This window comes from Eschrichtius robustus, chromosome 14, assembly GCF_028021215.1.
Source record: "Eschrichtius robustus isolate mEscRob2 chromosome 14, mEscRob2.pri, whole genome shotgun sequence".
NCBI classification, from domain to species: Eukaryota; Metazoa; Chordata; class Mammalia; order Artiodactyla; family Eschrichtiidae; genus Eschrichtius; species Eschrichtius robustus.
Genome location: NC_090837.1, coordinates 25,328,352 through 25,472,530, shown reverse-complemented (window position 1 = coordinate 25,472,530; position 144,179 = coordinate 25,328,352). Strand labels below are relative to the sequence as shown.

Sequence of the window (144,179 nt, the reverse complement as noted above, 5' to 3'; positions counted from 1 at the left end):
ATATATGTATACATATAGCTGATTCACTTTGTTATACAACAGAAACTAACACAACACTGTAAAGCAATTATACTCCAATAAAGATGCTAAAAAAAAAAAACAACCTAAAAGTAGAGCTACCTTATGATCCAGCAATCCCACTCTTGGGCATATATCCAGTGAAAAACATGGTTCTAAAGGATACATGCACCCTAATGTTTATTGCAGTGCTGTTTACAATAGCCAAGACATGGAAACAACTTAAATGTCCATCAACAGAGAAGTGGATAAAGAAGATGTAGTACATATAGGCAATGGAATATTACTCGGCCATTAAAAAAAATAAAATAATGCCATTTGCAGCAACATGGATGGACCTGGAGATTATCATACTAAGTGAAATAAGTCAGACAGAGAAAGACAAATATCATATGATATCGCTTATATGCAGAATCTAAAAATAAAAAGATACAAATGCACTTATTTACAAAACAGAAAGAGACTCACAGACTTGGAGAACGAGCTTATGGTTACCGGGAGGGGGGAAGGATTGGGGGGAGGGATAGATTGGGAGTTTGGAATTGACATGTACACACTGCAGTATTTAAAAGAAAATGTCTTTCCATGAAAAAAAAATCTGTACTATAGTATATCATATTGTAATAATTAGATATAATAATAATATATACACACCTTCTCATAACTTTTTTATAAAATTAATTAATTAATTTTTGGCTTCATTGGGCCTTCGTTGCTGCATGCAGGATTTCTCTAGTTGCAGCTACCCTTCAATGCAGTGCGCAGGCTTCTCATTGTGGTGGCTTCTCTTGTTGTGGAGCACGGGCTCTAGGCATGCGGGCTTCAGTAGCTGTGGCACGCGGGCTTAGTACTTGTGGCTTGTGGGCTCTAGAGCGCAGACTCAGTAGTTGTGGCGCGGCATGTGGGATCTTCCCAGACCAGGGATCGAACCGGTGTCCCCTGCATTGGTAGGTGGATTCTTAACCAATATGCCACCAGGGAAGTCCCATAACTTTGATTAAATGGAATAAAAGACATAGAGCTCCAGGACCAGGGCCTGGCTCATCGTCAGTGCTAAATAAACATTAATTGCTGTTATTGGTATTATTATTCCCAACAATATCTCCCGCTTCCGGTGAGGTTTTCAGTGACTCAGTCGTTTTTCAGGGTAAAGATAGGACCTAGTGGCATTTTAAGCCACCATTGGAAAAGGCTTGGATCTTTTCTAGTAGAAACATACAACCAGAAAACACAGATATGTCCAAAGAGTACTCTCTGACATTTATCTGTAAGTTGCTTCGACCTTTGAATTTGGGGCGCCCATGCCTTTGTGTTCACGAGGCATCTCATGCCTCCCTTTGTGGTCCTTCCCTCACATCCTCCACAGAAGATGCATTCTTGTTTGCTTCTGATCATTTGAAATCAAATGACAATAATCATCCAACTCCCTGATGGATTTCTCCCCATCCAAGTTAAAATCACTCAGTAAAATTATGTTAATAAAACACAACTTAATTTTGCGGAGTATGCAAATAATATACACCATTTACATAAAAGCAGGGGAAGAGGGGTGTGTGCTTGTGGATGAGGAAAACATGCAAGGAAGGACACTTGAGAAATTCTCACCAACAGTTTATTTTGGGAACAGAGAGAGATACCTGTGGTCTGGGGCAGGAGTGAGACTTGCTGTACAGTGGGTGAATGCTCTTTTGTGTGGTCAGATTTTATTGTTAACTCTGCATAAGTATGATTTTTAATTGAAAAGTAGTTTCTGAGAATTCCCTGGTGGCCCAGTGGTTAGGACTTTGCGCTTCCACTGCAGGGGACAGGGGTTCAATCCCTGGTTGGGGAACTAAGATCCTTCAAGCCACAGAGCTCGGCCAAAAAAAAAAGGAGTTTCTAAGGGACAATACATTATCCCTGGATCCATTGTCTAACTGTGCTTTTATGCCACTAATATCCCCGCAGGTTTTATTTTGTTTTGTTTTTAAATTAATAAAAACTTGTACATGATTTTTATTCAAAGGCTGACCAAAATCTATTCTCAATTGTCAAAAAAAAAAAAAAAAGAGTCACATCTGATTTCAGGATTTCAGTGTTAGATGTAACTTGACATTTTCTCCTTGGCATGATTCATCTGTAATTTGGAGTTTTTACCTTAATCCATGTGGTAAAGACAGAATTTCCCCTGAATCCTGGTTCTCTGCCAACCTGGCAGAGCTAAGGTTTTAACTAATTCCCCTTGCCCATCAGAGCACTTTTCTGTGACCAAGTCCCCTTCCTTAGGTGTACCCCTTAGAGTTGGGGGCTCCCACTAGACCCTTTTTGTGGCTAGCATGGGCCACCGAAATTTTCATCTAAGAATGCCCTGGAAATTAACATCACCTTGCTTTGGGTAAGCAGGTGGTATAAGTCATCACTGATTCAATTTTTTAATGTGTCCCGGTCCCTTGCCTTTTGGTCTCTCTCTGCCACCCCCTGACATTTAACTCAGAGCTGAGAGCTGAGAGCAGAAACAGCAGGAAGCCGGAGGCTCTGCCACTGACTATGAAAGCCCTAATCTCTTGAGATAAAGCTCTCCCAGGGAGTGTGGAAGAGGAAAAAGCTTGGAGAGCAATGGTAGAGCCAAGCTCTCCCCTGGAGGCGGAGGAAGGGGTAGAGGCTGGCCATCTGGAACAGGAACAGGTGTGCTTCCTGGGCCACATCGTAAAGTAGAGTCCACTTTTCACACAGCCCTGGTCTGCATGTCAGGAGGCACAGCCTGTGGTCCTGAGGGCCTGATCTCTTCCTGGGTACAAAGTTCTAAGATGGTGTGAGATGCCCAGCCCTGTTGGTAGATAATCAGGCTGACCACATATCACTCCACTATCATGACCACAAGTCCCAGGGAGCTGTCTCCACAGCACTGGGCCTGGGCTGGACTTGGCCATGGGGCTGTCCATGGAAGGAAAGGTTAGAACAGGTCATTTCCTTTTTTTTTTTTTTTTCTGCCCCTCCGTGCGGCATGTGGGATCTTAGTTCCCGGACCAGGGATCGAACCCACGTCCCCTGCTGTGGAAGCGCGGAGTCTTAAACACTGGACCGCCAGGGACGTCCCAGAGTATTCTGTTATACAGCTGTGGTTTGTTTTTCTTCCTTTTCTTGGCCAAAACAGATACTTCCCCTCACATTCAGGATGGTATGAGAATGGGACTCGCTCTGTCCTCAAGGTTCTGTCCATCACAGTCTAGAGAGAGAAGTAAAAGAGTTGGGGCCAGAAAGAGAATTGAGTGCGGCCCCTAGCAGCAGTGGTCTTCAGGAAGTAATCCACAAGAGGAGCAGGTTGCTTCCTGGAAAATCAGGGTGGTTGGGCATTTGTTGATGGCCGGCAGTCACCTGGGAGCTGAGCTATCACCTGCATACCTCCTACCTATACCTGAGGTGAGCCCTCTCCATGGGCTCCTGATCTAAAGAGTGTATAAAAGTGCTAGGGCGGCCACAACAAATACCACAGACTGGGGGTCGGGGAGAGCTTAAACAACAGGAAATTATTTTCTCCCAGTTCTGGAGGCTAGAAGTCCAAGATCAAAGTGTTGGCAGGGTGGTTTCTCCTGAGGCCTCTCTCCTTGGCGTGCAGATGGAGAGAGTGTTCTTGCTGTGTCCCTGTGTTCCTCTATGTCCAAGCATCCCTGATGTCTTGTGTGTCCCAATTCCCTTTTTGCCACGTTGCGCGGCTTCTGGGATCTTAGTTCCCCAACCAGGGATTGAACCCAGGCCCTCGGCAGTGAAAGCATGGAGCCCCAACCACTGGACCGCCAGGGAATTCGCCTCTCTCTTTTTATACAGAGACCCATCAGATCGGATTAGGGGCCACCCTAATAACCTCGTTTTAACTTAATCACCTCTTTAAAGGTGTTATCTCCAAATACGGTTACATTCTGAAGTGCTGGGGGTTAGGAATTCAACATATGAATTTTGCAGGACACAATGAAGCCCAAAACAGGGGGTGAAGGTAGGGGTGATTCACCTGGTGAATGCTGCACAGGTGCTGTCATCATCTGAAGCAGGGGATTTGTACTCCACCTGCTCCTTAGAAAGACCTGGGACCTCTAATAATACAGACTCACTGGTCCCATTTCTGAAGATACTGATTCTGTTGGTTTGGAGTAAGATGGGCAGAATCAACCAGGACATAAGTACTTTTCAATAGCTCCCTTGTATTTACTGTTTAATATTTGGTCCTTGGCCAAGTGGCCTGGGCATCACATGGAGCTTGTGAGAAACTCAGACTCTTAGGCTCTACCCAGAACTGCTGGACCAGAATGTGCATTTTCACAAGACCACGTAGGTGACTCCTTAGATTCACTGAGGGTTAAGAAGCACAGTCCAGGTGATTCAAAATGCAGCCTGAACTGAATCCTGATCTCTGGGCTTTGCTTACATATCCCAGGTGGGGGTCCTAGAATCTCTGAGGGAAAGGGGCAGGCACCCAGCTCAAGCTCCAGCCTCTGATTGGTTTATTATTATTTTTTTTAAAATATTCATTCATTCACTCATTCATTCATTCATTTACTTGGCTGTGCCGGGTCTTAGTTGCAGCATGAGGGATGTTTCTTTTTTGTTATTTTTTAGTTTCGGCATGCGGGATCTAGTTGCCTGACCAGGGATCGAACCCGGGCCCCCTGCATTGGGAGTGCGGAGTCTTAACCACTGGACCACCAGGGAAGTCCCTGATTGGTTTGTTGAGTCACCAATAACATGCTCATCCCAAGGCAGGTGCTCAGTGTGTCAAATGAAAGAGAAATGAATTCCTGACCCTCAACCCATCCTCAGGCTCCCTTGAAGGAGTGGACTCGTGGGTATTTTAATCATAAGAGAGATCAATGTTTCCCAAAGTATTGGAGGATTTTACACCTTGGGCCACCCTTCACTTCAGAATCAAATGGGGCAAACATTGAACATTCAGATTCCCAGGCCCCTGCCCTGGTAATTTGAGTTTCCCAGGTGTGAGATCCAGTCCTGGAATCTGTACGTTTCACAATGTCCCAGGTGATTCTGAGATTTGAGCAATCTTTATAAACGTATTAAGCAGTCAAAGTTTTCCTTCTTTTCCCCTAAGTTTTTGCAAACATTTTTAAGTTGACATCAAAAATGTTTTCATCATAAGTGTAAACACTGCAATGGATGTAGCTTCTGGCATACAAGAAAAATAGGCCCTTTAAGTAAATAAAACTGGTGGCGCTTTTACTGCCAAGGGCCAGGGTTCAATCCCTGGTCAGGGAACTAAGATCTTGCAGGAAGCCGTGCAGCATGGCCAAAAAAAAAAAAAAAAAAAAGGAAATAAAACTGTTACTATCATGCTTTTAAACATATCCAAAAGAATGTAAATAGCATAGGGTTTTGATACTCACCACCATCCATTTAAAAAAGTATAAAATGAGTTCTTTCTAATGGTCAGATCATTTATACTTATTTTTCCAGCTTCAGAGAGATATAATCAACATACATGGTGTAAATTTAAGGTGTACAGCATGTTGATTTGATAAGAAAGGTTTTTGTTTGTTTGTTTTGCTGCGCTGCGTGATGTGTGGGACCTTAGTTCCCCAACCAGGGATCAAACACGCACCCCCTGAAGTGGAAGCGAGAGGTCTTAACCACTGGACCACCAGGGAAGTCCCAGAAAGGTATTTTTGATGTTATATCAGGTTATGGCACTTTAGTATGCTTTCATTAGTGAACTTCATTTTTGTTCTAATTCAGTGACTCTGTTGCATTAGAATGAGTGGAAATACAAATAATTCTTGCCAGTGAGGAGTTGTTAGAAGCCCTCCCTATCCCCAAGAATCTGTATGCAGAGGGCTGTAAAGGCAGTGGGAGGGAAATTTTCCGATATAATCTAGGTGGTGAGGAGGGAAGGGAGAGTGAAGGAGGAGGAGGGAGGGAGGAGGGGAGAGGGAGGGAGACCAGGGTATGAGCTGTCACCCCTGGAACTGGTTTAAGAAAGAATGAGCCCCTGCTTAGAAAAAGCTCCTGGGCTTCAGCCTGAAAACCTACAATGAGGACCCCGGGAGTCCCATGGGTGCTGAGTCTTCAAGTGCAGACCACTTGGGAGTGAGCCCTGCCCCCTGGATCCCCCAGGGACAGGAGGAGAGCAGGGTTTTGCTCTCTGCATATGGAGAATTTTCTGGCATTGGAAAAGGACCTCTGTCCTTTCAGGTTCCTGACCTCAGCCTGGGTTCTGTTGGAATATCTGTGTGGACCACATTCCCCTGCCCCTGCTGACCCCCAATAGCTTAAAATGCAGGTAAATTAGAGATGAGGTGGTGAGGCTGTGGACGCCAGAGAGAGGAGTGGGGACTCCTGCCATGGGGACCAGGAAGGCAGCTTCTGGGCCTGGCCCTGAAGCCCCACCCACATTCTTTCCTTTCCCTGGCAATTTGGATGAAAGGTTTCTAGCTGAATATCCAATCAGGATAAACTGGTTCAGGAACATGATTGGAGCCCTGTTTGGATGCTAGGGATTGGATTATAATGGGCTTTAAAAGGCATGGAATCTTCTGATTCAGCGTCACTGAGGAGAGCCAGGTAGGAGTTCCACTGACACAGGACTCAGGAAGTAGCGCTGCTGAACTTGAGAGAAGTCTCTCCTGGATATGGAGACCAGGACGTTCCAGCTTCACCCTTCGTTGGGGCTCAGAGTGCACTGAATCATCTGGACTTCAGGAGCTGGTGAGCTACGGAGTTTGGTATGCTCCATTTTGTTCTCTGAAGCCATGAGTCTGCAAACTTTCTCTGAAAAGGGCTAGATAGTAACTAGGCATTAAGGGCCATGTGGTCTCTTGCAGTGGCTTGACTCTGCCCTAGTAGTGCAAAACAGCCTCCAGCAACAGCAAGTGATCGTGGCTGTGTTCCAGTAAACTTTATTTGTGGACACTGAAATTTGAATATCATATAATTTTCACATGTCACAAAATATTCCTTTGTTTTTATCCCCCAAATTAAAAAAAAAGTAAAAAAATTAAATATATTCTTAAAAGTTAAAAAAAAAATCTTAAAAAATATAAAAACCATTCTTAGCTTGGTGGCTGGCAAAAAAAAAAAGCACAACAGGGGGCAAGCCAATTTGCCAATCCCTGTTTAAACCATTTGCTTATAGAATGCAGCTAGCATCCCATTCGTGGCTTGTGAAGTAAATTTGGCAGGCTGGATTCAGCTTATGAAAAGAAATAGAATTTTTCATTGAATCTAAGATGCCATCAACTGTAAGATACATTATTTCTGATACCACTATAAAAAATATATATATATATATACAGCCAAACAAACTTATGAAATGCTACTGATGAAATGCAAGATAACAGAAATGGTCAAATGTCAACATTAGAATGTCCCTTAGTGTCAATGAACGTGTTAATGGCATGGAAGCTATCAGCAAATCTATTGTAGGGAGAGAACTACATTACAAAACTTTTATTTCAATAACCACCCCTCCCCACACCCAACTACATACAGGCTGACTTTCTCCCTTGTATGATGGTGTTAAATGATTAGGATTTGGATTTAATTAAATGCTTGGAAAATCACTTCTCAGTCTTTTGGCTAAGATCAAGTGTAAGTGCTTGGGGAGCCTGGAATTAGTGGGTTCTGGCCTATTGCACAGGTAAATGATCATATTAGTTTAACAGTTACTTTATATTTATGTAGCAAACATGTAGCATTGACAGTATGCCAGATGTTGCTCTAGAAACAAAGAATACAGCAGTGAACAAAACACAACTCCCTGCCCTCATGTATGTAGCTCATAGTCTAGTGGGTGGAGACAGAAAAGAAGCAAGATGTATTTTATACTTGTGTGTTATGCAGGTGATAAACGCTGTTGAAAAATAGCTTCGGAGGTGAATATGGCATGTGAGTTGGGGGAGGTTGTGATTTTTGAAAGTGTGGTCAGGGAAGCCTTGAAGAGAAACTGTGGACCTGAAGCAGGTCAGGAGCTGGGATGTGGGTACCTGAGAAAGCATCCAAGGCAGAGGGAGCAACAGAAGTCCTGAGAAAGTACCGTCCTTCCTCGGTATCCATGGGAGATTGGATCCAGAACTCCCCACCCCGAAGATACCAAAAGTCATGGATGCCCGAGTCCCTTATATAAAATGGTGTAGTATTTGCATATAAACTAAGTAGATCCTCCCATATGCTTTAAATCATCTCTGGATTCATTATAATACCTAATACAATGTTGATGCTGTGTAAATAGTTCTAAGTACAGTGTAATGCTATATATATAGTTGCCAGCACGAGGCAACTTCAAGTTTTACTTTTAAGATCTTTCTGGAATTAAAAAAATTTTTTTGATCCGGGGCCTTCCCTGACGGTCCAATGGTTAAGAATTCCACTGCAGGAGACGAGGGTTCCATTCCTGGTCGGTGAACTAAGATCCGGCATGCCACCCAGTGCAACGAAAAAAAAATTTTTTTTTGATCGGTGTACAGGGTCTGGTGCCTTCCAGACTCACAGAGTGGAGGGAGGGAGGGGCACCCCGGGCGATAGCCTAGGGCTCTTTTAGACATTTCATGTTGGTTGGCATTTCTGAGTGAGATTGGAGATCTATAAGCAAAAGGGTGCATGCCAGCTCTCCTGCAGAGTTTAATGGGAGCATTGGGGCCGCCCTGGGGAGATAAGGCAAAAGTGGGGCCTGGGGGCTGGAGAGGTAAGTTTAAAATTATCATGTCACTTAACTGGGTTTGAGCCTATTTCCTCACATATAAAATAAGGGTGTTAATAGTTATCTCAATGTTTCAGCTGATGATTAAATAAGGCACCAATTTTGTCTTTTGAAATAAATACAATAGTCCCCCCTTATCCACGATGGGGGGGCGGTGCGTTCCACGACCCTCAGTGGATGTCTGCTACCATGGATAGTATCAAACCCTATATACACAATGTTTTTTCCTATGCAAACATACCTACGATGCAGTTTAATTTATAAAAGCACAGTAAGAGATTGACAACAGTAACTAAGAATAAAATAGAACAATTATAACAATACACTGTTATAAAAGTTTTGTGAATGTGGTCTCTGTGTCAAAAATATTATTGTACTAATTTAATGTTTCTTCCATCTCAGCTAAGCACTTACCATGCACTGAGGCCATAACTTTTTATTTATTTATTTATTTATTTAATGGCTGTGTTGGGTCTTCGTTTCTGTGCGAGGGCTTTCTCTAGTTGCGGCAAGCGGGGGCCACTCTTCATCGCGGTGCGCAGGCCTCTCACTATCGCGGCCTCTCTTGTTGCAGAGCACAGGCTCCAGACACACAGGCTCAGCAATTGCGGCTCACGGGCCTAGTCGCTCCGTGGCATGTGGGATCTTCCCAGACCAGGGCTCGAACCCGTGTCCCCTGCATTGGCAGGCAGATTCTCAACCACTGCGCCACCAGGGAAGCCCGAGACCATAACTTTTGCAGTTTGAAATGTGACAGCAATACGAGCATGGACTTGTTTCCTTCTTCACAATTTCACAGATAGAAGATTCATTCTTACCATAGACCTTAGCAACATCAGCGTACAATTTTTTTTCTTTTTTTTTTAATCAAACTGAGAACTTTTGCCTTTTTACCTAAAGGTAGCATTTTATGGATTCTCTCTGGCATATCTGAATTGCCAGCATCACTCTGCTTGTGCTTTGGGGTCATTATTAAGTAAAATAAGGATGACTTGGACACAAGCACTGTGATACCTTGACAATCTGATAACCGAGTGTCCCAGGTGGGAGGAAGCAGGACGGTGTGAGACTCCCACCACACTCCTCAGAATGGTGTGCAATTTAAAACTTATGAGTTATTTATTTCTGGAATTTTCCATTTAATATTTTCAGTTAGCAACCGAGAGTTAACTGAAACCCCAGAGAGCGAAAACTCGGATCTGGGGGGACAACTGTACTGACCATATCATGTGGTTGCCTTTAGGTGGGAGTTTGCCAAAAGAAAGCAGTAGAAGAAGGGACCACTTCAAGCAAAAAGCGATTGTAAAATGGCACACGTCTTTCTGTGTGAGGAAGCACAAGCCCCAGAACGACCAGAGAAGAAGATGGGAGGGTCCAAACCCAGAGACGAGGACGAGGACAGTGCTGAGGTGATCTTCGTTGGAGTGGAGCATGTTAATGAAGATGCTGAAACCCTCTTTGTCAGAGTGATTTCAAATTCAAAGCCGGTCATTTCTAACATTTTGAACAGAGTGACCAGGGACTCATCCTCAACAAGAAAGAAGGGTCACGTGAGTCAAGATACCACTTGCACATTGCAGCCTGCAAATTGCAGGACCCCGATGTCAAAGCCAGCAGCCATTTCACCGGCTTTTCAATCTGAATGGGGAGATGTAGATAGTCCTATTATTTTTGAGCCTTCGTCTAAACCTGATTATAAAATGAGCTCTCTGCAAGTTGTGCTTCACAATTCCTCAGATTTGCTCTCTCCGTGGCCTCATTGTCTACCTGGAGCTGCATTCTCAGTAAGAGGCAAGGATAAAAGTCCTCGTGATTCAAAGCGATGTCCCACTTCAGATATGAATATATACAGTGGGAATCCCAAAAGACTTAAAGTCAGCCATGGAATCCCAGGGGGACAGGCCTCAGCTATGGCCTCTCCAGGTATCCTTCCTACAAAGAACATGAGTATGACCCCGGAAGGTGTCCCAACCTCATCAAGCCATGTTCACAGTGGGGCATCATTTCCATGGGCTCATGCATATAACCAGGCACGTTACCATGTTATGGATCCAGATGGAGCATGTAGCTTGGAAAGGCTGGCAAAAACAGACTTTTCGAGTCTAGCAAGTCAAAACAAGACTGTTGATCCCAAGAAAGGAAATCTGATCATGTTACTTGATGATTTTTACTATGGACGGCATCCAGGAGCCAGGCAGCCAGAATGGAAGACCCACACAACCTTCAAATGCCTCAGCTGCTTGAAAGTTCTAAAAAATGTCAAGTTTATGACCCATGTGAAGAACCACTTGGAATTTGAGAAGCAGAGGGATGACGGCTGGGAAATCCACACCACCTGCCGGCACTGCCACCGCCAGTTTCCCACCCCCTTCCAGCTGCAGTGTCACATTGAAAGTGTCCACACTTCCCAGGAGCCCTCTTCGGTCTGTAAAATCTGTGAATTGTCCTTTGAAACAGATCAGGTTCTCTTACAGCACATGAAGGTCAATCATAAACCTGGCGAAATGCCCTATGTGTGCCAGGTTTGCAATTACAGATCGTCAGCCTTTGCTGACGTGGAAGCACATTTCAGAACATGGCATGAAAACACGAACAGTTTGCTTTGTCTGTTTTGCCTCAGAATTTTCAAAGTGGTGACATCCTACGTAAATCATGCTTGGAGGCACTGGAACAAGAGGGTCTTTCAATGTTCCAAGTGCTGGCTACAGTTTTTGACTTTGAAGGAGAAAATGGAGCACCAAACCAAGAATCATCAACCATTTAAAAAGCCAGAGCAACTGGAAGGGTTGCCTCCTGAAACAGAGGTCAAGATCCGAACTTCAGTTCAACCAGGACCAAGAGAGGCAGCATCCACGATTGTGACCAACACTGAATCCCAAGTGTCACCTGAAAAAACTACCAAGAGGATGGCTATGAACTCGAGATATTCCAGACGTATTGCAGCAGGGGTTCTGGCTAAAAATTATGTTCTACCCACCTGCAGAAATCCCAAAAAGCTGAATTGAGGCTAGGTCAGCTGTACGTAGTGGCTCATAGATGCCAGCAAACAGTGTCAGCGCCTGTCTGGCTTTACAGTGACTGAGATTGTATCTGCTTCATCTCTCCACTGTCAAGTAACTCCGAAGTCTCCATGCTCCTTCCCAGCCACCCTCTCCTCCCCAAAGTAACCACTTTTCTGACTTCAACCACCAGGGATTCGTTTTTCCTGTTTCTAAATTTTAAGTAAATAGAATAACACAATAGATTTTTTTTGGTCTGGTCTTTGTTTTCTTTTAAATAAGTGAGATACGTTCTTGTTGTGTGTCGCTGTGGCACATTCTTTTTCATTGCTGAGTAGAATTCCCTTGAATGAATATGGCACAGTTTTATGTATCCATTTTATTGTTCCTGAACTTTGAGGCTCATAATTTTGCTATTTTGCATAAAGCTGCTATGAGTGTGTGTCTGTCTTTCATAGTAATTTCTTTAAGATATCTATATCTATATGTCTAAATATAGATATGAGAAGTTCTGAAACTGCATAGATTTAGCTTTCTAGTGTGTAGATACGGCCAGACACTTTTTCAAAGTGATTGAAACAATGTGTATTCCCACCAACAATACTGTGAATTCCATTTCTACAGCTCCAACACTTGGTACTGTCAGTCCTTTTCAATATATAACTGAGCAGGACCCTGCAGGGCCTTCCCAGGGACAGACCCCCCACCCCCATGTCCCTGTCTCTTATTTGTAGAAAAGCTTTAGGTCCTAAGCTTTCCCCATGTTCCTAAGAGCGAATTTAATTAGAGAACTGAGAAAATGCAGAAAAAAAATAAAACAATCAAGCAAGCAAGACAAAACAATAATAGTTTAGCCATAAAACAAAGTCAAGGATCTTTAATTTCTCCTCAGGGGCTACAGATAATATCCTGAATCATATCCTTGAGTTGTTTTGCAGAAACTAAAACCCCCAGAAGACAGAAGAAGTTAACTGTATGCTGCCCACCAGCATGCAGACCCCCAGACCAGCTGGAACCAGAAGGTTGATGATGTTGACTACTGAAATACAACCTGGTTACCTCACCACCAACCAATGGTCATAAGAATTGTGCATGAGCCGATCACACACCCTGCCACCCTCCCTCACGTTGTCTTTAAAAACCCTTTCCTGAAAGCCATCCCAGAGTTTGGGTCTTTTGAGCATGAGCTGCCTGTTCTTGCTTGGTCCCGTTTTGGACGCCTTGCAATAAACGCAGTACTTTCCTTCATCACAACATGGTGTCAGTAGATTTGCTTTACTGAGCTCGGGCTAGCAGACTCAAGTTTTGTTCAGTAACAATTAGTGCTATTCTCTTGACGTTGTAGTGGTATCGCACTGTAGTTTCATCTGCATTTCCCTGATGAGTAATGATTTTGAGAATTTTTTTTTCACATGCTTATTGGCCACTTGAATATTACCCTCTTTTATTAAGTGCCTATTCAAGTCTTGCTCCTCCTCTTAAAAAACAAAACAAAACTATAGACTGTCAAATGGGAAGGGCATTAGGGAACTTCTGGGACCCTGAAAACGTCCCTTATCTTGGCCTCGATGGTGATTTCATGGGTGTACATATGTACAAAGAGTGGTGCTTCATGGAATGTTCTGTTTAAGAAATTGTCTGCCAAGAACATATTCCTCTCATGTCTTCTGGAAATTTTACGATGTAGCTTTTCACAGTTAGGTCTGATCTAGCTCAAATGTATTTTTCTTAATTTATGGTGTGATAAATCAAGGTATCAATGTTAATTTTTTCATATGTGTATTCAAATCAACCACCATTTACTAAAAAGACCACGCCACTGTATTGCAGTGGAAGCTCTGTGTAAATCAGGTAGATGGCTGTATATGTATTTCTGGACTCCATTCCATTTGTCCAGTGCTCTAGTCTTGTGCTAATGCCACAATTATTATAGCTCTTAATTACTGGGGCTCTGCCTAAGTTTGTGTGATGGTTAATTTCTTTTATCGACTTGATTGGGCTTAGGGATGCTCAGATAGCTAGGTAAACATTATTCCTGGGTATGTCTGTGAGGGTGTTTTCAGAAGAGATTAGCATTTGAATCAGTAGACTGAGTAAAAATATAAATCCTCAGCAATGTGGGTGGGCATCATCCAAGAGAATGTGGATGGTCCCTAAGATGGGATGTGGGTTCATTCCTAAGAGAACAAAGGAGAAGGAAGGGACATCCATCTCTCCTTTGGACATCAAAGCTCCTGGTTCTTGGGCTTTCAGATTTGGACTGAGTTATATCACTGGCTTTCCTGGTTCTCCAGTTTGCAGGCAGCATATGGTGGAACTTAACATAAGCCAATTCCCATAACATACCTCCTCATGTATCCCTCTATATCCTATTGGTTGCGTTTCTCTGGAGAACCCTAATACAGATATCTGGGAGTTTAAGTTCTCCAGCTTTGGTGTTGAAAATTATCTTGGCTGGGGAGATTAACCAAGATGGCGGAGTAGAAGGACGTGCTCTCACTCCCTCTTGTGAGAGCACCAGAATCACAACTGGCTGCTGGACAATCATTGACAGGAAGACCCTGACTTCACCAAGGAGGATACCCCACGTCCAAGGACAGAGGAGAAGCCACAGCAAGACGGTAGGAGGGGCGCAATCAGAGTAAAATCAAATCCCATAACTACTGGGTGGGTGGCTCACAGACTGGCGAACACTTATACCACAGAATTCCACCCACTGGAGTGAAGGTTCTGAGCCCCACGTCAGGCTTCCCAACCTGGGGGTGCGGCTACGGGAGGAGGAATTCCTAGAGAATCAGACTTTGAAGCCTAGTGGGAATTGATTGCAGGACTTTGACAGGACTGGGGGAAACAGAGACCCCACCCTTGGAGGGCACACACAAAGTAGTGTGCGCATCGGGACCCAGGGGAAGGAGCAGTGACCCTGGGGGAGACTGAACCAGACCTACCCGCTGGTGTTGGGGGGTCTCCTGCAGAGGCGAGTGGTGGCTCTGTTTCACCGTGGGGATAAGGACACTGGCAGCAGAGGTTCTGGGAAGTTCTCCTTGGCGTGAGCCCTCCCAGAGTCTGCCATTAACCCCACCAAAGAGCACGGGTAGGCTCCAGTGTTGGGTTGCCTCAGGCAAAACAACCAACAGGGAGGGAACCCAGCCCCACCCATCAACAGCCAAGTGGATTAAGGTTTTACTGAGCTCTGACCGCCACAGCAACAGTCAGTTCTACCCACCACCAGAGCCTCCCATCAAGCCTCTTAGATAGCCTCAACCACCAGAGGGCAGACAACAGAAGCAAGAAAAACTACAATCCTGCAGCCTGTGGACCAAAAACCACAGCTACAGAAAGATAGAGAAGATGAAAAGGCAGAGAGCTATGTACCAGATGAAGGAACAAGAAAAAACCCCAGAAAAACAACTAAATGAAGTGGAGATAGGCAACCTTCCAGAAAAAGAATTTCAGAATAATGATAGTGAAGATGATCCAGGACCTCGGAATAAGAATGGAGGCAAAATGCAGGGGACACGGGTTCGAGCCCTGGTCCCGGAAGATCCCACATGCCGCGGAGCAGCTGGGCCCGTGAGCCACGATTACTGAGACTGTGTGTCTGGAGCCTGTGCTCCGCAACAAGAGAGGCCGCGATAGTGAGAGGCCCGCACACTGCGATGAAGAGTGGCCCCCGCTTGCCACAACTGGAGAAAGCCCTCACACAGAAACGAAGACCCAACACAGCCATAAATAAATAAATAAATAAATAAATAAATAAATAAAAATTAAAAAAAAAAAAAAGAATGGAGGCAAAGATTGAGAAGATGCAAGAAATGATTAACAAAGACCTAGAAGAATTAAAGAACAAACAAACAGAGATGACCAATACAATAACTGAAATGAAAACTACACTAGAAGGAATCAATAGCAGAATAACTGAGGCAGAAGAACGGATAAGTGACCTGGAAGACAGAATGGTGGAATTCACTGCTGCGGAACAGACTAAAGAAAAAAGAATGAAAAGAAATGAAGACAGCCTAAGAGACCTCTGGGACAACATTAAACGCAACAACATTTGCATTATAGGGGTCCCAGAAGGAGAAGAGAGAGAGAAAGGACCAGAGAAAATATTTGAAGAGATTATAGTCGAAAACTTCCCTAACATGGGAAAGGAAATAGCCACCCAAGTCCAGGAAGCGCAGAGAGTCCCATACGGAATAAACCCAAGGAGAAACACGCCGAGACACATAGTAATCAAAGTGGCAAAAATTAAAGACAAAGAAAAATTATTGAAAGCAGCAAGGGAAAAACGACAAATAACATACAAGGGAACTCCCATAAGGTTAACAGCTGATTTCTCAGCAGAAACTCTACAAGCCAGAAGGGAGTGGCATGATATACTTAAAGTGATGAAAGGGAAGAACCTACAACCAAGATTACTCTACCCGGCAAGGATCTCATTTAGATTTGATGGAGAAATCAAAAGCTTTAGAGACAAGCAAAAGCTAAGAGAATTCAGCACCACCAAACCAGCTCTACAACAAATGCTAAAGGAACTTCTCTAAGTGTTCCCACAAGAGAAGAAAAGGACCTACAAAAACAAACCCAAAACAATTAAGAAAATGGTCATAGGAACATACATATCGATAATTACCTTAAACGTGAATGGATTAAATGCCCCAACCAAAAGACACAGACTGGCTGAATGGATACAAAAACAAGACCCATATATATGCTGTCTACAACAGACCCACTTTAGACCTAGGGACACATACAGACTGAAAGTGAGGGGATGAAAAAAGATATTCCATGCAAATGGAAATCAAAAGAAAGCTGGAGTAGCTATACTCATATCAGATAAAATAGACTTTAAAATAAAGAATGTTATAAGAGGCAAGGAAGGACACTACATAATGATCCAGGGATCAATCCAAGAAGAAGATATAACAATTATAAATATATATGCACCCAACATAGGAGCACCTCAATACATAAGGCAACTGCTAACAGCTATAAAAGAGGAAATCGACAGTAACACAATAATAGTGGGGGACTTTAACACTTCACTTACACCAATGGACAGATCATCCAAAATGAAAATAGATAAGGAAACAGAAGCTTTAAATGACACAATAGACCAGATAGATTTAATTGATATATATAGGACATTCCATCCAAAAACAGCAGATTACACGTTCTTCTCAAGTGCGCACGGAACATTCTCCAGGATAGATCACATCTTGGGTCACAAATCAAGCCTCAGTAAATTTAAGAAAATTGAAATCATATCAAGCATCTTTTCTGACCACAACGCTATGAGATTAGAAATGAATTACAGGGAAAAAAACGTAAAAAGGACAAACACATGGAGGCTAAACAATACGTTACTAAATAACCAAGAGATCACTGAAGAAATCAAAGAGGAAATAAAAAACTACCTAGAGACAAATGACAATGAAAACACGACGACCCAAAACCTATGGGATGCAGCAAAAGCGGTTCTAAGAGGGAAGTTTATAGCTATACAAGCCTACCTAAAGAAACAAGAAAAATCTCAAGTAAACAATCTAACCTCACACCTAAAGAAACTAGAGAAAGAAGAACAAACAAAACACAAAGTTAGCAGAAGGAAAGAAATCATAAAGATCAGAGCAGAAATAAATGAAATAGAAACAAAGAAAACAATAGCAAAGCTCAATAAAACTAAAAGTTGGTTCTTTGAGAAGATAAACAAAATTGATAAGCCATTAGCCAGACTCATCAAGAAAAAGAGGGAGAGGACTCAAATCAATAAAATCAGAAATGAAAAAGGAGAAGTTACAACAGACACCGCAGAAATACAAAGCATCCTAAGAGACTACTACAAGCAACTTTATGCCAATAAAATGGACAACCTGGAAGAAATGGACAAATTCTTAGAAAGGTATAACCTTCCAAGACTGAATCAGGAAGAAATAGAAAATATGAACAGACCAATCACAAGTAATGAAATTGAAACTGTGATTAAAAATCTTCCAACAAACAAAAGTCCAGGACCAGATGGCTTCACAGGTGAATTCTATCAAACATTTAGAGAAGAGCTAACACCCATCCTTCTCAAACTCTTCCAAAAAATTGCAGAGGAAGGAACACTCCCAAACTCATTCTGTGAGGCCACCATCACCCTGATACCAAAACCAGACAAAGACACTACAAAAAAAGAAAATTACAGACCAATATCACTGATGAATATAGATGCAAAAATCCTCAACAAAATACTAGCAAACAGAATCCAACAACACATTAAAAGGATCATACACCACGATCAAGTGGGATTTATCCCAGGGATGCAAGGATTCTTCAATATACGCAAATCAATCAATGTGATACACCATATTAACAAATTGAAGAATAAAAACCATATGATCATCTCAATAGATGCAGAAAAAGCTTTTGACAAAATTCAACACCTATTTCTGATAAAAACTCTCCAGAAAGTGGGCATAGAGGGAACCTACCTCAACATAATAAAGGCCATATATGACAAACCCACAGCAAACATCATTCTCAATGGTGAAAAACTGAAAGCATTTCCTCTAAGATCAGGAACGAGACAAGGATGTCCACTCTCACCACTATTATTCAACATAGTTCTGGAAGTCCTAGCCACGGCAATCAGAGAAGAAAAAGAAATAAAAGGAATACAAATTGGAAAAGAAGAAGTAAAACTGTCACTGTTTGCGGATGACATGATACTATACATAGAGAATCCTAAAACTGCCACCAGAAAACTGCTAGAGCTAATTAATGAATATGGTAAAGTTGCAGGATACAAAATTAATGCACAGAAATCTCTTGCATTCCTATACACTAATGATGAAAAATCTGAAAGAGAAATTATGGAAACACTCCCATTTACCATTGCAACAAAAAGAATAAAATACTTAGGAATAAACCTACCTAGGGAGACAAAAGACCTGTATGCAGAAAACTATAAGACACTGATGAAAGAAATTAAAGATGATACCAACAGATGGAGAGATATACCGTGTTCTTGGATTGGAAGAATCAACATTGTGAAAATGAGTATACTACCCAAAGCAATCTACAGATTCAATGCAATCCCTATCAAATTACCAATGGCATTTTTTACGGAGCTAGAACAAATCATCTTAAAATTTGTATGGAGACACAAAAGACCCCGAATAGCCACAGCAGTCTTGAGGCAAAAAAATGGAGCTGGAGGAATCAGACTCCCTGACTTCAGACTCTACTACAAAGCTACAGTAATCAAGACAATATGGTACTGGCACAAAAACAGAAACATAGATCAATGGAACAAGATAGAAAGCCCAGAGATTAACCCACGCACCTATGGTCAACTAATCTATGACAAAGGAGGCAAAGATATACAATGGAGAAAAGACAGTCTCTTCAATAAGTGGTGCTGGGAAAACTGGACAGCTACATGTAAAAGAATGAAATTAGAATACTCCCTAACACCATACACAAAAATAAACTCAAAATGGATTAGAGACCTAAATATAAGACTGGACACTATAAAACTCTTAGAGGAAAACATAGGAAGAACACTCTTTGACATAAATCACAGCAAGATCTTTTTTGATCCACCTCCTAGAGTAATGGAAATAAAAACAAAAATAAACAAGTGGGACCTAATGAAACTTCAAAGCTTTTGCACAGCAAAGGAAACCATAAACAAGACGAAAAGACAACCCTCAGAATGGGAGAAAATATTTGCAAATGAATCAACGGACAAAGGATTAATCTCCAAAATATATAAACAGCTCATTCAGCTCAATATTAAAGAAACAAACACCCCAATCCAAAAATGGGCAGAAGACCTAAATAGACATTTCTCCAAAGAAGACATACAGACGGCCACGAAGCACATGAAAAGATGCTCAACATCACTAATTATTAGAGAAATGCAAATCAAAACTACAATGAGGTATCACCTCACTCCTGTTAGAATGGGCATCATCAGAAAATCTACAAACAACAAATGCTGGAGAGGGTGTGGAGAAAAGGGAACCCTCTTGCACTGTTGGTGGGAATGTAAATTGATACAGCCACTATGGAGAACAATATGGAGGTTCCTTAAAAAACTAAAAATAGAATTACCATATGACCCAGCAATCCCACTACTGGGCATATACCCAGAGAAAACCGTAATTCCAAAAGACACATGCACCCGAATGTTCATTGCAGCACTATTTACAATAGGCAGGTCATGGAAGCAACCTAAATGCCCATCAGCAGACGAATGGATAAAGAAGTTGTGGTACATATATACAATGGAATATTACTCAGCCATAAAAAGGAACGAAATTGAGTCATTTGTTGAGACGTGGATGGATCTAGAGACTGTCATACAGAGTGAAGTAAGTCAGAAAGAGAAAAACAAATATCGTATATTAATGCATGTATGTGGAACCTAGAAAAATGGTACAGATGAGCCAGTTTGCAGGGCAGAAGTTGAGACACAGATGTAGAGAATGGACATATGGACACCAAGGGGGGAAAACTGCGGTGAGGTGGGGATGGTGGTGTGATGAATTGGGAGATTGGGATTGACATGTATACACTGATGTGTATAAAATTGATGCCTAATAAGAACCTGCAGTATAAAAAAACAAACAAAACAACTAATACTAAACTTTCATTGGGTTATTTGTATGGAAATATGTTAATATAAATGTTTCAGACATTACATGAAATTTCTAAAAATCTTATATTTGTATTTGTATGGAAATATGTATGGAAATATGTTAATATAAATGTTTCAGACATTACATGAAATTTCTAAAAATCTTATATTTGTATTTGTATGGAAATATGTTAATATAAATGTTTCAGACATTACATGAAATTTCTAAAAAAAAAAAAAAAAAGAAAATTATCTTGGCTATTCCAGGTGTTTTGTTGTACTGCAGTGGTTATAGTGAACATTCTTATCTTGTTCTCAAGCTCATGTACTATAGTTCATCGATTGTGACATGAGTTATAGGGCTTTTTGTAACTACCCACTGATTGCAGGAAAATTGAGCTGCAAATCAATAACAGAAAGATACGGGAATTCCTGGCGGTCCAGTGGTTAGGACTTGGCGCTTTCACTGCTGAGGGCTAGGGTTCAATCCCTGGTCAGGGAACTAAGATCCCACAAGTCTTGAGGCATGGCCAAAAACAAAACAAACAACAAGCAAACAAAAAAAACAAACAGAAAGATAATTAAGGAAAAAAAACCCAAAGTTTTGAAATGAAGCAATATAATGAAGCAAACAGGGCTAGGGCCAGAGTAAGGGTTGCCAGGAGCCCAAAGCGCAAACGTGCCATGCCTGTGTTTCACAATCCTCTTTAATGTTGTGGTCTAGGCTCACCCTAGTCCTGGTTCTGATTCTAAACAACTTGTAGCTCCTATGAGAAATCACTATGGAAAAAATGAAAATATGTGAACTGAATGATATTGAAAACAGCAAAATTTATGGGACAGAGCTAAAGCAGTTCTTAGAAGAAATTCATATGTTTAAGTGCATTATGTTTTAAAAGAAGAATGATCTAAGTCAGTGCTGTCCACAGAAGTTTCTGCAGTGATGGAATTTTTTTTTTAATGTTATTGTTACATTTATTTCCTAAAATGTAATGTAACATTTATTTCCTAATAAGGATGATCAGCTTTTCACATGTATAAATGTGTATTTTTCTCTTCTGTGAGGTGGCCTGTTCATATCATTTGCCCATTTTTTGGTTGGAGTATTCATCTTGTAGAATTTTCTTTTTGGCCATGCTGCGAGGCTTGCGGGATCTTAGCTCCCTGACCAGGGATCGAATCCGTACTTCCTGCAGTGGAAGTGTGGAGTCCTAACCACTGGAAATTTCAGATGGAAATGTTCTATATCTGCTCTGTCCAATATGCCACATGTGACTATGGAGCTGGTGAAATGTAGCTAGTGTGACTGAGATATTAAATTTTTAATTTTACTCAATTTGATTAATTTAAAATTAAAAGGTAAAGCTAGAAGAAACAGATCTTCCTTACAAATGAGTTCCAATTAATTTGTGTACTCGATAATTTGTGTATCTCATAGATGTTTCCCCTCAATGAGATTCCTTGCCCCTCCCTAAGTGTAGTTTGGATTTAGTGACTTGTTTCCAAAGAATAGAATATGGCTGGGGGAGAAAAGTAACTTTACAGTGGAGAAACTAGTGGTAAGTCATATTGATAGTATGTATCCCTGATGGGAAGTGATGAGAAGGATACGTCACCTCTGCGGTATAGTTCTAAAAACCTATAAACCCCAGTGTAACCGGGAGAAACACATCAAACTCAAACTGAGAGTCATTTGGCAAAATACCCGACACTTAAGGATTCCTGAAAATTGTCAAAAGTCATGAAAAGCAAGGAACGTTTAAGAAACTGCCATAGACCAGAGTAAGCTAAGGAGGTCTTATAATTAAATGTGATTTGGTATCCTATATGGGAATCTGGAACAGAAAAAGGACATTTGTGGAAAAACTAGTGAAATTTGAATAAAGCCTGGAGCTTAGTTGATGGTAACTTACTGAAAGGTATTGGAGTAATTGTGAGGCCTAAAGGAGGTCATTTCACATATACACATTTTAGACATTGCAAATATTTTCTCTACATTACTTCCTCTTCATTTTGACTATGGTATACTTCACTGAATGGAAATCAAAGGATCAATAATATTTAGACTGTGTGATCTGACCATAATGCAACAAAATGAGAAATTGATAAAGAAACAGCTTTTAAAATCCCGTAGATTTAGAAAATAAATATATTAGTATATAATACATAACCCTTGTTTTAAGAAGAGAGTATTAGGATATTAGGATATACATGGAAATTAGGATATACTTGGAAGTGAATGATAATGAACATATCATTAAGCAAAAATTGTGGGACACAGTTAAATTGGTACTTTAGTAAATTAAGGTAAATTTATAGCATTACATACAAGAGAAATCAGTTACAAATAAATGAGTTAGGCATTTATCTCAAAAAGTTGTAAAGAAGAGCAACAGAACAAACCTATAGCGATAAGAAGGAAGGAAATAATAAAGAATGGAAAATGAATATAATAGAGAAGAAAATAGCATTATAGAGTAAACCAAAAACTTTTTTTTTTTCAAACGATCACTAGGAGATTCCAGCAGAACAGGGCACTTAAAAAAGATTCTGTAAAGGACCAAATAATAAATACTTTAGGCTTGCGAATATGATCTCTGGCAATTAATTGACTTTGCAGCCATAGACGATAACTAAAGGAACAAGCAAGTCCCTGTTCCAGCTTTAAGGACTCTGATAATTGAATTTCATATAATTTTCACTTGTCACAAAATAATATTCTCTTTGTGGTTTTCCCCAGCCATTAAAAAATGCAAAGCTCTAAAATAAAAACAATTATTTTTTAATTGTAAAGTTCTTTTTTAAGCTCGCTGCAGGCTGTACAAAAACAGGTGGCAGGTTGCACTGGATTGGCCCCAAATGCAAGTCCAAGAGGATGGGCTTCAACACCCAGTTGCGTGGTCAAGTTCCTTAAGCAAGGGGCAGGCAGATAGTGCTTTTATGGGAGAGGGATCACACCTGAGGATTGCAAGAGCTGGACTACCCTGATGCACTGGGAGCCCGCTCTTTACCCTGAGCCCTGGCGAATTCTGGCGTCTTGACAGCCCAAGACCTTGGAGACACAGGTTCAGCCTGACCCCGCCCCCAGCGGTTGCCACCGGGGGGGCGCTAGAGAGCGCGCATGCGCCCACCCGGCCTCGCTGCCAATCAGACCGCAGCGCCCGACCTCGCTCCGGCACCTGGCAGCCAATCACAGGTGACAGCGGGCGCGCCAGCGGGGGTGCGGGCGGTGGCGGCGTCTGCGGCGCCGGGGGCCTGAGGAGGCGTAGTCGCCTCAGGCTTCGCCCCGGGAGCGCCTCAGGGCTGGGGAGCGCCTCAGGGCCGGTGAGCTGCCGGCCGTTCTGGGTCCGCCGCCGACGGGGACCGTGGCGCTGCCGGAGCGGTCCCTGAGGGCCGAGGGGAGGGTTTCTCGGGTCCTCACGAGCGGCGGGCCTGGCACGGCTCCGGCGGCCTGTGTGGGGCCGCGGGCCCTCAGGAGGGAGGGTGAGGCCCAGGCCCTGAGATCCCTTTCACCCTCTCCCTTCCCCAATCTGGGCGGGCGCCGCTCTCCGTCAGCCTCCCTCCCGCAGGGGTGGGCCGAGCCGGCCTCCGGGGAAGGGCCTGTCAGGCCTCCGGCCCCGCCGAGGTGTCCTAATACATTACAACACAAAACAATGTCAGGGCAGTTCTGTGACCCGGGCCCGGCGGGGTTCTGGAGATCCGTGGGCCCAGGCGCTGTCAGGAGGGCGCAACTAAAAAAACAAAAAACAAATCGATCTAGTGGCTTCTCCCCTGCCGCTGCGCCTGGGCTATTTTCTTGTTGACTGGGCCTCGGCCCGCCCCCGCCCCCTGTGGGAGCTCCCCTGGGCGCCCGAGGTCCAGGCTTTTGGTTTGGGCAGGTGGCAGATGAGGTGTTTTTTACTGAGAGAGGGGAGGTTGGAGGAAGAGGCTTGTTCGAGATTCTGTTCTCTGGTTGAGTGTGAGACGCCTGGTAAACATGCTCAGGGCAGGACCAGCTAGGGCCTGGGGGATAGAATGTTCCCGTAACACGTGACTCACCCTGACCCTTCTCTCTGCTGGTCTCTAGGATGCGACCTGCTCCTTCCTGGAAAATCTCAAGCCCCCAGGTTTTCAGTGCGCGCCTGAGGTAAGGTGACAGACGTCTTTCTAATGAGGACCGGAGTGGTATCTATCTATCTATCTATCTATCTATCTATCTATCTATCTATCTATCTATCTATCTATCTATCTATCTATGGCTGTGTTGGGTCTTTGTTGCTGCACATGGGCTCTCTCGTTGTGGTGAGCGGAGGCTTCTCTTCGTTGTGGTGCGCGGGCTTCTCATTAACGGTGGCTTCTCTTGTTGTGGAGCACGGGCTCTAGGGCGCACGGGCTTCAGTAGTTGCAGCACATGGGCTCAATAGCTGTGGTTCTCAGGCTCTAGAGCACAGACTCAGTAGCTGTGGCACACGGGCTTAGTTGCTCCGTGGCATGTGGGATCTTCCTGGACCAGGGCTCGAACCCGTGTCTCCTGAATTGGCAGGCGGATTCTTAACCACTGCGCCACCAGAGAAGCCCCCAGAGTGGTATCTTTTTTACCCTCAGCGTTTTTCCTGTTCTCTCCCGGGCTAACACGTTGCTGCCCAGAGAACGTTCTCCTGCGTGGGTGGGAGCCGACCCAGAATGTGTGTGATGACTTCAGGGCACTCACTGGTTCAGCTCATTCTGGAGCCCTCTTAAGTTGCGGCCTTAAAAAGGGGCAGGGGGCTGGGAGCCGGCTTTCACCTGCTGTTATGAAAGGGAAAAAAGTAAGAGCACCATGGATTTTTAAGCTGACTTCTACCATGCAGTGAGGCTAACATGGGCTGATGCACGTGGCCTAAGGTTTCAACTAATGTATTAAAATAATAAAGTGATGGGAGTCCCCTGGTGGCCTCCGGGTTAGGATTCTGGGCTTTCACTGCAGTAGCCCGGGTTCAGTCCCTGGTCGAGGAACTGGGATCCCACTAGCCACGTGGCAAGGCCAAATAAATAAATAAATAAAGTGGTTCATTCAGAGTAAATGTGTTGTGATTTAACATGATTCCATGGGATTAGTTTGTTCATTTCTGTACCCTTTTCCTTAAGGGTTTTATTTCATGAAGTAATTGAATGTGACTGGATGGGCGGGGTATCTGAGTTCACTTAATGCCAGTAAACAAGACTATAGGTAGCTTTATGCCCAGCAACTTGTGCATACAGCTCCCTTGTATAGTTACTTATCTATCACTGTACAACTTTGAGTCCTTGGCTTGACTATACAAGTTTGATTTGACTATACATGCTTCATGGCATGTCAATTTTGCCGTGTTTTGTTTTGTTTTGGCTGCGCTGCGTGGCTTATGGGATTTTAGTTCCCCAGCCAGGGATTGAACCTGAGGCACCAGCAGTCAGAGTGCTAAGTCCTAACCACTGGACTGCCAGGGAATTCCCGTTTTGTTTTTTTCGTTTGCTTGTTTTTTAAATTTTGGCTGTATTTATAGGAGAGCTATTCTGTGTATGACAGTTCAGAGTTGCAAGTACATATGAATGATATGGTAACTTGAAATGTCTGTGTTGTACACATTATCTCATAACTTAATAGCCTGAAAAAACATATTATCTCACTGGTCTAGAATCCAGGAGTGGCTTAGCTGGGTGGTTTTGCCTCAGGGTCTCTCCTTGACTTTTGTTGAATCTAACTTCAGTCACTTGGCTGTTAGCAAGGGGCCTCAGTTCCTCACTCTCTGGGCCTCTCCATGGGGCTGCTCATGTCATGGCTGCTGGCTTCCCCCAGAGCGAGTGATTCAGGAAAGAATTTGCACCCAAGATGAAGTGCAGAGTCTTTTTCAGAAGTTACACACCTTCACTTCTGTCTTTGCTTAGTCTCACAGGTCAACCCTGTGAGAGTGTGAGGGAGAGCTACACAGGATTGAGAATACCAGGAGGCGGGATTCATTTGGGGCCATCTTGGAGGCTGGCTACCATACCCATTAATCCACCATGCCAGCCTTTCTTCATATGGTCTCAGGTCTGTTACTATGAGTGAATTCTTTGGCTTGTGTACACTTCTTGTGTACTAGATCCAATCAATTCTTGTTTGTTCAAGGATATTCTAGCAAGTCTCTTCTTCGGATTAAGTTTTCTGTTTCTCTGGATGGTTCCCATCAGCAAACAGGCTGATTATAATGTCATCTCGCATTAAAAAATCCATCTTTTGATGGCACATCCCCCTTCTGCTTGTTTTATTTCATATTTGCTAGTTATAGGAAAACTTCTACAGAGTTGGCCATATTTGTTATCTCCAAGTCTCTTGTTTTCCTTTAAATCCACTCTTGTCAAGGTCACTAATGAATTCCACAGTGTTTAACTCATATTTTATTTGATTTATTGGCAGCATTTATCAAAGTAGTTCATTTCCTCCTCCCTGAAAATAATTTTTCATTTAGATTACAGGATGCCTCTCTTTCCTGATTCTCCTCTACATACAATTCTCTCACATACAATATGTGACCTTTGGTGTCTGGCTTTATTCAGTTAGCATGTTTTCAGGTTCATCCATGTCATAGATATACAGCAGTGCTTTGTTTGTTTTTATGGCTGAATAGTATTCCATTGTAAGCATATACCACAGTTTTGTTTATCCATTCATCAGTTAATGGACATTTGGATTGTGTGCTCTTTGTGGCTATCGTGAGGAATGCTGCTGTTAACATTGTTTTTGCGTGGACTTAACGTTTTCAATTTTTATGGGTATATACCTAAGAGTGAAGTTGCTGGATCATATGATAACTCTATATTTAATTTTTGAGGTATTGCCAAACTGTTTTCCAAAGTGGTTGTACCACTTTATAGCAATTGCACCAGCAATATATGAGGATTCCAATTTCTCCACATCCTCTGCAGCACTTGTTATTGTTTCTCTTTTTGATTATAGCCAACCTAGTGGGTGTGAAGGAGTATCTCATTGTGATTGATTTACATTTTCCTAATCATGTTAAGCAGTATTTCCTGTGCTTATTGGCCATTTGTATAGCATCTTCTTTGGTGAAATGTCTCTTCGAATCCTTTGCCTGTTTAAAAAAAATTTTTTTATTGTTGTAAAAAACATAACAAATTTTACCATCTTAACCATTTTTTAAAAATTTATTTATTTTATTTAATTTTTGGCCGCGTTGGGTCTTTGTTGCTGGGCACGTGCTTTCTCTAGTTGCGGCAAATGGGGCTACGCTTTGTTGTGGTGTGTGGGCTTCTCATTGCGGTGGCTTCTCGTGTTGCGGAGCACAGGCTCTAGGCACGCGGGCTTCAGTAGTTGTGGCTCACGGGCTCCACAGTGCAGGCTCAGTAATTGTGGCACACGGGCTTAGTTGCTCCACGGCATGTGGGATCTTCCCGGATCAGGGCTCAAACCCATGTTTTCTGCATTGGCAGGCAGATTCTTAACCACTGCGCCACCAGGGAAGCCCCATCTTAACCATTTTAAAGTGTTAAGTATATTCACATTGTTTTTTTCTTTTTTGTTTTCTTGTTTTTGCCACGCTGCACGGCTTGCAGGATAGTTCCCAACCAGGGATCGAACCCAGGCTCCCTGCAGTGAAAGCGCCTAACAACTGGACCGCCAGGGAATTCCCCATTTACATTGTTTTGAAACAGATCTCTAGATCTTTTCATCTTGTAAAATTGAAACTACCCATCCCATTAAAAAACAGACTTTTCCCTCTCCTGCTAGACCATAGTATCCACCATTCTACTTTCTGTTTCTTTTCTATTGCTTTGACTACTTTGGATACTTCACATAAGTGGAAGCATACAGTATTTGTTTTTATGACTGGCTTATTTCATTTAGCATGATGTATGATGTCTTCAAGGATCATGCATATTGTAGCATGTGGCAGAATTTCTTTTTTATGGCTAAATAATGTTCCGTTGTATGTATATATCACATTTTAAAAATTCATTCATCAGCTGATGGACATTTAGGTTGCTTCCACCTCTTAGTTATTGTGAATAGTGCTGCTGTGAGCATGGATGTGCAAATATCTCTTAGAGACCCCACTTTCATTTCTTTTGGATCTATATCCAAAAGTGGAATTGCTGGATCATATGGTAGTTATATTTTTAACTTTTTGAGGAGACTTTATACTGTTTTCCACAGCATTTGCACTATTTACAATCCATCCATAGCACACAAGGATACAGTTTCTGTACATGCTTGCCAACAGTTTCCCTCCACTCCCCTTCCTTTCTCCTGCCTTCCTTCCCTCCCTCCCTCCCTCCCTCCCTCCCTTCCTTCCTTCCTTCCTTCCTTCCTTCCTTCCTTCCTTCCTTCCTTCCTTCCTTATAGTAGCCATCCTGATGGGTGTTAGGTGATCTTTCACTGTGGTTTACATTCACATTTTTCTGATGATTAGTATGTTGAGCATCTTTTCATATACTTGCTAGCCATTTTATATCATCTTTGGAGAAATATCTATTCAGGTCCTCTGCCAATTTTTTAATTGAGTTGTTTTTTTATTCTTCTGTTATAAAAGATCTTTATATATTCTTTTATCACATATGTTAATATCTATATGTGTCCCTTATAACATATCAATGTATATGTATCACATATATATGTGTTCCTAGTCACATATATGATTTACAGATATTTTTCTCCCATTCTGTGGGTTATCTTTTTACTTTCATGACAGTGTCCTTTGAAGTCCAAAAGTTGTCAATTTGATGAAGTCCTGTTATTTTTTCCTTTGTCATTTATTCTTTCGGTGTCTTCTCTAAGAAACCATTTACTCCAATTTTCTTTAAAGAGTTTTTTTAGTTTTAGCTCTACTTTTAGTTTCACAATCCATTTTGAGTTACTTTTTATATATATGGTGTGAGCGGGGGCCAAACTTCATTCATTCTTTCACATATGGATGTCCAGTTGTTCCATCAACATTTGTTGAAAAGATTTATCTGTTCCCCACTGATTATTTTGGTAATCTTACTGAAAATCAGTTCACCATTAATGCATGGGTTTTTTTCTGGACTCTGAATTCTATTCCATTGATCTATTCCGTTGATCTGTTTCTATCCTTATGCCAGTGCTACATTTCTTGATTACTATAGCTTTGTAGTAAGTTTTGAAATCAGAAAGTCTGAATCTTTCAGTTTTTTCTTTTTCAAGATTGTTTTGGTTATTCTGAGTTCCTTGAATTTCCATATGAGTTTCAATTCTGTGAGAAGGCTAGCCAAGATTTTGATAGATCAGTTGTGGGAGTCTTGCCATTTTAACAATATTAAATCTTCTGATCCATGAATGTGGGATGTCTTTACATTTATTTAGGTCTTTAATTGCCTCAACAATGTATTTAGTATAATTCAGTGTTTTCAGAATAAAAAAGCGCTGCATTTCCATTAAATTTATTCCTAAGTATTCTTTTTTCGAAAATTTATTTTATTGAAGTATAGTTGATCTACAGTGTTGTGTTAGTTTCTGCTGTACAGCAGAGTGATTCAGTTGTACATATACATTCTTTTTCAGATTCTTTTCCATTATGGTTTATCACAAGATATTGAATATAGTTCCCTGTGCTATACAGTAGGATCTTGTTGTTTATCCGTTCTATATGTAATAGTTTGCATCTGCTAATCCCAAATTCCCAATCCATCCCTCCCCACAATCCTTGGCAACCACAAGTCTGTTCTCTGTGTCTGTGAGTCTGTTTCTGTTTCATAGATAAGTTCAATTGTGTCTTATTTTAGATTCCACATATAAGTGATATCATAATGATGTTTGTCTTTCTCTTTCTGATAAGTATTCTTTGTAACAGTGTAAATGGAAGTGTTTATTTACTTTCATTTTCAGAACATTTATTGCTACTGTATAGAAACATAATTGATTTTTTTATATTGATCTTGTATTCTGCAGCCTTTTAATTCTAATACTTGTTTTGTGGATTCCTCAGGATTTTGTATGTACAAAATCATGTCATCTCCAATATAGTTTTACTTTTTCCTTTTCCATTCTGAATGCTGCTACTTCTTTTTTTTTTTTAAAGCTGAAATCTTGAGTGTTACATCTTTTTTTTTTTAAACTTTGGGTTTATTTATTTATTTATTTATGGCTGTGTTGGGTCTTCGTTTCTGTGCGAGGGCTTTCTTTAGTTGCGGCAAGTGGGGGCCACTCTTCATCGCGGCGCACGGGCCTCTCATTATCGTGGCCTCTCTTGTTGCGGAGCACAGGCTCCAGACACGCAGGCTCAGTAATTGTGGCTCACGGGCCTAGTTGCTCCGCGGCATGTGGGATCTTCCCAGACCAGGGCTCGAACCCGTGTCCCCTGCATTGGCAGGCAGATTCTCAACCACTGTGCCACCAGGGAAGTCCCTTTTTTTTTTTTTAAACTCCTTTTTCTTGCCTGATTGTCCTGGTTATAGAACTTCCAGTATAATATTGAGTCAAAGTGCGGTAGTAGACATCCTTGTCTTATTCCCAATCTTAGAGGGAAAGCTTTCAGTCTTTCACGACTAAGTATGATGCTAGCTGTGGGTGTTTTACAGGTACCCTTTGATTGAGAAAGTTCCCTTCTGTTCCTAATTGTTGAGGGTTTTTTGTTTGTTTGTTTGTTTGTTTGTTTTTCATCATGAAAAGGTGCTAGATTTAGTCAAATGCTTTTTCTGCAGGCAGGTGTCTTTTTTTGTCCTTTATTCTATTAAAATGGTATAATGTTGATTGATTTTCCTATAATAAACCAACTTTGCATACCTCCATAAATCCCATGTGGTCATGGTATATAATCTTTTTTACGTGTGGTTAGATTTTGTTTGCTAGTATTTTGTTGAGGACTCTTCTGTATTCATAAGGGATATTGGTCGTGTGTGTGTGTGTGCGTGTGTGTGTGTGTGATGTCTTTGTCTGATTTTGGTATCAGAGTAATATTGGCCTCACAGAATGAGCTGGAAAGTTTTCTCTCCTCTCTTAGTTTCTGAAAGAGTTGATAAAGGACTGGTGTTAATTTTTCTGTAGTCACTTTGATAGAATTAACCAGGGTAGTCATCTGATCTTAGGTTTCTCTTTTGGAAAATTTTCTGATTACTAATTCAATGTGTTTGCTTGTTTTAGATCTATTCATATTGATTTTTTTTTTTTACTGAGTCAGTGTGGTAGTTTTTGTCTTTCTAGAATTTGTCCATTTCATCTAGGTCATCTAATTTGTTAGAATAGAATTGTTCATAGTATTCCCTTGTTTTTTGATTAAATTTCTGTGTGGTTGGTAGTAATATCCCCTCTTTATTTTAAAAAATAATATATTGAGGTGAAATTTACATAAGATCAGTGATTTTGAAGTGAACAATTCAGTGGTATTTAGAGTATTCATGATGTTGGACATCTGCTGCCTCTGTCTAGTTCCAAAACATTTCCGTCATTTCAAGGTAAAACTCTTTATCCAGTAAGCAATTTCTCTCCATTTCCCCTCCCCCATATGCTGGCAACCACCAGTCTGTGTTTAGATTCTATGGATTTATCTATTCTGGATATTTCCTATAGATGAAATCATACAATATGTGACCTTTTATGTCTTTCTTCTTTCATTTTGCTTGTTTTCAGGGTTTATCCAGGTTGTAGCATGTATTAATATTTCTCTTTTTTTTTACTTAAAATTAAATTAAAATATTTTTATTGAGGTATAATTGACATATAACATTATACTAGTTTCAGGTGTACAACACAATGATTTAATATTTGTTTATATTGTGAAATCCCTACAATGAGTATAGTTAACATCTATCACCATACATAGTTAAAATTTTGTGTGTGTGTGTGTGTGATGAGAACTTTTAAGATATGCTCTCTTGATGACTCTCAAATATTCAATACAGTATTATTAACTATAGTCACCATGTTGTACATTACATCCCCAATATAACTGGAAGTTTGTACCTTTTGACCCCCTTCACCAGTTTTGCCCACTTCCCCAACCCCCTGCCTTTGGCAACCACCAGTCTGTTCTATGAGCTTGTTTTTTGTTTGTTTTTGCTTAGGTTCCATATATAAGTGAGATCATACAGTATTTGTCTCTCTTTGTCTGACTGATTTCATTTAGTGTAATGCCCTCAGGGTCCATTCATGTTGTTGCAAATGGAAAGATATCATTCTTTTCTCTGGCTGAATAATATTCCATTGTATATATATGCTGCATTTTCTTTACCCATTCATCCATCAGTGGTCACTTAGGTTGTTTCTATATCTTAGCTGTTGTAAATAATCCTGCAGTGCTTCAGTGAACATGGGGGTGCCTTCATTCCTTTTATGGTTGAATAATAGTCTGTTGTATGTATAGAACGTGGTTTATCATTCATCCATTGATGAGCATTTGTGTTATTTCCACCTTGAGGTTATTGTGAATAGCGCTGCTATAAACTTGCACGTACATTAGATATACTTGTTTGAGTACCCGTTTTCAATTCTTTTGGGTATATATCTAGAAATGGACTTGTGGGGTCATATGATAATTCTGTGTTTAACTTTTTGAGGACTTACCAAACTGTTTTCCACAAAAATCCTGATTTTTGCAAGCCTTTGGTTAATTTCCAGGATCTAGAAAGCTTGCTTTTGACAGTTTTTGCTGGTGTTTTCTTTGCTTTTATGTAGTTTCCTTATTCCATCATTCCCTCTGACATCACCATAACATTTAACAAATTGACATTGTCATTTTTTTTTTAAGGTGTCTTTTTTGTGGTCCTCCACAACCCCTCTCTTTAAATCATTCTCCACTCACCTGATACTTCCAGACCCTCTCCAAATTCTTAGTCTTAGTGAAAGGAATTGCCTCAGAACTAACAGGCCACTTTTAGGTTGAACTCCTACCTTGCTCATATCTCCTTTGTGGATTCTTCTAAGATGCTGCTCTTGGGAGGAAAGGAAGGAAAAGCGAAAGTGGCTGAATTTCTCTCCTGCCTGCCTGGGTGAAATGTAGTACTCTAACCATACTGTTCTAAGAAAAGGCTTCCCCAAACTGTTGGTCCTCATAATGACATCTGGCCATAGTCATCCTCCTGAATCCCAGGATTGCAGGGCTCTCACATTTGGTATAACAGTACACCTCAGTGGCTCCCAGACTTGAAGAAAATTGGTTATATCCCAAGTTTGAACATTTCCTACCTTTTCCCTCACCCTACCTTCTTCTGTTGAATTATTTTTATCCCCTTCTAGATAATTATTTTCTTTTAATGAATATTTGAGTGCTTATTGTATGCCAGGACTGCTCTTGGCCCTTGGGAGAAATCAGTGAACAAAACAGACAAAAACAAACTAAAAAACAAAACAGAATTTCTCCTGTGGAAGGAACTGACAGTTCAGTGGAGGAAGAAAGATAGTCAATATAATAAATATGTACATTCTCTTGTGAAGTAAAAGGTGATGTTATGAAACTAGGAAAAATATAATAAGAGTAGGGTCATAGGATTGAATGTTGGGTAGGTAGGAGTGTTGTGATTTTAGATAAGGTGGTCAGAGTAAGTCTCTTGGAATAGGTAGGTTTGGACATGGACTTGAAGGAGATAGAAGTGTTAGCCATGGGGATATCTGGAAGACAAGAATTTCAGGTGGAGACTTTGAAGGGAGCAGCAAGGAAGCCACTGTAGCTGGATTGGAGTGAATGAATGTTAGAGTAGAGAGAGGAGAGGTCAGAGAGGTAGCAATAGTGGAAATGGTGGGACTTTCCTCGTGGCACAATGGTTAAGAATCCACCTGCCGATGCAGGGGACATGGGTTCGAACCCTGGTTCGGGAAGATCCCACATGCCGCGGAGCAACTAAGCCCGTGCGCCACAACTACTGAGCCTGCGCTCTAGAGCCCGTGAGCCGCAACTACTGAGCCCGCGTGCCACAACTAGTGAAGCCCGCGCGCCTAGAGCCCATGCTCCGCAACAAGAGAAGGCACCGCAATGAAAAGCACGTGCACTGCAAGGAAGAGTAGCCCCTGCTCACGGCAACTAGAGAAAGCCTGTGCGCAGCAATGAAGACCCAACACAGCCATAAATAAATAAATTTTTTAAAAGAGAGAAGCCCTCAGGTGATGGAAGGGGGTTTACGTCAGGGCGACCTCAAAAATAAAATAAAAAAAGAAGAGTGGAAATGGTGGTGAGGGTCTGTAAATCCTTACTTTTTCTCTCAGTCCATTCTATAAAAGTAGTCATGTTTTTTGACAATGAACAACCTTGGCTTAATAGTTGTTCTCCTCCTAGACTCCCAGGCTAGATTAGACTCTATTTTTGCGTTCCTTTATCATCCTGAGCTTATTTGTGAAAAAATATTTGTTAAAAAATATTTATGAAAAAATTACTTTTGTTTTGCTCAGTTGCCCTAGGATAGAATCCAAATGTTTATGGCAGTTTTAAGGATCCCGTGAAACTCCCATTTCCCCCAAGGGTCTGTGTTTAATGGATGTTGAATTCTAAGGCAGCAACTGTATGGGGTTAATGGAGTAGAGGGAAGAAGGAGTGGTGGAGAAGGGACTTGAGTGCTGTGGTGGGGAGAGAGTGATGGGGTTGGGACAAGAATCTGGAGGAGCAGTAATGGGTCAAAAGAGTCAGGGGCAAGGGAAGATGGTGAGGGTAGGTACCAGAGGAGTCCTAGTGGCGTAATCTCAGGAAGTTACTTAAGAGGGACTGATGCCTGAAAAAATCTGGTGTGTGGCTATAACAAAACCCATTTAAAGGGCCATTGTTGAAATGCAGAGGAATAACCTGGGAGGTGGGTCATCACCCACTGTTCTCTCAGCTATTTTTGGAGTGAAACCTCTCATTGGCTCCTTCCACAGCCCTTGGCAACTTTCTTGGTGAGGGAAATGAAGTGATTTTTGAGGACTCATCCCTTAGATCTAGCAGGTCTTGGCATGTCCAACCTCCCTACCCCGAATTCTCAAGATTCTGGTAATTGTAGAAAATAAGGACACTAGAGGAGAAGTGATAAGAAAATTCCCATGGTTTGTTGTTACTCTTGTCCTAAATGAACGCATTCATTAACTTATTTGTTTTATGTATCATTCTTTCTCCACTCTTAATTAATTTTTCATCTCGGATGATTGGTTGGATGAAAAGTTAATCAGTATGGTCAACAGCTAAAAATTCTACTAAGATCAGTTAGGTGAAAGTTCAGCAATGTTATTGGAACCCAGTTTATTTTTATTTTTTAAAAACAACAGAATTTATTCCCACAGTTTTGAAGGCTGGAAAGTCCAAGATCAAGGTGCTGGATGATTTGGTTCCCCACTGAGGGCTCTCTTTCACCTTCTTCCTGTGTCTTCACATTTGGGGGGGTGTTGGGGGAGATAGAGAGGAAGCAAGCTCTGTGATGTCTCTTCTTGGCACTAATCCAATCATGAGGGCCCTCATGACCTTATCTAAACCTAATTATCCCCCAAAGACCCCATCTTCAAATACCATCACATTGGGGGTTAGGGCTTCAACATGTGAATTTCTGATGCGGACAAGGTTCTCAGAGTAAATTGATAGAAAACATGGAATTAATGGAGCACACTCTGCTCTACAAATAAAGGTTCATATTGATGAGAGTTACTATTTATTAATTCATTTAACAAATTTTGTATTTGTTGAGCTCCCATGCTATGCTAGGCAATGGTCTTTGTGCTGGTGATCCAGCAGTCAACAAAAGACAATTCCTGCCCTTTGGAGTTTACATTTTACTGGATAGACAATAGAAAATAATCAAGATAAATAATGTTTATAATATATTAGGTGGTGATAAAGGCTTATAGGTGGAAGAGAAGGGAAGAGAAATTGGGAATGTGAATTAGAGGTTGGTTGGAGTATTTGAGAACCTCTCTGAGAAGAAGGCTTGGAACAGAGCCCTGAAGGTGGTGAGGGGCCAGCCATGTAGGTATCTGGATGATGAGCATTCATATTAGAGGGACAACAAATATAAGCACTCTAAGTAAGGTAAAGTGTTTAGTTTGTTGAAGAAATAGCAAGGAGGTTAGTGTGGTTAGAGTGAAGTGGATGGGGGAGAGGAGTATGAGATAATTGCAGGGGACAGTATGTAGGGTTGGAAGTGTGGTCTTATAGGCATTGGAAGGACTTGGCCTTTTACTGAGTGAACCAGAAAGGCATTGGAAGGTTTTGAGCTGAGCAGTGATGCAGTCTAATTTGTTTGAACAGCATTACTTTGCCTACTATGTGAAGAGACAGGTGGAGTGAGGGACAAAGCACTGTTGGGTTTAAGTTTAGTGGGGAAGTCAGGATTAGAGAGAAGTTTAGGAGACATCAGTGTTGAGTTGGGGTGAGATTATCAAGAGAGTTCATTCCCAATTTGCTAGCCTGTGCTAAGCGCTTGACATTGAATTATGCTATTTGTTGACCATATGTAGGTACTCTTACTCTGTTCTTTGAAGTTGACACTTCTTTTCTATATTAACATATATGAAATCAGTATGTGTGACTCAATTTAGATATGTGCATTTAATATAAATTTTCTTCCAATTCTACTACAAAACAAGATGCCATTGAATATTTGATGCTTTTTCTTTTTTTCAAATAAATTTATTTATTTATTTATTTTTGGCTACGTTGGGTCTTTGTTGTTGCGCGGCTTTCTCTAGTTGCGTCGAGGGGGGGTTTACTCTTTGTTGCGGTGCACAGGCTTCTCAATGCGGTAACTTAGCTTGTTGCGGAGCATGGGCTCTAGGCACACGGGCTTCAATAGTTGTGGCTTGCGGGCTTAGTTGCTCCGCAGCCTGTGGGATCTTTCCGGACCAGGGCTTGAACCCGTGTCCCCTGCGTTGGCAAGCGGATTCTTAACCACAGCGCCACCAGGGAAGTCCCGATGCTTTTTAAAAAGAGCTGTTACTTTAAGTCTAAGAAATAAGGATTTTTGCCTTTAAGATACAGAAACACATTTAAAAGTTATAAATTTTCCAAAACAGATGTAGCTGGTTAGAATTCCAGCTTAATCTTCTTTGACTCCGGACCCCATGTTTCTAAACACTGCGCAATGGTGCCTTTTTTTTTTTTTTAATGTCTGAAACATTTATATTAACATATTTCCCTACATATTTCCATACAAATACAAATATAAGATTTTTAGAAATTTCATGTAATGTCTGAAACATTTATATTAACATATTTCCATACAAATAACCCAATGAAAGTTTAGTATTAGTTGTTTTGTTTGTTTGTTTTTTTATACTGCAGGTTCTTACTAGGCATCAATTTTATACACATCAGTGTATACATGTCAATCCCAATCGCCCAATTCAGCACACCACCATCCCCACCCCACCGCAGTTTTCCCCCCTTGGTGTCCATATGTCCATTCTCTACATCTGTGTCTCAACTTCTGCCCTGCAAACCGGCTCATCTGTACCATTTTTCTAGGTTCCGCATACATGCATTAATATACGATATTTGTTTTTCTCTTTCTGACTTACTTCACTCTGTATGACAGTCTCTAGATCCATCCACTTCTCAACAAATGACTCAATTTCGTTCCTTTTTATGGCTGAGTAATATTCCATTGTATATATATACCACAACTTCTTTATCCATTCGTCTGTTGATGGGCATTTAGGTTGCTTCCATGACCTGGCTATTGTAAATAGTGCTGCAATGAACATTTGGGTGCATGTGTCTTTTTGAATTACGGTTTTCTCTGGGTATATGCCCAGTAGTGGGATTGCTGGGTCATATGGTAATTCTATTTTTAGTTTTTTAAGGAACCTCCATATTGTTCTCCATAGTGGCTGTATCAATTTACATTCCCACCAACAGTGCAAGAGGGTTCCCTTTTCTCCACACCCTCTCCAGCATTTGTTGTTTGTAGATTTTCTGATGATGCCCATTCTAACAGGAGTGAGGTGATACCTCATTGTAGTTTTGATTTGCATTTCTCTAATAATTAGTGATGTTGAGCATCTTTTCATGTGCTTCGTGGCCGTCTGTATGTCTTCTTTGGAGAAATGTCTATTTAGGTCTTCTGCCCATTTTTGGATTGGGGTGTTTGTTTCTTTGATATTGAGCTGAATGAGCTGTTTATATATTTTGGAGATTAATCCTTTGTCCGTTGATTCATTTGCAAATATTTTCTCCCATTCTGAGGGTTGTCTTTTCGTCTTGTTTATGGTTTCCTTTGCTGTGCAAAAGCTTTGAAGTTTCATTAGGTCCCACTTGTTTATTTTTGTTTTTATTTCCATTACTCTAGGAGGTGGATCAAAAAAGATCTTGCTGTGATTTATGTCAAAGAGTGTTCTTCCTATGTTTTCCTCTAAGAGTTTTATAGTGTCCAGTCTTATATTTAGGTCTCTAATCCATTTTGAGTTTATTTTTGTGTATGGTGTTAGGGAGTATTCTAATTTCATTCTTTTACATGTAGCTGTCCAGTTTTCCCAGCACCACTTATTGAAGAGACTGTCTTTTCTCCATTGTATATCTTTGCCTCCTTTGTCATAGATTAGTTGACCATAGGTGCGTGGGTTAATCTCTGGGCTTTCTATCTTGTTCCATTGATCTATGTTTCTGTTTTTGTGCCAGTACCATATTGTCTTGATTACTGTAGCTTTGTAGTAGAGTCTGAAGTCAGGGAGTCTGATTCCTCCAGCTCCATTTTTTTGCCTCAAGACTGCTGTGGCTATTCGGGGTCTTTTGTGTCTCCATACAAATTTTAAGATGATTTGTTCTAGCTCCGTAAAAAATGCCATTGGTAATTTGATAGGGATTGCATTGAATCTGTAGATTGCTTTGGGTAGTATACTCATTTTCACAATGTTGATTCTTCCAATCCAAGAACACGGTATATCTCTCCATCTGTTGGTATCATCTTTAATTTCTTTCATCAGTGTCTTATAGTTTTCTGCATACAGGTCTTTTGTCTCCCTAGGTAGGTTTATTCCTAGGTATTTTATTCTTTTTGTTGCAATGGTAAATGGGAGTGTTTCCATAATTTCTCTTTCAGATTTTTCATCATTAGTGTATAGGAATGCAAGAGATTTCTGTGCATTAATTTTGTATCCTGCAACTTTACCATATTCATTAATTAGCTCTAGCAGTTTTCTGGTGGCAGTTTTAGGATTCCCTGTGTATAGTATCATGTCATCCGCAAACAGTGACAGTTTTACTTCTTCTTTTCCAATTTGTATTCCTTTTATTTCTTTTTCTTCTCTGATTGCCGTGGCTAGGACTTCCAGAACTATGTTGAATAATAGTGGTGAGAGTGGACATCCTTGTCTCGTTCCTGATCTTAGAGGAAATGCTTTCAGTTTTTCACCATTGAGAATGATGTTTGCTGTGGGTTTGTCATATATGGCCTTTATTATGTTGAGGTAGGTTCCCTCTATGCCCACTTTCTGGAGAGTTTTTATCAGAAATGGGTGTTGAATTTTGTCAAAAGCTTTTTCTGCATCTATTGAGATGATCATATGGTTTTTATTCTTCAATTTGTTAATATGGTGTATCACATTGATTGATTTGCGTATATTGAAGAATCCTTGCATCCCTGGGATAAATCCCACTTGATCGTGGTGTATGATCCTTTTAATGTGTTGTTGGATTCTGTTTGCTAGTATTTTGTTGAGGATTTTTGCATCTATATTCATCAGTGATATTGGTCTGTAATTTTCTTTTTTTGTAGTGTCTTTGTCTGGTTTTGGTATCAGGGTGATGGTGGCCTCACAGAATGAGTTTGGGAGTGTTCCTTCCTCTGCAATTTTTTGGAAGAGTTTGAGAAGGATGGGTGTTAGCTCTTCTCTAAATGTTTGATAGAATTCACCTGTGAAGCCATCTGGTCCTGGACTTTTGTTTGTTGGAAGATTTTTAATCACAGTTTCAATTTCATTACTTGTGATTGGTCTGTTCATATTTTCTATTTCTTCCTGATTCAGTCTTGGAAGGTTATACCTTTCTAAGAATTTGTCCATTTCTTCCAGGTTGTCCATTTTATTGGCATAAAGTTGCTTGTAGTAGTCTCTTAGGATGCTTTGTATTTCTGCGGTGTCTGTTGTAACTTCTCCTTTTTCATTTCTGATTTTATTGATTTGAGTCCTCTCCCTCTTTTTCTTGATGAGTCTGGCTAATGGCTTATCAATTTTGTTTATCTTCTCAAAGAACCAACTTTTAGTTTTATTGATCTTTGCTATTGTTTTCTTTGCTTCTATTTCATTTATTTCTGCTCTGATCTTTATGATTTCTTTCCTTCTGCTAACTTTGGGTTTTGTTTGTTCTTCTTTCTCTAGTTTCTTTAGGTGTAAGGTTAGATTGTTTACTTGAGATTTTTCTTGTTTCTTTAGTTAGGCTTGTATAGCTATAACCTTCCCTCTTAGAACCGCTTTTGCTGCATCCCATAGGTTTTGGGTCGTCGTGTTTTCATTGTCATTTGTCTCTAGGTAGTTTTTTATTTCCTCTTTGATTTCTTCAGTGATCTCTTGGTTATTTAGTAACGTATTGTTTAGCCTCCATGTGTTTGTCCTTTTTACGTTTTTTTCCCTGTAATTCATTTCTAATCTCATAGCGTTGTGGTCAGAAAAGATGCTTGATATGATTTCAATTTTCTTAAATTTACTGAGGCTTGATTTGTGACCCAAGATGTGATCTATCCTGGAGAATGTTCCGTGCGCACTTGAGAAGAACGTGTAATCTGCTGTTTTTGGATGGAATGTCCTATATATATCAATTAAATCTATCTGGTCTATTGTGTCATTTAAAGCTTCTGTTTCCTTATTTATTTTCGTTTTGGATGATCTGTCCATTGGTGTAAGTGAGGTGTTAAAGTCCCCCACTATTATTGTGTTACTGTCGATTTTCTCTTTTATAGCTGTTAGCAGTTGCCTTATGTATTGAGGTGCTCCTATGTTGGGTGCATATATATTTATAATTGTTATATCTTCTTCTTGGATTGATCCCTGGATCATTATGTAGTGTCCTTCCTTGTCTCTTGTAACATTCTTTATTTTAAAGTCTATTTTATCTGATATGAGTATAGCTACTCCAGCTTTCTTTTGATTTCCATTTGCATGGAATATCTTTTTCCATCCCCTCACTTTCAGTCTGTATGTGTCCCTAGGTCTAAAGTGGGTCTCTTGTAGACAGCATATATATGGGTCTTGTTTTTGTATCCATTCAGCCAGTCTGTGTCTTTTGGTTGGGGCATTTAATCCATTCACGTTTAAGGTAATTATCGATATGTATGTTCCTATGACCATTTTCTTAATTGTTTTGGGTTTGTTTTTGTAGGTCCTTTTCTTCTCTTGTGGGAACACTTAGAGAAGTTCCTTTAGCATTTGTTGTAGAGCTGGTTTGGTGGTGCTGAATTCTCTTAGCTTTTGCTTGTCTCTAAAGCTTTTGATTTCTCCATCAAATCTAAATGAGATCCTTGCCGGGTAGAGTAATCTTGGTTGTAGGTTCTTCCCTTTCATCACTTTAAGTATATCATGCCACTCCCTTCTGGCTTGCAGAGTTTCTGCTGAGAAATCAGCTGTTAACCTTATGGGAGTTCCCTTGTATGTTATTTGTCGTTTTTCCCTTGCTGCTTTCAATAATTTTTCTTTGTCTTTAATTTTTGCCACTTTGATTACTATGTGTCTCGGCGTGTTTCTCCTTGGGTTTATTCCGTATGGGACTCTCTGCGCTTCCTGGACTTGGGTGGCTATTTCCTTTCCCATGTTAGGGAAGTTTTCGACTATAATCTCTTCAAATATTTTCTCTGGTCCTTTCTCTCTCTCTTCTCCTTCTGGGACCCCTATAATGCGAATGTTGTTGCGTTTAATGTTGTCCCAGAGGTCTCTTAGGCTGTCTTCATTTCTTTTCATTCTTTTTTCTTTAGTCTGTTCCGCAGCAGTGAATTCCACCATTCTGTCTTCCAGGTCACTTATCCGTTCTTCTGCCTCAGTTATTCTGCTATTGATTCCTTCTAGTGTAGTTTTCATTTCAGTTATTGTATTGGTCATCTCTGTTTGTTTGTTCTTTAATTCTTCTAGGTCTTTGTTAATCATTTCTTGCATCTTCTCAATCTTTGCCTCCATTCTTATTCCGAGGTCCTGGATCATCTTCACTATCAGTATTCTGAATTCTTTTTCTGGAAGGTTGCCTATCTCCACTTCATTTAGTTGTTTTTCTTGTTCCTTCATCTGGTACATAGCCCTCTGCCTTTTCATCTTGTCTCTCTTTCTGTAACTGTGGTTTTTGGTCCACAGGCTGCAGGATTGTAGTTTTTCTTGCTTCTGCTCCACAATGGTGCTTTTGTAAAAATACTCATCCTTTACATGTGATTTCACCTAGTGATTAGTTGTTGGAGTTTTGGGGTTTTTTTCTTTTTTTAATAGAAGAGATCAAAATCAGCATAGGGCAAAGCTATGATTCTAGAGTTGTATAGACTTGTAATCATAGGTTTTTAAGCTGTCATTTATCCTCTTTGACTCTCAGTGTCCTTATCTGTAAAATAAGGATGTTTATAAATACCCTAGAGTTTTGGAGAGAATTAAATAACGTATTTTTCTGTACTTAACTGTACTTTTTTTTTCTGTACTTAACTATGTTTATACTTAGGTGGCAGTTTATATAAAGGAAGCACTGGGACCTGTGGCCTCACCCTTCAAGAATAAAAAAATTTAGAAAATGGAACCACCATGTATGTTATGTGAAGAACAAGAGCCAGAACCACAGAAAAGCATAGAAGAAACCAAACAAGTAGACGATGAAGATGATGAACTGATCTTTGTTGGGGTGGAACATGTAAATGAAGATGCTGAGCTGATCTTTGTTGGGATGACCTCAAATTCAAAACCAGTTGTTTCAAACATATTGAACAGAGTTACCCCAGGTTCGTGTTCAAGGAGAAAACAGTCTGGTCACTTCAGAAAAGATAATGCTCACAAATTGCAGCCTATAAGTCATGTGATGCCTACATCAGAAGCAATGACTGTCTTACCAGTTTCTGACTCTGAATCAAGATCAACAGATAGTCCTATTATTATTGAACCTTTGTCTAAACCTGATTATAAAAATAATTCACCACAAGTCGTGCCTATTAGCTCTTCAGAGTTATGTTCTCCTCCTTTGATTACCTTCACAAGTTCATTGCAGCATCCAGTAGGAGCAGCACTTTCTACGGGAGGTATGAATAAAAGTCCTCGTGTAACAAAGCGACTTTCCACTTCTGAAACAAATAGCACAAATCCCAAAAGGCCTAAACTCAATAATGGAATCATAGGGGGACACTCTTTAGCTCTGGCCCCTTCAGGTATCTTTCATACAATGACAGCTCAGCAAAGCACACCCTCAGACAGTGTTCATACCTCATTAAGCCATGTTCAGAATGGAGAACCTTGTCCAACAGCTTTTCCAAAGGACAGTGTTCATTGCAAGCCTATAAGTCCTTTTGGGGAAAATGGACTGGCAAAAACAGACTTTTCAAGTCTAGCAAGTCAAAACAAGACTGTTGATCCCACGAAAGGAAATCTGATTGTGTTACTTCGTGACTTTTACTATGGACAGCATACAGGAGATGGGCAGCCAGAACAGAAGACTCACACAGCCTTTAAATGCCTCAGCTGCTTGAAAGTTCTAAAAAATGTCAAGTTTATGAATCACATGAAGCACCATTTGGAACTTGAAAAGCAGAGGGGTGACAGCTGGAAAAACCACACTACCTGCCAGCACTGCCACCGCCAGTTTCCCACTCCCTTCCAGCTGCAATGTCACATTGAAAGTGTCCATACTTTCCAGGAGCCCTCTGCAGTCTGTAAAATCTGTGAGTTGTCTTTTGAAACAGATCAGATTCTCTTACAGCACATGAAGGACAATCATAAGCCTGGCGAAATGCCCTATGTGTGCCAGGTCTGCAATTACAGATCGTCAGCCTTTGCTGATGTAGAAACACATTTCAGAACATACCATGAAAACACTAAGAATTTGCTTTGCCCATTTTGTCTCAAAATTTTCAAAACTGCAACACCATACATGTGTCATTATAGAGGACACTGGGAAAAGAGTGTTCACCAGTGTTCCAAATGCCGGCTACAGTTTTTAACTTTCAAGGAGAAAATGGAGCACAAGACCCAGTGTCATCAAATGTTTAAGAAGCCTAAGCAACTAGAGGGATTGCCTCCTGAAACAAAAGTTGTTATACAAGTGTCACTGGGACCTCTTGAACCAGGATCAGTGGAATTAGCATCCATTACTGTGAACACATCTGATTCTGAACCTTCACCCCCCAGGTCTAAAAGTAGAATTTCAAAAAAACCCCATTAATTCTACTTTCAGTAAATCTGAAGCAAATACTTCAATCAAAGTTAAAAACCCCACTAAAAACAAAAAATCCAAATCATAACATTATTCAATAGCATCAAATATAGTGAAACCAATGGATCATTTATGAGGTTTTTCTAAAAATTCATGAAGTACAATATTGTTTGATCTGAATTTTGAGATATTATTTTAAAACATATTACCTGATTTTCATATAACTATCTGGCTTAACACATGAAAGGTGTGTGTGTGTGTGTGTGTGAATGGGGGGGGAAGAGAGAGAAAGAGAAAAGTGAAAACCTATTTATTATTTTGGTATTTCGTGTTATTTGTAAGTTTGAAAGCTCTGCTATACATATAATCTGTAGAATTTTTTAACAACTTAATTTTATTTTCAAATTTTTCCATGCCTTGAAGATTTCAATATTAACTATAGCCTATAGTTAGGCTATAGTTAGGCTAACTATAGAAATGGTTTTGTTATGGTGTGGTCCCGTTTGCTGCTGAACTCTCAGAAGTGCCTCTGTTGTGCTGATCTAAAATAACCTGACTCTGAAAGCCTTGGTGTGGAGAAGTTGATGGAGACCCTATGGTGTGAATAGGGACCAGAAACAGGGAATTCAGTAAGTGGAGAGCAGTGGCTCCTTGTCCCAGTTGAGGAAGGGGCACACTTTCACTCCAGGCTTGGAGCCAAGGCAGAAGGAACACTGTCTCAGACTGTCTTTACCTAGCCCAAGGACATCCAAGGAAGCCAAACCATTAAAATAAAATGCCTATGTTTGGTGAGGGGCCCCTGCAGGCATCAAGCAGGTACTGTGTATCATTGGCTTCAGATGGGGAAGCAGAGATAATTAATAGAATGGGACCTGGTGCCAGGGGACCTCCTTTTGAGTGATCAAAAGGGGAATTTGATTTGTTCTCTCACCTCTCCCATCTGGCTGGCCTTTAGTCAGAATGAACTAGCCATATCTCTCTCAGTCAGCAGTAAAGCAAGTTAAGGTTCCCAAGGAAAAAAATCCCTGACATCCATAGTTTGATCTGTATTGGACCCATAGTTTTAACTGAAAAGGGCCAAACACATGGAATCTGTCCAGTTTATGAATAGGGCTAAGTTTAGTTCTCTTACCCTTAAGCTGGAATGGGGTTGTCCAAGAAAAGTAGGAATAGTGGATAAAAATAGTTAAGAGTGATTAAACCCATTATAGGACTTTTCCTAACACATTTCCAATTATATGTATCTTACCCTAATGGAACATGTGAAGTTTGCAATTTTGTATCTTGCCTTGGACATGAATGTATTACAGTTAACAGTTAATTCTTTGTGTGTATAATTTCCCATTTTATCAGACTAATACTGAGTTTGGGTCTTACTTGACACACTCCAATGTGCCAGAAGTGTCTCATTTATTTCAGTAATTATCAGGTCATAGGGTTATTATCCTTTATTTGATCTATCAACTGTCTAATCTGTGATTATACTTGCCGGAACCTTTTTCCTTGCCATCTCCAAGGGCTCTTTCACAGAACTGGGGTACCCTCTAAGTATTGGTTCCTGAACATCAGCAGCCTTGGTTGCCTCTGTGGGTTCCTGGAGTTGAGTCTCCCTAGGCATGTTTTAGTGCCATCCCTTCTCACTCCACCTCCAGCCCAGGTACCTAGCAGCCTCTGTGCACCACTCAAGGAATCTGGGATCCTGGCTGTAGACCTGTGCCAGGAGAAATCTCTCCCTTTTGCTGTTGCTTTCTCCTCCTCTTTAAAGGTACTTTATCTCTCCCCACTCCTTTTTCCCCCTCCTCAATCTAGTTAAATTTTCTAAGCTTTCACAAAATGCTGGAAAGCTATAATCATCAAGGGGTTAGCATCCCTCATAGAATTGAGGAGGAAGGACTACAGATAACAAAGTTGTTGTGAGTATATCGTCCATATTTTAGATAATTTCCTGAGTGTAGATTCCGTTATATTTATTTGCTCAATGCTTGATTGATTGATTTGCACTTTGAATATTTTACTAGGCCTTTCCAGTTAGTTTGCTTGGGCCAAAAGCACTTTGGTAAAATTTCAGCTTGAACCCCTTTAGGTGTAGAAAGAGTGTGTGTGTGTGTGTGTGTGTGTGTGTGTGTGTGTGTGTGTGTTCTGGTCTCAGGTGGAAACTTCTATATATAAATAGATGTGCAGACTTTTGCATACTTATCTCCCTTATTCTGTTTCTATGGTAAAAATATGAAATGTTTTAGTTCTTTGTGTTTGTGGTTGCTTAGTATTATCAACCCTGTTACTGTTGTTTGCTCTAAAGTATGCTCCTAAGGAGTACAAGTTGTTATTTATTGCCAACTAAGGTTCCAGTGATATGGCCCCTGACTACCTCCTCTCTTCCATTCTCTGTCGTGCTACTTACTCTGCCATTTTCCCCACTGGTGCACTATTTTTGACACACTGGCCTTGCTTTTCCTCAAGCAAATTCCATTTCTTCCCGATCCAAAGACTTTGTAACTGCTGTTCTCCTTCTTGGAATGCTCTTCCCCTAGGCCTGCATGGCTTGCTACCTCGCTTAATTGTTTGACACTTCCTTCGGTATATTGAGCTTCACCAGTGTTGTTAAAATCACACAGTGAAATCTCCAACCCACCCCCCTTTTTTTCCTCCTCTTAAACGCACTTTAAGTCTCCACACTCTTCTTCCCTATCAGTCTAAATTTCCTAGGTTTTCACAAAAAGCTGGGAAAATTATCAAGGGCTTTGCTTTTCTCTTCGAATTGAGTTTGCTTGAGTCAGTTTCTGTGCCTGCAAATAGAAGACAATAGTGAGTTGAGTTCTTTCGAGAGCTTTCTCTGTTTTTCTATTGATACCTCTATATTTTTTTAAGGCAATGTCACTTTGTTTTGTTTACAAATATATTGAATATCTGTCAAGATTACTATTTTGTTACTGCCCTTTGTGAATTTCCTTGTCTATTTTGCTTGTTCTTTCAGATAAAATTTATTTTATTAATGTTGCCAAAAATTGCAAGTAAAATTAGCAATTATAGAAATAAAATGTTTTTTTGAAAAAGTGTTTTCACTATGTTGTCTTTTCACCAATAACATGGCATATTTTTAGTTTTATTTGTAATCTTATTGCATTGGCCAGGACTTCTAAACAATGATGTGTAAATGGGCTTTCTTATTCTTGGTTTAATTAGAAATGCTTTACCATCAGAGGTAATGAGTATATGGCTTAATGAATTTCTATTTCTATCTTTAAAATTTAAAGAGAATTGTTTTATTGGATAGTTTACAACATCCGTTGAGACAGTCATTTTCCTTCCTTCCTTCCTTCCCTCCCCTCCCTTCCCTTCCCCTTCCCTTCCCTTCCTTTCTTTCCTTTCTTTCACTAACCCAAGGTTTTGCTTGGCTGGATTCACAACTTTTCTATTAGAAACCTTCCTTTCGTGAAACAAAAATAATTCCACTTGGGGTTGAATATTATCCTCTCAGAATCTCATTTCATTTCTCATTTCTAGTATTGGAATTAATTTCCTCTTCCCCTTACTAGATTTGCCACAGTTTTATCAATGTTTCTGATTTACTTTTTCCAAGAAGCAACCCTTGCTTTATTATCCCAACAAGTTTTATCTGTTACCTGTTTTTGTCTCAATTCATTATATACCTTCTACTTTCTTTATGATTGTTCTTTTTTATAACCTTGTATTTTAAAAGCTTTCTTTTTTTCTTTTTAAAAATTTTTATGAAAACAGAGTTGATTTACAATGTTGCATTAGTTTCAGGTGTGTATCAAAGTGATTTCAGTTATGCATATATATCCTTTTTTAGTTTTCCATTATAGGTTATTACAAGATATTGAGTATTTTTTTATTTAATAAAGGATTAGGACTTTACCTACCTTTATTTAAATAACAGTTTTGTCTGAATCCCAAATATTTTGATGCATATATATATATTTTTTTTAATTAAAATTTTCATTCTCTGTACTTTTTTTGTAAGTTAATTCCAAAGATTTCAGAATTTGCAGGCTGAATGTTTTAGTCTTAATTTATAGTTTACTGAGAATTAAGTTTTCCTTGGAGCTCTGAGGGTATGTGTGTATGTACACTGACATGTCTATATATACATCCTTTTCAGATTACTACATGGGTTATTTTTTAAAAAGATATTTTCTGTTTGTATGGTAAAAACGTGAAATGTTTTAATTCTAGAAATCTATTCCCCCTAAATGAATATAGTATAAAAGGTAAAGGTATGAAAATATTCATTTGAGAGTAATTCCTAGTAACAAAACTTGGAAATGTTAAAAATTATTCATAACACCTATTAAAGGTGGTAAGAAAACCTTTATTCAAGGGAAGACTACTACAATGGGGTTTTGTAATAGGGGAGAGAGATTGAGCTTAACTCTGACTCCAGCAAGGACAAAGTTGGGATTTATAGCCAAGGATCAGGGTGGGTGTCAGTGCATGGAAACTTACTGAGAGGAAGCATCAGGGGTAAGGGTGGATTCTAGCTAAACCCACTGATGGGATCATTGCTGAGGCCAGGCCAGGGTGATGAGATATTGAGGTGAGGGGAGAGGAATTTGATCTGATATCAATGGTGGTCAGATCAAGGGTGGGGGATTTTTCCTGAACTAACTCAGCAGGATTCTTGCTAAAATTGGACTAAATGGGCAGAGCCCCTGGATGAAGACATAGCCCAAAGTTGGCAGTGTGTTAATTAACTGTTGGTGCATAACAGATTACCACAGAACTAACAGCTTAAAAAATATTATCTCACACTGGTTCTGAGAGTTGGGAATCCAGGAGCAATTCAGCTGGGTGGTTCTGGCTCAGGGTTTCATGAGGTTGCAGTCATCTGAAGGCTTGACAGGGGCTGGTGGATTTCTCCCCAAGATGGCTTACTTACATAGCTGTTGAAACTCCAGTTTCCTTGCTGGCGGTTGGGAGAAAGCCCCCATAATTTCATGTGGGCCTCTCTACTGGGCTACCTGAGTGTTCTCAAGATATGAGTAAGCTGGCTTCTAGAGAGAGTGAGCAAGGAGGCTGCAATGCCTTTTATGACCTAGTCTCAGACATTTCACTGTCATTTCTACAATATTCTATTCATTAGAAGTGAGCCACTAAATCCAGCCCACCCTTGAAGGAAAGAATTTGTGGACATAATTTAAAACCACCAGGGTACACACTTGGCCACAAATTGTTTACATACCTCCTATGTGCAAAATGCATTTTCCCCCCAAAGCCTCCAACAGTTTTATCCGTTACAGCATTAACTTGAAGTCCAAAATCTTATCATCTAAATCAGGTCCAGATATGGATCAAGGTCCAGTTGTGCAGCATCTCAAGTATAGTTCCTCTAGATCTGAAGACCTGTGAACAAAAGAGATGAGTTAATCTGTCCACTTCCACAGCCAACATACAGTGGTGGGATGGCATAGATAACCTTCATAGACACTCCTGTTCCAAAAGGGGAGGGGAGATGGGAGTCAATAGTCAGTAGCAATTCTGAAATCCCACCAGGTACATGTTGGCAGTTCATTGACTAGGATTCAAGACCTGGAAACTTTCTGGGCTTCAATCTCTGGATTCTTGATTCTGCCCTCTGACATACTTCCATTTTATGAAAGGTAGGTAGTACATGGTTACAGTGAAATAGTCTTTGCCTAGCCTGGTTCCTGCTTGTAGAAGGCAGAAGTCCAAAGCTCTCTATTTTGTACTATTTCTGGTCCTTTCAGTCCAAGCTAGAGGCATTTCTTAAATATATTCTCTTAAAAACTTGGTGTTTCTCCTGTTAATCTTATTGGTGTTCATGCCAAAGAACTCCACTCCAAAGCCACAACCACACATCTCTTCAAGATAAGGCCTACTCTATCTTAGTTTTCTGCTGAGATAGCTGAGGGATAACACCCTTAAGCTTTGTAGAAGTCCTATTGTGTGATTGAGATGACTGCTGAGTCGCACCCCTAACTCTTTGGAGGGCCTTGGCCTGACTAAATGATGCTGTGAAACATCACCTTCAATCTTTCTGAGGCTTAACAAAGAATTTTAGAATCCACCTTCTCCCTTGAACCTCTGTTCCAGCCATCTGCTTCTCTTTCCATTCCTCCAAGAAGGCCAGGCTCCCTTCCCTCTGGTTAAAAGCTATTTTCGGGCTTCCCTGGTGGCGCAGTGGTTAAGAAACCTCCTGCCAATGCAGGGGACATGGGTTCAATCCCTGGTCCTGGAAGATCCCACATGCTGCTGAGCAACTAAGCCCATGCGCCACAACTACTGAGCCTGCGCTCTAGAGCCCTTGCGCCGCAACTACTGAAGCCCACGTGCCGCAACTACCGAAGCCCACGCACCTAGAGCCCGTGCTCTGCAACAAGAGAAGCCACCGCAATGAGAAGCCCACGCGCCGCAACGAAGAGTAGCCCCCGCTCACCACAACTAGAGAAAGCCCGCGTGCAGCAACGAAGACCTAAAACAACCCAAATGTGGGCAGTGGGAAGTGAAGCCAGTGGGAGCCTGGATACCCAGGTTCCAAGTCTGCCTCTAGCTCAGGGCAGGTCAGTCCCTTCTCTGAGCATCAGTTTCTCCATCTGCCAAGTAGAAGCCAAATAAATAAAATAAATTTTTAAAAAAAAAGAAGAATTTTACAGTCACACTCATCTTTAGGCCACCTTTTTTTTTTTTTTTTTTTTAATGGAAGCATTAGTTGTTAAGGTGGTTCTTTTTTATTTTATTTAATTTATTTAATTTATTTATTTATTTTTGGCTGTGTTGGGTCTTTGTTTCTGTGCGAGGGCTTTCTCTAGTTGTGGCAAGCAGGGGCCACTCTTCATCGCGGTGCGCGGGCCTCTCACTATCGCGGCCTCTCTTGTTGCGGAGCACAGGTTCCAGACGCGCCGGCTCAGTAGTTGTGGCTCACGGGCCTAGTTGCTCCGCGGCATGTGGGATCTTCCCAGACCAGGGCTCGAACCCGTGTCCCCTGCATTGGCAGGTAGATTCTCAACCACTGCGCCCCCAGGGAAGCCCTTAATTTTTAAATTTAAAAAATTTGAAGTACAGTTGATGTACAATGTTATATTTAGACCACCTTTCTTCAGTGCCCTGGATATGATCTTTGCTTGGTAGCCATTAATTTTAGCATCTTTTGCCATCTTAAAAGACTGGAACATTTCAAAATCAGCAAGTTCTGTCTCCTTTTTTGTTTAATAGTCTTTCCCTTAGCTTTTTTATTTCCCTTCATATTATACTATAGTCAGCAAGAAGAAACCAGGCAGCACTTTCAGCCGTTTGGCTGGAAATCTCCTTAGCTAGATGACTCAGTTAATTAGGTACAATTTCTCCTTTCAGCTCAGTAGGTACATTTTCTACTTGTCATAGAACTGCGTGTGTAGTGTTACTAAACTTTCTGCTGCTACATACCCCCTTTCTCAGTTTTCTAATAACATGTGCCTCACTTCCTTTTAACCCATGCCTTCTCAAAGTCCAGGGGTTTTTGTTTGGTTTTTGTTTTATTGTTTTTTTTTTACTAAGGCTTGCACTAACACTCTCCTCAAAGTCCTTCCAGCTTTTGTCCACTGCCCAGTTTCAAAGCCACTCTCATACTTTAGGTATTTGTTACAGCAGTGCTCCCCTTCCAAGTGTAAGTAACCTATTGCTGTATAAAATTTTACCCCAAACTTATCAGTTTAAAACAACAAACATTTATTATCTTATGGTTTCCAAGAGTCAGGAATTTGGAATTAACTTAGTTGAGTGGTTCTGGCTCAGCTTCTTTCATAAGGTCACAATTAAGATGTTAAGATGGAGCTCCAGTCATCTGAAGGCTTGACTGGGGCTGAGGATCAGTGCTGTGGTCTGAGTGTTTTGTCCCCCCAGATTTATGTTGAAATCCTATCTCCCGGAAGTGATAGTATTGAGTAGGTGGGGGCTTTGAGAGGTGATTAGGTTGTGAGGGGGGAGCCCTCATGAGAGGGATTAATGCTCTTATAAAAGAGTTCCTACAGAGTTCCCTAGCTCCTTCCACCATATAAGGATACAACAAGAAGTCTGTGACCTGGGAGAAGGCCCTCACCTGACCATGCTGGCACCCTGATCTTGGACTTCCAACCTCCAGAGCAATAAATTTCTGTTGTTTACAAGCTACCAAGTCTGTGGTGTTTTGTTATAATAGCTTGAACAGAATAGGATGATCAGCTTCTAAATTTACATGGCTGTTGGCAGGAGGCCTCAGTTCCTTGTCACATGCTCCTCATGACATGTCAGCTGGCTGTGGCAGAGTGACTAATCCAAGAGAGAGCATGGGAGAAGCTGTAATCTCACCTTAGAGGTGAAATACCACCACTTCTGTTGTTTACTGTCGGTGACACACACCAACCTTGATATAATATGGAAGTTGACCATATATGGGCAGGAATGCCAGAGGGTGGGGAATCCTTGCAGGCCATCTTGAGGCTACTACAGGGAGAATGGAACAGAGAAATATATATGACATGGAATCTACAAGGAATGCAGATAAAAATGAGTTAATGGTCATGCTGTTACTTTCCCACTCTCCACTTTGTCATTGTGGCTGACACTGGTCAATCTGAGATGAGATTTTTTTTTTGGAAGTAAGTACATTATTTTTAAAACTTGGAATACATAATATATTCACATTGTTCAAACATCAAAAACTATAACAACCATTCTCAGGTTCTTTTTTAGCCTTCTATATAATTTCTAGTGTTTTTCTCTCTCTTTTTAATATAACTGATTTCTATTACAAGTTTTCTGCACCTTCATTCTGTCCCATCTCCGTACCCTTCAGTGTTCCTGCTGGGGTGGCTGATTAAGTCAGTGATAACCAACTTTATCAAATGTTTGCTCAGCCACACCCTTAGTGTTCTCTGGAGTATGCTTTCTCATTTTCTGCAACATAGATAGACTGGGAATTCTCCAAATCTTTAAGTTCTTGTTCCTTTTTGCTTAACAATTCTTTGTTCAATTATTTCTCTTTTCAGGGCTTCCCTGGTGGTCCAGTGGTTAAGACACTGCAGGGTGTGCGGGTTTGATCCCTGGTCACAGAACTAAGATCCCGCATGCTGCATGGTGTGGCCAAAACAAAAAAAATTATTTCTCTTTTCTCTCATTTTACTTTAAGTAGTCAGGAGGAACCAAGCCACTCCTTCAATACTGTGCTTGGAAATCTCCTCAGCTAAATATCCAATTTCATCACTTGAAAGTTTTATCTTCCACAAAATACTAGAACACAAACACAATTCAGCCAAGTTCTTTGTCACTTGATAACAAGGATCGTCTTTTCTCCATTGTCCACTAACATGTTCCTCATTTCCCCCTGAGACCTCATCAGAATGACCTTTACTGTCATGTTTCTACCAACATTCTGTATATGGTTATTTATGCATTTTCTAAGAAGATGGAAGCCTCCTCTATAGCTGCTCTATTTTTTTTTTTCTGAGCCCTCACTAAAATCACTTTTAACAGTCCCTTCATGTCAATATTTGTTTCATCTAGCATGCATTTAAAAGCTCTTCCAGCCTCTACTCATAACCTAGTTCCAAAGCCACTTACACATTTTTAGGTCTTTGTTAGAGCAGCACCCACTTCTTGGTGCCAATTTCTGTCTTAACTTGGGCTGCTTATAACAGATTACCATAGAATGAGTGATTTAAACAACAGACATTTATTTCTCACAGTTCTGGTGGTTAGGAATTCCAAGATCAAGGTGCCAGCAGATTTGGTTCTTGGTGAGGGCACTCCTCCTTGCTTATAGATGGCTGCCTGCCTCACATGGCTTGATCCTCTCACGGCAGAGGGAGCGAGAGAGAGCACTTGCTCTTGTCACTTTCTCTTCTTATAAGGACACTAATCCCATCATAGGGGTTCTACCCTCATCTAAACCTAATTATTTCCCGAAGGCCCCATCTCCAAATACCACCACATTAGGGGTTAGGGTTCAACATAGGAATTTTTGGAGAGATACATTCTATGACCATCACACAGTCCCTCTGCTGGAGGTTCCCTTACTCTCTCGACATTCACTTACCCCTCCTCTTTTAAGACCCTGCGTACATGTCTTACCTAAGTGGACTCTTCCTTGATTTGTCCAGAAAAAGGGTAGTTGCTTTATCAGTTGAGTTTCAAAGATCCTAGCTAATTCTCTGTAATAGTAATTAGCATATGAGTTTATAATTTATTTCTAATATCTTTGAGGGTGATCTTCTTGACAGAAGGAAACCTGTCTTATTTGTCTTTGTATTTACACCCTCCCAGACCAACCTAATACATTGGTTTAGCCCTTATAAGGATTAGCCCTTAATAAATGGTTGAGTAAATGAATTGATGCATGGGCAGATGGATAGATGGATGAAAGTTTGAGCCCAAGACATATATTTGTAAAATGAGGGTTTTAGATTAAACAATTATTAATTTTCCCCTACTACTTTGAGGTTAAAATATTTAAAGATAGGGGCTTCATGTGATAATGAGATCTAGAACTTGAAAGCAAAAGGAAATGAGATAAGAAAGCAAATAAATAGGAGGCATCTTTAAAATTTGGCAAAATAGCAGAATAAGAGTAGAGAAAACATATGCAATGTTTGTGAATTATTCATTTATTTCTTTTGCTCTTAAAGTTTTCCTTTTTATAACAGTTCAACTCTCACCTATAATTTTCTTCAATCTTCTTTGACTGATAGAACTTTGGAGAATAATATACATTTTTAGTCTTTAAAATTTAAATTGTATTCAATATTTTAGTTATACTATACATATGGTATTTCCATACCTGTCTATTGGAAGAGTTTATACTGATACCTCCTGTTTAATTCCAGCACTCCTAGATTCAGTCTAGGCTACTTTCCATATTATATCTCCCTTCTGTTTTAGTGAGAACACTAGCTCCTATTAACTACAGTATATTTTCTTATTTGCTCAGTTCTGGAAAGCACATTACATAGATTCAGAATTGTTAACTCATACTACTTATAGTAAAAAACCTACTAACTAGTACAGCCATCAGTAGTACTCAACCTCATCCATAGGCTGGGCCCCCGAGAGGGTGAGAGCAGCTTTGCCCCCATGGAGGGAGCCTGAGAACCGGGTGGGAATCTATGTTTGTTGTTTGTGTCCTAAATCAGTGTTCTGGGAACTTGGCCAGGTTTCTGCTGGAACCAGGATGGATAGTGACCACCGGGGACCACTCCAGTGCTGGAGGCACAGGCGAGAGTGACTGTCCAGAGTGAGGGCTCCTGAGTCACCAGAGGCTGAGAACTAGCCCCTGAAACCAAAAACAGACCCATTTTAGGAATGAGGAACAAAAGCAGAGGAATCACTCCAAAGACCAGTCTCTGAAATCTCCATGAACCTGGGTAGCGAGTGAGTAGTGGGAGGAGAGGAGCCCAGGCCATGGTGCAGGTGCTCCAAGGATCCGCTGGCTCCACAGCTGATGCTGAGCTCTCTGTTGGCTCTTTAGTTCCTGTGTGTGGTGCATTGTGCAAATCTGCTCCCTTTACTCTCCTCCCAACCGTGTCCTCAGCTCTCAAAGCAGCTCCCTTGCTAGGAGACAAGTTTGTCTGGTGAAGCCAGTGGGTCCAGAGCCCCTTAAATTTGAAGTGTTGAGCTTGTTTCGGGCTGTGCTCACCTCTGAGGGAATGCATAGTGCCTCGTGGGGGCTTCTTCAAGAGAATGTGAATGGTAATGGGAGATAGTGAGAATGAGTGGTCATCCATTCATTCATTCAACTAACAAATATTGTTTTAATTCCTTTGATTTTTTTCTGCAACTTGTAGCTTGCCTTTCACATTCTTACTGGTATCTTTTGATGAGTAGAAGCTTTTACATTTTATGAAGTCCAATTCATCAATTTTTTTCTTGTATTCTTGGTATCTTTGTGCCTTTTCTATGCAAATATTATAAAAATATTCTATTATTAATTTTTATTCTCATTGCTATTTTTTTCTAGAAGCTTTATTGTTTTGGTTTCACTGATTCTATAACCATCTTGAATTAATTTTGTGTGTGGTGTGAGGTAGGGAGTCAGAGGCCCCCCCCCATATAAATATTCAGTTGTCCTAGTACCATTTATCAAAAGCACTTTTTCCTCTATTGATTTTCATTGGTACCTTTGCTGAAAATCAAATGACTATAAATGTGTTTGGTTTTTTTCCAGCTTTATTGAGGTACAATTGACAAATAAAATTGTATATATTTAAAACGTACAAAAACAAAAAAAACAAAAAAATAAAGAAAATAAACTGTACAGCATTCATGATGACTTGCTGTATGTATACACTGTGAAATGATTACCAGAATTAAGTTCATTAACACATCCATCATCTCACATAGTGTCCTTTGTGTGTGTGTGTGTGTGTGTGGTGAAAATACTTATCTACTCTCTTAGAAAATTTAAAATATACAGTATAAAATGTTGGTTTATTTTTGAACTCTTTATTATATTCCACTGATTTATTTTTCTATCCTTACACCAGTACCACATGGTCTTAATTACTGTGGCTTTGTAGAAAGTTTCAAGATTACTAGGGCTATTCTAGGTGCATTACATTTCTAAGTAACTTTAAATCATTTAGTAATTTCTGCCAACCCACTGGAATTTTGATTGGGATTGGTTTGAATATCTATACCAATTTGGAGATATTTAATATCTTAAAAGTATTGAGACAGTTTTTATTTCTTCCTTTCCAATTTTTTATGCTCCCTCCCCCTATTTTTTAGAACCAAAATTAAATCTCTGATTTAATTCAGGATTTAACTTGAAGAATATTAGGTGAAATTAGTCCCTTACATAAAAATATTTCATAGATTTTCCTTGGTAACATGTTAATGGTTTTTCAAGATGGAAATTTCTAGTAACATAAATTATACTTTTTATGTAGCAATAAGCCATTAAACTGTGACAACAGAAGCTGGCACTTTCTGGGAGAGCATATATAAATACATTTCTGTGTGAATAGTAGGTATATGTTAGGGCATAAGTCTTTGACATGTACAAGCTCTGAAAATGAAAACTATTCTTTATGTTTCAGTAAATACTTCATGAATTTTTTATGTTCAGGGAAACATAAAGGATCCTGAAAGTATGCTTGTCATGTTGTTCCTTGACATAGAGCCTATTCCAGTGGTTCTTCATGAGTTGAGCGCATTTCAGTGGTACCTCCAAGTACTGTGAAAGCATAATTCCCATATTATTGAAAACTAATTATCATATAAATAGTGGCACATGCCAAATTTAAGTATCCCATTAAACCAGGTTCCTGAGAAACCAGGTTGGCAAAGCTGATTCAATAAGGATGTAAAGAAGTAGGATTTATGTAGTCAGCTATCTTATGTTGAAATAAGATAGGTAAGGTAGATTGCTAAATTAAGTACAAAGCTGGTTAAAAATTCTAAAATTATAATCCTTGGTCTTATCTTTTCTACTTACTTCTAATCTGTTGTCTACATGTTAACCTAAATTCACCCATTATAAAATATCTGGACCCTAATCAATTCTTAGACAAATAAAGTCACAAATTCTGATAAGGTCAGATGGGACTATTTAAAAAAATCTCTAGTGTGATGTTCCAGGATCATCCAATTATATTTTGTTGCATTTCCAAATTTTGGATTATATTTTCCTGAAAAATACTTATTTAAAAATTATTTTAAAACAATCAGACTCACAGGAATTTGCAAAAATAGTACATAGAGTCCTGTGTACCCTTCATCCAGCTTCCCACAATGGTGACCTCTTATATCTATAGAACAATATCAAAATTGATATTGGTACAGTATTGTTAACTAGACTACAGACCTTATCCAGTTTTCACTCTATTTTACATGCATTCATTTGTGTGTGTGTGTGTGTATGCATGTGTATAGTTCTATGCAATTTTATCCCATGTCTACATTTGTGTAACCATCCCCACTGTCAAGATACTGTTCCAGCATAACAAGGGAATCACCTCATGCTACCCCTTTATATTTGCACACCCTTCCCATCTTTGTCCCCTGGCAACCCTAATGTGCTCTCCATCTCTGTTTTGACAAAAAGTTTTGTCAAAAAATTTTTATCATGAAAGAAATTGCTGACACTGTTATTGCTGGCAGTGACAGAAATACAGAAAGATTAAAGGAATGAAATAAACACTTGGAACTACTCATGGGCCCTGACTACTGTCACGTCTGATAAGGCCTTTTTAAGACTTGGGTGGTGTAAGATGTTTTGAGGGTGGCACAAAACGAATGTTCTTCCCTAGGCCCAGGATTCACACACCTAGTCCTGGACTCTTTCTTCACCCTCTTGGGCAGAACTGCCCACTGAAATGGAACGATTGATGGGTATACCCTGAGGGCGGAACCTGCCGGTCAAGCGGATGTTCATGCCTGAGGCCACTCACTCCATGAAAACTCCTCAGCTGTGTTGGAGGCATCCTTCCAGGTGCCAGGGAGGATGCATCAGACCAGAATGGCAGCAGAGCCTTCCATGACGGGGTTCACTGTCTAGCAGCACAACCACCCGCCTCTGCATATCTCTGAGACGAGAGGTTATGATTGTGTGGATTTTCCTGGGGTACCTCAGGGTGATTCCAGGCATGGAGACGCCGATTTGATAGAGCCTTTGGAAACTAAAGGATTTAAATATTCATTCATCTATGCATTCAACTTTATAAAATTATTATTACTTATCAAACACAAGATGAATTGAAAACATTCTACCCTCTTAGAATTTACAGTCTATTTGAAAAAAGAGACTTGAAAAAAAATATATAGGTCAGAAAATATGTTAATGTAACACATGAATAAGCAGGGGGTAAATCTGCCTGGAGAGGTCAAGGAAAGCTTTCCAGAGGACAGAATATCTGAAATGTGACCTTTGAGAAAGACCAGAATGGAGATAGACATAGTGGGGATGCTGGGAAGGAAGTTGGTCAGATGGTGCTTTCTGGACGAGAGATCATCCTACATAAAAGATTAGAGACAAGAAAGAAAAGTGTTGTCTGATAACTGAAAGTAACTTGACTGGGCCACAGGGTGGGGCTGAGACTGAAAGGGCTGAGAATGTGTCAGTTAGGAGTTTGGACTTGATGTTTTAGATGGTGTGTGTGACTTCTGAAGGGGAAAGGGTCAGGAGCATACTTGTAGTTTAGGAAAACACTGTAGATGACATAGGATTGGAGGGGCCTGGAAAGAAGGAAAGGCAAAGGAAAGTGGAGCCGATAGTTCAGGGAGAAACTGGGGAGGGGCCTCTCATGGGCCTTAATGAAAATATATTTTCAAGAAGGAAGATGTCAGTACTTTGAACTAATGGGGAGGGGAGAGTTATTTGAAAAGTACTGTGCACCTATGAAGTTGTCAATTGGAAGATCCTTCCTGACATTAAGCAGAGCACCTCAGGAGGTGATGGAAAGGGAAGTCCTCCTGCAGAGCTGGAGGGGCTAATGGGAGAGCCCAGGTTAGGGCAGCAAACCACACCCCCAGCTCATCCGTGGAAGATCCTCCGAGGAGAGAGGCAAGCAACTGATCTGTGCAAATTATGTTTAAAAAAAGGGAAGGGGGGCCAGGTGGGGAAGCAGCACAGAAGAGACCTTGTTTATGTGTGGAAAGCAGCATCCTGGGGTGGAGGGCTAGAGTCTTCTTTGTGAGGCCAGAGTTGGCCAAAGAGCTTTTGAGTTTGGCTCTTTTCTCTCTCCCTTGCTGCCCTGGCTGGATTGCTGCCTGTGCTATCACCACTGAGAGACTGAAAAACAAAACAAAACAAACCTAGCTCACTGAATTTTGCAGCCTAACAATAAGGCAGCAGGGATCAACAGCACAGCAGGCCACTGCGGGAGTGTTTCCTCACTCCTCAACCCCCTCTAGGCCCTAAATTTACAGGAAAAAAAAGATAAAATCAATCTCAGGAGAAGATAAAGTGGGGGGCTGTAGTCACCTAGCAGGGGAGAAGCAACAGAAGAGCATGGGCTCAACCGCACTATAAAGCCTGGGCAGATCACACCTCCCCATTTAAATTCAGTGGGAGTTACACAGGCTAAGCCTCAGAGTTTAATGCCCTCTCCTTGTGGCTTTCTAGTCTGAATAGCTGATACACCAGTGGGATGGTGACAGTGAACAGGTACCCATAGAGAAGCACACACTGTAAGAAGGCACCAACTCATCGTTATAGCAACAGGAATTAGAATCAACGAGACAGAACATGAATATTTAAATAAGTGTAATGTTATCAAAGATATAAAGAAGAATAATGGTATTCGGTTGGCCAAAAAGTGCCTTTGTTTTTAAAGTAAAAATAAAAGACACATTTTTCATTTTCACCAAGAACTTTACTGAACAACGTATTCACCGTTTTGTTCCACTATCTTCTGTCATTTTTCAGGCAACTTCATAATTCCATCTTCCCAAAACTTTTTATCTTTTTGAGCAAAGAACTGTTCCAGGTGCCTTTTACAGTCTTCCAGGGAATTGAAATTTTTTCCATTAAGAGAATTTAGTAAAGACCGAAATAAATGGAAGTCCGAAGGTGCAATATCTGGTGAATACAGCAGATGAATCAGAACTTCCCAGCCAATCTGTAACAGTTTTTGCCTGGTCATCAAAGAAACATGCGGTCTGGCGTTATCCTGGTGGAAGATTACGCATTTCCTGTTGACTAATTCTGGACTCATTTCGTCAAGTGCCACTTTCGGTTGGTCTAATTGGGAGCAGTATGTGTTGGAATCAATCATTTGGTTTTCCGGGGAGCTCATAATAGAGGACTCCCTTCCAATCCCACCATATACACATCACATTCTTTGGATGAAGACCAGCCTTTGGTGTGGTTGATGGTGGTTCATTTCGCTTGCCCCACGATCTCTTCTGTTCCACACATTATTGTACAGTATCCACTTTTCATTGCCCGTCACAATTTGTTTTAAAAACAGAACGTTTTCATTACATTTCAGTAGAGAATCGCATGTGGAAATATGGTCAAGAAGGTTTTTTTCACTTAACTTATGTGGAACCCAAACATCAGAGTGATTCACCTAACCAAGATGGTGCAAATGACTTTCAATGCTTGATTTGGATATTTTGAGTATGTCAGCTATCTCCCGCGTGGTATAACGTTGATTGTTCTCAATTAATGTCTCAACTTGATCGCTATCAACTTCAACTGGTCTACCTGACCGTGGAGCATCATCCAGCGAGAAATCTCCAGCACGAAACTTCGCAAACCACTTTTGACACATTTGATCAGTCACAGCGCCTTCTCCGTACACTGCACAAATCTTTTTGTGCCTTTCAGTTGCGTTTTTGCCTTCCTTGAAATAATAAAGCATAATATGCCAAAAATGTTGCTTTTTCCCTTCCATCTTCAGTATTAAAATGGCTACACAAAAATTCACCAATTTTGATGTCTTTTTTTAAATGCACGCTGATATGACAGCTGTCACATACAATCTAACAAAATCGTTTCAAATGAAGTTAAAGACAACTAAGTGCTACCAGAGCCATTGTACGGAAAAAACCGAACGAACCTTTTGGCCAATCCAGTAATAAACTATTAAGAGAATTTTTTGCACCAAACGAGTTACAGTCATCCTCAGTGCCCTGCATAGCTTGCTCCCTCACCTCCTCAAATATTTGCACAAATATCATCTTCATGTGGCCAACAGACTAGATAATTTAAAATTGTATCCCCATGCCAATCCTTATTCCTACTCTCTGCTTTATTTTTATCCACAGCACTTATCACCTAACACACCACACAATTTATCTTTCCAGTCTGTTTCTCCCACTTACAATGAGTTCTCTGTGAGGTCATTTGTCTGTAACCTCAGCACCTAGAATGAGGCCTAACTCTTAGTGGGTATTGAATCAGTACTTGTTGAACTAGATCAATAAATGAAGAAGTACAAGAGATATGGGAATTATGGATAAGGAATTAACCTATAGATTTATTATCTAAAGAAGCAAGGACAAACAGTAAAAAGGAAGGAAGGAGGAGAGAGAGGAAAAGAAGAAGGAAAGGAGGGAAGAAAGGAAGAATAAAATGACATATTCGTATCAACTTGGACTTAAAATAATAAATGATACTGATGGAGTGAGGGTGCTGGGGAGTGGGCACTGGGAGTGGGACCAAAAAGGATTGAGAGCTTGCTACAGCGCTTAGTGTTTAGTTGCAGGTGAGCTGTCTGTAAGGGGCTACATACACCTGAAGGCTTGGTTGGAGCAGCCTTGGTTCCTCACCACGTGGGCCTCTCCATGGGGTTGTAGTAGGCTCCCCCAGGGGCAGCGATCCAAGAGAAAGCAAGAGAGGGCAACCAAGACAGACCGCTTTTTGTAACCTAGTGTCAGAGCTGATGTCCATCATTTCTGTGTTCTACTTGCTAGAATCCAGTTGTTATACATAGCAGTTAAAGATGGCCTCTGTATATTGGTCCCTGTGTTGTTTACTTCTTCACGGAAGCCTGTGGCCATGAGTTTAAGCCTGCCTGCACCAAAATAAAATTTTCACCTGTCCATTTGCTTTAAATATAGACCCAATAAGCATGTGTATAGCCATTTAGAGCCTGCCTGCTTTGCATACCCCATGAAATTGCACTTAACACTTGCTTGTCATAAATGAGAGAAGTCCTTGGACTATAAGGATCACAAACTGCTCTGCCCTTTGTAGCTGTCTGACCAGGAGATTCCTGGCTGTGCTGCTGAATGATTCATCCTAGACTTGTAAGTCCCTCTCTGATTCCTTTCCTACTTGGGAGTTCTTTGCCCTCTTCTAGTTTTGGCCCTGCACCACTGTTTCTGGAAGGTTTACTGTTTCTGAAAAGTCCACCTCTCTGTGTCACCCAAACAGAGCTCTCTATGTGTTACTGCCTTCTTGTAACCGTACTTTTTGTCTTTTTCCTTGATCAGCCTGAAATCCTCAAACTCACTGCCCAGTACTTGGTACGCCCCAACTCGAGGGAGGGGATCACACAGGGCAGGAATACCAGGAAGTGGGAGGTCACTGCAGCCATCTCAGTGGATGCCCCCCACAGTCTGCCCCCTGGCCGCCAAAGATTCACGTCCCTCTCACACACCAGACACATTTCCCGTGTTCAGCTTTGCACACAGCAGAAGGTGAGGCTGAGCCCGGGGGTTTATGTCTCCCTTCCCCACCTGCATCTGTCACTGTGGAAATGGTTGCTGAACCACAGAACACAGTAATACTCAGCCTCATCCTTGGACTGGGCCTCCAAGATGGTGAGGGCGGCCTTGTCTCCAAGCAGGGAGCCGGAGAATTGGGCAGGGACCCCCGGAACCCGGGTGCTGCTACCACCTATTAGACCCTGGGGGGCCTGACACGGCTTCTGTTGGACCCAGCTGGCATAGTTACTGGTGGTGATGGCCCCAGAACTGGAAACACAAATGAGTGTGACTGTCCCTCCAGGAGTTGTGGACAGTGAAGTTTCCCGAGTCACCACCTGGGTAGTGGCCCCTGAAAAGAGGTGAGAGACCAAAGGTCAGGAGACGGGACAGGGGCATGGAGGTGAACCTCCCCCCCTCCTCCAAGCCCAATGTCCCCCTGACCTGCGCAGTGAGCCAGAAGTGTGAACAGGAGAAGAGCCCAGGCCATGGTGTAGATGCCCCGGGCTGTGCTTCTCCAGAGCCCTCAGCAGAGTCAGCCTCCACAACTCTTGTTATAACTCCCACCAGCCTGTGGGGCGGGGCCTTCGTGCAGATGCACTTTCTTCCTGGGAACAGTCCGCAAGGCGGCCAGCTCACAGCTGCTGATCTGTTCCCCACCTGTGACCATGAGTTAGTGGGAGCCTGGAGGACCGGTTTACAGCCGTCGGCTTTCCCAGGCTCCGGCTCACAGCCCCCTCTAGTGGCCATATTGAGACTATCACTGACGGATGCGCTCCTCTCCGCAACCCCTCTTCCCTCAGGTCTGGAGTTTTTAGGTCTCTCTGAGGTCAGTGCCTGGGATGCCCCAGGCAGGAACTGGATGGAGGAATTTCAGGAAGAGGAGACCTGAATGAATCACCACCTCTGTTTCTTCTTTACTCCAATTCACACACATTAGACTTGCTTGTGGAATAGAGGAAACGCGGTCCTGGATTCTCCTGCTGTCTCAGCTCCTCAGGGACCCACTCAGGAACGTGGGTACATAGGCAGCTGACTGTCCCGTGGTCAGATGCTTGGTCTCTACCAGGGCCTGGTAGCATTTCCGAACTGATTTCTTTCTTTCTTCTTTCTTTCTTTCTCTTACCAGAATTTTCAATTTCTTTTTTAAATTATTTTTTAATTTAAAAACATTAAAATTTTAAAAATTGAGGTAGAGTTGACAGGATTGATTTCTGAATGGTGTTTAGTTCTCTGCTGCTTCAGAAAACTGGATGGCTACGTCATGATTTTTCTTTTAGGCTTGCCAAACACTTCGTGTGTTTGGGGCTGGGTCATAGGACTCGAATGGCAGGGCTGTGTGCCTCATGGCTTCAGAGCACTTGTCTGCTCTGGGCCACCTTAAACCTAGTAGCCTCTGTATAACCCGGTAAGCTGATGGAGCAGTACTCCCAACAGTGGAATACAGACTTCCAGAAGCTGAAGTGGCCAACTAAGTGTGTACTTCTCTTTTAAGGGTGGCAACTGTGAGATGCAGTAATTGGTCTTACTCTGGAGGGCATGTCCTGTCATGTCACAGACTAATGTTCCCCTAGGGAGCTCATCGATATGATGGACCTCTAAAATTTACAGGGTTTGTCTAGAGCAGTTATTATACCAAGGTTTTTACTGTATTTGCCATATCTTATACCATGTCTTCAACAGAACGGATTGGCCTGATGGTCTGTGGAATGTCCAGATGGCCCAGTCCCTTGGGGATACTTAGAGCTGAAGAATTAGTGTAGCTCTGGGACAAAACATCAGTGTTATACTGTTAGTCCATCCTATGACTATGGATTACTTTCAATCTTTTTTCTCGATAGAAATGGAAAAGTATGCATTCACCAGACCAATGGCAATGTAAAATGTAACTCTTCTATGGTGGGTTCCTCAGGAAAATATCTGTGAGCTGGAGATTTTCCTGCAGGGGTTTTATTGTAAATGACCTATGAAGGAGTGAGGGAAGGGGATGGCACAGCAGAAGAAACTGATCTGCACTGGAGTAGCAGCAGAGGCCTCAACTGGTGCCGTGTGGATTTTTGTAGGTGGGAGGGTCCTTCAGACTTATTGCAAATTGTGGCAGGTGGCTGGGCCTCTGTGCTCCTGCAACAAGCAATCATTTGATGTGGCCGCCCCTGGGTGAGGGGTGCAATTTCGTGCAGGTCAGCTCATTTAATGCCAGGGAATTACCAGAGAGAGACGTGGCTGTTAGCTATCAGCAGCAAATACTCCTGGAAGTTGGAGGGAAGAGAGTCTTGGTTCTGAAGGAGGGCACTGGGTGACACATGCCCATACATCGGGTTCCTGGAGGAAGAGCATAGGGCAGAGCTCTTTTCCTTCCAAGTACAAGGGCACTTGGGGACAGGCAGGATCCATAAAAGAATGAGTATCAGAAAATGGGAGCTCCTTGCAAATTTTGTATGTGTTGATGGACCCCTCTCCTCTCCACGAGGAAGGCTGTGGTAGATCTCTTGGTCCCCATGGCATGGGAGGAACCACCAGAGGTGGGGCTGAGCCCGTCACCCCTCTGAGGCTCTTTGAGCTTCTGCATGTGCAGCAGAGGAGTCCAGGTGGTCCAGAGGCTTCTGCCTGGGCTCAACAGGGCACTGCCTGACAGCTCAATCGCTGCTGACCCCCATGGTCAGGAATCCTGGACCTCCCACCATGCTCAAAATGACCATTGCTCAAGGAGCCCCAGGTCTGGAAAGTGAGTCACGAGTAGACAGAGCAGTAGCTCCACATCTCAGGGGCTCCGGCAGCCAGAGGCAGAGGGAACAACAGGGTATCTGGAGGAGATGGGGCAGAGCGTCAGAGTTGCTGGAGGACAGATTGTAACTAGGTAAAAACAAGAAGGGGCTATAGGGAAATTCTGCAATGCACGGACGTCTTCTTATAATTAAGGAACATTATTTCATTTGATGTAATTATAAGAGCTTCTTTAAAATTTTTGTTTGCTAATTCCAACCTCTGGGTCATCTCAAGATTTATCTCCTGAGTATCTTGTCTCATAGGAAATAGGCATGTTTTCATATTTCTTTGCTGCTAAATAATTTGAGATTGTATTTGGAACTTTATGAATATTATATCATATTGATTTGGGGTTCCATTATATTTCTCCTAGTAATTTTTTTTTTTTTTAAAGGGAACGCTATTTATTTATTTATTTATTTTAGCTGTGTTTGGTCTTCGTTTCTGTGCGAGGGCTTTCTCTATTTGCGGCGAGCGGGGGCTACTCTTCGTTGCGGTGCACGGGCTTCTCATTGCGGTGGCTTCTCTTGTTGCAGAGCATGGGCTCTAGGCACGCGGGCCTCAGTAGTTGTGGCCCGTGGGCTCAGTAGTTGTGGCTCACAGGCTCTAGAGCGCAGGCTCAATAGTTGTGGCACACGGGCTTAGTTGCTCTGCGGCATGTGAGATCTACCAAGACCAGGGCTCAAACCCGTGTCCCCTGCATTGGCAGGCAGATTCTCAACCACTGCGCCACCAGGGAAGTCCCCACTTGGAGATTTTTATCTCTGAGCATGGAAGTTTTGTCTGTGAAAACATGAGCAGGCTGAGGTATCAGAGCAATGGGTCAGTCTCAGATTTGAGGGGAGGAAAAGCATATGACAGGGTCAGATTTGTTGTTCTCAGGAAATTCAGAAGTGACAACAGAAGGTCACCCTGAGTTAGACATGGTCCAGGCAGAGCAGCAGTGACTGTCTCAGGGGGAGGGCACAGGGGAGCTTTTAGCCTCACTTTCCTGTGGGTCTGGAGCACCGTGTAAGTACCAGTGTTGCTGTGAACTGTAGCACAGTAATAGTCAGCCTCGTCCTCGGGCTGCAGCCCAGCGATGAGCAGAAGCCCTGCGTTGGCCGAGGCACCTTTGGATCCAGAGAAGCGGCTGGGGACCCCAGAGCCCTGGTGCTTATCAGAGTCTGACCTGAACCTCAGGAGGTACCGGGGAGAGCTCCCTGGCTTCTGCTGGTACCAGAATATGTGGTAGCCGCCAACACTGTACCCACTGCTCAGGGTGCAGGTGAATCTGGCTGATGCTCCAGGAGATGTAGAGAGCGAGGGCGGCTGAGTCGGCACAGGCTGGGAGAGGAAACCTGCAGACACAGATACAGCGTGCAGATGGGGCAGGAGCTGGAGGAAAGATTCCAGGAGTCTGAGCCATAGGGGCTGATGCAGGCTGGGGACTGAGACCTGGTCCCCGGGGCCGGTCCCTCCCTGTGCAGTGAGACAGGAGCACGAGCAGGAGAGGAGTCCAGGCCATGGTGCTCACAGACCCCTGGTCCCCACAGTGGGGCTGGGCTGCCCCAGGCCTCCTTTTCTCCCCCAGCCTCTGCCAGAGGAGGGGCTCCCATGCAAATGGGTGTCCACCCAGGGCCCGCCCAGCCCCTCCCTGAGCCCTGGTGCTGGAGCTCAGCTCACAGCCCAGACTCAAGGGGATGGAGGGCGGCTTCCCCCTTGGGACCCCCTGGGAGGAAGCACCTGCTGAGACCACGCAGGTCCCTGCTCAGGGGCCTCTGCCAGCCAGAGAGGACACACTGCTGAGTCCCCACCAGAGAGCACAGGCCCCGCCCCCAGGCCCAGCTCCTGGAGTGAAAGGTCCTCCCTGAGCAGCTGTGCAGGGACCCCAGGGCAGTCCCACAGTGCCGCCAGCTGGTAACATGTGGAAAATGGAAAAAATAACAGATAACTGGTAGAAAAAAAAAGATTAAAATGCATGCTTTTCAACGAAGATACAACATTGGCTCTATTTGAAAAAATACGTAAATGCACTACTTTCTAAAGTAAAAAAATTTATTATTGAATTTCTCCCGAAAGATATGATATATACATTTTATTGGGAATAGCTAAGAAACATTCAGCAATCATATGGTTCCAGTAGATTTGCTTTGTGTATTTATTACAAAACATTGAAAAAGATGTAAAATTTCTTAGTTCTTTTGAGACAGCAGTTAAAACAGTTATACATACACCGGATAAATTGAACACCAAAGAGGAACACTGACAAACTACTATCAATGAATATTGATCCAAATGTTCCCCGAAAAATGTCAACAAAGAAATATTTATACCGGTTTAATAAATCGATACTGAATTAAATGTCATTTTTTCAAATATACAACTTGTGTTTTATATTAAGACATTAAAAAAATAAATTTAACACCAATAATAGCAAAACCCACATAAAATAGAAACAAACGACACATTTGTAATATGCTAATACACACTCTTCACACACGCCTAAGTGCACACAGGTTACCCTGTGGGGCCTCTGCCCCCAAGCTGTGTCTCACCGTCAGCACAGATGCTCCCAGGAGCCTCGCTCCTCCTTGGAGACACCTTCTGACTCCTCACCTTCTAACAGCCCCTCCCTGACCCAGACGTGGCAAAGACCACACAGAGGACTCGGAGGAGGTGACCCGAATCTGAACCCTGTGGTCAGGGAGGCCACCAGGAGCTCCTGGGTGACCGGGCCTCACAGGAGGGAGGGTCCCACATCAGGGAGGACAGTTTGCCCAGCGCCCTGGAGCCCTGAGTGGTTTCCCCGCTGTCTGGCCCAGCTCCCTCTCTGGGACTCTGCACTGCGCCCCCTGCTGGCCACAGGCGCCTCCTCCAGCCACTGGGATGTCCCAGCCCCCTTGCAGAGAGTCCCATTGTACAGCAGGCTTTGCTGATGTTACTCCCAGGAGAGTCGGGTGACGGGGCCTTTCCAGGTCCACCCTGGAGACAGGAATACTCTCACCCTGGGACTCTCGTCTCCATGGAAACTGACCATATTTCCAAAATGTGCATCTCTGTGAACTGTAGCCCCACAGCCCAGCCCTGCCCGCTGTGCAAACACTGCACGTGTGTATGAAAGGACAGTGACAGGGAGCAGCAGGCCACACACGTGGTGACGTGTCCTGTGTGCAGGTTGGGGTGTGCTCAGGGGTGGCGACAAAGGAGCCTGAACAAAGCTGTGATGGGTCAGCAGGAATGTGAGGGAGGAGTCAGGTGATCCCCCTGCAGAGACAGGCAGAGCCCTCAGGCCAGAGGTCAGGGCACGTGCCAAGGTCAGAAGAAGGGAGAGGGTGGCTGCTGGTGAGGCTGGTGAACGCTCACTCGAGGTCAGGGAAGTGGACCCTCTGAACTTGTGACTCCAGCTCCTTCAAATGGAACAGAAAGAAAAGTCAGGGAAAAGATGATCCCCTTAATTAAACCCTGAAATCCTGTTTTTACTAAGTCTTAGTGCATATGAAGGTGCATATGTTTATACAGCCTCAGCTCCATTCACTGACATTATTACTTTTAATAACCGGCATCGCACCCATCAGTGTCAGTGGGAACCCAGCCCGGTCTTGTCCAGGGACAGTAACCGGTGCTCTGTGAGCCCCACGTGCCCGGTGAAGCCGGGAGCTCAGGGTTCGGGGCTCACCAGCCCCCTGGCGTGAAGCACCGGGTGAGGAGCCAGGCTGCCGTCCCAGGCTGAGCAGGAATAATCAGCCTCGGCCTCGGCCTGGAGCCCAGAGATGCTCAGGGAGGCCCCGCCGCCTGACCTGGAGCCCAAGGACCTCCCTGAGGCCCTGGGGGACGGTTGTGACTCCTGTGGGTCAGGAGTTTGGGGACCCAGCCAGGGTGTTGCTGCACAAGCTGCCCCCTCGCTGCCAACGTTGTTGCTGTTTCCAGGGCAGGAGAGTGTGGCCGTCTGTCCCGGGGACGTGGTCGCTGTGAGGGGACAGAGAGGAGGCTGAGAGCAGGACCCTGCTCCCTGTGCAGGAGAGAGGGCTGAGGAGCAGAGCTGGGGGTCCCCGGCCCACGCCCAGGTGAGGTCGTCCCCCCATGTGGGGAGAGAGGAGGTGAGCAGGAGGGGCGCCCAGGTCACGGTGGAGCCTCAGACACGGAGCCCTCAGCGCTGGTGTGGGGACCGTGCTCCCCGAAGTCCCTTTCTATCCCCCCAGATCCACATGGGGCAGAGTCACATCTGCACATAGACCTGCTGTCTGTGCTCCTGGCCTCCCTGCCCTGGGTGCCCACAGGGAGAAGGAGGGACCCGGGGGGAGGTGCCTGGCTCCTGGTGACCCCCGGGTCCTGGCAGGTCAGCGTGGCCCAGTGAGCAAACGGATGGCTGGACCCCCTGGAGTCCTGAGCGGTTTCCCAGTGGGGAGGGGCCATCTCAGGACTGTCCCACACTGTCCCTCATGGCCTCAGAGCCCCGTTTTCAGTCCTGTTGTGTTGTGGTCATTGTTTTTCTAAAGTGCAGACAAGATCTCTTTCAACTCCCTTCCTTTGATGGGTGAGTTTAGGGAATTGGGATGAGATGGGTGAGTTTAGGAAATTGGAGTGAGATGGGTGAGACTCAGAGTTTGACCCCTGGGAGGAAGCAGCGGCCGGAACCCACAGTGACCTGTGAGCAGGAACCCTGCCCAGCGCAGAGAGGACACACTGCTGAGTCCCCATCACACACACAGGCCCCAACGCCCCAGACCTGGGAGTTTGGGGGGGTCACACAGCAGGGGGCGCCCATTTTGCAGACCCTGGGGAGACCCACAGCGTCCCCTGCTGCTCCTGGTCAAGTCCAGCTCTGGGTGGAAGTGATGCTGGGGGCCTGGGCTGATGGCTGGTCACTGTCAGTCCATGAACATCCACGGCCACGCCCTGTACTGTGAGCACCGTTAGTGATAGACACTAATTGTTCAATTTCTCAGAAAGCAACACTTTCCAAAATGAAACGTACACGTATTTAAGAATCTACCAATGTAGTCATCAGTAAAATGTAAAAGAATTTTAATATTACATTACAAAATATAAAACTATATATAAAATTACATATAAAACTATGTCAGCTTTAATTAAGTGATGCTCAAAATCAGAAAAGCTAAAAAGTGTGGGAAAAGGCTATAAAAGAGCAGGAACTGTCTCTAGGACACCATCGAACATGGAATTTTTTAAATGCTTATTTTCCATCATTAGCTTCACGATGCAATGACTATAAGCATGTGGTATATAAACAGATCAGCAAATGTGCTATGGATCTAGCTGTTGTGCGTATATGAAAAAATCATAAATATTAATTTATTCTCCATCATCAAATTAATGAAGTTGGGTATGTCTGTTAATTCTCTTTGGACAAGAATAGTTGTGCTGGTCATACTGGGGTCCCTCAGTGTCATTGTTGGTTGATATGATTGGGAGCTGGGCCCCCTCCCCATCTATAGTCAGAGAGGGGTCCCCTTGGAGAGATGGACACACCTGGGAGAGACTGGAGGAGGCACGTGGCCATGAACCACTGGACAGGAGATGGGGCCCCGGAGCCTCACTCCCCACGGGGTGCTGACCATTTCCACCCTCTCTCTGCCTCTCCTGCCTCTCAGGGCTGAGCCCTCTGAGCACATGAGTAGGTTTTGGTAGCACTTCCCCATGGGCTTATATCACTGTGCAATAGTAATCACCACTACTCACGTAGAGACTACAGTAATAGTCAGCCTTGTCCTCAGGCTGGGCCCCCCTGATGGTGAGGGCGGCTTTGTTCCCAATGATGGATCCAGAGAAGCGACCAGGGACCCCAGAGGGGCGGCTGCTTGTGCGGTAGATAACAGTTTTGGGAGCCTGGCCTGGGGTCTGCTGGTACCAGCTGGGGTAGTAACCGGTAGTGACTGACCCAGAGCTAAGGCCACAGGTGAGGCTGATCGTCCCTCCTGAAGACACTGACACGGATGGCTCCTGGACCACAGTCTGAGAATCCACCCCTAAAACCGACAGGAGAGAGACAGGGCTTGTTATGGAGATAAGATCCCCTGAGGCCCTGTTTGTAGGTGCCCCCAAGGATGCAGAGTCCCAGCGCCTGACCTAAGCCATAAGTGAGGAGCCCGAGCAGAAGCGCCATCCAGGCCATGGTGGGGACACTCCCAGGACACGGCCTCCTCAGCCTCCTGGGCTGGAGTGTGGGGTCCTCGGGCCTTTTCAGACCCATTAGGAGGAGGAGGGGCCTCATGCAAATCAGCTTCCTGTCTCTCTGTGCCCAGTGTCACCTGATGTCCCCTGGGGGAGGTCTCAAAGGAGGCAGATGCTGGGACTTCACACAGACCGGGGACAGCATGGGGATGAGACACTGAGTGATGGGGGTGGCATCCTTCCCCTAATCAGCTCCCCCACGTCCTACGTTTCTCAAACCTGAATTCTTCTCTGCAGAGCCTGAAGGCTGAGTTATAAATGGATGTACTCTCCACCTTCTGGCCCCAGGGGTCTAGTTCATCCCAAACATCACATTCATCCCGTGACTATGACCCTCACTCCCTCCCCAGTGGAATCACTTCTTGCTCCTTGTGGAGGATCAGTGGGCACTGCTTCCTCCAGCAGGAAACCCAGTACAGACCCACAGAGTCCTGTGTGGTCTGTGGAGGGACCGGGGTCTCCGCCGACACAGTCTTTGACAACATTGCTGGTCACAACAGTCCAGTGCATCCGGGCTGGGCATGCTGACACCCAGACCAGCACCAGACGTGGGGGGCAGCTCCCCTTTTCTCTGAGAAGCCATCAAGAAACTAGGGTGGCTTCAATGTACCTGCAGTTTTTTAGAAGAAAAGTAATAATACAACCATGAAATTTTGAGATTCTTCCAAAACATCAGATAAAAATAGGAAAACATGTGACTCATAATCAGAAATTAAAATTATACTGTATCTGAGCACGTTGGTGTGACCATCATGGAGCGTTTTTTATCCGAATTTCCCTAAACGGTCTGATCTGGAGCAGAAGGACTGGGAAGAGCAGGCGAGGGCGGTTAGGATGGAAGACGAGTGTGGGGAGAGGAAACTTCTCCAGGAAGTTTTGAAGTAGGGCCACAAAATTCTTGTTCTCACAGTGTGATATGAAATGTGATTTTATATTCATTTCAGAGTTGCTGCTACAGTGTCTGTTTCACACAATGTGCGTGGTAATTGTGTTCCTTTCTCATTATCTGTGTCTGAGGCCTCAAATCCTGTCAGACAGAGATCCACACTAGATGCTTTGGTGCCTATTAAACAAAGTTCCTCTGCTACAGTGGGAAAAATATGCAATTTTGTGTGCATCAAATTTGAAGATAAGGAGGATTTAACACTTAAGAGAAAAAGGGAGAATTAGAAGGAATAATTGCACAGTGATTGTTCTCAGATATTTCAGGATCACCTGACAGGTGAGTTTGCCCCTACCAGGGGTCTGGGGTCATTATGGGTCCACCTTCACCTTCAGACATGTAAAAGGTGTAAGGTTGTGAGTATCAAAGTGGCTCAGACCTCATCCTAATTCTCCGTGGTTCTCTTACAGTTTGACGTTGTCACTGTGGTGGTTGTTTTAGATTCTCCTGTCGGGTCCCCTCAGCCCACCCGGCACAGGCCTTTTTTTTTTTTTAAATGGCTAACATGTGCCAAGTTTTGGAATGCAGCCTACCATATTACCCCATCCCTAGCACTCAATGAGTATTAGCTTTTAATGTTATGAGAATAATGAAGTGTTTGTTATTAATAAATACTAGCTGTTAATATTACGTGAATGCTGGAGTGTTTTACTGCAGCCAGACCCCAGCGATTGTGAGAGGCTAGGCTGTGTTGCTGGGGGGAGTATACCTGTTTGTCTTCTGGGTCTGGGGGCTTTCTGTTCCTCGTGAATGTAGTCAGTCACCTGGGACACTTACTTCTCCAAGGGGATGGGTGGGGTCTGGAGATGTGGCTGGGTGAGCATGGTAACTCTTTCTCTCACCAAGTGTGTGCAGAGGTGGAGGGCTACCAGCTACTCCAATTTGACATGACTGCTCTTCACCCTACTGGGAGTGTGTCTGCCTATGGATCTCTATATTCTGTCATTTGTAGGGCGGCACAGGCCTTTTGATGCCTGTCTTCGCCATGGAGTAGAATTCCAGGGGTTGGGTATCTAATATCTAGGTCCAAAAGAACAGATATTTTTCCACCTTCCTCCCAAAGAACCAGAGCAGGGTGATCTGTGGACCTTTGGGGATTAAACTGGGAGAAGTGAGCACGTGATGGGGTTGCTTTGAACGTGCAGATCAGTTGGGCAGGATTGATCAACACCTTCACAGGATGAAGTCCTCCAATCCATGAACCCAGGTCTCCTTTCACTTATTTACATCTGCTTTAATTTTTCTCAGCAATGTTTTGTAGTTTTCAGTTTATAAGCCTCTCACCTACTCAGCTAATCCTAGTCCTAAGTATTTTATTCTTTCTGATGCTCTCATGAATGGAATTTTAAAAAATATCCTTTGTGCTTCTTCATTCTTAGTAACTAGAAAGCCAATGGCTTTTTGTAGGGCATTACTCCTCTTAATCCCGTGGGAGCCCTAGATAGAGTCCGGTTAGGGTTTGTGATAAGTGTTTCTTCTCCTTTTTGTAGGGCAGGTAACAAACAATGGAGAGGTGGGAATATTGAGGTGGGGTCTGCCGTCCGTGGACAGTAAGATGAGCCACACAAAGGGGCAGCCCTGGACGTGTGACCATCTAAGGAACTGAAATGGCCCAGCACTGCCTCCACTAATTATAGGGGAAAGGAAAGGCAAAACTCTTTTTCTTTTCAGTTTGAGAAAAATGTCATTAATGTATCAAGAACTTATGTAGTGATTTGTGAAACATATATGGTAAAAGCACCCACTATTCTCTGATTGGTGCCTGGTGACAATAATCTGTGGAAACGCCACAAATCAGGAGCAGCCAATGTGACTTTTAGCTCCATTTATTATTCAGCACCATTCAGCAAGTGTTAGATACCGCAATTAAACAGGAAGAATCAATGGTTGGATCATTGAGGGGCATGGAGAGGTAGTTGTTCCAAAAGACCCAAATGTATGATGCACCTTAGATGCTCTGGTGTCAGTGCAAAAGTGTCCAAAGAAATCTCCCCTGTGAGCAAAGCACAGGCGTTCATCCTGAGGGCTGATAAGAGGGGGTCATAGCTCTAGAAACTCCTGGGAATTGGCAGATGACCCCAGTGATGGAGGCTCAGGGTTCCCGAGTCAGAGTTCAGGTCTGAGATGACCTCCACCGACCCCCACCTCAGCCCCTGAGCTTCAGGGCAAAGAGTCTCTGTGTCCCCAGCGATGGGCGCATGGACTTTCTGTCTTTGAGACCCTCTCCGAGGAATGGGCTGCTGGAGGGACTTTGAGGACAGAGGGGAGAGAGGAGCCTCCACACCCTGGCAGGCCCCCAGGGATGAACCTGGACCCAGGGTGGCAGCAGAAGCTCCAGCCAGACCCTGAGCAGGAAGCTGCTGGGTGGCCCCACCTCCCGCAGATGAGAAAGGAGTCCTGGTCTCAGTTCCCGCAGGCCTGGAGCTACCTGGTAGGAAATCTACGTGGGTCACAATTGCATGTTTGTTTATTTGTTGCTGTTATACAGTTCCCTGTTTTGGTCACCCAGTCCCCATTGTACATTCTTTGACTTTTATTTATGTCTTTGCCCAGAGAATATCAAAATGTTAGGGGAACAATGTCTATTGTTCTTTATTGCATCTGTGGGTTCTCTTTTGCCTGTGAATGTTATTCTGGCAGTACTTAATTTCTTTTGACTCTCTAACGTACTAAATGTATACATTTCCAATTTATAGACATTTATTTACAATTGCTGTCAATAAGAGGTTGACATAAAAAGAATATTATTGTAAATGCAACTCTCACCCTTTTTAAGAAGTTCTTCCTGCATTTCTGACCTAAGGAACCCTCATGACCCGCTCCCTAATCTGCGTCATCCTCTGATCAATGATTTTTTTTTAATGTTTATTCATTTCTTTATATTATTTTTGGCTGCATCAGGTCTTAGTTGTAGCGCGCGGCTCTCTGGTTGTGGCCCACCTGGCTCAGTAGTTGCGGTGCGCGGGCTTGGTTGCCCCGCGGCATGGGGGATCTTAGTTCCCCAGCTAGGGATCGAACTCGTGTCCCTGGCATTGGAAGGTGTATTCTTAACCACTGGACCACCAGGGAAGTCCCTGATCAATGATCTTTGTTAAGAGCTTCATGGATTTAATGGTGGTTTGGATTTATAAGGTCCAAGGCCAGGACAACTGGTATTTATCCAATATCATCCCCAACAGAGAAACATAGTGGGAAAGGCATTTGAAGTCGTGGGGTTAAACTGGAGAAAGTAGCAGGTGAAGGGTCTGAAGGCCACGTCCTTACTGAGGAGGGTCTCCTGGGCCTGGAGATCAGGAGCTTCTCAAGAGCTCAAGAGAAACAGAGCAGCTCAGCTCGCTTAAGCCTTCAGGATCAGGGACAGAGCAGAGACTCTGGACCAGGGGCAGGAGGCCTGCAGGGAGCAGTTGGAGGACCAGCGGGCCTCCCAGTCACAGGCGCTGGATGTCCACTTCCCTGTCATCCCACCAACCACGCAAGGGATAGTTCGTAGCTGGGCACCCGGTGATTCTGTTTGCACTGGTGCCCAGTCCAACTCATACTGCTCACCCCACGACAGGCCAATGAATGGAGAGACGAGGTCTTGGGACCAGGAATAATGACTTTCCTTGGAAAGCCAGCAGACAGAGGAGATGGCAGTCTAGTGTCCCAAAGACATTTACCCAAGTTAAAATTCAGGCTTCTTTTAAACTGAAAGGGGAGAGAGGGTGGCTGCTTCTTGCAAACTTCTTGGTGGAGACCAGACCCCGGAGGCGATGCGATGACCCTTTGTTTGTGCAGCTGTCCACGCAGGTCCGGTCAGGATGTTCCTGGAAACCTCCAACAAGACAAAGGTTATTCTCGGTTCTGCACCTTTCTGTATATATATGAATGAAGAGTGTTAGACCTTGGCCTCCCATGTCAAGCCCGGGAGGCAGAGCCCTGACAAAGGGCTATTCTGCATATTTTAGGCCGCAGGTGGCATTCCTTTTCAAGATGCAGAGCCAGCCTGACTAAGCTCAGGCCACAGAGCACAGACCTTGGAGCTAAAGGACCAGATCCAGCATGGAGCTGTGTTTGTTCTTATCTGTGACATCTGCTCCCTGTGTCCAGCTCTGTCAGAAGGGAGACAGAGCTCCCTCCTCCAAACACCCGATCACTAGAGGAACGAATTTCTATTTCCCACTCCCACTGGACCCAGGAATTTCTGTCAGATGTCCCAGGTCTGAGTCGTGGGGAGTGGAGACAATGTGGACGATGTCTCTGAGGTGACAGGCCCTGTGACTCTGGGCTGGGACAGGAGCCTTGTGAGCAGAGGTCCCACCTGGGTGGGAGTGTCAGGGGTGGTGACTGAGTGACAGTCCAGCCCGGACAGCACAGGGTGCGGGGGTTGTGCCTCATGTCCCCATGGGCCCGAAGCACAGCTCTGAGGCCGCCGTCCCAGAATAATTGTCCCAACCAGCCTCAGGCACCGTCTGAACCCCAGAGACTGTCCAGGGGGGTGAGTGGCCGACAGGGAGCAGAGACTCGCCCTGGGATCCTGAGGGTCAGACTCATCCCAGCAGAGAAGGGGGTCTGGCATCCTGGCCATCCGTGACCCAGGACCCAGTTCTGTCACTGTCACTGGTGTGCTCTGCGGAGGGACATCCTGCCTCCTGGGGAGCCTGACTCTGAGGACGGCTGGGTGAGCACAGACTGACCCCTGATTCCTGGAGGGACAGAGAAGCCTGGAACCTGCAGGGTCCAGGACAGTGTGTGTGTGTGTGTGTGTGTGTGCGTGTGTGACAGAGGCTGTGCCCGTGTGTCCTCAAGAAGCCATTCCCTCAAAGTCCACCCTGAGCCCCAGTGGCCCCTGTCCCTCTTGTGGCTTCTCCACCCCTGAGGTTGCTTCTCCAAGCAAACCCATCCCTGGGGTGGCTTCTCGGTACGAGCCTCCAGGCTCCGGGGCTGGGGCTGAGGAAGGCCGTGGGCAGGAAGCCACGTCCCTGGAGCAGGGTCTCCTTCAGATGGAAGGAGGAATCAGGGTGACACTTCTGTTGGCAACTCCACAGAACAGAAGCCCGGGTCACGTGGAGTGGAGACGCCTGTCCCCTGTCCTCCCTGCAGGACTGGGAAGGACGGAGCCCTGACACCACAGCTGCGGGTCTGCAGGCCCAGGAAGCACAGGGCAGTGGGGGCCACAGCCCCATCTCCCTGCGCCCTCACCAGAGCCGAGGCTCGCAGGCCCTGCTGGGTCCAGGTGTCTGCAGCTGGGGGACCAGAGGAGATTGTCTAGTTTGATTTTGGAAAAGAGAGGAGGATTCGGACTTTAGGGACCTGAGGAAAATGTTTCTGCAGTTGAGGTGCTTTCGGAGAATTCATAGAAACATCACCTGGGGCAGAAGAAAACACAGCCCGTCTTGAGACATGGAGCCAGGGCTTCCTCTGCTAAATCCTCAGGACTCACCTCGTCTGGGGTCTCAGTTAATTCTGAAGGAAGAAATAATCCATAGCTTCCCCGCGCAATTACTCAGAGGCTGGATGACCCCTGAGTTTTAGGAAAATGCAGCCCTGTTTACAGCACAGTAAAGAGGTTGAGGAGGGAGGAGGGAGCAGAAAGCAGAGCTCGTGTCAGTACTTGAGCTGTGGGGACATCTGTACAGCCCGGGACTCACAATCTGTGGGATGAGATGAAGGAAATGAGGAGGGACGTGGCTGTGCTGGGAGCATTTCTGGGTCAGACACAGCGCCTACTCTGGTGAATTTACTCCAGACGCTGAAGGAGGGGCAGGTGGGCTCTGTCCTCACCTGTGCGGGTTCCTGAGACACCTGCGCTGTCTCGGGTCACAGGCACGACCCTGTGTTTCTCCTCCCTCCATTCACAGAGATCTCGGTGCAGAGAAGCCTCCCTTGCAGATCCCTCCACAGAAGCTTCTCACTGAAAAGCGGCTCAGAGCCAAGGTCTGTGGGCCCAGGGGTTTTTGTCTCACTTCCTCCTCATCTGAGACACTGTGGGAATGATAGCTGCTCCCACTGCTATGACCTACACCACAGGAATAGTCGTCCTCGTCCTCGGGCTGCAGCCCAGAGATGAGCAGGAGCCCTGCATTGGCCGAGGCATCTTTGGATCCAGAGAAGCGGCTGGGGATCCCGGAGCCCTTGTGCTTATCAGAGTCTGACCTGAACCTCAGGAGGTACCGGGGAGGGCTCCCTGGCTTCTGCCGGTACCAGTATATAGTATAGCTGGCAACACTGTACCCACTGCTCAGGGTGCAGGTGAGTCTGGCTGATGCTCCCAGAGATGTAGAGAGGGTGGGCGGCTGAGTCAGCACAGGCTGGGAGAGGGAACCTGCAGACACAGACACAGGTGGGAGATGGGGCAGGAGCTGGAGGAAAGATTCCAGGAGTCTGAGCCATAAGGGCTGATGCAGGCTGGGGACTGAGACCTGGTCCCCGGGGCTGGTCCCTCCCTGTGCAGTGAGACAGGAGCACGAGCAGGAGAGGAGTCCAGGCCATGGTGCTCACAGCCCCCTGGTCCCCACAGCGGGGCTGGGCTGCCCCAGGCCTCCTTTTCTCCCCCAGCCTCTGCCAGAGGAGGGGCTCCCATGCAAATGGGTGTCCACCCAGGGCCCGCCCAGCCCCTCCCTGAGCCCTGGTGCTGGAGCTCAGCTCACAGCCCAGACTCAAGGGGATGGAGGGCGGCTTCCCCCTTGGGACCCCCTGGGAGGAAGCACCTGCTGAGACCACGCAGGTCCCTGCTCAGGGGCCTCTGCCAGCCAGAGAGGACACACTGCTGAGTCCCCACCAGGGAGCACAGGCCCCGCCCCCAGGCCCAGCTCCTGGAGTGAAAGCAGCCGTGCAGGGACCCCAGGGCAGTCCCATGGCGCCCCCTGCGGGTCACAGAGCACAACTTCACGGTGACCTGAGGACCTGTGGGCTCAGCAGGTTCTGCAGCTCACCCGGTCCCTGTCTCCTTTCACACATCCAGGGTGGTTCCCAGTTCCTGGGATTCCCACACAGTGTACATTGATTTTTGTTTGTCTGTTTGTTCTGTGTGGTTTCTATAGTAGACTCACAATCTTTAAATTATTTTTGCTGTATGTATGTGTCACTACCTAGTCATGTATATCCCTCTTCATTTTTGTTCATATGTAAAATGTCCTAGGCTATTCCTGGATTTAAATTTTTTCACACAAATGTTAGAAAAAAGGTCTCATTTCTCCAAAATTCTGACAGGTATTTTTTAAAATAAATAGAAACTATTGATAAGCTAAATAAGCATAATTTTCAGATTTCTTCATTGCACTCCATCCTGAGCATCAGTGGATCTGTTTCTACATGTATGCAAGTCTTGTTTTATCCCCTGTATGGAATGTTCATCTTTCCTGGGATGTCTGTACGTTTTCTTCGTCAGGAGGTTGTCGGAGTCCGTGTAGACTGAGTGGTTACTGACAACGGTCTTGCGTGGGGGAGGCGAGGGGCATCCAAGCTGCGTCCAAGTCCTGGTTCCCAGGGGAGCAGCCTCTGCTGAGGCATCATGGAGTCGCCTGCTGGGCTGGTGTTTTCCTGAAGTGGTGACAGGGAGAGTTGTGCTCAGAGGGGAGGCTCCAGAACAGCCCTGTGGAAGGTGTGAGCCTGAAGTTGCAGTGCCCCCCAGGCAGATCCCAGAACACTCCTGCCTAGTGGTCCTCACATGGGAGGGGGCCTCATGCCGCCCATTCCCTCGTCTCTGAGAGCGATTCTGTCCCTGAACAAGGGCTTTCTGCTGAGTCCAGGGGAACAGGCTGAGTGTGTGATTTCAGCACTGACTCATTTTAAAGGTTCTTAAAGTCAGTGATCCACGGGGAGGGCCTCAGAGCCTCCTACAGAGCATGAAAAGGGGCTCAGCATCAGGGGGTCATTAGGGAAATGCAAACTACAATGACATATTGCTTCACCCAGACTAGAAGGGCTGTAAAATAAAGTGAGAGATAATAACAGTTGCTGGTGAAGACGGGGAGAAATTGGAACCCACATACATTGCTGGTAGAGATGCGAACCAGGGCAGCCGTGTTGGAAAACATCGGACAGTTCCTCAAATCTCAAAATATACTGTTAGCATAGTTACCGTAAGACTCAGCTATGCCACTCCTAGGTATCTACCCAAGAGAAGTGAAAGCATACTTCCACCAAAAACAAAACAACACCTAACTACTTGTACACAAATATTTCCGGCAGCATTTTGCATAATAGCCAAGAGAAGAAACAAAAACAACTCAAATGTCCCTGAAGGGTAAACAAACGGTGGTCAGCTCATACAATGGAGTATTATTTGGCAATAAAAAATGGATATTGACCCACACGGATGGAACTTCAAAATGTTATGCAAAGGAATTAACTGAACTAAGACAGTCACAAAGGACACCTATTTTCTGGTTCCATCTATATGAAATGTCCAGAATAGGCAAATCTGTAAAGACAGAAAGTGGAGCAGTGGTTCCCTAGGACTGAGCAGAGGTGTGATGAGGTGTGATCACGAATGGGTGGGGACGTTCTCTGAGGAATGTGGGCAGCTTCTAAAATTAGAATATGGTGATCCGGGACTTCCTTGGTGGTCCAAAGGTTAGGACTCTGAGCTTCCACTGCAGGGGGCACGGGTTCAGTCCCTGCTTTGGGAACTGAGATCCTGCATGCCGCGCTGCAAGGCCAAAAAAAAGAATATATAATACAGTGATAGTTACACAACTCTGTGAATATGCTAAACACCCTTGTACTGTGCACATTAAACCAGTGAACCTGTTGGCATGCGCAGTATATCTCAATGAAACTATGATGAAAACAGTATGAGAAGAAGCCTGTGTCACTGACCCTTTAAAGTGGGTGGGTGCTGGACAGTCAGACCCTCACACTGTAAGGTGGGCCACAGTCACCCTCCTTATTTGTCACAGGCAGTCACGGGGGTGATCACGGGGAGAGGGGGTGGGTTTTTGTCTCAGTTCCCCGTGGGTCAGATGCGCTGTGTTACCACTGATGCTGTCATCCCACGTTGAACAGTAATAATCAGCCTTGTCCTCAGGCTGGAGCCCCGAGATGGTCAGAGAGGCCGTGTTGACAGACGTGGAGCCAGAGAACCGGTCTGGGATCCCTGAGGGCAGAGAACCTGTGAGCATCGCGGTTTTGGGGGCCCCGTGAGAAATCTGTTGGTACCAGTTAACGGTATTAGCTCCAACATTGTTGCCGTTTCCGGTGCAGGAGAGGGTGACCTCCTGTCCCACAGAACCTGACACGGAGCCTTCCTGCGTCAGCCCGGACTGCGCCCAGGACCCTGGAACAGAGGAGGGGACACACAGAGAAGTGAGTCTGGGCCATTGTCCACAGCATGTTCTCCACAGGAAGGAATAAAGCAGCCCAGGTGTCCCCGAATCCCTTCTCCCACCTTCCACCGCCTCTCACCTGTGCAGTGAGCGAGGAGGCCGAGGAGGAGAAGGGTTCAGGCCATGGTGGAGACGCCCCAGCTCTGCTTCTGAGCCCACAGGGGACCTGCACAGAGTCTCTCTTACCTTGTCCCTCATGGGAGAGCAGAGGACCCCTCCATGCAAATGACCCCTCCCCCGGTGACCCTGGCCCTAAATTGGGTGAGAGCTGAGCACGGGGTGGGGCTGGGGAGCCTCCCCTGGGCCCTGGGTGGACCCAGGCTGGACCGATGAACACAGAGCAGAGAGCACAAGGCGGGGCTCCAGGGCCTGGATTCCCAGCTGAGAGTCCCCCCACAGACCCTCAGGGACAGGCGCACAGCGTCCCCTGCGGTCCACACCCAGGCTCCCTTAGGACTGGGATGGACATTCCCGAGCTGAGCCCAGCGAGTGAGACCGCCTTTAGCCCCGCCTCACACACCCCGGTCTCCACCCAAACTGACTGGATCTTGCCACCACCTTCTCCTCCCAGGATGAGACCCACAGACCCACCTCCCTGACTTGTGCGTTTTATCCCCGTTGCAGCTGGAGAGTTAGTGTAGAAACGCCAACGGGAGCGTGTTACCCCCACCTTACAGTCCGACAATGACCCTACGTCCCCTGAGGTCACTACAATGGTCTGGTCTCTACCTGCCTCTCCTGCTCTCTGGCCACTTTCCAAGGAGCTCCTCCTAGGAGCCTTCCCTACCCCAGCAACCCACAGCACAGGCTAAAAGCAACTGTTCTCAGTTACTTGAATGGCCAATATCTTCTTCTTTGAATTCTTACCTCTTACACGCCCTCCCTCCTACTTCTACCATCTCATCTGTCTCAGTCCTTCGGGATTTTGAAAATCCCAAATGAGATGCAGCTCCTGTTGATTAGGCCTCTTTGGACCAACTCTAACCCCCCCACCCTACCCCGCCGCCTCACTCTTTAGTTTTTCACCTCTTCCGGGGCTGGAAACCATGAGCAGGGTTAGAGCTGTAAATACACAGTTGACATAATTTTGGTCTGGGTTTTAATTACAAAGAGATGTGTAATTCCTTCAGATAAAAATCCAGTTCTATAGAGCATTCCCACATATTCCTCCTACTCCTCCCCACATTTCCACCATTTTAACATCTTGCATTGGTTTCGGGCAACTGGTAAAACTGCATAAACCAATACTGATACATTATTATCAACTAAACTCCATTGGAGTTCGCTCTTGGTGTCACACAGTTTTATGGGTTTTACCAAGTGCGTAATGTCACCTACCCACCGTCCCAATAACATACAGAATATTTTCGCTGCGCTAAACATCCGTTTTGCTCCACCTGTTCAGCCCTCTTTTCCTATCCCCGAACTCCTGGCAACTCTAGATCATTTTACTGTCTCTAGACAGTAAATGTGCCTTTTCCATAGTATCATATTGTTGGAATCACACAGTAACTGTATATTACTTTTTACAGAGTTAGCTTCTTTCACTTAGTAATATGCATTTACTTTTTGTATCGCCCTTTCTTTTTGTGACCCAATAGCTCATTTATTTTTAGTCACTGAATAATGCCCCATTGGGTGGATGTACCACAGTTTGTTTATCCATTCAGCTATTGGAGGCCATTTTGCTTGATTCCAGATTGTAACAACTATGAATAAAGCTGCTATAAACATTTGTGTGCAGCTTCTTGTGTGGACACACCTTTTCAACTCATGTAGATAAACACCTAATTCAACTGCTGGATCGTACAGTGAGAGTATGCTTAGCTTTCTAAAACTCTCCTCGTCTGTCTTCCATAGTTGGCCAACACCATTTTCCATGACTACCAGAAATGAATGAGAGTTACTAAATGACTAGTTTAGCTCTATTACTAGTTTAGTCCATGTGCTATACAGGGTCTCTCCACTCTGCCAGGTTAAAACTCAGGCATCCTACACATTTTTTAATAAAATTCCTAAGGTCTATCCTAGTTACTCACTTGGCTTCCATAAGCCATCTACGCCACCACATCTCTGCTCTTTTCTCAGACCTGGACAGTGGCTCTCTGATGCTGCAAAGTTTTCATTCAGGAAATTCTCATCGTGCATAAGCACCTGCAGAGATGAGTGCAATAGCTCTCCCCACAGAGCGCTAGCCCAATTCAGTTTGCGTTATATTGGCATCTTTCTCATGTCCTATAAAGATGATCATGTAATTTGAATTATAACTAAGTGTGACTTGTAATATGTCACCTACCTTATCATTCTCAGCAGATAAATTATTCTACCATCCAGAAGTGAAATTTCTGGAAAAGCATTTTGAAGACCTATTACACATGTTCAACTATAATATGATAAATAACTCATCCCTGTTTACCCTGGATGTTCCTGGTTTCACCACTGGAAGTCCCATGTTCCAGGACACCCTTCAGTCCTGAGTAATGAGGGTGGATCTTCCCTCTAAGTTAAACTTACAGTTTTTGAATTTGATAAACAGTTATTATGTTTGAAAAGATTTTCTGTACACAAGATGATAATCAATAATTATTCATACAAAATATAAATTTTAAAATTTTATTAGGACTTACATTCCAGAAGGTACAGTAACCCCTGTGTGGTGTCCGTTACTGACATTGATCCCTTACCATCCCTCCTTCTGACGTCGGAGGGCTCTGCACCGTCACCTCTGCTTACACCCACCCATGTACCTTCTCAAGGGAAAACATGTATAAATAAGCAATAATATAAATAATAAAAGTGCTTGTATAACCTATCTACTCACTTCTGACATTTTTACTCAGTGCTTTCCTGTAAGAAAATATTGTACCCCTTGTTCAAATTTTCCTTTATGTTCCTTCCTGAATTTTTATTTGTTTTCCTGCATATATGGTCAAAGTTTCTACTTTTTTTTTTTAATACTGGGACCGGAACAACATACACTTTGAAGTACTTTTAAATTTATATAATTTAAAAATTATATAGTATTTTTATTAATTGAGAATTTGAAAATGTTTATATGCATTCCAATGAATTTTCGGTACAATCTCTAGGCTTCTATGTAAATTGATTCTTTGTTTTAAAATATGTTCCTATTTTTTTACTTCTATTATTGATTTGATGCAAATCCCAGGGTAAAATCTTTCACAGGAGAGGCCAGCAGCCATCATGTGTGGTCAGATTAAAACGGAAGCAGTTCTAGCATTTCGCCTGGAGGACCAATGCTTTTCTCCAGTTTAGAGATACATAATCATTAAGCCATTAAGGAAGTTTCCTGTATTTCTTCATTTCTATGTTTATTTTTATAAAGGCAGAAATGGTGATAGAATTTAATTGGCAGCTTCTAAAGCATTTATTGAAAATGGAAAGTGTGTTTTTCTATTCAGATCTTATGCATTGAGAAAGGAGCCCAAAAAAGGTGGTTTTTGAAACAAATTCATTTTGCCCCCATGACTGATCCTCCCTCTTATTTCTCTTTGATTTATTATAAAACTTAACATTTACTGATTCTCACGTTTGATTCCCAACTCCTGCTATACAGCCTTCATCTTCCATTTCTAGAATCTTCCTGGGAACTGAAAGCCCTGAGGCCAGTGCCTTGGTTGAATGATAAGAAAATGGGGACTGTTGTCTCCTTTTTGCCCTCATGAACCATTGCATAGTTCTCCTGACCTAGTTAAAGAACCACACATCTGCAATCCTGGCAGCCCAGAGATCAGGAACACACAGTACTAAGGACGTGGATCCACAGCCATCACAGTTCCCTCCTTTCCCTCCAGCCGACTCTCAGAGTAGCCTCACCCCTGGTTTCCTGTGTCTGCAGGAGGGCCAGTCTTCACAAGGAAGCCTGGCATCTAAGGGCGGGGAGCTGACAAGGAACATGTTAACCCAGAGGTGAGGGTCAGGCCCAGGAGACCAGGATAGTAGGTGAAGTCTTGTGGCCTCAGGAGGGCAGGAAGAGGGCCACCAGGAAGGGTTTGAGTACAGACAAGAAAAAGTAGTTATAGCTTTGGGTTCTTGGCAGATGAAGACCGGGGACTGGATGAATGGATGACCTATGGTCAATTCCAGTAGGTTTTTAACTCCTGTGCTGGGCACGGCCCGTGTCAGCCTCCCTCTGGCCCTTCTATCAATTGCCCTGAAGGACTCTGTGTCCTAAAGATAAAGTTTCTGCCTGTGGAGCAGTGATGAGGGTGAGAAATGGTCCAGCCACCCTCAAAGCCACAAGTCCTTGAAAAGTCTTCAGGTCCTCAGGTGGTGGTGGCATAGTTAGGAGCAAGGTCACCCTTGATGTAATGTTAGACACAGGCAGCCAACGTTTATAGCCTGACGGTGGGAGGACAGGGGATGGCTGAGTCTCCAATCCTCCAGGGTCTGGAACTCTGTGTCAAGATCATCCCATGTCTGGTCCTAATGATCAGCCTTTTTGTAGGACAGGGTCTAAGGGACCCTTAGGAACCATCCATTGGCCAACCTGAAGCCAGAGTTTCCATCTCAGATGGCACTGAGTCGAGATCTCCCCAGTCCACATGTTCAGGACTCTTGCCTTGATGCTTTTTTTGCCAGGCCATAGCAAGCTTTTCTTGTTCATTTATATGTTGCTGATTTTCTGTTATAAATGACCTTGTTTTTGAGATCTCACTCCAACATCATGGATGGATGTGTCAGCAGAGCCTAGAAAGAAACAGAGACCTAAAAGATATAAAAAATAGGGGGAGGTGAGATTTGGGATCCCTGCTCACTTCGTCCACAGCCCAACCCACTTGAGTATGGATGGATAGATAGACAGATAGAGTTGCATCCCATTGGTTCTGTCTCTCAAGAGAACCCTAAATCATACACAGCCCTTTACCCAAATCTCTGTCCTACTCTCTCCTTTTTCTGGCCCTTTGCAGGGTTCTATTCTGTGGAGCAATCTGTGATAAATGGTGGCCCAAGGGAAGCCTGTACTCTGTTCCCACAAAGACCTTGAGAGGTCACAGTCACAAGGAAGTGAAGGTCAGGGAACAAGGTTTTCCCCTGTGCATAATTGCCCACTCCACATAACCCCACAAGACCAGGCTATCAGCACTCCGTTTGTTGCAGGGCATCTTCACACTCTTTCTGGGACAGGCCAGTGCAGCTGTTGAGAAAATCTATAATTTGGAGGTGGGGTGGGTCTTTGGATTTTCTATTCAGGATTCACCATTGTAGGTTCCATTTCTAAGCTTTGGAAATACTGCCGGGAACCCTGAAATCACACTGGTGCCCTCTTCTCTTTAGAGCCTCTGGGTCATAATTCTCATCAGCAGGTTGCAGTTCCCACAGTCGTTCTTGGGGGTGAGAAACCCGTCACCCTAGGTGCACACTGCAGGTGAAGCACAGGGAACGCCCAGCAGCACCCGCCCCAACCTGCTGCACCCATACTCTGCCGCCCTCTCCCACCTGGTCTGGGACTCTTTCCTTGAGTCCAAAGTGTCTGTATGATTGGGAGGTGTCTCTTCCAGGCTCTCTGGATAGTGGAGCCAGGGCTGGCTCAAGTTAAGAGCACTGTTCAGTGGACATTTGAGGTCACGAAGGGAAGACAGCACTGACCATTCTTGTCACTACTCTGTGTACCTCATCCCATGCACTCTACCCACCACGTTGATCAGGTGGGTACTTTCTGTCCACGCTACAAACAATGACACTGACACACTGGGAAATTCAGAAGCAGATCCATGATGCATGTCTAGTATTTGAAAGATCCAGATTTTTCCAAGTGAAAAACAAGTTCTCTTTAAATTCCCTCTCTTGATGGGTGAGTCTTGAGAATGGGGAGCAGGGGAGGAGCAGGAGTCTGGGAATAGGAAGAGAACATTCTGGGAGCATCTGGTCCTAGACTAGGCTGAATTAGTGGTGACGGTGATCACAGCAGCTGGTCTGGGCCACACACTGCAATGAGTTCATATCTGTGACTTCATTTAATCCTCCCCCAACCCTGTGAAGTAGACAATGTCCTGATCTCCCTTTTCACAGGTGAGGACTCAAAGATTAAGGCCTTTTTGGAGCTAGGAAGTGAACCGGGGGAATCAAGGGGATAGGAACTGTGGGCCAAGGTCTCTTCTGACCCTGATGTGGCCACAACCTGAGGGTCTCTGCCCCAGGACTGAGGGATGTCTGAGAGGTTCTGTCTGTGCAGTTCTGAGGGCCCACCCGATGCTGGGGGAGGTGGAAGAAACTTCCAGGCTTCCTTTGTGAGCAGAGCAGAGCAGTGGGGAGGGTTTTGTCTCACTTCCCCATGGGTCCAGAGCACTGTGAAAGCCTCTGAGTTGCCGTGATATGTAGCACAGTAATCATCTGCCTCGTCCTCAGGCTGGAGTCCAGAGATGAGCAAAATCCCAGCATTAGTTGATGCATCATTGAATCCAGAGAATCTGCTGGGGACTCCGGAGCCCTGGTACTTGTCTGAATCTGAGTGGAAAGTAAGAAGATACCTGGGAGGGTTCCCTGGCTTCTGCTGGTACCAACATATCCAGAAATCACCAACATTGAAGCCACTGCTCAGGGTGCAGGTGAGTCTGGCTGACGCTCCCAGATACGAGGAGAGGGAGGATGGCTGAGTCAGCACAGGCTGGGAGAGGGAACCTGCAAACGTAGATACATGTGGGTGCCGGGGCAGGGACCAGAGTTGAGTTGCCTGAGATTCTGAGCCAGAGAGGCTAACATAGACTGTGGGGCTGCTGTGTGTCTCTGAGGAATGTCCCCACACGTGCAGTGAGACAGGAGCATGAGGAGGAGAGGAGTCCAGGCCATGGTGAATGCAGCCCTCCTGAGACACCTGAACTGGAGCTGGGCTGCCCAGACATCTCTTATCTCTTTCAGTGGCCTCAGGGAGGAGGGGCTATTCATGTAAATTTGTTTCCCATACTGGAGACCTCTGTTCCACCCTGAGGACCAGCTGAGGTCTGCACTTGGTTCTTTAGACAGAGGGGCTGATGGGTGAGACTGAGAGTCTGCCCCATGGGAGTGACTAGGGAGGAAGCAGCTGCTGGGACCTGACACAAACCATTGAGCAGGAGACCCTGCCCAGCCCAGAGAGGACACAGCGGCTGAGTTTCCACCAGCAAACACAGCCCCAGCCCTGGAGAGTGTGAGGGATTACACAGCAGAGGGCACCCACTGTGCAGACCTGGGGAAATCCCACAGCACCCCCTACTGCGCAGTGAATTCGAACTTCAGTTTCTCTGTGGAAATTATGTTAAGGGCGTTGGTCTGAAAGCCTGGTCACTGTCATTCCAGAAATATCTGTGGACCACACCCTGCAGTGTCCATTGATAATTGATATTAAGAAACATCCTTTTCAACTGAGTTCTTTCTAGATTTTAAGGTGAAAGAAATATGACCACCATACCACGTGATGAAGGCTGCAGTGAGGTGGGAAAGCAGACAGCTTTGGGAACAAAGACTTGAGCAGCTCATTCAAGAGGGCAACAGGAAGGAGGTGACTGGTCATCTGGGTCAGAATGGAGTGGAGAGTAGTGGTCTTGTTTGTGGAGCAACAAAGCAAGCAACACTTCTAGAGAAGGTGCAGGGTTCTCAGAAGATGTAGCAGAGTGTTCAAATATTCAGAGACACCAAATAGTGTAGGGTATTGGGAAATGGCAAAACGTCTCATATTTCTGGGTCTGACATTTTTTGGATGCTTTTGTTGTCAGGCCACAGCATGTTTCTTTGTTGCTCTTTCTCTGCTACAGAAGATGTTGTTCCTAACATTCCTACACCATGGATGGGTGAGTCAGCACAGTCTGGACAAAGGACCCTAAAAGATCAGCATAAGGGCTACTTCTCACTTAGAAAAATGCTTCCATCCATTCCAGAAATATTTATAAAAAGAATGGAACAAGCCAGTAGTGTGCCAGACGTGAGGGAGATGAAAGATGAAAACAGAAGGCCGCTGTGGCTGAGGCAAGAGACAGAGAGAACAGAGAGGTGAAGATGTTCCCAGGGGCAACACCAGCCTTTGTCAACAGAAGATACGAATGTTCTTCATCAGTTCACTTCATGAGGCCCCCGGATAGTCACGAGGTGAAACTCACCGTTGTCTTTGTGGTAAGATTGCCAACACAAGAGGCTCTCTCTTCCTTCCTCTTCCTTTTCTCTCCCGGCTTGAAGAGGGTCTTCAATGCCACATTGGCTGATGAGCTCTAAAGTGTTGTTTTTTCCTCCTATTATGGACATATTCCATCAAAATCCAGGACTTGACTCTCTCCTGATTAGTTAGACAAAAAGATGAGAGCCTCTTCTAAAATCTAGTTTGGGAAGTTCACTTCACTCCCTAGCTCTACTGAATTAGGACCTGCTATATATATTTTTTTCATCTTTTCCATTGGGTGACCCCTCTTGTTAAAGCAACATCTCTATCTTTTAGTTAAGGGGCAGAAATGTACACAGATGCTTCTTATTATTCAAAGGAATACATGAGGTGACTGTCTACATAAATCTTTACATCTGATAAAGGTGGGGGAGTGAAAAATAAAGATAATAAAGAGGGTCAGGTACCTTGTTTTAAGGAATTCAATACTGAAATATCAAAGTGTGGAAGAGGCCCATGTCCTTCGATTATTTTATAGTCAAAGATTTACCCAAAGAAGCTTGACAAGGCATAATGGTTGTGCATAATTCATATGGGACATTTATAATGAAGCCGTGGGTTATAAGGAAAAGCCATTAGGCAATCCATTGACATCATATGCAGCGAGGGAGTCCAGTGTGGTCTCATCACATTTCATTAACGGTAGACATCAAGGCTTAACCCCACCAATGCATACACCCTCTCCACATCGCCACGTCCATCTCTTAATGTATTCATTATCTATTTCCTCACATCAAATTTCTCCAAAATTAGAAGCTAAGAACAACAACATGTATGATTCCACAGTTTCCGTGAATCAGGGAGTTGGCAATAGCCTGGAAGGGTGTTTCTGGCTCAAGTTTGTTCGTTAGGTTACAGTCAAGATTTTGACCAGGTGATGGTCATAGAAAGGCTTGACTGGGGCTGATGGACCAGCTTCCAGTTTGGCTGAGTCACAAGGCTGGTTGCACAAGGTCTCAGTCCCTTGACACGTGAACCTCCCCATAGGGCTCCTTGAGAGTCTTCACATCATGGCAACTGCCTTCCCCGGAGTGAGTGATCTAAGACAGCACAATGGAAGTCCTTTATGATGTAGCATCGGAAGTCATACACGGTCATTTCCTCAATATTCCATTAGTTTCACAGGTCATCTCTAATCAGTATGTACGAGGGCAAGAATACCAGGAGTCAGTGACCATTAAGAGCATCTTGGAGATCGGCTACCAACACCAGATCAGTCCACACGATACACAAGTCTGGGATCTTAAAGGCCCCACATTGACACAGAGTGGAGCAAACCCTAAAGGCCAGCAGGAGCATTAGAAATCCCACCTGCCCCCCATAGGATACTTGCCAGGATGGTTGGGAGCCTTTTCAGTCTGCATATCCAGATCTCTCTTTTACTCTTTTTATTATCATCACTCCCTGGTTAAAATTCATGCACATAAAAAATGATACCCTAGAGTTGTATCCAAAAGAACTATGCCTCACAGCACACAGAAGAGTTTTCACAAGAATGCTTTTTACTAAATGGGCTGCCTTTATCCCTGAGTGACAAGTGAATTGTTCAAGTCAGCACTGTCCAGTAGAACTTCCTGCCATGGTAGAAATGTTCTATACCTGCACTCTCAAAAATGGTAGCCATGAGGCACACGCGGCCATTGAGCAGTTGAAGTGCAGCAAGTGTGACTGAGAAATAGAATTTAAAATTTTACTTAATTAATTTAAATTGAAATATAAATACCCACATTCTGCTAGTGGAGACTATATGTACTGAACAGTGGAAGTCCAAAGACCAAAATTTGAAGAGAACCGAACAGAACCAGAGCCAAAATTTGAACCTAAACACTCTGGTAAAAGAAAGGACATTTTAATACACTCATCTTTGCTGCTGTTCTGGTCTGTTTTCTTATACCCATCTTAAAATGTAACCTGTTAGAGTACCGGACCTTTTCATGTCTTCATCTTTGTATCCCATGCTTGAAAAATACTCCCTGTGGGAATAAATGAAGAGAGATTTTCATGTGCTTTGTATAAAGTTTTAAAATATGAATCACACACCTAATCTGGCCAAAAATCACACTCCAGTTGGAAGGATATTCCATACGATTGGGTCATAGGTTCTCTGATCTCATGAGGCTTAGAATGTTGTTCATCCATCAAAATAATCATTTGAATTATGTGTTATTGTTTTGCCTAAGTTGGGAAAACAGAAGCATAGGGCGAAGATACATTCGTACACCCAGCTGATGGTGTAAACAGGATTCAAAGCCAAAGCCTTCCTAATAGCTGAGATCATGCTCTTTTAAAACCTGTAGTTCTGAAACTAGGGTGATTTTGCCCTCCTAAGGGACATTTGAAAATAGCTGGAGGTTTTTTGTGTGTCACAATATGGAGAGTAGGTTGTTACTGGCATCTGATGTGTGGGGCCCAAGGATGCTTCTAAATGTCCTCGATACACAGAACAGCCCCTCCACAAGGAATACTGAGGTTCAGAAACCCTGATTTGAGCTAAATCTCCTCCATGCAGTGATTGCAAAGGATTATGAGATCATCTATCAAGACATGAGAGGAAAAAATTATATTTTGGAAAGAAAAGGAGGAACTCATGAAAATTCCAGCTTGAGCCTTCAAGAAGAACACAGGGAAAAAATCAGCCCTCCCTGGTGGGGATGGGTCAAAGGCAGACCCTGGACAGGGAGGCTCTGGGGAATTTTGATCTCACTTCTCCATGGGTCTGGAGCACTGTGTCCTTGTTGCTGTCACAACCGGACTGACAGTAGTAGTTGGCCTCGTCCTCAGGCTGCAGCCCAGAGATGGTCAGGTAGGCAGCACTGGAGGAGGTGTCAATGGAGCCAGAGAAACGATTGGGAACCCCGGAGGGTCTTTGGTCATCCTTGTAGATTACGGTGGTGGGGGCACTGCCCGGGCGCTGCTGGTACCAGTGCACGTAGTAACTCCCAACGTTACCGCTGCTGCGGGTGCAGGAGATAGTGACCTTCTGCTCCAGAGACCCCAACACAGAGCGGGGCTGAGTCAACACAACCTCTGCCCAAGACCCAGTGAGGACAAGACAGATCCCATTCCCAGGGAGGGGGGAGAGGTCATCCTCCCAGGTGACAAACAGGAGCCCTCCCAGAATTCCCTGCAGGCGTCCACCTGTGCAATGAGCGAAGAGAGTGAGGAGGAGAGGAGCCCAGGCCATGGTGAAGACACCCCCAGGCTCTGCTTTCTGAGCCTCACAGCCAGGCCTGAGCCCACCAACCCTTCTTATATGTCACCCTGATCCTGAGGGTAGGAGGTCTCCATGCAAATATTCCCCTTTCTGGAGGCTGTTCAAATCCCTCCTTCAACCTTAGCCTTGGCTCCACCTGATAAGAAGAGAGACTGTAGGAGGGAGGTGTTATTCACCCCAGTGAGGTCACAGGAACACCTGCAAGAGGGGAGGGAATCAGCTGAGAAACTGGAGAGCATCAAGCAGGTGCATAGGACACAGCGCCCTGTGGTGGATGCAGGACACATGTCGACCCTGGGCAGGTGCTGTTGCTCAGGACTCCTGCCTTCCCCAATCTGCACCCCTCACAATTTCAGCGGTGAGTCCAGGGTGTGTCTGTGCAGCATGCTACGATCAAAGTACATTTAAACCTTCACATCTCTCTAGATGCACCAAGGGCCACTACTCTGATCCAGACATTTAGAGTCACTTTGTGTTAAAGGAGGTGATAAATATCACCAGAATGAGCTCTGTTTGGAAGGAAATGGAAGCAAGGACACTCCCCTCTCCAGGAGGGACCATGTGGGGTGAGATTCTGAGGCATTCACTGAAAGGAGCCCAGCTATTCAGGCAAGAAGAGCTAGGAATCCTGGAATTGGGACCAGACTTCACCATCAGAAGATGCCAGACACCCGGAAAGGAGAAGGAATCTGAGGATGCAGTGAGGGGAGGGGCCAGATGTCAATCAGGGGTCAATTCAATCATAGCCCATAATCAATAAGTGCAATGAAGGTTTGAAATAAGACATTAGAATGGAAAGTCAACAGGACCTGATGAATTTGAAAGAGCTTTGGAGAGAGAATCTACGAAGTTAGTGATCAATTGGATATCTGGGTAGGGTAGAAAGAAGAGTCCATATACATTTTAGTTTCTCATTTTGTGGACCAGTTGGGTATTACTACTTTTATTTTTATGTTGAAGAGTTTAAGCCCAATTTGGGCCTTTCTATTAAGGAAATTATATTATTAGAGTTGGTGATTCTGAAGTAGGATGAGGTTAAATGGTTTTTGGAGATTCTATGGCCACTATGCTGTCTTATGAAAACACCTATGACTTCCTTTGGTGGCGTGGTCACAGCCAGTGTCACCACAGCTGTGGCTTGTTGCCAATACCCTGAGGGGATGGACATGCTATTCTGCCACACAGGGTGAGTGAAAATGTAGATGGTATTACCTCCTATCAGTGTTCACACACCCTGACTTCCATTACATACTCCATGCCTATGCTTCAGCAGCACCCGTCATCTCTGGCCCAGCTTCTTTTTAAAAAAATTTTGCTAAAAAACAAATAATATAAAACTCACTGTCTTAACCATTTTTCAGCGTGCAGTTCAATAGTGTTGGGTATATTGACATTGTTATATGACAGATCTCCAGAAATTTTCATCTTAAAAAACTGAAACTCTATATTCATTAAACAATAATTCTCCATCTCTCTATCCCCCCAACTCCCCCAACTGCAATTCTACTTTCTGTTTCTATGAATCTGACTACTTTAAATATTTCATATAAGTAGATTCACACAGTCTTTGTCTTTTTATAACTGGCCTAAATCACTAATCATAATATCCTCTACTCATCCACGTTGTAGCATGTGACAGGATTTCCTTTCTTTTTAAGGCTGAATAATATTCTGATGTATGTATATATATCATACTTAGTTTATCATTCATCTGTCAATGGACATTTGGGTTGATTCCATCTCCTCCTTAAAAGGAAGGCTGGAGAGCTCTGTGGGAACCATCTTGTGAAGGAAAAAACAAGCAAGGGGAAGAAATTTAGAGTTCTGCCAAGTACAAGAAAATTAAAAAGACAAGTGAGAAACAACCCATCTCCCCATCACAAGAAAAGTAACAGGTTATGTGGTAGAGGATAAAAAATAGTAAATCTAACTGGCACATCAAAATCTTTTTTAAAATGACAGAATAGGAAAACCACTTACTAACTTTTTCAATGAAAATGTATAAAGTCAAATATGTGGAAAATATTGAAAAATTAAAATGAAAAAAATCCTAAAGAGATAACTTCCATTGAAAAAAAAAACTAGATGAAATGTATACATCCTCAGAAAATGCAAAGTTGGTCCCATTAAAGATAAAACATCTAAACAGACTACTTTCCTTAGGAAAAAAATAGAGGATGTTGTTATGGAACTACTCCACAGAAATACATGAGGCCCACGTAGCTTAATAGAAAACTTCTAACAAATCTTCAAAGATCAGATGATTTCAATTTGTTTGCTTCATAATTTTTTCCAAAGCACTGGAAAAGAGGGAAAATTTCCTACTTCTCATAGAAAGCTTTATAACACTGCTACTTAAACCTGACAAAGAAATACAAAAAGAGGACAATTACAGATCAATATCATTAAATATGGATATAAAATTTCTAAGTAAAATATTAACAAATGGAATGTAATACCAGATTAATAAATTGAAATGCCATTACCAACTGGAATTTATTCCAGAAATGCAAGTTTGGATCAATATTAAGAAATCTTTTAATATAATATGCCATAATAATACATCAAAAGATAAAATCAGATTGTCTCAATAGACACTGAAAGAGCCTTTCACCAAATTTAACAACTTTTCCTAAGAAAAACCAGTTAAGAAAATAAAAACAGACAGATACATTTATAATATGGTAATACGCTGTTTCTTTCACACATGTGTAATTTAGTCTTTTTTTTTTTTTTCCTATTGATAGCTAATTGCTATTTTTTTTTTAACATCTTTATTGGAGTATAATTGCTTTACAATGGTGTGTTAGTTTCTGCTTTATAACAAAGTGAATCAGTTATACATATACATATGTTCCCATATCTCTTCCCTCTTGCATCTCCCTCCCTCCCACCCTCCCTATCCCACCCCTCTAGGTGGTCACAAAGCACAGAGCTGATCTCCCTGTGCTATGCGGCTGCTTCCCACTAGCTATCTATTTTACATTTGGTAGTGTATATATGTCCATGACACTCTCTCACCCTGTCACATCTCACCCCTCCCCCTCCCCATATCCTCAAGTCCATTCTCTAGTAGGTCTGTGTCTTTATTCCCGTCTTGCCACTAGGTTCTTCGTGACCTTTTTTTTTTTTTTCCTTAGATTCCATATATATGTGTTAGCATACTGTATTTGTTTTTCTCTTTCTGACTTACTTCACTCTGTATGACAGACTCTAACTCCATCCACCTCATTACAAATACCTCCATTTCATTTCTTTTTATGGCTGAGTAATATTCCATTGTATATATGTGCCACATCTTCTTTATCCATTCATCCGATGATGGACACTTAGGTTGCTTCCATGTCCTGGCTATTGTAAATAGAGCTGCAATGAACATTGTGGTACATGACTCTTTTTGAATTATGGTTTTCTCAGGGTATATGCCCAGTAGTGGGATTGCTGGGTCATATGGTAGTTCTATTTGTAGTTTTTTAAGGAACCTCCATACTGTTCTCCATAGTGGCTGTATCAATTTACATTCCCACCAACAGTGCAAGAGTGTTCCCTTTTCTCCACACCCTCTCCAGCATTTATTGTTTCTAGATTTTTTGATGATGGCCATTCTGACCGGTGTGAGATGATACCTCATTGTAGTTTTGATTTACATTTCTCTAATGATTAATGATGTTGAGCATTCTTTCATATGTCTGTTGGCCATCTGTATATCTTCTTTGGAGAAATGTCTATTTAGGTCTTCTGCCCATTTTTGGATTGAGTTGTTTGTTTTTTTGTTATTGAGCTGCATGAGCTGCTTGTAAATCTTGGAGATTAATCCTTTGTCAGTTGCTTCATTTGCAAATATTTTCCTAAGAAAAACCAGTTAAGAAAATAAAAACAGACAGATACATTTATAATATGGTAATATGCTGTTTCTTTCACACATGTGTAATTTAGTCTTTTTTTTTTCCTATTGATAGCTAATTGCTATTTTTTTTTAACATCTTTATTACCAGATTACCAGAATTAAGTTCATTAACACATCCATCATCTCACATAGTGTCCTTTGTGTGTGTGTGTGTGTGTGTGTGTGGTGAAAATACTTATCTACTCTCTTAGAAAATTTAAAAAAGCTGTTTGCATTTTAGGCAGGCATGCACATTGGATTTTCTGAAACGGTTACCATTTTATATAAATGAATTATTTTTAAAGTCAGTTCATTTATACATATATATTTTTGGTTCTTTTTATGTTAATACATTATCAAATTAACAGTAAAAAAATCCATTGTCAGGCCAAGAGTTCAGAGTTTGGGTTTTTTTGTTGTTAATTAATTAATTAATTAATTATTTTTGCCTGCGTTGGGTTTTCGTTGCTGCGCGTGGGCTTTCTCTAGTTGCGGTGAGCGGGGGCTACTCTTCATTGTGGTGCACGGGCTTCTCATTGCGGTGGCTTCCCTTTGTTGCGGAGCTCGGGCTCTAGGCGTGCGGGCTTCAGTAGTTGTGGCTCGCGGGCTAGAGCGCAGGCTCAGTAGTTGTGGCGCACGGGCTTAGTTGCTCCGTGGCATGTGGGATCGTCCCGGACCAGGGCTCAAACCCGTGTCCCCTGCATTGGCAGGCGGATTCTTAACCACTGCGCCACCAGGGAAGTCCAGAGTTTGGGTTTTGAAAAGCACAGGCGCTCCATAAATAGAACCTTGCAGACTTCAGCATCGTCAGGACTGGCCGTGCTCTCACGTGAGGGCCTCACAGTTCAGGCGACTTTTCTCGGTGGCCATGCTGCAGTTTGATAGTAGAGAAGTAAAGAGGAAGTCTTCATGTAGAGAACAAACTTATGGTTGCCAAGGAGGAGGCGGGGTGGGGCAGGGGTTGGACTGGGAGTTTGGGGTTAGCAGATGCAAACTATTATATAGAGAATGGATAAACAACAAGGTCCTACTGTATAGCAGGGAACTAGATAAACCATAATGAATAATGACCTAGATAAACCATAATGAATATATAATGAATGTATATCACATATATCCTGTGATAAACCATAATGAAAAAGAATATATATGTGTATAACTGAATCACTTTGCTGTTCAGAAATTAACACATTGTAAATCAATTATACTTCAATTAAATTAAAAAAAAAAAAAAAAAGAGGACGTCTTCAGCAGTGCTGAGCCTGCCTCTCCACCTTCTCCTGAGGCCCAGGAGGGACACGGGGTTAAGTTCCCTGTGGGGCTGAATCCCGGAGGGAGGCTTTCCCTCTTCTGGATGAGGCTGGTGAGCCTCGCTTCAGCAGTGAACATCAGATTGCTCAGTGATCTAAAGCCCACGTCAGGGGTTAGAGTTAAAAACACTCGTTCTGCTCACCCTCGCTGCGCCCCAGTCGTCTTTGTATCTTTCACCCCTGCTCTTCCCTCCGAGGCAGCGGTTAAGTCACCTGCAAGGGCTCTTGCTCTGAAGCCCTGTGCTGCCCAGGCTCTGCCCTATTCTCAGCCCCGGTTCCTCCTCCCCATCCAGAAGTGCCCATTCTAGTGACTAGATATTGCCTAGGAATGGAGCTCAAGGAACCCCGTGGGCGCACGACAGCCAGGACACCCAGGAGCCGTCTGTACTTCCTAAAGAAGAACTTGTTATCGTACTTAATGGGCAAAATGTCTGTTCTTATTTTTTGATGGAGTGTGTGTTCTTTTGGCGCAGGGTTTGGGTTGGGAGTTGATTCTCCTCGACTCTTCTCTTGGCCAGCAGGGCACTTCTCTCTCCCTGGTTGTTTACCCTCCCCAGGTAGTTTGCAAGTTCATAAAATGTGCCAGATCACACCCCCCCCTCCGTTGCCATCTCTGAACTCCAGAATCCGTGAGAAGGCAGGGTGTGAGCTAGCCTCACACACCAGGTGATTTCAAAGTCATGGATTTATTCACCCCTGTGTGGTTTCACCTTTTGTACTCACCATGCTTTAAAAAAAACTCTTTGAAATAACTCTCAGAAACTCAAAATTTATTTTACCAACCTCATAGAGATGTTAGGAGGATCAGTGAAACACTCTTTAAAAGTCATCTCAGAGTCATTGAAAAAAGATGCTATGTAATTGCAAGAGTTCTTCTGCTTTTAATTCTTAATTTGATTATTAGCCTCAGAAATATTTTTAAAAGATCCTTAGAAGGCATATTAGATGAAACCCCCAGGGACCTGGGATATTTGGATGTCTTAAGGCATCGTATTATAGTGCTGATAATACCTGTAACTTGCACTTCATAAGAACTCCCTCTCTTCCTGCCTTTCTCTCTCCCTCCCTTTCTTCCTTTTTTAATTCATTCATTCCTTCATAGAACCCTGAATACCGTTCCTATGTAAGGAATCATGCCAGGGGCTAGATGAAGTCCAACAATCACCAAAAATGTTCTTTGCTTTTAAGGAGTATTCAATCCAGAATGCATTTCTTCTGAAAAAGAATTTAAAAGCAGACATTTTATAGATATGTTGCTCATTAATAAAAAATAATCCCAATAATGCCTTTATTAATGGGATAGATATCTTTCTTACTTCATGGATGAAAAAAACACTTCTCCAGCAGTTGAGTAAACTGGGAGCTTATCAGTGCAGTATGACTCCCATCTTCCGATTCTCGTCTGAGGGTTCCTCTCCTGCACTGTTTGCATCTTTGTGAGGCAGACATTGGTTTGGGTTCAAATCCGGCTCCACCCCTTCTTTCTCCGTGTGGCCTTGGGCAAGCTCAGGTCTTCTTGGCTGTAAGCTGGGCATCATCACGGTACCCGATCATGGAGTTGTTGAAGGAGTAGATGAACAGGGCCTGGAGCATGATAAGCACTACTTAGGTATTATATTTGCTACCCCTGTAATTATTTGTAAACAGCAGTTTTTTTCGTCATTGAGAGCTGCACTGTCCAGTATGGTAGCCACTAACCACGTGTAGCTGTGGAACTCTTGAAATATGATTAGTCTGAATTAAGATGGGCAAATACCCACCAGATTTCAAAGACTTAATACAAAAGCAAGAATGTAGACTATCTCATTAAAATTGTATATTGATTTGATTTAATTTTATGTTGAAATGATAATTTTTTGATACATTGGTTTAAATAAAATATATTATTAAAATTAAATTACATACGCAGCTTCTGTTACCCATCTCTTGGACAGTGCTGACTCAGATAAAGATGTTACCACAGCATAATGACAGTTAAAGGAGAAACACAAAGTCTTCAATTTGAGTCATAAAATAAAGCCTTAAATACCAGGTGAATCCTTTGTGAACAAATATTTATGAAAACTTACTCCATTTGAGAAGCAACACCAGCAGTACAATTCTAGTTTCTCAGTTAACTTGATATTTAACTTTTCAGTAATTCTTTACGTTCTTTTTCAGTGACAAGTTCACTAGATTTTTGTCAGTGGAAAAACGTGGAATTAAATATCCATGTGAGTATCAATCTTTGCCTTTCTTTTTTTAAATAAAAACTTCCTCTGGCTCAACTTCATGAGAAAATATTTTATTCGGCAGCATACTCCCAAGGGTGACACACTTTCCAAACAGATGTCGTGCTTATGGCTTTATGCATGAAAACTCCATCCTCCTATACCCAATTGTAAACACTTTGAATTTTAATTCTCTTTTCTCATATTCATGTCAGAATGTGTTTATTTATTTAAGAATGGTTATTTTAAGCGGTAATTGACCTTTTAACAGAAGTAGTTGTAAAAATACAAGTCTTCTACATAATGTAATTCCCTTATGCCCGTGCCTTATGCCATCTTGGTAAAGTTCCTTTTTTTCTTATTCTTAGGTGCATTGATGTAATAAACATGATGACATCTTTTACTAGACCACGGTTTCATCTTTATTATTTTGAGAATGATAAAAGCAGTCCTCAAAGACAGGCTACTTTCTGACATTAACCCCTTAGCATTGTATCTTCTTTTAGCTCTTCACTGTCAGTAATTCTAGGGCATGTTCTTTACTTCGCTTTTAGAGTGTACGTTTCTCTTCCCCTTTCCTTCATGCTCTCCCTTCACATAGGTTTGCAATTGAGAAAAAGAAATAACTGGATTTTTTTTTTCAGTTTTTTACTTGAGCAGTACGATTGGAAGAAGTGGGTTTTTTTTTTTCTTCTTCTTCTTCTTTATAACCTCCTCTCTCCACCCCATTTCCTGGCAGGATTGAGAAGCAAGAGGCAGTGACACATTTTTAAAAATAATCCCTTATTGGGACTTCCCTGGCGGTCCAGTGGTTAGGACTCCATGCTTCCACTGCAGGGAGCACGGGTTCGATCCCTGGTCTGTCGCTGTGGCATGCCGCAGCACGGCCAAAAAAAAAAAAATCCCTCATATCTGCTGTGGAGCTTTCTTGTGCTTGTGTTGCTTTAGCAGACGTGGTATCCTCATGTCATCACGTCCTCATGTCCTCCTCTGAGCACCAAACATGAAGCTAGTGGGCCAGATGCCCCTCCCTGGCTGCAGACATGATATTTGAAGGGTTGTCTGGGGAAACCCTTCAAGCATCTGACCCTTCATTTGCCAGGATACATAAACTAGTAGGCATTTGCTGTTATCTGATGGCCTCTTACCACGAACATAGGACTATCTATCTGCCTTTGTACCGTCTAATGCCATGAAAACTGCTTAGGAAGCAGGGCATTGCTGGGATGATATTGACAGAGTGCTTATGAACAAAGCCTCTTCATAGAGTTACTCACACTTGGTCTGGTTTCATGCTCACATGCCCAGCATGAGTCCTCTCTACTCACTGACATTATTGATAAAACATCCACACGGCCAGCATCTGTTGGGCTTTCTGATCATATGGCCCACAGTTAGGAAAACATAGATGCCCTTGATGTGGACCTATTTTTCTACCATGACGTTCCTGGCCTTGCTAAACTGTTCCCAAACTTTAGGCTTCAGAGTAGCTGATGTTGCTTTGTGTTTTGAGTGGAAATTTCACATTCACTTGTCTTCAAAGCATACATCTTCCAATATAAGATTTATGAGATCAGAAAACCAATCTGACTCGGCTACCACTGTATCATCTTCCCATTTGCCTCCGTGGTGTGCCTTCTGTGCAGTTTGCATAGAAGGTGGTTCTAGAATGTCCTGCCATCTTGTGCTTCTCACGTCTCAGTTTGAGGGACCAGTCACGGAAAGAGCAGGTGTATCTGAATCTCTATTTTAATAACTGTATATGTTTTACATGAAAACAACAGCATAATTTTTATGCAGTGTTACGTTTCCATGTCGCATTTTGAATTCACAGTTGACCGTGAATGATTTCAGCATACATAGGATTATCGGACGAGGAGGATTCGGTGAAGTATATGGTTGCAGGAAAGCAGACACTGGAAAAATGTAAGCTTTCTAGGCTCGTATATTTTGCTGGGAATTTTAAGAGAATTTTATGCTCGCATCGAAAGAAAACCCCTATGTAGATTTATGGAAGCCCGTGATCTCACTCCTGCAGTAATTTACCTCAGAAGGAAATAGGCTGTATTTTGTAAAGCATAGCAAACGAGATGATCTGGAACTTCTACCTCTTAGGGCTAAATGGGAAGGTAACCAGAAACTGTGTATCGGGAGCCTGCAGTGTTTCAGGCCGTGGGTGAAGAGCCAGGAATCCAGAGGTGGCCAAGAAGGGGTGTTACGTACGGCCTCCCAGCCCGATCAGACTGCAGAGAATTCTCTGCTTTGCGGGGGAGAGACATTCTCTTCTCACCTCCCTGTGATTTAGCGTGTGCAGTTTGGGGTGATAGAAAACATACCTTCCAGTTCTATGCTGCACGGTGGGCTTTTTGATCCTAATATGCACTTTACTTGTCGTTCGTTACCTTTCACTAAATTTTAGTTTTACTTCATCATAACTGCTTGTCGAGGTGTTGAGGATGCCCAGTCTGACACGTGTTGTTGTTAGAAGTAAATAATATCAATTTGTCTCTTCATACACATTTACGATTTCACCCGACTCTTGGAAACCGCCAGGGTGTGGTAAATAGTCTTCTATTTTATAGGTTAAGGGTAGACGCTTCTCAGGAGTCACACAGCTAGGAAGTGGCCAAGCTCAGCTCCCATGAATCCTCGAGCACGTCCTTTGCAGCCTCCAGGCTGCCAGTGACAGTGACCTGCCACCTGCCCTTGGGGGGGGTGCCCTCAGCTTGCTTACTCTGAGGGGCTCAAGACCTGTGGGTGCCACCTTCTCTGTGGTCTGCAATCCAAAGGTCTTATTAAACATCGTCACAGCAGGGTGGTGATAGAAGTAGTATGAGGCATTTTGAAAATTCTTTATCATAAAAAATAAATATTTCAAGAACGCATCACTTCATGTGTTCTCAATATTTGATCCCATAATTAAGCCAATCAGTGTCTCGCAAATGGATTTGTCATATAGAGCTCCTGGAAGAGTGGATAAAAATATCAAATTTGAACATCTATCTCTGTTTTGCTATAACTCATAACATTATAAGTTATAAGTAAGTTAGGAATAAGTGGATTTTGTGTGTCCTACCACAGCCAGACAACTGGTATACCTGGGTATCGTGAAATAGTATATCAGTGGGAATTTACAGTCATGCATGCAGAATTCTCAAGCCCCCAAAACCCTTGTAAAAATTTCCTTTCAGCTTTCCCTTGTCCTGCTGAAAAAACATCTGCTTTCTTTAACCTGTGATTGCAGAGTGTGCTGAGTAACATGTCTATATTTCCTTAATGTGATTTTGTTCCAAATCTTCAAAAATCTTAAGCTGTAAAAGGTTTCTTCTCAACTAACTTTAATATAACTTTTGAATATAAAAATCTTACTGATTCTTTTTATTATTTGAAATATGATAACTTAAATATAGATTTAAAACAAATCAATAAAGTGCCATTTTAGAACACGGAGTTTTGGACACATGCTTTCCCTTCCCATTTAGTCAATCATCAACATTTTAGAGTCTTGCACTCTATGCGCTTATTAAATCTTGACCAGTGCTGAATTCACAATTCCTAAATGCTAAATATGACATGTACAGCACCTCCACAAAACATACACACACACACACACACACACACACACACAGTGGTACTAGGCAGTGGCAATACATACAAAATTTATTTCCCTGAATTTTATATCCGTCTACTTTATGCTCTTATTTAACTGAAACATCAATTCATATAATAATAGAAGTATCTTGATTATTGCTTGATTTTTTAAAATAGCTTTTTTATTTTACAGTTATTTTAGGTTTACAGAAAAAGTGCAGAAATAGTACAGGGAGTTCCCGTGTACCCCATGCCCAGTACCCTCATCTTACTTAGTGTGGGACACTCGTCACAATGAACAAACAAATATGTTATTATTGACTGAAGTCTCCACTTGATTCAGATTTCCTTAGTTTCTTAGAAGCATTTTGCTTCTTTAAAACACTTGTCAGATCTTTAGAAACTTCCCCCAGTATGATGCGTATCGTTTAATCCGTTTAGATGTATTCTCAGTGCAGATTTTTCAATAATATTTATGTTTCCAGGTATGCGATGAAATGCTTGGATAAGAAGAGGGTCAAGATGAAACAAGGAGAAACCTTAGCCTTAAATGAAAGGATCATGTTGTCCCTGGTGAGCACAGGAGTAAGTATTCAATTTTGAACACTGTTGGGTTTTTTTTGGTTTGTTTTTTGTATCAGGACAATTTATTTAAAATACAGGCATTTTTTTTTTCTGGTGAATTATGCGGCTAGCCAGTTCTTGGGGGGATTAGAATTTATAGCAGGGAGCAGCAGCACTAAGTTAGTATAAATAATAATTCAGATATTACCTCTGTCTAATTTGGGAATTAGGAACGTACTAGCCACCATCGCTGTGCACACTGACAACTTGTCCCTTTAGTGAGTATTTATGACTTCCTTCTTTGTGGAATATAGTTGCAGAGATGGCAGAAAATAATCACATCAATGACAAAAAAAATCACTTGAATATAGTTAAGAATTGGCTGTGTGACTGAGAAGGACTAACCCAGAGAAGAAAAAGTAAGAGAAACGTAGCTCCTGTCCTTCACAAACTGATAGAGAGGAAGTGACTTGGCTTAGTCAAACCCCAGTTGTCCCTTCGGGGTGCTCCCCAGTCCGTGTTTCATTTGGAGGGAACCTTATCTTTTCAGCACTTGCTACTTTTACCTGCTGTGGACGCTGGCCTTTTCCATTTCCAGCAGTACGTTTCTGCCTGTTGGATGTTTTATTTGTATGTCAGGCTGTCATTTTTAGCTCGGCACGTGTAAAAGCAAGCTTTTACACTGTGTCATCTTGACTTGCAAAGCAGTGTCCCGTTCTGATTTCTTTTCCTTTAATAGTATCACCCAGGATCAAAACCTCGGCTTTTATTTACCTGTACAGATGTATATAAAGACACCCAGAAAAACCCACCATGCCAGGAACCTGGGCAGTGCCCGTGTGTCCTGGCAAGTGAGACGTGGGGCCCTGGGGGAGGCGGGATGGTGCTTCCATAGCTGTGTTCTAAATAAGGTCATCTTCACACAAAGGTTTTGAAAAACTCAGATCTTAATGGTGACTCAAAGAATTCCTTTCAGCTAGTAAGCAAGGAACCTGAGACCCAGAGACATCATTTCTTTGCCCAAAGTCCCCGGACTCCCTGGACAGGCCCAGTGTTCTTTTCTCATCCCTTTGTAGGCTCCATGTTTTATTGTTTGTCACCTATATTCATTGTGTTGGGGTTTATATTATTCTAGCATTAGTTTTAAGTGGTTCTGGAAAGTCTATTTGCTATCGAAGCCAATGAATATCATAATTTAGCTCAACTATAACAGATGAAAATGCCATTGCTATAAATAGTAATGTCTAATTGTGTGCCTCTACCTGCCAATGTATGGACATTAAGCATTTCAAATAAGAGTTACCCTGTGTGCATGACCAAGATTTTAACTGATTGGAATGGAATCTGAGTAGCCTGCACACTGTATTGGAATCAGTGTGAATAACATTGGCTTCTAGTATCTATTGAAACGTCTGTGTCTTCATTTCAGACATGGATGTGTGTTTACTGCAGACTTTAAGTGCTTTATTAAAATATTAATTTTTAATGAGTTATCTCAAAGCCTTGGATATTTATTCACAGGAAAGCCTATGGAAAAAAATTTTTGGTGTTGGAAAACTATACGTACAATTTTAATTTTCATGTAGCATTTTTGTTTTATTCAGGTGAGGGAGAGTGGTTAAGTAGTTGTAGAGTTCCTCACTGGTCTATCCATAAGGGAATAAATAAAAAATTGGGGTTATATTGGGCTACTGCTTTGAGCTAATTTAAAAGACTTGTTTATATTTTTTATTCAAATATCAAAACTGTTAAGCATTTTAAACATGTATAAGTACATAATTTAAAGAATTATAGTAAAGAATTGAAAGAATTGTAATAAAGTTATTTGGAATTGTTTTTGCTAATGAAAGGCCACGGTTTATAGGATTTAAGTAATCTTTAGTTTAAAATTGCCTCCTTAGGTGATGCTTTAGATCGGCCTGTATCAGTATGATTTCCTAAGGTGTTGGCATGAAAGTGAGCCAGAGTCACCCATCAGAGTTTTCTATTTATTAGAAGGTTGTTTTTCTCTTTCAGTCTCAAATTGAGGATTCCTACTTCTCATCCCCCAAAGAGATAGTAGGAAGTACTGTTGGCAGTTTTATTCTGTAACTTTTGGATAGTAAAAAGGGAATCAAGGACACGTATGTCCATGACTGGGAGGAGCCGTCAGCACCTTCATTAATTAAGTCAGCTGTTGTTCGTGAGAAGCATTGCTCATTCATTCCTTGATCCATACTTGAGACCTAGATTGTGCTGGGCCCTCCACTACGAGACGGGGGTCCTGAAACCCTAGTTTGGTCCTTGTTCTTATAGAGCTGCATAGAGTAAGAGCAGCTGGTGTTTATTCAGACAGTCTCACAAATGCGTTGATCATTGGAACACGTGGCAAGAGGTAGGAAAGACAGGTCCACGGTGCTCGGAAGGCATTTAGCAGGGCGGAGGTATTGTCCACAAACGCTCCTCTGAAGTCAGAGGAGGTCCTGGGGCACATGTGGGTCCCGAGCACAGAAGTTCTGGGGACTCACAGAAAGTCGGCAGAGGTGGGGTCAGAAGTGATAGGGTAAGGACCACAAGATGAAGTTGTAGGGGAGAGAGGCAAACAGAGGCCAGACCAGACCAGAAAGAGCTTTCTGGGCCAGTACTGAGGATTTTTAAAAATCTTAAGAGCCATTGGAAACAAAGTGTTTGAAGTAGGAAGATAACATGATAAGCCTTGCAAGTCTGAAAAGGTTCCTCTGACTGCAGTGTAGAGAAATGTTCTGAAGGATTACTTTACGGTCTATTTTATCACAGTTTTAAGTTCCTGCAAAATGCAGGCTATTTTGCTCACTAGGTAGGAAATCAGAGAAGACAGTTCCTTGCTGAAGAGCTTTTATTTAAGTATCCACCTGTAAAAACTCCCTAGTTCTTATTTACCTTGAATTTGTAATCAAGGCAGAACATCTTAACCATAGTTATCTTTGAAACCTCACCGACACCATCATTAAACCGCTGCCTGTTTGTCCACTTGGGTCAGTATTCAGTTCTTTGTGTCTCGGACCCCACCTGAGACTCAAGATGGCATCTGCTCAGGGCCTGAGAGATGAGGGATCGTGGTCAGCAAATTCTGTAGAGGTAACCAAGTCAAATCCCTTCAGTGGAGCTTTTATTTCACGTTGCTATGGAAACTTTGCCTTCGTAAGTAGGGTAACATAGGACAGCTCTGCCAAGAGTCCAGGGTCAGAGAGCTGGGGTTTGAATCTTGGCTGGCTACCAAATTTCTTTGTGACCTCAGGCAAGACATTTCCCTTTTAGGGGGTGGGGAGTTTAGTTTCCTTGTCTTTAAAATAAAGAAATCGGACCACGTGATTTTTTTTTTTTTTTTCTTTCTTAAGAGCCCTTTCTACTCTGGTGCCCTGTGATTCTGAATCTCCAATTCATGTCCCATCTTAATAACGTAGTATCTTAACTATACTTTGACCTTTTGCAGTTTTCTCAGGGCCGTCATTAGAATGATCATACACCATCATGTTCAGAAATACCCCCCTTTCCAGGCTCTATTTGTCCTCTGGGTGAAGTGAGTGGAGTTGCTCTCTCAGGCTGGGAAAGACCCAGGCTTTACTAAGTTCCTGGTCCACCCGCTTCTCTGCTCTAGAGATGAATTGTTCATCAGATCAGGAACCAAGAGTATGTGGGGAACCCCGTTAAGGAAGAAGCATGATATTTGGAGCAGAATGAGCCATCGCCAGCAGACTGTGGAAAGGTCTGGTGAAACACTGGTGGGATTGCAAGTAGGAGGGTACCCGCCCACCGAGAACCACGTGGCTTTTAACAGATAAAGGGTAACACCCTTATTTTACCTATTTAATGCAAAATAAATCTTAACATTAGTAAACACTACCACCTCTCAACAGACCTCTAAGGAAAACTAGGTAACCACAAAATGAATTTTATAATTCATTCTGGAGTAACTTCCTCCAGAAGCTTTGTGGAAATTGAGTTCAAGTTCATGAATCTTGAGCACATAGGAATGTGTTAACACAAATTTATCTGTATGCCCTTAATCGACAGGTGTGAACAATGTGACTTCTGTTTCAGATTATTCTGTTGAAATTTGAATATTTTCTGTGGAATTTAATAATTCTTTGCTTCTGTTAAGAAAGTGGATATAGATATTTCATGCCATTTTTTATTTGAATCAGTTGAGTGGCAGGTGTACACTGTATGTTTATCTCAGTGGACCTAGTTCTAGATCTAGTGGGGCACTGATGGATTTTCACCAGGGAACACATGTGTGTATCCAGCACCCACGTCAAGAGATAAAAAGTTACCGGTGTTCCAGAAGTCTCCCTGTGTCCCTTCCATCCACTCACCCCACGCCCAAGCTAACTACTACCCAGATGTCTAAAACCGTAATTTAGCTTTGCCCGTGTTGAAACTTTATATAAATGTACTCTTTTTGTGTCTGGCTTCTCTCACTCAGTGTTGCTTGCGAGATGCATCTGAGTCATTGCTCTTAGCAACAGCGCCTTCTGTAGCTAAATAGCAGGGGTCACCAGGCTATGTGTGTGGCCCAGGGACCAAATCTGGCTTGTGTTCACAGCCCATGAACTAAGAATGGTTTTTTCCTTTTTAAAGCATTGTAAAGAAAAGAAACAAAGAAGAATATGTGATAGAGACTGGATGAGGCCTGCAAAGCTTAAAATATTTACTGTCTAGCCCTTTGCAGAAAAAGTTTGGTGGCTCCTGTTCTATAGTATTCCATCATATAAATGTGCCACAATTCATGTATCCATCCTCCTGTTGGTAGACATTGGGGTTATTTCCTGGTTTGGGCTATTTTGAATAGTGCCATGAGGACCATTCTCATGTCCTTGGTGCACATGAGTACAGATTCTCGTGCACATGAGTACAGATTGCTGTTAGGTAAATACCCCCGGGTAGAAATGCTGGCTCATAGGCTTTGCAAGTGGTGATCAGCTTTAGCAGATCCCACTGAACATCTTGTGAAAGTGGTAGTACCATTCCGCCCTCCCAGCGCCATATTGGAAGTTCCATTAAACTCCATACCTTTGCAACACTTGGCATTGTCAGTCTTTTTAATGTTAGCCATTCTCATCGGTTTTAGTGATGATACATTGTGATTTTCAATTTGCATTTCTTTAGGGAAAACTGAGGCCTAGCATCTGTTTGTAGGCTTGCGGGCCGTTTGATACTCCTTTGTGTGAAGTGCCTACATTATTATTGTTGTTGTTGTTGTTGTTGTTGCTCTTTTGCCATTTTTCTACTGGGTTGTTTGCTTTTTCTTTATTGATTGTTGAGAGTTCTTTATATATTCAAGATATATATGGATTGCAAATATCTTCTGCCATTCTGTGACTCACCTTTTTACTCTCTTAATGGTGTCTTCTGAAGAACAGAAGTTCTTACTTTTATTTTAGTCCAGCTTATCAATATTTTTATTGTTAGTGCTTTTTGTGGCCTGTTTAAGAAATCTTTACTTCACCCTAAGATCCTGAAGTTGTTCTCTTTGGTTTTCTTCTAGAAGCTTTATTATTTTACCTTGAGGTCTATATCCACCTGGGGTTGACATTAGTGTGTGGTGTGAGGTAGGGGTGAACGTCCACAGCTGATTGTACAGATAGCCTGTTGCTCTGGCACCACTGATTGAAAAGGCCATGCTTTACCCCCACCCTGCTGGGTCACTTTATTACAAATCAAATGAGCATTTACATGTGAGTCTACTTCAGGATTCTGTTCTGTTCTACTGGTCGATTTGTCTGTCCTTGGGCTAGTTCCGTACCGAGTTACTGTTGCTTTACCATAAGTCTTGATATCTAGCACTATGAGTTTTCCAGCTTTATTTTTCTTCAAGTGTATCTGAACTTTTCTTGGCCATTTCCATTTCCATATAAATTTTGGGATCAGTTTGTCAATTTTCATTTTAATTAAGAGTGCATGGAATCTAGAGATTAATCTGGGGGAAAATTGACATCTTTACAATTGAGTTTTTCTGTCCTCGGCTCTGGTACATTTTTCCGCTTTCAAAAGCTAATTTAATTCCATTTTTATTCTCAGTGTTTCAAAACAGTAATACAGATAACATTTTCCCCCATGGTATGGTTCTTTCAACCTCAGAATCAGAGATTGAAATGGATACTTGACTAGCCAGAACCGAAATGTAGACCAACAGAAAGACTAGCAAGGCAGTAATATTTTTCTGTAGAATCTGAGTCTTTTGAAGATGTAGATAGAGGAGTCATGATTGAATCAGAGTGACAGAGCACCTTTGAGTTCATCTCTAATTAGCAGTGTTGTGTCTCTCTGCATTTTTCCACAGAACCAGACCCACTTTCCTGGGTGTGTTAAAGTTACCAGGTCGGTGTCTGTGTTTCATGGACGGGGCAGTGGCATGGATAAAATAAAAAATGTGTAGATGGTGTTTGGCAGTAGATGCGCTTTCCAGGGCAGCTTTTGCTTTTCTTATATATATATTTTTCACTCTAGGATTGTCCTTTCATTGTCTGTATGACCTATGCCTTCCATACGCCAGATAAACTCTGCTTCATCTTGGATCTGATGAACGGTAAGCAAGACTTGGGATGTCTGAATACACTGCAAGACTTTGCCATGATGTTGTTTGTTTGTGTTTTCATGATGTTTTATCTTAGCTTGCATTGCTCCAGACAGACTGGCCATTTGCGTCTTTCAGGTAACTAAATTCCTCCTGAAGTTTAAGGAAACCTTTTATTCTTCAATTTTCAGTTAAACTTCATTTAAAAATGTTGACTGCCATTTCCCTCTGGCTCTCCCAGTCTCTCCCCAGGAAGTTGCATTTTCTAGAAAAGATTTTCATAAAATAGTTAAAATACAGTAAAACTTGATTTTCTGGAATGCAACTGGCCTGGATGTTTAGTTTGCTTGTTCCTGGCCCTCAACTTTTAGGAATGAAATGCCTCCTAAAGATACATAGGCTGAAGATAGAAATGTATTTAAAAACCAACTTTGAAGGAGTGACTTTGGGCCAGGACAGATTTTAGCCCAGTCTTCTATGCCTTTAGCCCAGTTCCACTGTACATTGATCTTTTAAACAGTGACTGCTGACCCAGAGAATGATGAAAGAGTTTTAGCTAGAAAAGTTTTTTAATACTAGAAAGTGACATGATATATACTCAAAGCATTTTTAGTAACGAGAGCTGAAATTAAAAGGCGTACAGTTCAACAAATGAAATACCTTTTTTGAAATTCACTTGAAGTTTTATTACATTTTGAGTGTTTGATTTAAAATCAGACCTACCCAACAGCATGAAGGAATTTCACACACATTATAATGAGGAGACACAGCCAGACACAGGGGCATGTACCCTGTGTGAGTCTATTTATGTGACTATCAGAACTGGCAAAACTGATATGTGGGGGGAGAGGTTACAGTAGAGTCTGACTGGCTTTAATTAGGGGCTGTGAGCTGATATACTGCCTGGGATGGGCATGGGACGCCTTCAGCAATGTTGGAAATCTTCTACACCTTGATCTGGTAGTGGTTATACAGGAATATGTGTGTGTGAACAGGAAGATACTTATAAAATCAAGGGCAATAAAGTTGGACACACATGAACTTTCGTAGATCAATTGAGGCTCTTCTTTTATAGTTTATAAGAACATTCCCTTACCCTGTTTGTGGCCTTCTGTGTCTCTGTAACTTGAGGCCATGTGACGATTTACCTTTTCCAACATTTTATTGTGAAAACTTCAAACATATGGCAAAACTGAAAGAATTTTACTGGAGACACCCGAATACACACCACCTGGGTTTTACCAGTTAAAATTTTACTGTATTTGCTTTCTCATATATCTATCAATATGATCAATGTGTTTGTTTTGTTTCCTTACTATTTATTGTCCACAGAATGAGTTGCTAAGCCACCTACTGGATCACTACATGGGTTGATTCAGTTATTAGACAGAACTCAAGTAATCAAAGCAGATTAGCTAACCCTCCCTCCCCCTTGATGGTACATCTGGGAACTGTGATACCTGTCAGAGAATGGTGGCTTTGTTTCATATCGTCCTGGCTATTGTCACATCTAAGTCTTCTCAATGTTTTAGTTTTCTCTAGAATTTTTAAAGCATTTGGTCAAATTACAGAAATCAGTGACACATACATATATATATATAGACAAAGCGGAAGCATAGTTTACCTTTTTCGACTGTATCGTAACTATGCAGGATGACAGTGATTTTTGTTCCCTTTAAATTGATGCACTGAATTTAAATTCCGCGTCTCTGATTCCAGGGGGCGATTTGCACTATCATCTTTCACAGCACGGGGTGTTTTCTGAGAAGGAGATGCGGTTTTACACCACAGAAGTCATCCTGGGGCTGGAACACATGCACAATCAGTTTGTCGTTTACAGAGATTTGAAGGTAAGGCCATTGGACAGACTCCTTCCGTTTATCGGACCTGTGCAATAGGTGTTGTATTGCAGTTGTGGTCTTCCAGGCATTTCCACCTCTTTCATGGTATCCTGTCATTTTCCTCGTCTCAACCCTGATAAAGGCATCAACTTTGTGATGTCGATCTCCTCCAGACTCTGAACTCTGTTCTAAGGACTCCATCCTACTTGTCCCTATTACCTCCGTGTCTGGTGCAGCACATATGCCAACTCAAAAACTTTAATTGGTTAATTAGTGAAAAGCAGGGTAGGGGTGTTTTGTTGTCGCCCATTTTACAATTGATTGTAATTCCATTAATGTTCACTAAGCAACTGATTTGGCCCTGGCTTGGTGTGAGACCAGGAGGTGTACAAAGGTGAACTAGCAGAGAACATATATGTCTTATGGGAAGTATCTACTTGTGAACTAACATGTAGAAGGGCTGAGTCATAACTCATTTGAGGCAAGCCTGATCCGATCAGGGCAGAGTGGCTGACAGCCTGGAGAATTTCCCCCGAAGGGCACTCTCTGAGCCTCAGATTGTTTTGAATTTGCCTTAAAAAATCACTAACGGGGCTTCCCTGGTGGCGCAGTGGTTGAGAATCTGCCTGCCAGTGCAGGGGACACGGGTTCAAGTCCTGGTCTGGGAAGATCCCACATGCCGCGGAGCAACTGGGCCCGTGAGCCACAACTACTGAGCCTGCGCGTCTGGAGCCTGTGCTCCGCAACAACAGAGGCCGCGATAGTGAGAGGCCCGCGCACCGCGATGAAGAGTGGTCCCTGCTCGCCGCAACTAGAGAAAGCCCTCGCACAGAAACGAAGACCCAACACAGCATAAATAAATAAATAAATAAATTAAAAAAAAAAAAAAATCACTAACGGATTTTCAGATCCCTGAACTACATAGCCCCAGTCTTCCATGCTTGGGCTTCTTCACTGTGGTTCTCTTTAAAATCTTACTGGACGTGAAAAAAAGGAAATAAGTGCGTTCTGAGTTTTTCCATTCCAGACCATGATGCTTGGTCCCAGGTTCTGCATTAAGGAGGGAGTTGGGAGTTTGCTTGGTACATCCGCGGTGATATTCATCTAGCCAGCCACATGAAGAACGGGGGAGGAGATAAACGGGACCTTGACAAACTATAGAAATGATCACGCAGATATATAAAGGTGTAAATAATGGTGAGAAGAAAAATGATAGCCGTGGCAACTTCCCAAGGAGGTTGGGAGTAGAGTGGGTTTGCCTCCTCTCTGCTTCCTTCTTAACCGGAACCGAGGTTAACCAGCTAAAATGTACAGATGATGTTCCTTTGCTCATGTGTTGTGATTAGCTTTTAAAGGTTACCTCCTAAGAATCTAAAATGGTGTATTTTAGTGTTGAGCATATTATGTTTTTCACAAGGGACTTTGTAACTTTTAAAGCCTCCTGCAAGGTTAAAGAATTACTCCCTTAGCCTTCATATGAACATAAAGGAGAAAAAATGTATTTTCATCACATTAGAAATAATTAGACACTGGTTGGCACATGACATTTTATTTCCTCATGGTGAGTTTTGCAGAAGAACAAAATACACGCCGAAGGCCCATGAAGCGCCATTGTAATACATTTTAATTTAAATCTATAACTGGTTTTTAATCATCTTGATGCAGTATTTTTGTCTTCTAAGCTATTTAGTAGGCAATGGTATTACCTAATTTTTATTCAGACTTAATTCTAGTCATTCATGATTATTCATGCTTCAAGTTTATAATGGCATCCATTATTTTTATTTCAAGCAAAACAATAGCTGATCTCCAGCAGAAGAATATCAAGATGACTGTAATTGAATGTATATTAGGGAGAGGAGCTTTGTTTTCCATGATTATGCTGACTAAATCTAATCTTAATGGATACATTTCATCAGAGTTGTGGTCAAAATCATATTTGGTCATTTGGTAGGGCCCTCTGTTGATTCTGTACTAATAAACAGAAATGACATTTATCAGGATTAATGTGGTATCGTGGAATATTTTGATTTCTTTGGTCACTATTTGTATATTTTTACAAGGTTCCTTTCTGTGCTGTGCTTCGTGGCTTCATTCTCTGAAGTCGTAGTAGTTACAGAGGCCAAGGAGCCTGTGGACTCACTCCCTTTGTGGAGAGACTCACCATTCTGGCTGGATTGCACTTCTTGCTGTGAAAAAGAAATACTTTAACTCCGATGGGCTGTGGTTGTAACCCTCCCGTGTTACCTGCCCTGTGTTCCATCATCAAATGAGTAGAATCCTTCCCATCTGTCATTACCACTTTCCTGCTGAAAGTAACATGAAACATGTCATTGTCGGTATCATGCCCCACTTGGATGTGATGATATGATTAATGCTAGGATTCATGTGTAGGAATGAACTGTGATAAAATAATGAGATATCAAGCGCCAATAGTTTTAGAAGTTAGCCCCTGGGACATCTTGGGGACTCCTGAAGATCACCTTCTCTTTCATTTTAGCCCGCAAATATCCTCTTGGATGAACACGGACACGTTAGGATATCAGACCTTGGTCTTGCCTGCGATTTTTCCAAAAAGAAGCCGCACGACGCGAGTGTGTGAGTAGTATAGCACCTCGGTCACTGTCGTTTCCTAACTCAACTCGCCTATTCACTCAGACCCTGACGTGGTCATTTGTTCCCCCATTTTTTTCCTGCCAATAGCGATTTTCAGCATGTGGCAGTGCCGGGTCAGGGGAAGGTCCCGTATCCCAGGCTGTGGGAGAGGAGATAAGGGTGGTGGTGTGCTCGCTCTCACCGTTTGGGGGAACACGCAGGGACCCACAGTGTAGCTGCCCGGGGGCAGGGTGGTCTAAGGGAAAGATAGGGGCCTCAGCAGCAGACCCAAATCCGTGCTGGCTGTGTGACCCTGAGGCAGTCAGCTCACCTGCTTGACCCTCAGTCTCTTTATCTATAGGGTAGAGGTAGTAATAGACCCCTGAAAGCTTATATGCCAAAGAAGGTGCACAGGCAATTGCATAGAACTTTCCAAGGAGGGCCCAGAGGTCAGGTTTCTCTCTCCGTCTACTTTTTCCTTCTTTTTCAAAACAGTTTGTTTTTTTTTTTTTTTTTTTTTGCTAAAAAGAAATTAGGGGTCTTTTTTTAATTTAAAAAATCATCTCCTTGCAGTTCAAGCTTTTAATGCAGGTCATATTGTTAGATCTGAATATTACGTCCGTCCTCTAAACAACCATGCGGTGGAAGCTCCCTGACGCCCTGGCTGTCGGCCAGCACACCTGTACCCTCTCGGGGGACCCTAAGCTGCTTCCAGCAGTGGCCGTGCTTGTTCTGCAAGTGTTGACACTTGCCCAAGGACTTCCCTGAACCTGAGATTGTTAAAATGACAACAGGAGTATGAAGTAGCTGCCCTGGCGCTCAGCAGAAGCAGAATGGAATACGTACTGGTTTTTATTCCTATTTCTTTAGTATCAGTTTATCTGGGTGGAAGATGTGGACATATGTGCAGTTTGTGGAAAAACAGGTGACTTTTGCTTGATTTTTCTTTTTTAATATATCAGTCTTAGCAGTGAAGCTCTTAAAATTCCATTTTATTGTGCATCATTGCTGTGTTGAATGGTCTTGAAGTAACTCCCAGGAGTCTCATTTCATGCATCTGTGCAGAAAATAAACTATAAATCCTTTTTTTTTTTTTTTTGTGGGGCTAAAAATAAAGTGGTTCTAAAACTGCATTACTTTATGAGGGACTGCGTTAAATCAGAATTGCCATTTAAAGCTCTGATCAGATGTTAATAGCGATTAGCACCATTTCTGTAAACATGTTTCTCTCTTCCTACAGAATCTGGGATATGGTGATAAAAGCCTTAGCATTTTGCCAACACTTGACAATTATGAGGCCAGAACCTGGGGTTGTATAAGCCTCTCCCAGGGAGTTCATCAGACATTTTTTTTTAAATTAATTAATTAATTATTTATTTATTTATTTTTGGCTGTGTTGGGTCTTCGTTTCTGTGCGAGGGCTTTCTCCAGTTGTGGCAAGCGGGGACCACTCTTCATCGTGGTGCGCGGGCCTCTCCCTATCGCGGCCTCTCTTGTTGCAGAGCACAGGCTCCAGACGCGCAGGCTCAGCAATTGTGGCTCACGGGCCTAGTTGCTCCGCGGCATTTGGGATCTTCCCAGACCAGGGCTCGAACCCGTGTCCCCTGCATTGGCAGGCAGATTCTCAACCACTGCGCCACCAGGGAAGCCCCATCAGACATTTTTAAGAGAGTCATTTGAATTTTTAATGCCACGGCTATTTGGTATGCTCATTTCTTCAATTTAGTATAGTCACAACTGAATATGAATCGGAGAGCTCAGAAGAGTTAATCTCCCAAAGGAATTAACTTTCAGATGCAGAGTTACTTATTCCCTTATAGGGCCTCCCCCTCTTCTTAGTGTAATTCACATGTCACATCTGAAAGACGGGCTTTTGTCCATAGCTGAACAGCATCTGTAAAGGGATGGGATCGGGAAGGTTGATTTCCATGTTTAAACGATGATAGTGAGGCCACTACTTAAAAAGGATAAACGCACAACAAAATTCTGTATTTTTAAGTAGAGGAGGCATGTCATGGCTGCGAACAAAGGCTTTCGAGTCAGCAGATGTGAGTTTGAATCCTCCTTCCACGTGGCACCAGCCTCATTTTTCTCCACAATAAAGAGGTAGTAACAATGCTGCTTACTTCACGTGACAGTTGTGAGGGTGAAGTCAACTCCTTCATGTAATAAGTAGTTACTTCACATTGGCTGTGTGCCAGGTGCTGGCGATGCAGCGGGGACCGAGGCAGAAGAGCTCCCTGACCTCCTGGAACCAGCAGCCCCAGGGGCTGTCCGGGAAGTGACCGGTGTGGGGGACAGCACTCATGCCATGAGCTGAACATCGGCTGTCCCAGGCATGTGTGGCCGGCTGCTCTGAATATGTTGTTATCTTCACAGAAGACCCACAGGGCATGGGTATAATCATCTACTTTTATGGGATGGAAACTGAGGTTCAGAGACACTAAGGCACTTGAACAAAGTCACATGCCTGGCACATCGTGGGGCTAGAATTAAGATCCAGTTCTGTCCGACTCCAAAGCTTGTGTTCCTTACACTCTGTCTGAACTCCCTGAGGCTCTGAGAGGATCGACTTGGTACGAGATTAAAGATTTGTGGCCAGAATTTCACCCTAGACTGGGCTTCTCTGGTCTTTTCAAAGCCATAGGTATGATGCCAGGACTTCGTCAGACACTGGCCCATCTGCACAGCAGCGTTGTGGTTGGTTCTCCATCTAGGTTTAGACCCAGTCCATCTAACGATGGAATCCAATTCTGACAAACTGAAAGTGAACCATGGAGCAACCACCAAATGACACAGAAAAACTTTGTTTTTGGAATCAAACAGATCATCAGTGACTCATTAAGTCCCAGCTTATTTTATCCAAGAATACAAAGCTCAATCCCCTGTCACCATGTCTTCAAATGCTCAAGTGTTCTTTCAGCATGAACAGCACAGATCGTCAGTGGGAAGCGGCAGGAAGTGCTAGGTGCTGCCATGTAGGCAGAAGCTGAAAACCATGGAGGTGGGCAGGTCCAGTGCTCTGCTGTGTCCAGTGTCCACTCAGAGACGTGATCTGTGTTAACCCCATGCATTTATCCTTGTTGAGATCTTCCCGTCCCAGAACTGGGTTTTGATCCCGAGAATCGCAGGTTAAAAAGGTCACCACAAAGGTTTTCCCAGCAACACCAAAGTTAAACCTCCCCAGAAAATGGCTTGGATGCCCCTTGAGGAAATCTCTGACTCTCTCCCAGTGTGCCTTGCTGACCTCACGCTGTCAGACTTTGGATTCTGGATGGCGGAGCTTTTCTGAGGGATGGACCAGTGCCCGTTTTCACTGTTTGAGAAAGTCTTTCAAGATAGAACTCTGAGGCAGAGAGGGTATCGGGCCCAGTGCTGATCCAGGATCACTTGGCGGAGCAGATTCTCACTGTTTCTGAGCATAAGTTAAAAAGGATTATAATAACGTAAGGATAGAGAATAAAATCCCTAACATAGGTTGAGTTCTTTTTAAGAGCCAGCACTATCCTAAGCCCATTACATACGTGTGATCCTCACAGCACCCCTGTGGGATGAAGGTGTCATTTTATCACCCATTCTATCAGTGAAGAAAATCAATGAAGGATGGGAACAAAGCTACAGTTAAAGGCTTTTTCGGGGCCCTTTCAGGCCACGTCTTTGAAAGTTCCCCACGAGCCCTCTCTTGCGCGCTTGGAACAGTGTGTGCTCAGATCTTTAAGGAGGGGTGGGGAGTCGCAGAATGGGAAAGGATTTTGAGTTGCAGATAACACATATTATATATAAATGGTTGTCCTCCCAAGTGATTTTTCTCAGCTTCCTGCAAGTCGCCTGCACATTTGTTTGGCTGAGTCCTTTGAGCTGTCAGCAGCTCTTTAAACCGGATACGTGATTTCTCCGTCTCCGTACCTGTCGGCTTGTCCCCCCACGCCCGCCCTGCCTTGGATACCATTGTGACCATGGAAAGGTGGGAGATACGACGGGCATATGTGCGAGCCCCGGTCCTCAGCACGGGAGGGTGGCGCCACACAGGGATGCCCGTGCCCATCCCTTCCAGGTCACTGTTCATCACCCCCTCCCCCCGCTCCCTCCCCCAGCCCCACACATCTCCTCACGGGCCTGCCCTTGGCTCCTCCTGGCTGGAGTGAGGAAGGACTCCCGAGGCTCACGTTTCACCTCCGAGACCGTGGAGTGCGCGCATCGTTCATATTTATTTCATATGGTAATTTATTTATATTCAGTCCTATCCTAATGAAGACAGGAAAGGTCATTTTCTCACTGAGTGTTTGCTGAATCATATTTGGTGGAAGCACTGTCGTCCCCGCCGCCTTGTTCATAGTTGCCGACATGGATGCATGATGCTCAGACCTCTTGGTGAGCTGGGAATGTTTTATAAGGTCTGCAAGCACTGATAACCGCACGTACCCTTTCTTCTCCCCAGGGGCACCCACGGGTACATGGCTCCCGAGGTCCTGCAGAAAGGGACTGCGTACGACAGTGCCGACTGGTTCTCCCTGGGTTGTATGCTTTTCAAACTTCTGAGAGGGTGAGTGAAATGCGTCCTTTTAGTACCATCACCATGGCATGCACTTGGATCAAAATCAAAAATAGGTACATGCTATTAGGTGCTCATATCGTTTTAGATCACACAGTGATCTTTAAGACACACACTGATCCAGGCGATGCCCACAGCTCTTTCTGCCCGTAAAAGTGAGAGTTTCTTTCCCATAAGCTTTTGGTATTTTTGTTCCATGCCAGGAAGGTATGCCAACACGTTTAGATCTAAAACAAGACTTTGTTGGAATATTTCCATTGATAAGCCTTATTTTGGGAATAAGTGTTATTTTTAAATATAGATAATCGAAGAGGGTAGGAGAATTTCTTTTCCCTAGGAATTAATTACTCATGATTGTCTTGTGAGGTTAAAGCATTTTTTACACAAAAGGATGAACACCCAAAGAGAATCTGTTTTAAAAGTGTGCATCTGTTTGTGAACATGCTGAAATTTGTAGGTTTTAAAAACACAAAAATGAAATTGTGTAATTTGGTGTTTTTCATTTGTTATACTTGACCCTTAGTTCTAATCTACCAGAGATGATGAAATACAAGCGGACAGAGGATGGAATGAAAGCGCTCTCCAAATATGTTCTCATATTGAACGTTTACAAATTATGTTAATATTTCCATTAATTTTAAGAGTCTTTAGCCAATTTTAACAGAGAGCTGAATTGTTTAAGATATGTTTTTGATTATTCTCCATTCACAGAGATACAAAAAGCAGTTTACATTAAAATTTCCTAGTCAGGATTCTCCCTGTAACGTTGCTTCTATGAACACACAGGACTGGTAGTTTGCTAAACTTTCCATGTTTCCCTCGGAAAGCCTTATTGAGCATCGCTGCATCCTCTTATTACATTTAGCACAATCTGAAAAGAGGCTGGATTCCCTGTCTTCCCCCCAAACTAGGTTCCAAGCACCCCGGCTGCTTCCCCAGGACCTGGATAATCTAGTTGTTCTCTGCTCACCGCATTCACTTGGGAACTAAAATTGTATTATTGCTCAGAGAGTCAGGTCCTGTTGGTCCTTAATTGAATTATCATGTTTGTGGAGCCTGGATGGCCTTAATTCATGTCATCAGACCAGCTGACCTAATTAGAGTTTCTGCAAAGCAAACCAGAGAAAACCACTTCCCACCCGAGATGCTTCTCCAGCCGGCGGGAGTCCCTGCATGCATGGTAAGTGCATCCAGACACACCATCTTCACTGAGGTCTCCGCTGGAGAAGGGGTTGGAGATTAGAATCCACACTTACAGAGTCACGAGATGATTTAAGAAAAACTCTGCACAACAGCAAAAGCTGAATGCATTAACTCAAGATTCAAAAGTCAGTTGTAAAATGTGGCAGGGAAACTTGCAAAGTCTTGCATTTAGGGCTTTGTTTGTTTATTGATTTTTGTTTAATATTGTTATTCTGTCTGTTTATAATAATGTCCATCTGTGTAGTCTAGGGATGATCTGGCATATACCACTATTCTTAAAAGATCTGAAAATTGGTTTGATCGTTATCTCTATGCCAGCAGTGTGATTTGTAGCTGATAAAGCCAGTTCCGTCTTACTTGGTCATGGTTCAGGTTTGGAGGATTGCATTGGAAGGTGGTAATTCCTTTATGACATCCTTGATCAGGCTTGATTGAAGCATTATGTTTGATGTGACCCCTATTGAGAGGAATCTTGGCCAACAGGAAGACATCCAGAGGATGGTCATGAGGATGGGATGGGGTGGATGGATAAGAAGAGATGAGAATGGTGACAGCTAGAAGTCGTGGCTCCTATGGACAGGTTCAGAGAGCTGGGTACAGTGCTTCAGGCAGCCATCCTGTTGGCTCCAGCTGTCGGAAGGCCCACCTCATTGAAGGAGGCATACTCATCTGTACAGCTCTAGACAGTGAGCATTTTCAGGAGAGAAAAGACTTCAATTTGACACAAGAATGTCCATTCAGCATTTGAGCTGCCCTGTAAAGGCATGTCCTGCCTCACAGATAGCCAGCTCCCCGTCACTGCCTGGTGACCATCCACTGAGCCTGAAATGGCAAGAATCCTTCCAATGCCTAACAAAGAGAATAGACGAATCTTCCCTACAAAGATGTATGATCGTCTGCCATTCTTTCTAATACTTGTTCAAAAGGCAATCCCAGGAATGGAGAGAGCACTAAAACCAAAGAGCAGGGAAACATTTTTTGACTTAAGTGATTTAAATACAATTTGGTGAGCATTTATTGAGTACCTGCAGTATGCAACAGCCTGTGCTTGATGCTGTGGGGGAGGGAAGGAGGGAGGGAGGGAGCTACACACAGTCCTGGAGGAACTCGGAGGAGAGTAGATAGGTACACACACATACGAAATTGTGAGCTGGATGGGCTGTGCTGGGAGAGCAGAAATGGGATCACCAGGTCTAACCTGGAAGCATAGGGCTGACTTGACAACTTCACGTAGGAGTTGGTATGGGAAGTGTTCTCTCACAGACAAGATGGCAGGATGAAGACCTGGAGCGGAAGTAGATGACGGGGAGGGCACAATACAGAGCAGGTGCAGGTGGTCTTTCCCCATCAACGACCTGTGAGTCGGGGGGGTCAGCTGTTGATCGCGGGGAAGGTGTGCTGAGAGAGAAGATGGAGAAAATTGGGGCAGGGCCGGGGGCCACCTAGAATTCCATGCTGTGCAGGTGGGGCTTTGTTCTTAAGGCCCCAGAGACTGAGGGCTTTTAAGCAAAGGAGGGACAGAGAAAGGAAGCATCTTTTAAGCAAAGGTTGGGTTGCTCTTCAGTAAGAGGATGCTGGTGGGAGGCATGTCTAAGAACCCAGGCAAAGGCTTGAGTAGCGCTGTGGTACTGGGATCAGAAAGGCCACAAATGACTTAACAGTATCGTTCTTACAGTCCATAGCAGTTTTTGTTTTTTCAGTGGATGCTTGGCTATGGACAGATAGGAGTTTAGATTCAAGGTGATTGAGAGGATGGTCGTATCACTACCAATGTCAGTGGGTATAAAGTATCAGTGGTTCATATTAAGCTGATGTTTATTGAGGGCCCTTCAGGAGCAAAGCATCACGGTGAGATCTGGAGGCGATGGAGCCTTCGTCCCCTCAGCTTAAACAAGGGGTAAGAAGGTTCCATCCAGGCGTACAGAAGCATCCTATTCAGTTCTTACACACTGTACAGAGGGAGCCCGAGTAGCTGTCTTTTCTCAGACACAAGGGGCCTAAGGAACTGAAACAGTAACTCAGGAGGGGGTGGGAGGAGAGCGCGGCCAACGTGGCCTCCCGGGCGCGGGCTTCACAGGCCGTCTGTCCCCCGGTATCCTGGTGCTCTTACGGGGCGGCCGCGGCATCAGTCCTCATGGGATGAACCAGACTCCATGCCAGCCACTCCCCAGCGCTCGTCCTCAACCCCAGGCGTGCTTGGCAACGCCCGGGGACATTTTTGGTTGTCACAACTTGGCATCTAGCAGGTCGAGGCCAGGGTTGCTGCTAAGCATCGTACAGTGCACAGGGCGGCCCCCGCTGCTCCAACAAAGGATTGCACAGCTGAGGATGAGAAACTCTGCTCCAGAGCAAGTCTCTTCCCCTCCTCCCCACATCTGCGCAGTGAGGGTGACCAGTGGTCACCAAGGGTCTTTTTCTCGCTTCTGTTTTCTCTGATCAGATACTTCTCGCACTGACCAGTGTGCCCCATTGCTTCTGCTGAAACACTTGTCTGAACCCCTAGTTCTGTTGTGACACCCTAGAAGGATCCCACAGGGTGCAAGGGACAGGAACCTGGATGTAAGGAAGCTGTCGAGGCCAGAGAACGTGTTTGCATCCCTGGGCTCAGTGATGGACCCGTCCGCTCAGGGCCGTATGTTGGGTGGGGGTCACTGCTTCCACTTCAGCTGACTGTCAGACACTGAAGAGCGCCTGTGTATAAAGAGGTGTCCACGTTGCAAATGTGCGGAATCGCCGTCATGATCCTCAGTCTAGAGTTCAGCTCTCTGTGAAGGGAAAAAATTGACGTGACAGTAGCCTTGATCTTAAACTTGTCACCATTGATTGTCAGACACGAGGAGAGAGCCCAGGTGGTGGTCTGGGGAGAACTGAGCTCTGCCTGAGTTTGCCGAGTTGGTTCCCATAGGGAAAAAAAGGAATGTTTATAAGTACTTTGGTAGCTATTGGCTTAGGTTCAAAACTCACATTCGATGTAACATGCAATCTTTTTGGTATTCTAAAATTAATTTTTGACCTAAGGATTTGTAGTCACTTGTATTTATAAATGGACTGTTTTTGAGCTCATCTTTTCACTGTGAATGATGTATCGTGCGTGTGTGTGTGTGTGTGTTTCCCCATCATTTGGCATGCCTTGAACGTTTTTCCAACTCGTTTGGGGGAAATTTGCGGCTCTCCCACTCTCTCTGTTATTCAAAAGCCACATCTGACCACTGTACATGTGAATTCTATTCCCATAATGTCCCCTGACGCAGCCGGAGTGTTGCATGTGCTGTTGGAAGAGCTTGGCCCACGTCATAAGCTGTTGACAGGCCCGTTACTGTCTCCTATTTAAAGCAGCTGCGTCGGGGAGCAGCTGTGATCACACAGGATCTGCAAGCACCATGTGCCTCCCTCAGAATGGAGATCATTACTATAGGAGGTTTTCTTTAACATTTTCCAAAATAGAAACAGAATCTTGGGTTTTGTTCACAAAGAATAATCAGGAAGACATTGGAAACAGATGCGCCTCAGGACTTGAACTTGAAAGACCAGACTTTCTCAGCACAACAGCCCAGAACCGAAGAACCGAAAAGCATTTCCGATTGTTTCTTATTGAGTCAGATGTGGCAGAGCTATGTTTATCAAATGGGATTTGTAGCGATCGGGCCTGTGTGCCGGGAATGTTTTAATGTTGAACTTTAACTCCCGTCCCCTCGCAAAGCCCTCCCTCTGGTCACACGAAAGAGTTTTTAAATTTAGCACGGAGCATCTCTGCCAGAACACAGTCGTCCTTCTCTCCAAGTGTCCGGGCACAGCCCTCTGCTTCCAGCGTCAGATGCAGGCAGGCACATGAGGGTCGAGAGCAGGAAGGGGTCCTCCGGCTTTGCACACAGGAGCCAAAGCAGATGGATTTGCCAAAACACAGGAGACCTTCACACAATCCCCTTTTATACGTTAAGGAACTCTGGGGGGTAGGAGCAGTTGTGTCATGAAGAGAGACTGAAGTTGTAGTAAGATTTAATAAACCTATATTCCTTTTCTCTTGAACCATGAACATGTTAATATCTCTGTGTATTTTGCATACAAAAATGAAACAAGTCAAGTTTTTAAAAATTATAGTATCATAAACAACAGGTATCGTTTGTTATTCTATCCCATTTGCTTTTTAAATGCAGTAATTTTACATTTTTCTCCTTGGAAACAATTAGGATGCAAAGAATATTTCCAATCAAAATCTGTTTTAAAGATTGGCGTATGTTTGCTTGGTACTGATTTACCTTGTTTAGATTTTTTTTTTCCAAATTAATGCTTTCAAGAGATAGAAATTACTGTGTTTTTCACTGCATACGAAAGAAAGCAAGCGTTAGAGTGCCCTCTCTTGTACAAAGTGAAAATTGAAATATTTAAATAATAAATACTCTGAAGTGGAATCATCATCATAGTTTAACTTATTCAGTAGCAAGAATGGGTGGATGTTTTAGTTCTTTTTTCTAAATCACATTGATTTATGTGCTCAACATCCGTATCCATTTTATAGAGTTAACTATTTTATATAATATCTTGCCTCAGATTATGTTATATATGCCTTATAAATCTACAGGGTTGATCATTTTACAGGCATGTCTTACCATCAGAAATCTCAATCATATCCCTTCTTTAATTTTCAAGTGAATAAATAAGGCCAGGGTTTTCTAGTTTGCATGTTTACTAGTCTCTTTTAATGCTAAGAGTATCTTTGGTTTTTTAAATTTATTTTATTGAAATATAGTTGATTTACAATGTAGTGTTAGTTTTTAGTGTACAGCCAAGTGATTCAGTTATATAAATATATATATATATATATATATGTGTATATATATATATACACATTCTCCTTCACATTCTATTCCATTATGGTTTATCATAGGATATTGACTATAGTTCCCTGTGCTGTACACTAGGAACTTGTTGTTTATCCATCCTGTATATAATAGTTTGCATCTGCGAATCCCAAACTCCCAATCCATTCCTCCCCCCGGCCCGCCGCCCCCGCCATTGACAACCACTAATCTGTTCTCTATGTCTGTAAGTCTGTTTTTGTTTCGTAGATAAGTTCATTTGTGTCATATTTTAGATTCCATATATAAGTGATATCTAAGGTTAACTTTAAAAGCCAGCTTATTCAGCATTTTAAAAATGTAATCAAGAGTGAGAATAATTTCTTTACACAGTTGATCAAGCAGACATTCATTTTGTAAAGTTAGACTCATCCTTATTAATTTCACAAATGTGTATCAGATACCCACTGTATACTGCCATTGTCTCGGCTACTAGCATGTACGTTATTTTATTCGTTCCCGTCACCGTTTTGGTGACGGATATTGCATTATGCCGTTTACAGATGAAGAGACTGAGACTGGAGGTTTCCATGACTGGCTCACAGCCGGCAAACAGCCAAGTCACAGCGTGAACCCAGGGTTTCTGACTCTTAAGTCTGGGGCTGTTTGTAAGTAGGACTTGAGGGAGCAGTTCTCAGAACTCTGGAGGGTCTGGGAGCACAGGATTAGTTTATATCTCTTATCCTCAAAGGAATGTAGTGCTTAAAATTACTGGATTCTAGGGGGGGAAGTGTGTTCATCTTGGACGTGTTTTGATTTGACTGCAGTTCTTTGTATTGTTCGAGGAACTAATACCCATTTTTCTAAAAAAAAAAAAAAATTGACAGTTACCATTATCTCAAACACTAATGTGACAAATGCCATGTGTATGACTTTCATTTTCATAAATACGTGTTTGCTAATTTTTTTTCCAAGTGATGGTTTAAATTATCACTTGGAATATATTTGCTAAAGTATATTTTGATACCATGACTTCATTGACATGAAGATCAGGAGTTCAAGTAAACATAAGCCTTGCTCCTTCAGGACCTAATATATCTGATCGTCAATCTGATCATCAGTTTTTCTCTGGAAATGCTTATATGTTTATGGCTTTTGTATTTCTGCAGTTTCAAATGAGCAGTGACAGAACGTAATACCTTGCCCAAATATTAGTCAACAATGTTTGCTGTTACCTGAAACCATCTAGTGATGGAATTTTCTTTATTTCTACAGTCACAGCCCTTTCAGACAACATAAAACCAAAGATAAGCATGAGATAGACCGAATGACACTCACCATGGTAAGGAGATCAAAAACTTTTTTTTTTGTATTATAATTTTCATGTTTCATTCCATCACAACCAGTATAAAAAAAAAAAAAGCTTTCTTAAAACACTGGAAATAGATGCCAAGGCAAATATCAGGGTTTGCTAAGAATCAGTAAGAGAAAGATGTAGAAAATCAAGAACAAAACTAAAGAAGTCAAATAAAAGGAAAAATGACAGGGATGCAGAAGAGCGAGCAGACCTGATTCTTCTGGCTCCAGCCTGTCGATTGACTCTGAAAATGAGTAACCGTTCTCTGTTTCTTAGAGTCAATGTTAATTGGCAGTGAATCTGCAATTTTTTTTTAACACTATCCTTATGCAAGAAATGGCCTTTAAATCTGGTCAGGGGTGAGGGCACTGTTTCCCTGGATGCATTTTTGAGATCGTATTCTCCCCCCGTCCCCCACCCCCAGAATGTGGAACTTCCAGACATCTTCTCCCCTGAGCTGCAGTCCCTTCTGGAAGGCTTGCTCCAGCGAGATGTTAGTAAGCGACTCGGCTGCCACGGACACGGGTAGGCCGTTGCTTCTGCCTTTCAGCGTCTTCACCTGGAAAGCAGAACAGTTCCTTTCAATACATTGAGAATCTCCCATTTCAATTAGAGGGGGTCGGAGGGAATCACATGGGAACTCTGTATATTGGCCCACGTGTTTTCCTCAGAGTCTGCAACTTCTTCTGTTCCATGTGAACTGAACTGCAGCGACCATCTTTGGGAAAAACTGTTTCTTCAGTTTATGAAGGGGTTTGGCATGCACTATTCTACTAGATTTCTAGTTTGCTTCGAAATTAATATTTGGTGCTTCATATCCCTGCCATCTGATCTATGAGGACTTGTAGACATTTGCTGTAAATCTCTTTAATGTGTAGATCTCTAACTTAATTCTTAGTTAAATTTGGTCTCATGATTACAGAATCAGATATAGATATAATCTGTGAACACCCCTAGGTTATCTCAGGCTGGGATAAGCATCCCCAGTAAAGTAGCACATGGGATTATATTCCTAGGCTCAGCGTGCAGTATTTCTAAACATCACAGTGTTTCTTGGATTGCTTCGAAAGAAGCATATTTTACTTGCTGTCTTAAAGAGCTGGAAATAGTTGTCCCTGTGTGTTCTGTAATAGGAGATAATTTTTGCAAACCGTTTCTTAGATTTCCGAATGCATATTTACTTACCACTGCTGTGACTCCCTCTCTCCCGCAGTGCACAGGAGCTAAAAACGCACGACTTCTTCAGAGGCATCGACTGGCAGCAAGACTACCTGCAGAAGGTACTCCTGCTGGGACCCCACCCTGGGTACCACCCCCACTGTGCTCTCCATCTGCATCTCTGTATGCATCTCTACGTCCTGGCTCTGTCTCCAGGGTCCACCCCAGCTCTCCATCCACAGCCCTGCTTCTTGTTCTCCTATCCACGTGCTGCCGTATGGCTCATTCCCTTTGGAAGAACTTCTCCCTCTTTGTTTATATGTAAAAATGTACGAGAAACGTTTGTCATACACTTAGATACTTTTGAGCCTAGCACCCCATAATTTAAGAATTAGCGTGATTGTATAGTGGCATAATCCCCTTGGCTTATTTTAAGCTACTTTTTAATATTCTCATTGATTCAGGAAAACACCCCAAATTAAAGTTGTTGTTGTTTTTTTCTCATTGTTGATGATCATCTTTGGACTCATCTTTGCGTGAACTCAGACCGTTGAGGAATGATGCTCTGTTAGTCCTGCCTAATTAGGAGTAGAGTTGGGTTCTGGTTCAGCCAGCATTGGCCTCGGGACGTTTGTGGGTGTGGGGCACCCACCCTGCCCCATTTGCAGGCGTTAAGCTTCTAGCAAACTGGGTTGTGGGGCTGCATCTCCTTTGGGGGCATTGTGAACTGTGCACTGTGATTTGTGTGAGCTTGAATGAGCCCTGCACGGACTGTGACACCTTGATGTGTTGCACTGAGATCTCTTTACAGAATAGCAGGTTGGGACCGGGCCCTGAGTCACCTAGTAACTGAACCTTTCTTCTCTGGCTCTTCCAGTACCCTCCACCCTTGATCCCTCCCCTGGGGGAAGTCAATGCAGCCGACGCCTTTGACATCGGCTCATTTGATGAAGAGGATACCAAAGGCATCAAGGTACACTGGCAATGCTTGCTTTCAGAGTTTTTTTTTTTTTTTTTTGGAGGGTGGGGGATTTTTTAATTGGAAATCAGGCTTCATGATTGACTTAGTACTGGCCTGTTTATGGGCTGTAACTTACAGATGAACATCCATATATTTGGCGAATGTAGAAGAGGTCAAGACCTGAATTAGAGACTACGACAGCTTTCTTTGGACTACCTATTTTACATTTGATAAACTGCAAAGTGGTCACATTCTTACTGATTTGGATAGATTGGTGGTTGATAGAAAACTCATATGTGTTATGAAGCAGGGAAAAACAGCCGGGTGATGGCAAACGTACTTGGCCTCATGCCAGGCAGCCAGTCATCTTAGTTCTCCCAAATATCCCGGTTTCTCTGTGTCAGGATGAAAAGAGCAAACAGCATGAATCATTTTGCATTTGTCAATCAAAAGTGAAATAATCACGGTTTTGTTCTTTTTAATATGTATAGCATCTTCCGCATTTTTCAAACTTTGGTTCCTATCATTATTTTCCAAGTAGACAGGGCATAATTAGAGGTGGTGAGTCATGGGAGAAAGTCACCCTCTTTTGGATGCCGAGTCAGAGCGTGTCACTACACGTCAAGTTCTCACTGCCCCCACTTTCTCAGCTTCTCCCAGCGTCTCCCCTCTCCCTCCGAGAGGCCCCCCTGCCCGTGTCTTCTCAGCTGCCTGCATTTATGGCCTTGTGTCAGCCCCCCTGGGCTTTCCTGCCAGGCAGCTGTACAGGTGACTGGGGTGCTCACGTGGCCAGTTTCCCAGGATGGCAGGATGGGGGGTGGCGGGGAAGGTCAGGTGAAACACAGCGGAGAGGGCCTGGTCTGAGCCGTGGCTCCCCTGGGGACAGCAGCGTGACCACTGTGCCGATGCTCGGCATCTTCTGTGGCCTGGACAGACAGGACCACCCTATAGCTTCGGGAACAGTCCCTTTACAGAGTTATCTAAAAGGATCACTGCTGTCACAGTAGAATTTTGTCATCAGACATACTTCTCTCCAGCAAAGGGCACTAAAAGGAAAACGAATATCACGTGGGAGGCTGTGAAAATTTTGTTCAAAAGAGAGTCTCATGCTTTCAATTTTGTCAACTGTACTCTGGGCTTTGGAGTCATACGCACTGGCCTCAGATCTGCACTTACTACCTAAGGGAATCAGGGCCCTTTAGGGAACCTCGGGAGCACTGGTTTTCTTGCCTGTGAAGTGAGTGGTTTCATTGCCAGGCCTTCTCTGTGGGTGGGTCACCTGTGTTAGCCTCCTGGCATGTACACTAGGAGTTTCTGTTGTGGTGGTTTTGCTTCTTCCGAAACCAGAGCTGAGAAGGCTGTGTCTCTTCAAATGCAGCCAAAATAATACATTGTTCTTTAAGGAGAAAAAATAAAGCTCACTTCATGTAGAGCTTTGTTTTATTCATTTTTCACATAGGCCGAGTCATAAAGACCAAGGCTCTCTGACCTTACAGGAGATGGAACCGTTTGTATATAAAGCAGAGTTGTCCATTTCAGAGCAACTACTTTGGAAAGGAGGGTGTTTTCACTTTTGCCAAACTCTGCAGAATCTGCCCCAGTGTCCCTCATCACAGGGTGCTCTCCTGGCCTTGATGCTCTAACACTGCACCGCACACACACATACACACACACGCATGAGCGTGTTCACACTCAGGACACACAAAGGTTTCAGCGCCAGGCTTGGTTTGGGCGTCTGAAGAAAACTGAAAGGGGAAAAACTGTACACATTTTGATCTCAGAATCAGCACGTTAGGATGACAAGTCAGTAAGGGTGGGTGGAGAGCATCCTGATTGGGACCAGGATGCAGGTTCCTCCAGTGGTTCAGTGATTCGCTAAAGGCCTGTGGGCAAGAGCCTCACCCTTGGTCTTTCTCCCTTTTCCTTCTTAATAACTTGCCTCTCTCCCGTACTTATCTCTCAGGCAAGGGAGTGAACAAGTCAAGCTTCTAGGGAGATCCCTGCTTTTGAAAGACAGGGCTTTTTTTCCTTTCAGTAGGATCGCTTGTCTTTCTGCCACAAAACTGTAACTCAAATCTGTAAAACCATTTTCTTAGCTTGCTTTCAGAGTACAGGCTCACTTGGAGAAGAATGAAGAATTTTGAGTAATAGTTTGGAAGAGAAACGCTATCATTAAGTGTAATTTTTCTTATAGCACCTCTGAAAGGCCACATTGCCTAAAGTCTCCACGTATCTCGAGACTTATGATCATACTGTTCAACTTGGATTCATTGGAAGGCTCATGGGCTAAATGGTAAATTTGGCCTAGTGGACCTTTTAGTATTTCTCACTTTACAGAATAATGGGAGGGTGGTTAGAAAGCCCTCCTGGCTTCTCCCTTGTAACTGTATCTAAAACCATAGGGATCTGTTTTCGGAAATAAAATATCCTCACTATAATCGATATTATTTTGTTGCCAGATTCTTGTCATCCTTTAAAGAAAACCCTATACATGTTAGTTTTCAATGGCAAAAATGCTATGAAGATGCTGTAGAAGATTGGGCTGCATCTGACTGACCCAGGGATGGAAGTGAAGTGCCCATAATATATCACCCTGTGTGGATCCCGGTTGTTGGATTGTCTTTCTTTTTTTTTCTTTTTAAAAGATTTTATTGAAGTATAGTTGATGTACAATATTATATAACTTACAGGTGTACAGTATAGTGATTAACAACTTTTAAAGGTTATACTCCATTTACAGTCATTATAAAATACTGGCTATATTCCCCGTGTTGTACAGTATATTCCTTGGTCGCTCGATTGTCATTGGCAGAGGTTTATGACAAGTAATAAATTGTCTCTTAATGGTTATAGGCTGTTGTCTAGTTATCTTCCTACACGCAGTTATGTTACTTTTGAATCTGTTGCCTTTGTAAGCATGTTAAATCATACATATCTTGATTTCTTAAAATAATAAGCTTCTTGATTGCGACCAAGAACTCTACAAGAACTTCCCATTGGTGATCTCTGAGCGCTGGCAGCAGGAAGTGGTGGAAACTGTTTATGAAGCAGTAAATGCAGACACGGATAAAATCGAGGCCAGGAAGAGAGCTAAAAATAAGCAGCTTGGCCACGAAGAAGGTAAAATAGCTGGTGTGTCTGAAGATATTTCTAAAGCAATGAATTTTCAAGATCTCTTGTAAAGCTGAAAATAGTATCTGGGTCATAAAATACTTTCCAATAGAGTGGGAGAAATGCCATAAATTGTTTTCGTTTTACCTGGCTTGGAAAAGATCAGTGTGAAATGATATTTCAAAGTCTTTAATTTTTTAAAAGTTTTTATTGAAATATAGTTGATTTACAATGTTGTGTTAGTTTCAAGTGTACAGCAAAGTGATTCAGTTATACATATATATATAAATATATACTTGATATTTCAAAGTCTTTAGTCCACATATAAATAATATGTGTGGAGGTCGTCAGCAGTATTTTGTCAATGCACCTTCTTATCTTGGAGTTTTGGGGCCAATTTGGAAGTTTTCTTCCTTAAAGATTAAGTATCACGGTGTCAGCAACAGGGCCGGCTTCCTGGGTGTCTGGCCTGTGTGGTCTCATCAGGCCACCGACCCAGGTTAATGCTGCGCTGGCACCATCTTAACATTCTTAATAATTTTTTAACAAGCGACCTGCATTTTCATTTTCCACAGGGCCCTGCAAAGTATGGTGAAGAACTTAGTATTACATGTTTACTTGTCAAGAGACATAAGTGTATATACATACATTTATATTATAAACAGCATGAAAGAGTCACCAGGGCCGAACTGTGGGGAGGGGCCGGAGTGGGCGCATGGAGGACCCGAGATTATCTAAAGCCACGGGGAAAATGGTGGAAAATTCACCGTTGCCGTTGCCAGAAAGAGCAACTTATGGCTTTATTCTTTTCTTAAGCTCCCAATTTGGCTTCATACTATATCTTGTGTGGGCTTTTATTCCTGAATCTTGGCTAAACTCCTTAGGCTTGACCTATTGGCCTCAAAAATACTGGGCAGTTAGTTGCACTGCCTGTGTACCTCCTCATTACTGTAGTGATTGGTTACGTGCTCTTATTTGGAATAAACATGACGAGTACCTCTCCGGAGACTCAACTCCATTCATACAATCACAGATGACTATGCCAAAAACCAACAGCAGAAGAAATACCAAGAAGAAGCCATCCCAGCATTAAGAGATATTCCTAATAGTGAAGTAAACCAAATGTTCTTTCTTGCAGCCAAAGAACTTTACACCAAAAACTGAATTGTATGTAGACTAATACCAAACACTTATTACAAATTTTTGATGTAAAAATTTTGACCATAGTAATTTTGACTATCTTTCTGATTAATATCCAGTATTGAAATGTAAAAAAAAAAAAGTAAGTTGAACTTCTCTTAGATTAAGTTCTATTAATAATATAAATGTTATCAAATAGTAGTTACTAACGGACAGAATAAGTAAAATCCTGCATTACCATATAGCAAGTATCCCTCCCCAAAAAAAAAGAAAAAGAAAAAAGAGTCACCAAGCCATATATATTTTTTTAATTAATTAATTTATTTATTTTTGGCTGTGTTGGGTCTTTGTTTCTGTGCGAGGGCTTTCTCTAGTTGCGGCAAGCAGAGGCCACTCTTCATCGCGGTTACGGGCCTTGCATTGTCGCGGCCTCTCTTGTTGCGGAGCACAGGCTCCAGACGTGCAGGTTCAGTAGTTGTGGCTCACGGGCCTAGTTGCTCCGCGGCATGTGGGATCTTCCCAGACCAGGGCTCGAACCCGTGTCCCCTGCATTGGCAGGCAGATTCTCAACCACTGCGCCACCAGGGAAGCCCGAAGCCATATTTTTATTTACCATATTTGAGTGCCCTATTAGGATTTCCAAAGGAGAATACATAACATCCAGTATTAAATAAATCAGTCATCTTTGATTCACCAAATATTGCCACTCTTGATTTTTCTAAGACTTTATGGATTTTGGATATTTAAACTTATTATGGTTAGTGATGAAGATAGCTTTTTGTTTTACTTCTAAGCAAAGACCTTTCTGAGGTTAACGTATAATAAGAATGACCGGAGGGACTTCCCTGGTGGCTCAGTGGTTGGGAGCCCGCCTGCCAGTGCAGGGGACACGGGTTTGGGCCCCGGTCTGGGAGGATCCCACATGCCGCGGATCATCTGGGCCCGTGCGCCACGGCTGCTGAGCCTGTGCTCTAGGGCCCGTGTGCCTAGGGCCCGTGCTCTGCAGCGGGAGGGGCCGCCACGGTGGGAAGCCCAGGCACCACAATTGGAGAAAGCCCGCACGCAGCAGCGGAGAACCAATGCAGCCAAAAATAAAATAAAATAAAAACCCCTATTTAAAAAAAAAAAAAAAGAATGACCGGAAACAATTTCAGTCTGTGAACAATTTGCTTTGGTGCGGGTATCTTGGTGCAGGATTCCTAGGTCTTGTCGACCATTCCCCAGTAGCATTTATCATCTGTTTAGAAAAGTGTCCACCATCCTGGATGAATGACTCCTTACCTAAAAGTCGCCTGAGTGCACCAAGGGAACGTGACAGCCCTTTAACTGTGTTCACCTCCATTCTGCAGGGAAAGGGACTTTATTTCTAAGCCATTCTTGAGAGAACGGGTCCACTGAGATCACTCTGGACCACGTTTGCTGTTACGGATTTTACACAGGAAATTATAGCCTCAGTAGTTTGCTCAGGGGAGAGCCATGATGTCACTAGAATCTTGACAAATTGGACCCAGAAAAAAATATGTATGTTAATGACCTTGTTGAAGTGTAGCCTTTTAATTAGAGCTGTAATTAGAACGTCTAACAAATTAATGAATTATTCTCGCATGTAATTAAGTAATTTAGGAATAACTAGATCTTGGTTGAGGATCTCAGAAGTCACCCTTAAAGTAAAATATAGTCTAGGATTAGATATCTGAAGTAAAAATATAAGACGTATACTTTAAATGTACTTGACAAATGCAGACACCTTTTCCATTAAAATGGCAACTCCGTGAACCACACCCCATCACCACGGACCCTCCCAAGGCCCCTCCCTCCTTCATTCTTTTCCTTCCTGCTTGTGTCCAAGTGACACAACATGGGTTTTGCTTATTTGTTTATTACCTGAATCTCCCACTAGAATGTAAGCTCCCTGAAGGCAAGGACTTCTGTCTCTTTTATCCACTGCTGCGTCCAGAATGCCTAGCACATGCCCAGCACCTTCCCTTCATCGTTGAACGAATGAGTGAGTGAGTGAATGAATGATTTTAGCACAATCACCAAAGCCTCTAAGGAAGGCAAAGTAAGCCACTTAAAATTGACCTTTTTTTTTTTTTGAGACAATACTTTGCTGTAAAAATGTAATCAGAACTCAACATGCATGTGAATTAGCTTGGCCTCCCTACATAGCCATATATATGAAGGATAATTATAACCTTAAGTGGAGGAAAGACCAGTTTTTGACCCTTGTGTTACTTTGGCTTCTTTAGACAAGAAAATCCCCTCTCTGTTATTTTTTTAAATAACATTAAAGGGAGAAGCCCAATTCCATATAAAGGCAAAGGTACTTTGGGCATAGCTTGAGTTTAATCACTCTCTATTCCCCAATTATCACCCTACATAATGAAAAAATATTTATCAAACAAACTCTGACCCTCTCAGAGCAATAGAGGAGCATCATGAATTTATCAGAATATTGAGAAACAGCCATTTAATATGTTAGTAGAGAGCTGAAGAGACCTGTTCTTTAATGTGTTTAAAACTGAAATAATGATTTCTATGGTGTGTTCTCTTTATAGAAACTTGCTCTTTTTCTAAAAAGTGTGTCATTCTTTTTTTTCTGAGAAGCATATAGACATTCTGTTTCAGACCCTGCTAAATTTCATCGTTGTGTTCCATGCCTCAGATTACGCTCTGGGAAGAGACTGCATCATGCACGGGTACATGCTGAAGCTGGGAAACCAATTCCTGACTCAGTGGCAGCGGCGATATTTTTACCTCTTTCCAAACAGACTTGAATGGAGAGGAGAGGGCGAGTCACGAGTAAGTCTGTAGCATCTTCCCGAGCACTCGTTTCCGTGGTGATTTCACATCGCCGGCATGTTTTCTCAGATCTCCCTCTAGCTCCCATATCTCTTTTAACATGTATACATGAGATTTTCATGTTCAGACATTAACTTTTAAACTTCTGAGTCAAGGAAGGATTTGGTGCTACCTGAAAATAGAAGGTGCCTTCCAGGGAGGTCAAAGCAGACAGGTTTGAGGAGGGCTGGAGAGTGGTTAGGTGGATCAAAAAAGGGGAAAAAACTGGGAGTTTGGAGTCAGAGGTGTTTAAATCCACTGCTCCGTGTCTCTGGGACTTGGAGCACATTATGTCGACTGAGCCTCAGTTTCCTCATCTGTAAAATGGGAGAAGTAGAAATGGTAACGACTGCTACAATTGTTGCAGATTTATCTTGGGCCTGGTGCTGTAGACACACAGACACAAACACACACACAGACACACACACACACACACACACTTTTAATTTGTTTAGCAACCTTTGAGGTCCAGCCCTTATATTATAAAGAGAGAACCAGGGCTTAGAGAGGGAAGGTCTGGCACCAGTGACAGGTGTGGATGAGGAGTGATTCCGACCGGGGTCTGCCTGTGCCCCGTGTCTCCGTTACGAGGCCTCCCTGAGTAGGGGTTGAGTAAGACGATGTCTGCAGTGCAGGCCGAGAAGCTTGGCACCGAGACCAGGGCACCTGACCCCACTCCCGTTGTCTCCACCTTGCTGGAAAATCGGAAGTGGGTTTTATCGCATTAGATGGGAAGATACAGCCTCCCTGTAAGGTCCTTTCGAGAGCTAATGTTAGTGAACAAGAAAAGAGAAATTTCCCATCTACACCATCCCTCGTAGCAAGTGGGGCAGCATTTATTAAGCGTCTGCTGTGTGAAGCGCCCAGGGCTTGTCTCCATGGAAGGTGGCAACCCATGTGGAAGGAGTTCTGCTCTTGGGGGAGGGAATGGTTGGTCATCATCAGCAGGACAGTGCTCCCAACTGTGAAAAACATAGTTGGTGTATTGGAATATGGCCCCTGTATCAGAATATGGCTCTCTACTGGCCAGAGCATGGAAAATGGTGAGCCCAAATCTGGTGTGTTTGACTTTGGAATGTGTTTTGCAAATCCTTGTTGGTGAAGATGCCATTTAATTACAAGTGATTGCTACTGTGTATGACCACATTCTTCATAAATGATCATGATCTTCTCACTATTACTAGTGCCATAGAAGTCATTTTCTAAAAATTCATAACATCTAGGATCTGAGTTATGATTAATAAGACTCTATGGGGGTCCTGAATTATAACTCAGGTACTGGTAAGTATTGTATAATATAAAATATGCATATTACATAGAACATGTGTATATGATTATACATAAATACAAGATAATTATATTTTGTATAATATTACATATGTATTTTTTACATTATAGAATATTTACTAGCACCTGAGTTATAATTCATACATATATCATTATATAATGTTTATTTGCAGATAATGAGTGGCCCTGGGCATAGTATGCGCTTACTGTGCTATCTACTGGTCAGTCACTGTTGTACACTTTGAAAGGAAATTGTCTCGCTTTTCAGGATATTCGAAAACTAAAACAAATATCTTCTTTTGCTTACCATTGGATATGATAAATTACCTTGGTTTTAAAAGAGTCAGCATTTAGCGTTGATTCACGAAGCTACGTAACGTGCCTGGATAGATTCGTAAGTTTAAGTAAGGGAAAAAGAAAACGTGGATTTATGATGGTGTTGTTTTTCATTTAGGATTCCTGGAGTATTTATTCCAAAAAACATAAAATGGTAAGGTGCTCAGAGACAAGGTAGCCTTCACCGGGAGCAGTGATGCTGTAGACCCAGCGGGACAGTCGTTTAAGGACGTCACCTGTGTTTATAACATCATTTCGACGTGATCAAAATATCAGTCGCTTACAGGCTAGCGTGACCGAGCTTCTACTGGGCTGCTGGGTTCAAAGCCAGCGACACACCTCTCGCTCACGCAGATTGTAGGTAGTGACATCGTTGTTCCCTCATAGGATTGATCGTGTCTAGGCAAGTGTGTGATGCAGGAGAGGTACGTGTGATTCACACTCATCCCCACATCAGTACTGTGCTGAGGGAACAGCTTTGCTTTCTGCCTTATAGAGACGTTCCTTTCTTTGCAGCTTTCTTTGAGATGTTATATTTTGAATTTTCGTACATTTCTTTTGTAGTCATTTCCCCCCACTTCTAGAATATCATCAAAGAAAGAAAGATGCTGATTTTTTTTCTTTACTTTTTCTAAGCTGGTAGTTTTCAGTATTATTTATTAACTTAATTTAAAAAGTCATGCAATAATGTGAAGTAACTTATCATCTTTTATTTTTACGGTCAGCAAAATTTACTGACAATGGAACAGGTTGTGTCTGTGGAAGAAACTCAGATTAAAGACAAAAAGTGCATTTTGTTGAGGATAAAAGGAGGGAAGCAATTTGTCTTGCAGTGTGAGGTGAGTGTTTGTATTTTTTCCAGAGGTGAAAGTTAGAACAATTATATAAACATTCAACAAAGGTGCCTGCCTGGTTATCAAACATTTTCTTACTCCATGCTTTATCACTCATGAACTTAGCAAGAAAGTTGGAAGATACAAGGATCTCAGCAAATTAACAGTTATTTTAAAAGAAGTGTTTCTTAGAAAATGGCAGGAGGAAGGACAGGAAATAAAGTGATTACCCTATCTGGAAACCATCCAGTATTTAATAGGAGCCTTGAATTTTATTTGTTCACAGTTTTCCAGATCTGATCTGATCTTTCAGCATGTTTGAAGTTGAGGTTTGTGTGTTGAAATAAACATAAGATCCCCAAGTAACTCTTAACAGGGGAAATGCCATCTTTCTCTCCCCAAAGTTCTATTGTAGCCCGAACTTAATTCCTGAACACTGCTCTTGGGGTGTGGGGGGATGTTTTGGGGGGGGGGGGTGAGAAAAGAGTGTATTTAGAGAGATAAAGCAGTAGTAGATACAAAGACGTGTTTGCTTCACGACTTCAACACTTTTCTACTGGGTGTGTGTGTGTGTGTGTGTGTATGTGTATACGTGCTTACAAAGAGCATATTTAGAGAGATAAACTAGTAGTTGATGCAAAAACGTATGATTAATTACTTCATGACGTCATTGCACATGTGAAGGTGCTTCTGAAATTTGTCAAAACTCCTCATGCATTATTTTCTAGACTTGAGTTATTTCAGACATCAGAGATCAAAGGTGATCTTTCAACAAAGTCAAGGCAGCAATTCTCCTGTGGGGTTGTAGGAGGCTCTTCTGAAGGGCCTGGTCCCTCTTCTGGGCAAGGGGCCCCTGGAGGAAGTTCCTGCGTGACCCCCCCCATTACTCACCGGCCGCGGGGTGGGACATGGGGTGTGCTTTCCCTGGGGGAAAGGGGGTTCCAAGGACTGACCAGAGGCATCCATGTGTGTCGGCGAAGCCAGTGACACTGTCCTACCTCCTCCGCCTCTTGTGTTTGCCTTCAGAGTGACCCGGAGTTTCTGCAGTGGAAGAAAGAGCTGACGGAGACGTTCACCGAGGCCCAGCGGCTGGTACGTCGAGCCCCCAAGTTCCTCAACCAATCCCGCTTGGCCATCGTGGAGCTCTCGAAGCCGCCCCTCTGCCACAGGAACAGCAATGGCCTCTGACCCCTGGCACGGGGAGGGTCCCACGAGACGGCACCTCCTCTGGGAAGTCCGCATGGGCTGCTCGACCCGCGAAGTGGAGCCTTTGGGAGAAGTGTGAGGATGAGAGATGGAGTCGCTCACCTCCGGGGTGCTCCGTGGCTGGGGGGACCCAGGACTCTGAGATGCTCCTACTAGGAGTGGCGACCACCCTCAGGCTTGGGGGCGCCTCCTCCCCTCCTGAGGGCCTCCCGCCACGATCGCATCCATCCGCCCTCGAAACTACTGAAGAAACGAAGTTCTCTTTCTTTGCCACACACTTCTTTTGGTTATAGATGAACCTAGAACTTGAAATGATTCCTACTGATTGTGGCACTTTTTGCATCCGATATCAAATGTATCTCAGGCTTGCCAAGGTGGGATCAAACAGTCTGCCGTTCAGGTTGCCCCAGCGTTGCCACGCTCTGTCCGTAAGCAGCCCCGGCTGGGTTTAGATGTCTTTGCTCCATAGTCCTGGCAGGATGGCAGACCAGCTGGGTGTCCTCTGTGCCCTTGAGAACCAGCCTCTCGTTGTCTCGGGGCTTGAAAGCTGCAGAGGTTTTCTGAAAGGGCTGCACCTGGGCCCTCCCCGCGGGTGCCGCACCCACGGGTACCAGCCTGCCTCTGACCGGGAGCTTAGGCAGCTGGGACCAAGGACGTGGGAGCCACTCAACATCGAAGGCGTCAGATGGTAGATGGCTGGAGGCTCACCGTGGCTCTGCAGGAGAGGCGGTGGCATTTGCATCTCACGGTGACACAGCCATTTTCAAACCGTGAAGTCGGTGCACTTCCCCTGGGTACACAGGACCGCCTGCGGGCGCCCGTCTTGGGCTTGGATGGAAGCCGTCGTGAGACACAGCAACTCTGGTTCCCTCTGGCTGACCTCAGGAAGCATCTGGGTAACGGATGTGTCAAGGAAGGAAACTCTGTTTTACCTTTTAGTATAATTTAAAAATGAATTTTATTGAAAAAAGAATGCTGAAGATGAATGTGTCAAAATGGGTTAACTGTGTATATTGACTTGCATTGCCGTTCAACTGTCATTAGCGAATAATTCTCTGCCCTGGCGGGTTGTTCTGTGACAGCGACGGCCTGATCCCAGTGGCCTCCTCTCCCCGTGGTTCGTTTCATGTCCCAAATAAGTGCTGGTTTATAAGAACCAGTGTGTTTCCCAGCCAGGTCCTCCGTGTCATCAGACTAAAAATAATAACAATAATTTTCAGAGTCCACATATTTGTCCTTTCTTAGTGCAGTTTTATTGTCTGTTTCTGAGTCGACTACCTACAATATAAATAACTTGACATCATAATTATCTGCATCCTGTCCTCGATATTTTTAGTGGTTCCAAACCTTTGTGTTTATATTTGTGTGCCGCACTCACTGGGAAAGTAAGTCCTTTTTAATGAAACGATATCTTGAGAGTTTGGAAGATAATTATCGAAAGAGCCTTTTATTTCATAGGGAGAGTTACCTTGGAAAAGAAACTTTGCGGTTCACTATTTATCTCAACTACTAGTTGGAATTTAGCATACATGTTCTACTATCTGCTGTTTCCAGTATAGAAGTTAGGGGCTACTATTTACATGGATTCCCCTGATTTAAAAGGGAAGAATAGTATTCAAATTGTGTTTGTAAAAAAAAAAAAAAAAACCCACCAGAGATAGAAAAGCTGTTCATGACAAGTGAGCATCTCCCCAGGCATGGTTGATTGTCACTGTCACCGCTGTAGTTAGTTACTGGCTCCATCACAAGGTCACATGTGCTCAGCACCTATGGTTCAGAGATGGGTAATTACAGTTTAGAAATCGCTGAGCCTCCTGCTTCTGCTGGACAGAGTAGAGATGTAGCCTCACGTGGAGAAGGTGCATGAACTCCTTGAGGGTCTGGGCTTAGCGTCTCATGTTCCATACCCAGGGCACCAGCTACGCTGATTCGCATCTCTGAAAAAATATCATTTAAGCTCTGGAGTAGAACATAAGGTTGTCTTTCCTTTGCAAAAGAAAAATGAATTGGAAATATTCCGAGAGCCCTTTCGCCTCGCCTCAAATTTATTCCAAGTGAACTTTTACACTCCCTCATGTTTGATGGGTAACGACAGGGCTGAGAAGTGCATTACGTGGATGTGATTTATTAAAAGTGCTCTGTGAGGTTAGGATGAGTGGCTTTTTAGGGGGAGGTCCGTGTTTGTGTTTGGGGTTTGGCAGCCTGGAGAGGCCAGTCTTCCTCCTGAACTCGTGCCTGCAGCCCTTCTGAGGGGGTAAGTGTTTCTGCTGCCAGATGGAAGGCACTTCCAGGACCCTTCTGTGCCAGCACCTGGTGCCCCCGTGGCCAAAGAAGTCGGTTGGTTTAGGAGTCTTGGTATACGTGGCTGTTTTAGGTCTTAATGTTTGACCCTACCTATGTTTGGAGTGTTAAAAAGGGCAAAATTGAGCACAAGTGTTATCATTATTTTAGATTTATTTGGTTGGGATATTTTCACATTGTCAGAAAAAATCATTGAAGTTGATATTTTTGTAAAATTATGTTAGTAGTGTCTTGATTTCATAATTCAAAGGAATCATTAAAGCAAAGCCTAAAAATAATAGATTAAGCTGCTCTACTCTACACCATATATGGAATGAATTAAAAACTTTTGGGAATCCAAGGTTATTTTTTTTTAACCTAAAACATTCTCGTTGGTGCATT

General features: G+C 43.1%; 3 protein-coding genes, 1 pseudogene and 1 gene segment (V, D, J or C); 4 read left to right on the top strand and 1 right to left on the bottom strand.

The window, feature by feature from the left end:
• Positions 1 to 10,002: 10,002 nt before the first annotated feature.
• Positions 10,003 to 11,695, top strand: LOC137776650 (zinc finger protein 280A-like). Its single transcript, XM_068563303.1, is given in 2 exon segments — positions 10,003 to 11,664; positions 11,666 to 11,695. Coding segments are annotated over 2 exon segments (1,692 nt in total).
• An 11,772-nt stretch (positions 11,696 to 23,467) lies between these two features.
• LOC137776974 (zinc finger protein 280B-like) lies at positions 23,468 to 44,675 on the top strand. Of its 4 annotated transcripts, none has more exons than XM_068563702.1 (3): positions 23,468 to 23,522; positions 24,393 to 24,452; positions 42,850 to 44,675. In XM_068563702.1, exon 3 carries the CDS (start codon positions 42,919 to 42,921, stop codon positions 44,551 to 44,553), a length of 1,635 nt encoding a protein of 544 aa, XP_068419803.1. In that variant the 5' UTR covers positions 23,468 to 23,522; positions 24,393 to 24,452; positions 42,850 to 42,918; the 3' UTR covers positions 44,554 to 44,675. The 4 variants fall into 4 exon arrangements, with proteins under 4 accessions (XP_068419803.1, XP_068419802.1, XP_068419804.1 ...); XM_068563701.1 differs by lacking the exon at positions 23,468 to 23,522 and adding an exon at positions 23,565 to 23,650; XM_068563703.1 differs by lacking the exon at positions 23,468 to 23,522 and adding an exon at positions 23,868 to 23,951.
• A 48,115-nt stretch (positions 44,676 to 92,790) lies between these two features.
• On the bottom strand, positions 92,791 to 94,154 carry LOC137776182 (immunoglobulin lambda variable 6-57-like). The segment is given in 4 exon segments: positions 92,791 to 92,837; positions 92,941 to 93,010; positions 93,675 to 94,014; positions 94,114 to 94,154. Coding segments are annotated over 4 exon segments (498 nt in total).
• A 315-nt stretch (positions 94,155 to 94,469) lies between these two features.
• On the top strand, positions 94,470 to 141,968 carry LOC137776181 (G protein-coupled receptor kinase 3-like). Its single transcript, XM_068562429.1, is given in 17 exon segments — positions 94,470 to 94,486; positions 101,541 to 101,556; positions 101,558 to 101,593; positions 103,425 to 103,516; positions 105,667 to 105,766; positions 112,214 to 112,292; positions 114,000 to 114,130; positions 116,622 to 116,719; positions 121,155 to 121,259; positions 128,543 to 128,609; positions 129,049 to 129,149; positions 129,838 to 129,904; positions 130,660 to 130,755; positions 133,701 to 133,863; positions 137,660 to 137,796; positions 140,184 to 140,297; positions 141,318 to 141,968. Coding segments are annotated over 17 exon segments (1,581 nt in total). The 3' UTR covers positions 141,480 to 141,968.
• On the top strand, positions 134,606 to 135,018 carry LOC137776766 (phosphatidylinositol N-acetylglucosaminyltransferase subunit P pseudogene; annotated as a pseudogene).
• Positions 141,969 to 144,179: the final 2,211 nt, after the last annotated feature.

Coding starts and splice junctions, on each gene's coding strand:
- LOC137776974 (XM_068563702.1), top strand. CDS start 42,919: ATGGAACCACCATGTATGTTATGTGAAGAACAAGAGCCAGAACCACAG.